Here is a 133,146-nt window from a genome sequence, read left to right as displayed (position 1 = left end):
CACATCCTCCCACACTAGATGCCTGCACCAGGGCCTGCCCTGCCCAGGGCCTACTGCTGAGCTGATGCAGTTCCCCCATTCCCTGCTGGGAACAGCCAGTGAGCCACGGGTGCCAAGTGATGAGGGGGCCAGCAGGTGAGCTCAGCCCCTCCAAACGCAGCAGCCCCCACCTGTTCTGCAGTGTGCGTGGTCCCATGCCCGGAGCAGCTGTGGCATCAGGGGCCACCTGGAGACACACAGGAGGGCACAGGGTTCCTGATCAGTTAATGGTGCCATGCACACCCCACCTTGCACCCAGCACACCCCATAGCTCACACACCCCCAGCACAACCACACAGGCCCAGCATACACACCCCACTTCACACCCCATACTCTTGCAACAGCCCTCTCTGTTCAGGCAGCCCAGCTGGCTGCACTACTCCCTTCACCTTTTAGTTTATGCACACCTCATCCGTCGCCCCACCAAGGCCTGGGACCTCCTGGTCAACCTCCTCCTGGCTCCGGCCAAGCTTGTCATCTGGCGGTCCAGGAAGCAGGCTCTGGCCGGGAAGGCTCCCAGCGACCTCGGGGCGTTTTTCCTCAGTGTCCTTTGCGCACATCTCTGGGTGGAGTACCACTGGGCAGTAGCTGCTGGCGAGCTCTCCAAGTATGCGAGCCGGTGGGCACTGTCCGGGGTGCTCTGCTCGGTGTCCCCCCGGGGAGCACTTGTTTTGGCCCTATGACCCTGCATGTGCGCGCCCTGTTTTCTCTTTTGTTGTCCCCCGTAATTTATTGGTGTTTTTAAGGTACTGGTCACCCGGCCCAGTGGTGGCCCCAGCATGTGGTTTTTAGGCTTTTAACCTTTTAATGCTATAGTCTTTTAACCGTGAAGACTGGCGAGCGCCATGCACCAAGAAGATATCCTGTCCACTTTTCTCTGTTGATGTCATCACGGTGCCGGTTGCCCAATGCAGCAGCACCGGTGGCCAGCTTGGATTCGTCTCTGGACTCCCGCGCAGGGTCCAGAGGACTTTCTGCACCGCCAGCCGCCATCCAGCGGCAGCCCACAGCTCCTGACAGACCTACCGTGTTTTCGAGGACATCAAATAGTCCCCACTACACAGCCCTCTCCTCCCCCAATGCTCCCATGAGCTTCTGGGAAGTAGGCTCTGCCCTATCTCCCTGCAGCTGCCCTTGTGCCGTGAGCCTCTGCCCTGCCCTGCCCTGTGCTTGGCTCACTGCTTGCCCTGGGAGAGTGCCCCCCATTGACACCAATGCCCCGGGGGGTGTAGGTGGTGTCAGCAGGTGTAGGGTCCAGGGGAGGTGGTCCCTAAGGGACTCCTTGGTTGGGGGATGGCAGGGAAACACTGCAGTCCTCCAGCTGGGCCTTTCCACTGCACCACCCCCACCCCCATCCCCTGTCCTGGGCTCCCCTCCAGCTGGGGGGGGTGTCTTAGCAGCCTGATCTCTTCCAGCTGTACAAGCAGAATCAAAAAATGTGAAACAAAAAGCCAGCATTCACAAAACCATGGCCATCCCAGCCAGTACCTGGACCCGACCCAGAGCACTGGACCTGCACAGAGCACAGAGCCCAGTGCTGCAGCCTGCACGGAGCACGACACTGCAGCCTGCACAGTGGACAGAGCCCAACTTTCCAGCCAGTGCAGTGTACAGAGCCCAGCACTACGGCCTGAGCAGTGCACAGAGCCCAACTCTCCAGCCTGTGCACTGCACAGAGCCAAGGACTGCAGCCTGCACCCAGCACAGAGCCCAGCACTGCACCCTACTTGGTGCACAGACTCCTCGGTGCCAAGGCCTGCGAGATCACAGACCTCTGAGCACTGAGGCTGGAGGCAGCGCCCCGTACAACGCTCTGAGCCCAGTTCTGCTCACAGGCAGAGAGGCCAGTCAGCCCTTGGCATCCCTGCTAGAAACACCAAGTACAGAAAGGTGGCAATGAACATACCTGTCCCATTGGGAACAGACCCGGCCTCCCCCGGCTGTCAGTTCTCACAGCAGCGCTGCCATGGTTGGCAAACTTCTGCCCCTGGCCAGGACAGGGCCCTGTTGCGCTTTGTGCTGCACAGACCCCAGTTGAATCAGCCCCTCCATGTGCTGGCGCTGTACAGACACCCAGTAGGGCTGGCCCCCATCCTGAAGATCTCCAAGAGATCGGCATTAGGGTGGGAAGGAATGGAGTTGGTGGTGGGAAAAGTCTGGCCAGGCTCTGAGCCAGGCTGCTGTTACTCTAGCCTGCCCTTGCCGTCTGGGGCTGCACCTGGGGACCTGGGCTGCGCATTTGCCTCAGCGTGGAATGAGGTGAGGTCTCAGCTACAGCTGGTTGGGGAGCACCCAGCATGATCCACATGGACCATGCAGCCTGGGGCTAAGAGGCAGTAGATGGGTGTGCAACTATATGTGTGTGTGTACATGTATGTGTGTGTATGTACATTAATGTGTGGAGAGGGTGCAGAGGTTGCATATGTGGAGCGCAATGTACAGATGAGCTTGCAGAGGTAGGTGACTTGCTAGCATATGCATGTATATACACATGCATATGGGTGTATATACATGTGTATACATGTGTACCTGCACGTGTGTATATATGTGCATGTGTGCACACATGCACGTGTACCTTTGCATGTGTGTATGTGTGTGCATGTGTGTATATGTCTGTGCATGTATTTGTGAATACAAGTGCAAGCATGTGTCTATGCATGTGCATGTGGGTGTCTATATGTGTGCACGCGTGTGTGCATACATGCGTATGTGGATGAGTGTCATACTGCCTGGACTAGACCTGGTCTTGAACAGGCAGGGCCCTCCGTCCAGCCCTCTCCCGCCACTCTCAGCCAGCGAAGGGGCAAGGGAGGCCGTGCTGAGAGCCAGCTCCAGGGCGCGTGGGCATGGGCCAAGCTAATGGGTTTGCCAGAGGGGCTGCGAGCGCCAGCGCGGGTCGGCGGGGACGCGGGCGGGCTTGCTGCAAGCAGGGCTGTATTTCATCTTCAGGGCCGAGCGTGTTCCACAGGGGACGAGGGAGAGGAAGGCTGGAAAAGAAAGGAAAAGATGACAATCCAACCACAGCGCGCTGCGGAAAAGCAGATGTGGAGGCGCGCTGGGGCCGCTTGCAGCCCAGTATCGTGGCTGCAGAGGCAGATCAAAGAGAAATGGAAACCAGAGTCGGGGCGGGGAGGAAGGGAAGGAGGGAGAAGTATGTGCTGGGGGGAGGGGGCAAAAATACAGGATGGAAAAGGCTAAACATGAAGCGAGCAGCTGGGCCTGCCTCGCACCCCGGGGCCCGCCCGGCCGGGAAGGCAGCGCGGCCGCCCGGGCTATGGCTGTGGGGACAGCAGGGCGCCAGAGGCGAGGGGAGGGCAGGAGAGAAAGCCAGCAAGCCTGAGCCCCCACGAGCGCGGTGCCACTGTTGGGCTGTAATTGCAGGCCCGGCTGCCAAGGCCTGAGTAGGAGGCTGGAGCAGGAGTCTCCTTTCACAGAGGCAGGGGCGCCTCCCAGCCTGGAGCCTCCGAGTGGGCTGCGTTCAGCGCATCCTGCCCCGCGGCTGAGCTCGGCCTGGCCCGGCTCCTGGGAGCCACGTCCCCCCCAAAAGCCCAGGCTCTGAGCGTGGGGCTTGCGCTGCCCCCAGGGCCCGCGACATTGCAGGGAAAGTGCAGGGCACGGGGCTCCCGGAGCCAGGGGCTCGGATTTGGACTTGGATCCAGGCATGGGGGTGGGCTGCAGCTCCCGGTTCAGGGGGGACCGGCTGCCTCACTGCGAAGCTGGGCTGCTCACCGCCTGCCCGCACTGTCCATCACTGCTTCGCCTGGCAAGGGAGGTCCCAGCCTGGGCAAGGGAGGTCCGTCACTGCGCTGAGGAGCAGACGAGTCTGCGGACACCCGGCTATGCTGAAGGGCTGGGATCCAGCCCCATGATGGGCTTTACACTGGGCATGGGGCACTGCTCTCTGCCTCACTACTGGGGTGCAGCAGCCTCTGGATGCGCCTGCCTGTCTATACGCGGGGCTGTCATCTGCCCCTGGAGCCTCAGCCCCTGCCTGGGTCTTCCCTTCAAATGCCCCCTGGATGTTTAGGTCTCCCAGGGGTTCAGGGGCTCACGGGGACATGCAACCACCATGGGTCAAAGTCGGGCATTGTTGTTCCCATTTTACACAAGGACTTCGAAAGGGACCAAGTCATGCGGAGAGTCAGAGCTGAACCTGGCTCAACTGGAGCCCCTTGCACACCCTCCAGGGCAGTGTTACCAGAAACACCCTCCCCGGTGTATACCAGAAACTCCCAATCTGTGGGGTTTTCCTGCAGCCTCAGCTTCCAAAGTCCCAGAGGCAGGGAGCTCCCTGCTTCCACAAAGCACTCGAGTCCATGTCCACCCCGTCTGCTGATGGCAGAGAAGAGCCAAAAGTGCAACCCATGTGCAGACAAAGGTGTCAGTGCCTGAAGCTGAGAGCCAGGGGCTTGGTCAATCCCGTGCGTTTTTGTAGCTGGCTGGATGCTGGACTCTGTCCCCTAGCTCTGCCAGCCCTGTGCCGCCGTGCCCAGGAAGGTGCCCATCATAGCACTGTCAAGCCTGCCTTGTCCTGGGGAAGGGGGGAAAGCCACAGAGAGGACGGGATCTCTGTTCTTGCACAGAGAAAGAGCCGTCAGACCTGAGACACTTGAGACGGTGCCAGAAGGGCAGCATGCCAGGGCAGCTTCCCGCGCGGGCCGGGGAGTTCTCACACAGCCCTCGCCCTCACCCCCGCCCCATTTCCTATTAAAAAAAAATTGCCCTCTGATCCAAGACCCTGAGCTGTCAGCCTGCCCAACTGCGTCCACAATGCATCATGAGGGACATTGCAAGAACGAACAAGTTAATAAAGCCCTGCCCAGCCAGCCAATCGGAGCTAGCGCAGACAACTATTAAAACCGGTCCTCTCCAAGGAGCCGCTACAGAAACTCAGGGAAGGAGCCAGAGGCAGAGATTTCAGCAGAGCCCTGCTCCCAGCTCCCGGGACTGACTGCAGAGAAGGGCAGGCAGGCAGCCTGGAGCACCCTCACCCCGGCTGCTTCTCTCGCATCCCAGCACAGAGAAGGAAACAACGGTGCTGAAGCCAAGCCTCAGAAACTTGAAGCCAGCCGTGCCGAGTCCTGCAGGATCCTCAGCCCAGCTGCCTCTGCCCCTGGGATCTCCTGTGCAGGGCTGGGACTTGGAACAAAAGAGTCGGGAAGAGGAGGCACCAGCGGCAAGCAGCCGGCTCCGTCACCCGGCTACAGGCGCGCTCAGCCGTGCCCAGCTGGCAGGGGCTGCTTCTCCTGGCAGGGGAGGCGCTGTGGGCACCCAGGAGCAGTGCCCCAGGGCCCAAAGGATTGTGGCTGGAGCAGGTCTCCTGTAGCCGAGTCCCGAGGGGAGTTGATCCCTTTCAGCTGCCATCCGACCTTGCCACGTCCAGTGCTCCAGGGCTTGTTCCCTTGGGGATAAAACCACTGCATCCATTTTATTATCCACTAACACCACCTGTGCCCTTTGCCCAGCCATGATGAGCCCGGCCCTCGCTTTGTGGCTCCTAACTATGGCCACCTGCCGCCTCCTTGTCCTGGCATCCTTGGAGTACGCCCGGGCCGGTGTCTACAAGGAGGAGATCGTGTTTCTGGAGAGGCTAAACAGCAGCGCCAGCCCCGCTGGCACAGATGAGATGGACATGGCTGGGAACGGGCTGGGCAGCAGCAGCCCCAACCAGCAGCTCCTCTACCGCCTGCGGGTCTTCGGAGAGGAGCTGGTGCTGGCCCTGGAGCGGGACCCCAGCTTCCTGTCCAAGGACCTGACCGTGCAGTACCTGGGCCGAGGCGGGCAGGCGGCTGACAGCGCTGTGGAGCCTGGGAACTACTTCACCGGGACGGTGAACTCTGATCCCGAGTCTATCGCAGCCGTGCACTTTGACGGGACGTCACTGCTGGGCGTGCTGAAGTACCGTGGCGCCGAGTACCACGTGCAGCCCCTGGACGGCGGCGTGCCCAATGCGGCGGGAGGGGCCGGCGCCCATGTGGTGAAGAAGAAGATGCCAGAAAAAGCCAGCGGCCCCATGTGCAGCGTGGGAGTCCAGGCCCCGGGCACCCCTCCGGCCCACGAGCGCCAACCCCTGGAGCGTCCGGCGTCCGCGAGGAGGGCAAAGGTAGAGGCATGCCCATGCAGGCGTTGAGCAGGGGGAGGGCATCACTGCGTGGCCCAGTGGCCCCGCCTCTCCTGGCAGCAGGTCCCCGACGTGGCGGCCAGGCCCCACTGCTTAGCCTACTGACCCAGTTCCCCATCCCTGCGGCTTCAGGAGTTCTGCAAGGGGCGATCCCAGCCGGACCCCAGCCTGCCCCTGCCCCATTGGGGAGGAGCTCTGAAGCGGGCTAGGCAGTGGGGACAACCCCTGCCCTGCCACCCCTGCCCAGGTCTCCTGAGTTCACCAGCTGGTTTGTTTTGTGGCCACTTCCCACCCAGCCCAGCCCAGCCTGGCTGGGAGGACGGCTTCAGCCCTAGACACAGCTGCTTCTGCTGGAGCTGCCCTGCAGGGAGGGTGGTGGTGCAGATTTGCCCTGGCTCCAGGCTGCTCCCTGGCACTTACTGTTGGAGGTGATGCATGGGCTTTTTCTGCCCCATCAGTGCCCCCACGCAGGTCTCCAACCCCGTGGAAATGCTAGGCATCTGGGACTAGTGGTTAGAGCAGAGTCTGGCATCAGGACACCGGGGTGATCCTGCTGCCTTTGGTGGGAGTGTGGGAGGGAGCAGAGGGGGTGCAGGCAATCAGGACACCTGAGCTCTTGTCCCAGGTCCACCCCCAATTTGATGGCCCTGGGCCATTCTGCTGCTGGAACCACCCTGGGCAGAGCAGGGCACTGGCCTGTGCCGCCAGGGTCCACCCGGTGCCCTTGCACCATGCCCAGCACAGCCCAGTGCCCAGCATGAGAGCTCCAGCTCACCCCCAGCCCCTGCCCACAGTCAGGACTCACTACCCCCAGCACGGGGCGCTCGGGCTCTGCTGGAAGGGCTCTTCCAGGATGCCTCAGCATTACCAGGGTCAGGCCACGTAGCTGATGAGCAGGAGGGTGAGGTCTGTACTCCTGGTTCTCTGCCTCACGGGCATGGGTGGCCTGCCCAGAGCACTGCAAGGTTGGGGTGGCTTCCCCTGAGTCACCCAGCCGGGGGTCCCTGATGGGCTGCAGCTGGGCATGAGGGGCACTAGAGACACGGGGGAGTGCAGGGCATGAGGGCAATGGAGCACCTGGCAGTGCCTCACCCATGCCTGACGCCGTCTCTCCCACCCACAGCGCTTCGCCTCGGTCATGCGCTACGTGGAAACGCTGGTGGTGGCGGACGAGAAGATGGCGCAGTTTCATGGCACGGGGCTGGAGCGGTACCTCCTCACTGTCATGGCAGCTGCCGCCAAGTTCTTCCGGCACCCGAGTCTGAGCAACCCAGTCAATCTGGTGGTGACACGGCTAGTGGTGCTGGGCCAGGCCAAGGACGGGCCCTCCATCACCAGCAACGCTGCCCAAACCCTGCGCAACTTCTGCAAGTGGCAGCAGGGACTCAACAAGGCGGACGATGCCGACCCTGAGCACTTCGACACGGCCGTGCTCTTCACCCGCCAGGTACTGCGCCTGCACCCTGGGCACTGCGAGGATGTGGGGAATACTGGATGCATAATTTGTCTGGTCAGGGCCATGCCCCCAGCTCCCCACTGGGTCTGTGTGCGGGGGTGGGGGTGGCGTGAGTCCAGGCTGGGTCCCCCCCCCGCCATATGCACCCAGCAGCCATAGCATGTGATCCTCTCCCATAGGACCTGTGTGGCATCTCCACCTGCGACACGCTGGGCATGGCAGATGTGGGCACCGTGTGCGACCCGGCTCGCAGCTGCTCCATCGTGGAGGATGACGGCTTGCAGTCGGCCTTCACTGCGGCCCACGAACTCGGTAAGTGCTGCCAGGACTGGGAGAAGTGAGGGCAACCGGCCCACTCTACGGGTGCCCGGCACCCTGCTCGGCATGGGGACCTTGGGCTGCTGGGATGGCAACCCCACTGCACAGCATCATCATCATCAGGGGCCCATGCGCTGACCCCTGTCTCTCCCTCCCTTCCCTGGTGCAGGCCACGTGTTCAACATGCTTCATGACAACTCCAAGCCCTGTGAGGAGCTGAACGGCCGTAGCAGCAGCTCCCGTCACATGATGGCGCCTGTGATGTCCTACGTGGACCCAGAGGAGATGTGGTCGCCGTGCAGTGCCCGCTTCATCACCGACTTCCTCGACAATGGCCATGGTGAGGACACCTGCAGAGCCCCGGGCTGCACCGCAGGCCAGTGACTGGGGGCAGCCGCGGCTCCCGGGACAGGTCTGCAGCCAGGGTCATTCCAGACCAGCCCTGACCCAGGGTCTGCATCCAGCTGGAGCTGGACCAGGCCCCTCATGTGCCAACTTGTTCCCTTCTCCTAGGCCACTGCCTCCTGGACAGGCCACGTGAGCCCCTGCACCTGCCACCTGCCCTCCCAGGCAATGACTACAACGCTGACCGGCAATGCCAACTGACCTTCGGGTCGGACTCACGCCACTGCCCCAATCTGCACCCACCCTGCTCCTCCCTGTGGTGCACAGGCCGCATCAATGGGCACTTCATGTGCCAGACCAAGCACTTCCCCTGGGCCGATGGCACCCCCTGTGCCCAGGGCAAGACCTGCATGAATGGTCGCTGCATCAGCAAGATTGAGATGAGGGCCTTCAAGGTGAGTGCTGGCCAGAGCCTAGAGCAGGTGGGGTGCACAGAGCAAAGGCCATGGGGTCCCCTTCCTCCTGCTGCAGGGGTGGCTGGGGTGGGGAGGGGCAGGGGGAGCCAGGGACGGGGGCAGGGAGTGTGGCAGTGCTGGGGAGCTTGGAGAGCCACAGGGTGTGGGTGTGGAGGGTGTGAACTGGTGCTGGGAATGGAGGAGACATACTCCTTTCCCATCTCCTTTTCCCCACTGCATCTCCCTCTTTCTGCCAGCTGCACTAGGGTGCTCCCTGGCTGCAGCACGGCACGTGGCGGCTGGCCTGGGGTGCCCCTCAGCTGCACATGGAAGCTGGCCCACCTTCCTGCCCCGCTCTCACCTGCTCCATGATCTCTTCTGCAGACTCCTGTCAATGGCCGCTGGGGGCCCTGGGGCCCATGGGGCAAGTGCTCGCGGACCTGTGGCGGGGGTGTGCAGTACTCCATCCGTGAGTGCAACAAGCCTGTCCCCCGCAACGGTGGCAAGTACTGCGAGGGCGAGCGCACCAAGTACCGCTCCTGTAACGTGCAGGGCTGCCCAGGGGGCACCGGTGAGTGAGGCTGGGAGCGGGGCTCAGATAGCCAGAGAGGGGGAAGGAGCCAGGGGGAGGCTGGGGAGGCAGCAAAGCCCACTCCCCACTGACCCCAAAGGCCTCTCAGATCAGAGCCCCGAACTCCAGAGCCTGTTCCCCCACCCAGGGACCTTCCCCAGTTATGGGCTCTGGCCGGCAGGCGCTAGCCCCAGGAGCCCCCGGGACAGGCCCTTACACACTGGCTGAGTCCCTTGTTGAGCCATAGCTGCAGATGCTCCCACTGCTATGAGGGGGGTCCCTCCTGCCTGGAGCTGCCCTGAGCTGAGCTTCTCCAGCCGGGTGAGGGCTGGGGTGGGCTGAAGGAGTCCACATGGAGGGGCCAGGTGACACTGCCATGAGGGGAGCCTGCTGCCTGGGCCGAGGCTGACCCCATGTCTCTCCTGCAGCCCTCTCCTACCGAGAGCAGCAATGTGCCATCTATAACAACCGTCCGGATATGTTCAAGAGCATCCCTGCTCCCATGGACTGGGTGCCCCGCTACAGCGGTGTGGCTGAGAAGGACCAGTGCAAGCTAACCTGCCAGTCCCAGGCGCTGGGCTACTACTACGTGCTGGAGCCACGGGTAAGTCTGCTCCCCCATCCCATGTGCTGTGCTGCCAGCGTATGCCTACAGCATGTGGCATTGGTAGCCGGTGGGTGGGGCAGGGGTGCGGGCATGTTCCAGACTCACCGTGTATGTGTGTGTGTGCGTGTGCAGGTGGCTGACGGGACACCCTGCTCACCTGACAGCACCTCGGTGTGCGTGCAAGGCCGCTGCATCAATGCCGGCTGCGATCGCATCATCGGCTCCAAGAAGAAGTTTGACAAGTGCATGGTGTGTGGGGGCGACGACAGCAGTTGCACCAAGACTTATGGCAAATTCACCAAGCCCCGGTGAGTGTCCCCTCCCATACAACCCATGGGAGAAACCAGGGAGGAGGTGGGGACCAGCCAGGCCCTGGCTTCCCTGGGGTCGAAGGAGGGAAGGCTCAGCCTTGGGGACAGATGCAACAGGGCTAGGCATGGTCCAGCATGGGCAGGAGCTACCTGCTATCCCAGCCCTGCCCCCCAGCTCTGCTGACGCCCTTCAGCTGGGACTCAGGCTGGGACCCCAGTCCTCCTTGTGCAGAAGCAGCATCGTCCTAGTGCAGAAACTCCACCAGGCTGCTGGAGGCCTAACAAGACTGAGCTGTGCCCCCCTCAGTCTCCTGAGACAGTGCCCTTGCCCTCATCCTATGCCAGGCAGCCCCCCATCACCTCCCCTGACCCAGCTGGTTTCCTGATGCCTCTGCCTCTCTGCCTTCCAGCTATGGGTACAACAATGTTGTCACCATCCCGGCTGGAGCCACGCATATCAGGATCAACCAGACCAGTGGCTCAGGCACGGCCAGTGATGGCATCTACCTGGCGCTGCAGAGGCAGGACGGCAGCTACGTCCTGAATGGGAACTACGTGCTGGTGCCCTCTGAGATGGACGTACGTCTGCCAGGTGGCATGAGCCTGCGCTACAGCGGTGCCACCAAGAACATGGAGACCATCATGGGAAGTGGGCCACTCCAGGAGCCCCTCGTGCTGCAGGCCCTGGTGGTGAGCGACCAGCAGGCTCCGCGCCTCAGGTACACCTTTTTTGAGCCCAAGCAGCGGAGGTTGTCATCTAAGGAGTGGCTCAGACAGAAGGACCAGATCCTGGAGATCCTGAGGAGCAGGCGTCGCTACCAGTAGCTTCCAGTGCCCCCAGCCTTGAACCCCCCGCAGTGCAGGGAGCAGCCACTTGTGCTCCCTGGGCACCTGGGTTGGCGGGACTCAGAGGAAGCCGCCTGGCCTGGGAGCCCCACTCACTGTTACGGACACACTGGGGCCCTGGCGCCCCTGGACAGCTGTAAGACAGCTCTCCCGGCTGCCCGAGATCCCGTGACTGCACAGCAGAGACCATGGGGGGACGTGGTACCAGCACATTGCTGGGGACTGTCGGCTCTGTCCAGCCCTGCAGACCGGGACTGGCCATCCAAGGGCAGCTCAATGGGTGAGGCAGGAGCCTCTATCCACAGCCGGCCCGGAGCCCCTCTGCGCACGACCAAAAGGAACTGTGCACCAGTCTCTATTTATTTGGTTATTTATTGCTGGCCAGAAGCAGGGCTGGCTGCGGCCCTGGGTTCAACACTGCTGCTTCTCCCTGTGGCCTGGTGAGACTAGGACCTGCTCTGGGGCACTGCCAGGCCTCGGCCAGCACCGGCTGTGAAGCATGTGTGAAACAGTGTCTACCTCAGCCGTGGCACCTCCAGCCTGCCACCCCCTATGATCAGGGCCCTGGCTCCTGGCAGCTCCTAGTAGCCCCCAACTCCCCCACCGGAGCTGGGTCTCATGGGGTTCTCCAATGTTGGTCCCGACTGGCACGGGGCAAATGCCCCCCTTGGGGCAGTGAGGGCTGCATGGGCAGGACACACAGAGCTGCCTGCAGCCTCAGGGGGCTCCCTTCGCTCCCGCTGCACCCTGGCCTGCCCCTGGTGTCCCTGGCACCAGGAGCAGCAAAGTCCTGGTACTGCGGGTCCCGGACCCCGCCAAACCCTGCCACTCTCAGGCCAGGGCAGGACGGGGGCCGGGGCCACAGGGAGAGTTGCAGTCTGGAAAACTGGGATGAGGTCCAGCAAGGGTGGGAGAAGAGCTCTGGAGACCGTGCGATCTGGGGGGTGCAGCCAGGTGCTGCTCCAGCTCTGGGGGGAAGTGAGGCCCAATGGTGGGAGCTGCTGGTGGCCGCTAGGTGCTTATACTGCCCTCCAGGAGTGGGCAGGTGTGCAGTGCAGGGGGAAGTAACCACTATGTCAAATGCTTCTCAGTCTGGTGGATGGGGGGGAGTGGGGAAGGGAGGGGGACAACTGTGTGCCCTGGGCCGGTCTCAGGGCTGGACTCTGGCCACGGGAGCAGGCAAAGAGGGATGCAATGCACCACCCCTGCCCTGTGGGCTGTCACTGTTTCCGGGGGGGGGCATTGCTTCCTGCCCCCACTCCCTCTTGCCCCACTGCAGCGCAGCAAGTCTGGGGTGCATAATTTAAGGTTTATTTAACATGACCCTGCAGCAGCGCTGGCCGCACCCCTGCCACCACGTGGCGATGGTTCTCTTCCTTTTGTAATAAAGCCCTGCCGGGTTATTTAAGGCTATTTATACAACACACTCGAGTGCTGCCTCTTTGTGGGCTCCGGGCTGCTCCCCAATGAGAGCCGTGTGGGGAGGGTGCAGCTGGGAGCCCCAGCGCCAACCCTGCTGGGCTGTGACTCCTGCCCTGCTCCTGGCATACCTGGAAGCCGTGTGTGCGGGGAGGCTGCTTGCCGCCTGGATGCTGGGCCTGGGGGAAGCTGCGGGGAGTGGGCAAGTGGGGAGGGATGACTGGCCATGGCTAGCAGTTGGTCCCAGATAGGCCCTGGTCCCCCAAGCCCTGTGGGGTGGGTGCAGCTTGCTACCCCCTGTGACTGGCAGCACCACTGCCCACGGCCACCTGCCACAGGGGAGTAAGGTGTCCCACAGGAGCCCAGGGATGGCCAGGGAGGGGATGCTGCGTTCCCCATACGCTCAGCGAGGAGCTAGCACAGAGCTCATGCTACATGAGGGAGCTGAGCAAACTGGCTCAGCTCTTTGCTCTGTGGGCTGCTGCAAGCCAGGAAATGGGGACAGAGGCAGGATCACAGAGCAGTGGGGCTGGAAGGGACCTCCAGAGGTCACGTCACCTCCACTCCTCCACCTGGGGCAGGATCAGCCCTGCCTGAATCAGCCCAAGTAACGTCATCTAAACTCTACATACGACTACTGCCAACCCTGACAACGGAGACCTAGCACCGACCCTGCCACAGGTGCAGCAAGGAAACCAGGACAGCCAGCATCCTGTTTCTATGAAATGCTGTCAATAAATGCTCAAGAGACATCAGGCAGGGGCTGTGTCCCCGCTACAGGGGAAGGCAAAACCCCTCAGTCTACATCAATATGAACAGGGGGGAAATTCCTTCCTAACCCCAAATATGGCCCCAGTCTGAGCCTGAGCAGAGGGGCAAGTCCCTCTAGCCAACACCCTCCGGCTTTGGTTCCAGCAGGAGCCTTGGCACAGCCCAGTCCCCATCCCCAGGCTGGGCTGCAGTCAACACCCACTCCTCTTAAAAATTCCCCAACACGTTACAGAAAAGTGGGGGGCAGGACAGGGACAACCAGCAAAGCCTGGGATATCTCCATGCTAGCACACAGGCATCGCTACACCTAGATCATCCCTGACCAGTGGCCGTACGACCTCTTGAATCCCTGGCCTCTGGCCCCACGCTGCCTGGGCTGGGGGTGGGGAGGGGCAGCACACAGTCCCGCTGGCAGCCGAACAGCAGCCGGCCAGCATGGCTGCCCTGGGGCTCGGTAGGCGCCAGCACGAAGGCAGGAAACGCTCTCTGGGATCGAGGAGGGGAGGCAGCAGCACCTGCGAGACATCCTGGTTTAGTCACTGGGCCAGAGCTGGGGTCAAAGGGGCCCATGCCAGCGCTGCAGGGGGACAGGCAGTGCCTGCTGCCCACAGCCCTGCCCAGCAGTGAGCAGCACAGCCCTGGGCCAGGCTTCCTGGCAGCCGCACGTCCAGGACCCCTACTGCGCTTGAAAGCACCGGGAGCAGCACCAGCAGCCCCCGCCCAAGGGGCCCACACAGACCTGGGGCCCAGCCCCACAGCCAGGGGAGTCTGGAGCGCGGAGGTACGGCTCTGTCAGGCCCTGAAACAGCTTCTCCCAGCACCAGACCCTGGGGGTGCACACACCCTGCCCCCAGCACAGAGCCCCTGGCTCTCCCCAGCCCAGCTGGCAGCCCGGCTAGTGCAGCAGGAAGGATGGTCTTGCCTTTTGCCAGATTTACAGGGGATGGGACTGTGGCGGGCCAGTAGGGGACGCTCCTGCATTGGGCCACCCACCTCCCTGTGCCCGATCACCTTCCTGGCTCCGAATGCCTCCCTGGGGCGCCTCGCATCCACTGACCCCCTTCTGGAGCATACTCGCTAGCCTGGGGGTAACGTAGCTGCCACCACCTCGAGAAGGGACTCTCTCAGCCCTGTGTCCTCAGGGAAACACAGACCTAATAGTTCGAAGGGTACTCGACCCAGTACAGGCACTTCGGCACTTCCCCAAGTCGGGGGCCAAAAAGGAAAGTCTCCCTTAGTCCACAGACCTAAGGGGCCTCCTAAGCATAATTTAGACCCACCCCTCAAGAAGTCTCCTACACCGGTCACAGAAGAAAACTATTGATTACAGGGGTAGGGTGAAAATAGGGCACAAGATTGAGCAATATCCTAGAAATCCTAAAGAGCAAACAGTCTGGCTGAGGTAGCCTTTTGATCACGCATCTGGGTTACTGCCAGGTAGATATCTAACCAGATCTCGAGAACCTTCCTCACAAGCATCATCCCGAGGCTGTTGGAGATCCCCTCTGGAGCAGGCCGTTCCTCGCTCATGAGTTATGGGGGAGAGAGCCGGTTTCAGATGGTAACGCCCCTCTCTGAGTCCCCCGCATGGCTGCTGTCCCCTCCTCCTGGGCAGCCTTAACTTATATAGCCCCTGTGACCTCGTTCACCTGGTCCAATGGAGGCCAGCACCTGTTGGCTGTCGGCCAACCAATTTGAAATACATCACTAGTTGCCGGGCAGACTCTAGCCACCAGGTAGGAGCCCCTCACCCAGGTAGGTGATACCAGTCACGTAGGCAGAGGGAGCAGGTTTCCCTCCTCTCTCAGGAATGTATCCAGCTCCGGTTACCTAAAGAGAGAGGGTAAAGGTGCGTCTCCTCTGCTGGGCCCATCCCCATCACACTGTTACAGAGCAGAGATTTTGGGGAGAAACAAAGGTGGCTTCCTGCCACAGGGATGACCCAGAGACCGCTCCCCACCTGCTCATTCCCTGAAAGCCACTCATGTCCTGTTCCCCAGAGGCACCAAACACACTGCAGCAGGGACCTCGCATGGGAGGGACTGGGGGCTGGCTGCAGTGTTGGGGCCAGGCCCTCCCTAGCAAGAACTGGGATGCTGGGTGTCTGATCCCCCCACGGCAGTGTAACTGAGAGATGAAGCCAAGTGGCCCCAGAGCTATGTGGGCCTGGATTCACAGGGACCACCAACCTAAGACCCCTGACTGATAGCCTGCATGGGCCCCTGCCCCGGTCCCCTGCCTGGCACAGAGGGGAGCTCACACCAGGTCACCGCACACATCTCCCACCGAGGAAGTGACTTTATTAATGCAGCTCTCCTCCATGGTGACTTGTGGTCCCAGCAGCCTCAAGAAGTTGCAGTCTCCTTCCCTGGAGGTTTCTAAGGCCGGGTCCAGCTAGGACCAGAATGGTGGGTCCCAGGTCCAGCCACTCTCCCCAGGTCTCCCTGTGATGCTCGTGGGCCAGGGGCTACTTGAACAGGGCCCTGGGGGAGGCACCAGGCAGAGGAGAGGGATGCAGATGCTTGCAGGGAGGAGGGGCCAGGCTGTGCTACCAGTCACCCTGGAGAGTGGAGACAGCCAGCTGCCCTGCATGCTCCCACAGGGGAGGGAGCAGCTGGGCTGGGGCACCAGCCCTAGGTCACCTCAAATGAGGAAGCACAGAGATCAACCCAGAACCAGGTCAGCACAGACACGCAGAATCCAGCAGGCCCTACTACAGTGGCACAGCTCAGTCCTGCACCCGCAGGTGGGGGGAGGCCCTGCCATCAGGGTTGGGGGAAACCCCAGGCCACTGTACCTGGACAGCTGCTCCAGGCAGCCTTGACCACCCTGACACCTGACAGCATCCAGACCCCATGCCCCGCTTCCCAGCTGAGTGAGGAGCATGCCCGAGGGGCCAGCTGCATAGTGCAGGGCAGGGGAAGACTTCCTGCCTTTTGTCTGAGCTGTCCCAACACCCACTGCACTGAGCACCTGGGCCAGCAGCCTGCTCACCAGCCTCGCTGCCTGTGGGAGAGGTGGGCACTGCCTGGGCCTGGCAGAAGCAGGATCCCTGCAGGCAGCCTCAGCATAGCAGTGTGCCCACCCGTGCTCCAGTGGGAGGTTTTGACCTGTGGTGCCCAGGGCCGGTGTCCAACCAGACTGCCCAGGGCAGTCTGGGTGGGATGTTAGGGCATTGACAGCCTAGGACACAAGCAGTGCTGTGCAAGGGCTGCACCTGCTCTGGGGACCACACAGCAGATTAACAGGGACCAGGGATACCACCCTGCCCCATGCCATTGTGCTCCAAGGGCTGAGCCCCTGCCACCTGGGCAATCAGCATGACACTCTTCCCTGGCAAATGGGAGGGCTAGTTCCCAGGGAAAAGCTACATCATCCTCTCCAGCCCCCCTTACCTGGGGGAGCTTCTTTGCCTTCTACCTTCACATCACAATAAGCCATGGTGCCTGTCTATGGCTGGCTGGCATGCTCTGTGCTCCCACCAGTGTCTCCCATGGGCTTGTGGGGCTCCTTGTCATGTCTGTGCAGTACTTGGCACCAGCACCTCGAGTACATGATGGAGGCTCCCAGGCAACAATTAACACCGATTGGACTGCAGAGAGCACAGCAGGGGAGGGGATGAGCATGTCCTCACGGCACTGTGGGAAGGGCCACCACTGCAGGAGAGGCACTCCGGAGCCAACAGAGACTGTCGGCAGCCCTGATGCTATGGGGAGTCCAGCAGAGAGGCTGGAGAGTGCACCAGCTTCCAGCTGCTGCTTCCCAAGGAAGGGAGGTGCCCAGCTGCACCCCTGCTGACATGCCCGGGGTTTGCACCCCCGCTGATATGCCTAGCTTCGGTGCACCTGCCTAGTGCCAGGCCGCTCTCGGGCCAGCTCTGCAAAGCCAACATAAACAGATGAATATCATCCATCTCCCTGGGGCCACAGGTGATAGGTGGCAGCTGCCCAGGTGACGGCAGGGCAACAGGCCTGCTGCAGTCAGGAGGTCACACATCATAGTTGGGCAGGTAGCTGTAGGACGGGCCCCCACCTGAGGGCGGGCTGCAGTTACAGGGGAAAAACCAGCAGATCACAAAGCCTGAAAGAAAAGAGGGGAAGGGGTCAGGGGGCACAGAGCTGGGATACTGCCCTATGCACAGCAGGGACATGCACTGCTCCGTGCTCAGGCCTTGTCTGCCGGGGGGGGGGGCGGGCCAAGGCAGGGAGAGGAGCTGGTACCACCCCAGAGGCCCATCACCATGGGGGCAACAGGACAGACTTCCTGCCCTGGGCAGAGCCTGACTCACAGCCTGGCTCTCATGGGCAGTGCTTCCCCTGACATTGTGCCCATGCTTCCTCCTGTAGGAACTGCCCCCAGCTCTCACAACCCCTGTGTGCTCCCTGGCCCCAGCCCTGGCCCACCTCGCCCGAACACCTCCCGCAGCAGGGCAATCTTGGGCTTCCGTGTGTGTGCCACCTCCCGGTTCGCCTCCTTCAGTAGCCGGTTCCTCAGCTGCTCAATCGGGGTCTCATCTGTGATGATGGAGACCACCTGGGGAACAAAGAAATGAGAGCTGCAGTTGCTGCTGTCTGGCCCCACAACTACTGTCCCAGCCAAGGGCACAGCAGGGCAACACAGAAGTGCTGGCTGGGGAAGGGCTCTCATCAGGTCCAGGCCCTGGCCCTGGCAGCAGGAGATGCTGCACTACCCAGCAGCCTGGGCAGTCAGCTGCAGGGCCCCTTGCAGACTAACCTGGTCGTAGAATATGACTGTGACGAAGAGGCCAAAGAGGACGGACTCCACCAGTAGGATGATGCAGTGGGCCCTGGAAAGGAGGGGAGCAGGTCAGCTGTTGGCAGCATTTGGCTCAGCCAGAGGCTCTCAGGGGAGGACCCAGGGTGAGATGCCCAGGACTCCGGACCAGAACTGCCTAGCAGCATGGCCCAGCCCTGCACCATGGATGCTGGGTGGCCTCTGTCAAGGGTGGCCAAGCCAGGCCAAGCGCCTTGCTGCTACTGGCTGCTTTCCCACCCGTAGGAAAGCAGGCCAATGACTTGGGAGTCTTGCCCTGGCCTCAGCCCCCTCCCACCCTGGCTGGTGTTTGTCACCAAGCAGCAGCAGCTGGGGTTTGAGGCTGTGTCGCAGCCACCTGCACTCACATGTGGACGTGGCTGCTTGAGGCGCCTCCATCTGCTTCTGCCATGTTCTCTGACAATCCCTTGTCTGCTGGCCACAGCCAGGTGGTCAGCACCAGCCCCATGGCATAGAGACTGGCCAGCCCTGGGACAGAGTGAGGAGTTAGCACAAGCCAGACTGGACATGCAGCAGAGCCCCCCACTCCCAGCCATGCCAGATCCAGGGCAAAGCTCCTTCCTCACCCCACATCTGATGACTGCTTTACTCCAAGCAGAGGAGCAAGATCCTGCAGCCAGGGACCTCTGTATGACTTGTGCCAGCAACAGCATCAGTGCACCCCAGTCACTGCCCCCAGCTGGAGCTGTGGCTAATGGTCTGGGGCTTCAGAAGAAGAAAACCCACCCCTCCTACCCCCTTCCCAAGCTAGCAGCGGTCACAGGAGGGGGAAAACACCTCATTTCTGGTCCCAACACGCCAGTCTAAGCTTCCCTAGCTCCCTGTGTAATACTCTGGTCCTCCTCCACATTGGCAATGCCCCCAAAGCAACAACACTCGCAAAGGTCACAAGGACACTTCTACCACTAGCATCAAGGTCGCTTACAAAACTGTTAAACAGGAAAGCATCCCTAAGGACACCACTGGAAACGAGCCCCAGGTGCCCTTCAAGCCAACCTCAAGATCATGGCACTGATCCCCATCACCTCCAGCCTAGCCAAACATTTCCCCGTGATGCCTGGCATCCAAAACCTGATTGGACCTGGATAAAGGACCTATGCTCCTTATCCATGTGGGTGCAAATAACATGGTCTGGAGCAATCCCAGGCAGGTCATGAATGACTACAGGACTTTAGCTGTGGGGCTCAAAGGGTTGGGGGTGCAGGTGGTTTTCTCCTCAATCCTTCCCACTATGGATCACAGGCATAGGAGGGTGAGAAGAATTCAGGAAGTAAACAGAAGACTGCAGTCCTGGTGCCATCATGAAGGCTTCAGCTTCAACGACCGCAGCCCACACTTCAGAGAGAGAGTCAGCGAGTTATCGGGAAGGGACGGCCTCCACCTCACTCACACAGGGAAGAAGCTCTCCTCAGCCAGAACGACTGACCTGCTTGACTGGGCTTTAAACAAACTTTGCCAAGGGAAGGGCAGATAACCACTGGTGCAAGCCTACCAAGTATCAGCCACCAAACTATTAGGTCAAGCTGTACAAGGAAACAAACTCCTACCCCACTCCAGGGACGGGGCTCTTCCAGAAGTGCAGGGAAACACAGGGTTGCCGATGGTAAGCTCACTTGCCTTTACACAAATGCCAGGAGCCTGGGCAACAAACAGAAGCCGGCCCTACTCCTAAACAGTAATGATTATGATCTCATAGGGATAATGGAGACCTGGTGGGACTCCACCTATGACTGGACCACAGGTATAGATGGCTATACCTTGTATAGGAGAGATGGTGTTGCAAGAAAGGGGGTGAGGGTATAGCGCTCTACATGAAAGAGCAATACGCTTCCCTGCAGGCGCAGAATGGCAACCGAGCAGGTTGTGCAACTTGAGACCCTCCGGGTAAGAATAAGAGGGGAAACGTGGTGAAGGGGATATAATGGTAGGAGTCTACTACAGCCCTCCTAATCGAGAGCAAGTACTTGACCATGAGTTCACCAGGGAACTGGCTGAGGCTGCACGCTCTCAGTGCATGGTTGCCATGAGCGATTTTAACTACTTGGACGTCTCATGGAAAGAGCACTCAGCCAGATCCGATTGGTTGCAATGCTTCCTCACAAGAAAACCACGAGCTTTATTTGTCTCAAGAAGTCTACGGACTGACAAGGGGCAAGGCGCTACTGGACCTGGTACTGGCCAGAAAGAATAATCTAGTCAGTGACCTGAGAAATCGAAGGGAAGCTGGGAGACAGTGACCATGAGTTGAGCACTTTCTCTATTCACCACAAAGCTAGCAAGTTAGTTAGCAACACGGAAGATCTCGACTTTAGGAAGGCCAACTTCCACAAGCTTAGGAGGCAGTTGTTCAGGCCCTGAGAAACCACAATCTGGCCGGCAGGAATGCCCATGATGAATGATCGCTCCTCAAGGATGCAACCCTTGAAGCACAAGGGAAGTCCATTCCAACCCACAGAAAAAGTAGCAAAAAGGCTGGATGACACCCCCCCCCACACACTCTTGGCTCAATAGAAAACTCAAGGACCTCCTGCACCTAAAAAAAAGCTTATAAAGGGTGGAAGATGGGAAACGTCACTAAGGAAGAGTACTCAACACTAGCCCGCACCTGTAGGGAGCAAACTAGGAAAGCCAAGGCTGAAACAGAGCTCAAACTGGCCACTCAAATTAAGGACAATAAAAGTCCTTCTTCAAATATGTGGGTAGTCAGAAAATGAACACAGGTAACACTGGACCCTTACTAAACCAAGTGGGGCAGCTGATAACCGACACTCAGGAAAAAGCCAATTTCCACAACGACTACTTTGCGCTGGTCTTCCATCAGCCCAGTGGGACCACCCTGCCTGACAAGAGGCAGGATCACCACAGGAAGGGAGAACCTACACCCATCATTACCACTGATCTTGTGAGGCAACATCTTAAGAGGCTGGACATCCACAAATCAGCCGGCTCAGATGGACCGCACCCAAGAGAGCTAAAGGAACTAGTTGACATTATATAGCACAGCCTATGGCGAGGATATTTGAGAACTCATGGCACTCAGGCAAGGTGTCTGACGATTGGAAGAGGGCCAATGTGGTGCCTATTTTCAAAAAATAGAGAAGGGAAGATCCAGGGAACTATAGGCCAATTAGCTTGACCTCAATCCCTGGAAAGATCCTGGAAAAAAATCAAGGAAACCGTTACCAACATCCTAACAGAAAGTAATATTCTGAGAAAGCCAACACGGCTGCATGGTGGGTAGACCTTGTCTGACCAACCTGATTTCCTTCTATGACCAGGGGACCCATCACCTGGACAAAGGAGAAGAGGTGGATATCATATTCTTGGACCTGGAATCTAATGATGTCCTCGTGGAAAAATTGGGGAACTGCGGCCTAGACAATTTCACAGTGTGATGGCTGGGGAACTGGCTGTGTGGACAGACCCAGAGAGTGATAGTTGATGGAACCAAATCAACTAGGAGCACCGAAACTCGTGGCATCCCCCAGGGCTCTGTTCTTGGACCTGTACTCTCCAATGTGTTTATAAATGATCTGGACTCCAGTGTTATAAGCAGACTGGCTAAGTTTGCTGACAACACCAAACTATGGGGAAACGTGACCACGCTAGAGGATAGGCTGGCAATCCAGACCACCAGATGAACATGAGCACCAATGTGATGCTGCAGCCGGCAAAGCAAACAAAACTCTGGCTTGCATTTTCTGATGCATCTCTAACAAGACCTGGGAAGTCATCCTCCCACTTTACTCATCCTTGGTGAGACAACAGCTGGAGTAGTGTGTCCAGTTCTGGGCACTGCAATTCAGAAAGGATGTGGAAAAGCTGAAGAGAGTCCAGAGGAGAGCCATGTGAATGATTAGAGGACAAAAGAGCAGGCTTTAGGAGCAGAGGTTGAGAGACATGGGACTCTTCAGCCTGGAAAAGCATAGGCTCAGGGGTGACTTGGTGGCAGCCTATAAATAAATAAGGGGTGTGCATCATGAACCGGGAGAACATCTGTACACAAGGGCACCCCATGGGAAGACTAGGTCCAATGGTCACAAACTCCCAGAAGACCATTTTAAGCTTGACATAAGAAAAAGCTTCTTTACTGTCCAAGTCCCCAGGGCCTGGAACAGACTCCCCCCAGAAGTGATGCAGGCACCTACTCCTTTAACACTTGGATGTCTATGTTGCTGGGATCATTTGACCCCTGCTGACTGCCTGCCCTTTGGGCAGGGGACTGGACCCGATGATCTCATAAGGTCCCTTCCAGCCCCTAATGTCTATGAAATCAGGTCCACAGCACTGGCCTTGCCCAAGAAGCCCATTACGGCATCACAAAACAGTGGTTATGTGGCCAAGCCCTTTCTGTACTCCAGGCCCCATCAGGACATGCCAGCTCATAACTTTCATTCATTTCTTGACTCTGGAAAAATTCTAGAGCAATTCTTCTGTTGCAAAGCCCTCAGCAAGCCCATGCCAGGGCAGGGTGGTTTTGACACTGGATTCCTACTGGAAATATCTGGGTTCACCTTGTGAATCAAGTGTAGGTGTTTGCACCTCTAACAGAGCTCATATTGTGCAACAGCAGCAGCCTTAAAAGAATCTCAAAGCACCCCAGGTTTAGAGCCACTATCACAGAGCAATATTCGCTCATCCTGATATGATCAGCCTTTTCAGAAATCCAGCTTGCACCTTGTCCCATTTCCCTTTTCTTTCCATGGTTTAAAATGTCTTTCCCTTCAGTGCCTGCTCTAAGATCTTACCCACAGCTGAAGCCAAGCCAACTAACCTGTAAGTGCCTGGATTGCACTCTCCCTTTACTGGTAGCAGGCACTCTCTTTGCTATTCTCCTCTCACAACGTGCTAGCCCCCAGTTCCAGAGAAGATTTGTGCTAAAGGAGTTGCTGTTTCACCTGCTGATGCCTTCAGGGGCCCTGGACAGAGGGGACACCGCCCTCATATTTGGTTACAGTGCAGGCTACGTTTTACTTCTCTCTCATGCAGTATTTTCTGCATTCTGGTATCCTCAGCTGCCTCTTCACCCTGACTAAGGACTGAGGCAAAGCACTTGCTCGGTACCAAACCACACCAAGGCTGCCTGTAATCTCTGCCCCACTTCTTTCCTGGTTCTCTCTGTATTCAAAAGCTTATCCGACTAGATCCCAACTATACAGTTGGTCCAATAAAAGATACCCTAAGAAATCCTTGCCTCTCACGTAATTTCTGGATGCTCACAGCTACATCACTCATAAACTGCTGTTTATATGACCAAAGACACCTTTGTTGCCAATTTTAATCTTCCTCAGAAGCTCAAGCCCAACCAGGCCTTTAGCCATTCAAGCTGTTCCTGCACTCCTTGACCAGACAGGCTGTCTCCCTCTTCCCTACCCAGCCCCACCTCCCATGTCTCAGCCCCAGCACAAGGCTGCCATTCACCCCAAGCAGACTGTGGCCCTTTCCTATCAATCTTTCCTTTTGCTTCAGATGTTTGCACTTTTGCCATGAAATGGCTCCATGCTGCTTCCACACCTGAGTCTCTCCGCTCTCAAATGCAGTCGACCACCTTAAATAATTGCCTGTTTCTCAGTTCACCCTCCTGAAGGCCAAGCCCTTGCTAAAGGCCTGTTTTGTCCTGCCTGCAAGTAAAATTAAATTGGATCACCTTGTGTCCACTTGATCCCTGAGCATCTTCCATAGCCCACAGTTCTTCTGCAGCAGGGGCATCAAACACCATGGGCCAAATGAGGGCACCGAGCCTGTCTGCAGGACCGACCCCATGGTGTATGCAGCACCCGGTGTCAAGTCCAGTCCATGCACCACAGGCAACATGGACTGGCTTCGCTCCGGGGGACTCTCTGTATGCACCATGAGGGCTGGACCTAGGATAGCACACAGCACAGCGGGGAGGTCCATGGCGTGGACTGCATGCAGCATCCTGTTCGACATGCCTGAACACTGGCTGTGGGGGTGATCCAGATAGGCGACAGGATGCCTGTGCATGCCGGAGCTAGCACACAAGGCTGGTCTGGCAGGGGCACCTCACGCAACCCACATTCTGGACTGACCCCTAAGGCTGCATGCAGCTCACAGGGCTGGGGCCAGCATGTGCACCATGAAGCATGTGGGGTTGGTCCGGAGACCCACAGGCTGAATCATACAGCTCCATGGGCCAATCCAGCCCACAGGCTGTATATCAGACAACCCTGTTCCATAACAATGGTCCTCAGCCTTTTCAGACTCAAGGCCCGTGTTGAGATAGGCCAGTTCTTAGTTTTCACTCATTTTTTGACAGTGGGGGGGGAAAAAAACGAACAGAAGAATTTTTCTGTTGCAAAAAATTGAGAGACGCCACAGCAGGACAGAATATTTTTAATACCCTGGTTTCCTGTTTGAAATCTCTGGGCTCATCTTGGGAATCATGCTTGCAAACCTACCCATGCCAGTGGTGTGTGGCATCCGTGGCACCTTGGCAAGGATCTCAGGGCACCTCAGGGTGCGACAGACCCCTAGTCAAGAATGGCTGTTCTACAGGGTCCTTGCTAACTTCACCTAAGGTAGCTTTGCCTCTCATTGGGACAGCAGCCACCCGATAGAGAAACCTGCCAGCTAAGTCATCTGGAGATCAGTGCGTCCCACGGCAGGCAGGAAGTGAACACCAGGACACTGAAGCCTCTCCCAGGATTACACATTTCTGCTGCTCCTAAAATCCCCCAAGACCTCATTGAGATCCCCACATGTGATCCTGCAGGTCCATCATACACCCTGACAGTCTCTCCAAGCACAGTTGCCTGTTTCTCCCTAATACGCTCCTCACCCACACAGACTCGATTTCACCTGTGCTGCCGCAGCTACTACCATCCACCCTTTGCCCGTTACGGGGGCCCCGGGGAAGGGCTTTACTGTTGACGATTCAGTCAAGACATCCCATTCCCTTGCTCAGCCTTAGGAGGGGACAGCCTGGTTCTCCACCCCCTCGCACAGACCCATCCAACCACCTCGCTCCACAGGCTGGATCTGGCCCACAGACCATACACTGCACACCCCTGTTGTACAGCAATGTCAGACTCAAGGCCTAGTCAGGAAATGCCAGCGCCCCTTGCAAACTCTTCACGTGTGTAAACATGGCAGAGTTGTGGGGGAGGCAGGTGAAGCAGAGAGCAGGGACAGGGCCGAACACAGAGATGGCCCCGGCAGGCCAGGAGCCAAAGCACTGAAGTCACTGTGGCCAGGTCCAGGCAGCGCTGCAAATCCTGCTACCTCAATCACCGCGTGACCCCCGCATGCCATCAGCGAGAGCAAGGGGCTGCGTGGCAGAGCCCAGGAGGCCGGGCTCGCAGCTTTGCCACAGAGGCGATCTCCCCGAGCCCACTTCACACACAGTCCAGGTCACAGCAGCTGTCCTTGTGTGGGGCTGGAGCTCCCTCTAGCATGGGAAGAGGGAGCTGCAGAGCTGGCAAAGGAAGGGGTCTCCCCGGCTGGGCCTGCCCAGAAACAGCCCAGGAGCTGCAGTCACCCACCCAGGCAGCAGTGGATCCAGCCGGTGCAGCAGTGCTTTGATTCCTTCTCCACCCAAAATGGAAAACCCACTTCCCCAGAGGAGCAGTGGAGTAATCAGGCAGGGCTATGGGAATCAATTGACTTTATGGCTCACTAGCATCTCCTCCATTCCTGCAAATCTCTCTTCCTTCCAAGGGTGTGTTAATGACCCTCTCTCCTTTTTAATGGTCTTGATGTTTTACTAATCAAGCTATCCCTTCTCTGGCAATTTTGCTGTGTTAGTCATTCCTGGTAGTCTCCTCTGGTTTACAGGTCTGCAGGCTGGTTTTAGTTATAGCTAGAAACCGTCATTCAAATGTAGATATGACTGACAGCGAAGTGTTGGATGCATGGTCAAGATGCTCAAGAAGGCAAGATTTTGTTTAATGAATTTGAATAAGAGGTGACATTTAAGTATAACAACTACAAGACTAACAATACAATATCTTTGGACTATTTTTGCCCTGTTTGTTGTTTTAAAAACTTAATATATAATCTAGCAATTAAGCACATGTTCCAAAAAAACGCATGGACTAAATATAGACATTGGATTTATGACACATTATAACCTCCCTGACATCTGACTCCCCAGGTACCTCTCCACTATTTACCTGCTACATTCATACCCCTTCTCTGTCCCCTCACCCAGCCTGTCTCTCACCCACTGATTCCTCAGTTTACATCTTCACTGACTGCCTGTCTTGTATGCAGCCCAGCCCAGACTCTGGCTGCTTTACTTTTCATTCCATCCAGGAAGAGCACACACCAACTGCAGCGGCTTCCTCAGTCTGACAAAGGATTTTTAAACCCAAAAGCTTGCTAAGAAAATGTTTTTCCAACTATTTAAGTTGGTCTAATCAAAGATATGAGAGTCACCCAAAGAACCCTGTCTGCCTATGTTCCAGTAAAGGTATATTTATTTTTACTTTAGTCTTAAACTGAATAATATAGCGCTTGGCCCCCTAGCATGTTACTTAGACTTCTAGTTACTCTTTAACCAGGGAAAAAATGTGTTGTTACATGTGATGATGCATCAAACCATTTGCACCCTCCTTTTCAAAATCCTAGATCCTTGTCTGCCTAGATCCACCCATGCACCCTGGCTTCCCCACATGCCCATCAAGCCACCCCTGCAGCCCCACCTACCCGTGTAGAAGAGGAACTGGATGAAGTATTTCTGGTTTAATTCGCCCACGCAGTTGTTTATCCTACAGAGAGAGAGCTCGCGTGACGGGGCTGCCTGACCCTCCCACCCCAGCGGTGCAGTGAGGCACGGCCTCTGCCTACCATTCAAACAGTGCTGATCTGGGGAGAGGTCAGCTCATTACGCCCCCTGTGAGGGAGCAATAGGGAAGGGCCCTGCAGTCCAGGGACCCTGCTGGTGACTGCCCAGGATGCATGGGCCAAGGGCTAATGAGCAGGCTGCTCTGGAGCGCACGCATACAGCTGGGCCGCAGGTTCCAGCCACTCTGGGAGAAGGCAGAGAGCAGCACTGGGAATAAGAGCATTGCTGCCTGGAAGACACCTACCCTCTCCAGGGCCCAACACTGCTGCCCTGCAACCACGAGGTACCCCCCACCAACCCAGTTGGCATGCTCTCAAGGGGCATGGCTCAGCAGGGGCAAGGCTCTGGGAGCTGGGATGAGGGGTCATAAGTGCCCTGCTGCCCTCCCGGTTTGCCCTTCCAAGAACTGCAAGTCACTGCTGCACTGTCAGAGCTTGGCATGGGTCTGCGTGTGCTCAAACCCAGCACATACCCCACCAGTTAGGGGCAATGGCAGCACAGAGCAGGGCAGGGAGATCAACTCCCAACCTCCAGCACAGGGGAACAGACAAGGCAGCTGCAGGCAAGGGTAGATTCCACCGTGCTGCCAGTGCAGGGCTCTGCTGTGAGGCCAGACACATACACACGTGCATGTACCAACACACAACTCAGCCCTGAGAGCTTGCTCTGCTGCCAGTGAGCCTGGTGATAGAGGCAGAGCCCATCCCAGGCAGTGCTCATATGAGCAAGTGACCTTGCCTCCCGCGTGTGAGCAGGTCAGGGTGGGGCCTCACCAGGGGCAGTGGTGATCCATGCGGCGCACGCAGCGGTGGCAGATGCGGCAGTGGTGCGCTCGGGGCGGCCGGTACGTCTCACAGCGATTGCACACTGTCCAGTCCTCATTCCCCTAGGGAGCGCGGGAAAGAAAGAAATCAGCTGGCTGCTCTCCACAGCCAGCCTAGACAGCAGGACCTGGACTCTGGAGACCAGCAGCACAGGGCTGGGAAGCAGAAAAGACAGAGCAGGAGCCCCATTGCTGAGGAGGCCAAGAACTGAACAAGCTGAATCTTGGTAAGCAGAATGCAGGGCCCAATCCCAGCTTGGCTGCCACATGCCAGCCCACTAGCTGGTCTCCCCCAAGTCACAGGGCTGCGAGCCCTGTCCTGAGGAAACCAAGCCAGCACTGCAGAGCTGCAAGCACAGCCTGCCCTGCCCTGGCCCTCCTCTGCTGTGAGTTCCCTGCTGTTTTGCTGGGGACTCTCAAGCCTCTTTCACTCCATGTCACACTGGTCTGCAGGCGCTTCAGCCTCCCCCCTCTTCGCTATACAACATGCCAGAGACCAGGCCCCAGGAGCAATTCTGATGGAGCCTCACCATCAGCAGCACCAGGGGCACATGCTCATTTCAAACCCATCTCCATTTACTGTAAGAGCAAAAGAGCCTCACAGCCCTGGTGGGGGCTGGAGAGGGGAAGACCAGCCACAGCTTGCATCACCACAAGGGAGAGCCACACTCCACTGGAGTTTGAGGTAGTTACTTCCCTTGGCTAATCCAGGAGGCAGCAGCCCCTACGGCACTGCTGCGAGGCCGGATTCTGGTTCTTCATAGCTTGTACCACGACCCTGGAGGCAGCTGCAAACTCAGCAGCTCTCATCCCATGGCAGGCTAGCTATGGTGCATGGTCTCCACTTCCACCTCCACCTCCCAATGGCACAGGGTGCTCTGGTGCAGGTGGAATGTGCAGGGCAGCAGTCCCTGCACCCCTGGGCCACACTGCTCCCAGCACCAGAAGGACCTGTCATTACATGGAGCAGAAGCCGCCACTGCAGCTGGACCAGTGCCAACCTAATCCAGTAGTACTAGCCCTGCAGTCCCCCCAGGGGAGTCTCTCCCTGACTCCCCTCCACCTCCCAGCTGATGTAAAGGTGCAGGGGCCTGAACCCCAGCTGCACAACTAGAGGGTCTGCTCTAACACCCATGGCCACAGACCCCAGAGGCTTACTGAGATCCTGATCCATATCCCTCAGAGCAGTTGAACGCAGCTGTTGCCCCAGGTCTCCCACAGCCGTGTGCAGCGCAGAGCGCTGAAGGGAGCTCACCCGGTCATTCTTGTGGGGCGTGCCACTACGCAGATCGGAGAAGTCGATGGCGGTGTCAGGGAGAGGGACCATGCCTGGAAACCACAATACGAGGCAGTGAGAGCAGCCAGCTGAGTGTCAGCTGAGTGCAGCTGAGCAGCATCTGCCCTGACCCAGCAGGCACAGTACTAGTCAGGGTAGATCCACCTCAGCTGCAGCCTGTGCCCATCTCCTTGCACTCACAGCCCAACCCCAGCCCTCTCCACCACCAATTCCACCTCAACACATTGTCTCCCAGTCTTCCAGAGGACAAGGAGCACAGTGGGGGAGCAATTGGGGTCAGGATTCAGAGAAGCTACATCACAGCTGGAAGAAGAACCCAGGAATCCTAGCCCCTGATCTGTAAAACCCTGCAGCCATCTTCTGACATCCCCATAGTGACCCTGGGAGGTTCACACAAGGTGGTAGAGACACCCGCTGCCGTACTATCCCCTCCCTGCTGCTGACCCAGGCATCTGGGAGGCAAAAGAAGCTGAAAAATCAATCCCCTCTCTCCAGAGACCTCCAACGGGGAGAGAACAGCTTTCACACTGGCTGCTGAGTAGCGGGCTGATCAAGCCAGAAGGCCCTGGAAATCCCCTGCTCTGCTGTCTGGCCAACCTCTGCCTCCAGAACAGACAAGCGCTTGGTTCACCACAGAGAAAGCCTCCTCACTAGCTACCTTCTGCTTGCCACATCCTCAAGTCAAGCCTCCTGCCATCCCAGAGTCAGAGCAGCCTAGCTGGGCAGGGCCATGCCCCAGAGACAACAGGAAGATCTGGGATCAAAAACACACAGGCTAGTTTGGTGGAAGAAAGTAGGATAGATTTGCACCTTATAGACCAACTTAATCAAAGATGCATAAGCTTTCATAAGCAGTGGCTCACTTCATCAGCTGCTACAGAGGGGCTGCCATCCCTGCCAGCATAGCCCCTGATGAAGTGAGCTGCACCTTATGAAAGTTTACACATCTTTGATTTAGTTGGTCTAGAAAGTGCAAATCTACCAGACCTTCCTCCTGACTAATGCAGCTCATTCCCTCTCTCTGTTAGTGAGAAAAGTCAGTGACGTCCCTCCAGAAAGGAGCAGGATCTTTTCACAAGTGCACGGCCTCTCCTCTAACGTTTCAGCCAGAGATCCTGGCGTCCTTCCCAGAGCAGGGTGGGGAAGGAACTCAGACAATGTCACGCAACACAGAGAGCTCAAATCTTCCTGCAACCCTGTGCTAACACTACAGCTGTCACTGCTCCCACCCAGCTTGAGCAGAGGAACAAAGCAGAGGCAGGAACATACCTGGATCAGCAAACACAGCTCGTGTGTGACAGGCCAGCAGCATGAAGATGATGAGGTTAAAGGCCACCGCATGGAATGGGCACCAGAGGCTGGGAGACCAAAACCAAAAGAGCAAAGCCTGTCAGATGTGCAGCCCAGCACCAGATCGCCTGCCCCTGGGCTCCCCTGGGGCTGGAGAGAGTGAGCAGCTGGGGTCATGGAGGCAGGGAGCCACACCAGGTTCTCGGCATCCTGGGCTGCATTGGTGGGAATGCTGCCAGCAGATTGAGGGCAGTGATCCTTCCCCTTTATTCAGCACTGGGGAGGCCGTATCTCCAGTCTGGCGTCCAGTTTTACCCCCAACTCCCCCACAGAAAGGATGTGGACAAATTGGAGAGAGTCCAGCAGAAGGCAACAAAAATGGTTAGGGGCCAGGACAAATGACTTGTGAGGAGATGCTGAGGGAACCAGGTTTATGTAGTCTGCAGAAGAGAAGACTGAGGGGGATTTAATAGCAGCCTTCAACTCCCTGCAGGGGGGCTGCAAACAGGATGGAGCTGGCGTGGTCTCAGTGGGGGCAGATGACAGGACAAGGAACAATGGGCTCCACTTGGAGCAAGAGACATTTAGATTAGATATTAGGAAAAAACTCTTCCGTGAGAAGGGTAGCAAATCGCTGGAACACATTCCCCAGAGAGGTGGTGCAGTCTCCATCCCGAAAGGTTAAGACTCGGCTGGACAAAGCCTTGGCAGGGATGATGGAGTCAGGGCTGGTCCTGCTTGCAGCAGCAGGCTGAACTAGATGCGACTGCCTGAGGTCCCGTCCAACCCTCTCTAGGACTACAGCCAGCAGGGCCGTGCGCAGCACATTTAACCTGCTGCAGAGTCGTTTAAATGGGCCAATAAAGCACGGACATTAATATCAAGCGGAACTGCAAAATCCTCCCCTGCGTGCACCCAGGGGCAACCGGAAGAATTGAACGCGGAGTCTGGCTGGGATCCGGCTTGGTGCGGGCACCGTGCTGGCGGTGCCACCGCCCATGACATGGGCCAGCGGTGCCCGGAGGCCCCTTGCCACACTGGGCCACACAGGCCTGCAGGAGCAGCACCTTGACTGCCACCACGTGCCCCAAGCCCGGCCCCGCCCACACACGCCCCGCCCCCTCCAATAGGCCCCGCCCCTACCTGCCCCGAAAGCCGGGCTGCAGCAATACGTGCGTGAGGATGACGTAGTCGGCGTAGCCCACGCTGACGTAGGTGACCAGCAGGCAGAACGTCCCGCACGGATCCCGCCTGCAGCAGCCCGAGCCCGCCGCCGCCATGGCCGCCGCCGCCACTTCCGGCCCGGAGCAGCCAGGCCCCGCCCCCGCCCGCCGCTCCGACCAATCGCGGCCCGCGTTGGCGGGGAAGGGGCGGAGCCACCGAACGGAACGCGGAAGTACCGCGGCTTTCCAACGCTGTTGCTGTGGCAACGGGAACCCCCGCCCCTCCTTCCCCCTGGGGCCTTCAAGCTGCCTCCCACACGGCCCTTCCCCCCCGGACTGACCTGCGAGGGGGCAAGTAATGTGTAGTCCCTGCACCTACGCCTGGGGGCTCCCCTGGGAGGGCGGTGTGGGGCGGGGAGAATGTCTGTACTTGAAATGATGGTGAAATAATGAGGGCGCAAGGACGAACCATCCCCATGGGCAGGAAGATGAGCCAAGGTGGCAGGTGACAAGCTTGGCTTAGCAGAGGACTCCTCCATGAGCTAAAACACGTGGAGGAAGCTTAAAGGTGGGACCTGGGTCAGTCACCTCGGGAGGAGCGTTGCTGGGGCACGCAGGGACGCCGCCCGGGCAGCGCCGCGCCGTCGGCTTGCAGCGGGAGCGGGGCGACGCGAAGGGTTCCCATGGGGGTGTCGGCATCTGCGTGAGTTCCTCTTTGACATGCAGATCAGGTAGCAGTCCTTCCCCGGCGCTGTGGGATGGCAGGAGGGCCAGGGGGTGTCAGAATCTTTACTGTGGTTCAGCAATGAAGTTTAAATCCCAAACCGGCTAAAATCTGCCGTCATCCGTGTTTCAGAGATGTATTTGGTAGCCGTGTTGGTCTGAGATGGAAAGAAATGCTAAACTCAAGAGCGGTTGGTTTAAAGATGATTAGACCCACTAAGAAACCACAAAGAAATAGATGGTTTTTTATTTGCAATTTCTTAGTGGGTCTAATACAAGCTTGTCGTCTCTGAACCAAGAGCTGTAGAGTTTTTGCATTTCTCCTTTGTCGTGTAAAGCTTCTTCTGATGCAGCTCAAAGCCTGAGCTGGACCACGCCCGTCCTGTGGACCTGGCTGCCTCCCCTGCCTCTGCCGTGCTCGGTAGGGTTGAGTCAAAGGCTCTGCACCTCCGTGCTGGGAGCCACGTGGAGGAGTCGCGTGGCCCTGGCGCAGGAGCTGTCGTGAAATATTCTAGTCCCCAGGGACTGCTCCGAGCTTGTCACCTAAGGGTAATCTTTTCCTCATTCAGAATTCAAAGGGATCCAAGGATGCACCTGTGAGGACAAAGGGGGAGAGTGAACTGTTTGCTGTCCTTGAGTCACTGCCTAGCTGAACCTTGCGTTGCTTGGGGAGAACAGATTGACTGCCACTATGAGGGAGGTTGGGACTTTCCAGGCAGAAGGTTAGCGATTGCAGTTCACTGACAATAGCAGAGAAACAGTTCTGGTGTCTTGGTTATAGTGGAACTTATGAGCGATGCTGGGCCATAGCAAGCTGCTTTTGAGGCTGCTAAAAAAGTGGCTTTCAACTAGGGTGCTATGAGATCTTTCCAAGGGTACCTGGGGTACTGTACAATATTAATATTGATCGATGCAACACTTCTGTTGCAAAGAACTCAGGAAGGTGAGAACAGGGCAGAGCAGTTTGACAGTGTGGATTCCTACTGGAAATCTCTGGGTTTAGCTTTTGAATCATTTCAAGTGTTCATCCGACAGTGCTAACACATGCAGCATGCCACAGCATGCTTAAAAAGGATCCTGTGGTACCCTGGCACCAATGCTTTGCCCAGTTCTGGTTCCCAGACCTCAGCTAGGATATAGAAGAACTAGAAAAGGTCCAGACAAGGAGAACACAGGTGATTTGTGGCATGGAGGGGCTTCCATATGCGGAGAGACTAGAGAGGCCAGACGAATTCAGTTTAGAAAAGAGACAGTTGAGAGTGGACATGATAAGGGTTTACAAAATACTAAACAGTGAAGAGAAAGTCAATAGGGATTTATCATTTACTCTCTTGCACAATACAAGATCTAAGGGTTACAGCATGAAACTGGTAGGTAGTGAGTTTAAAACTAACACAAGGAAGTTCTTTTTCACACAAGTGGAAAAGTGTGGGACTCGTTGTCACCCAATGTGGTGGAAGGTGACAATCTAGCCAGATTCTAAAATGGATTGGACACACTCTTGAGGGGAAGGGGCAACATTAGCTACTGAGCAAGGCACTGAGGAGCATGGCCTCTGAATCAGTCTTCCTGGATCTTAAATGCTGGAGGTTGCAAATGGGAAAGAAACAGTGGGGAGATAATCCTGGTGAAACCCAGTTCACGCTCCCTGTCAGCATCCACTCTTTGCCTCTGTGGGGGACACGAGACTAGGCAAAATGGACCCAGGGACTGACCCAGTAAATGGCAGTTTTTATAGTTGAGAATTGCTGCCATAGATCCCCACATACCATCTGTTCCACTGCAGGGAAGGCTTCTGGGCAGGAGAATTGACAATGTCAAGTCTCTATTTCCAAAGGGAGGACAGTTACCAGGCGGCACCCCTCTGAAACTGCCCAGGGAGGTGATACACAAAACACCAGTGCAGCCCCAACCGACAGCTCATACAAATAGCTGGCCCTTGGTCTTTCCCCATGAGACAGGTGAATGTTTGCCGAGGGGCAAGGGAGCACTGGTTACAGCTAGGGAACTACCCAGCTTCATTGCCTTTTGTTCATTTTACAGACTCAGTTCTCCCAGGCTGGGTGGTTGAAGGACTATGCCCTGCCCAGTGCCAGCTGGAGCCAGAACATGCTGAACCTGTATAACAAGTTTGTGGAGAAGAGCAAGGACGAGACTTGGAAAAGGATCGGCACATCATAGCCCTAACAAGCATGTCTCTCTTCCTCCTCCCTCCTGTAACTCTGAATCCAGTCTCTCCCTCACCTCCCCTAAGTTGCCTTCTCTGCTATTGAAACCATCATGTACAATGATTCATGGGTGTTGCATCAGGACTGGTTAGCCTGGTGTCAGTGGTCTTGTCCATATCCCAAGATGCTGTGCTTCGCAGCAGTGATTGCTCAGACCAATAAACCATTCTGCCTCTACAACCCAGCTCAGCCCAATCCCTTCTTTGATGCAGGTACCTGAAACAATGGTCATTTCATCCCAACCCAAAGCTGGGGATGTCTGGTTTGATGCTCTCAGGCTTTTGCCAAGATCCCTTCTAGTGGCTGTACCCCTGGGGAAAAAAGCATTTTCCTATTGATGCCCAGTCTCTCCTTGAGTCTTCCTCCTTGTCTCCAGAACACCTCAGGGCAATGGTTTCTAGACAGCAGATCTGTGCATGTCAGGTTCATGGGACTCTCCTTAAATCAGTATCAGAAGAGAGGGGCATTTCTGGTTAGGATGCAAACAGACTCCCGTCTTCATGTCAACCTAGGGTACAGAACCTCTGCTCAGTTTCTACTGCAACCACCTTTCCCTTCCCCTTCCCACCCCACTTCCCTCTCCTCTTACCCCCACCACTCTGTCCTTCCCCTGACAAATCACTATCCCTCTTCAAGTCCAGCTCCCTTTACAGTGCCAATAAGAAGTGAGTTTGTAGCTATACACTGAAAACAACCCCCCTCTCCTCACCACCCTGACCCCAGAGGCTCTTTTCCTGGTCTCCCCTTGCCTGGGTCTTTTACAGCATCCTATGGGCCCTTGGTTCAGGCTGTGGCTGAATGAATGTTACAGCTGCTTACTAAACAGTGACTCCTCCTTGCCTCACCTCTGTGCTGGGGGTTGGAAGCCAGAAAGCCAAACAAGCTGCCTCATCCCAGCCCAGTGCAACACAGAAAGTATCTATGGTGGCAAAATCACCTTGGATCTGTCACATTCTGGGCAGGGGCTATTAGCAGCCTGAGACAGTGACTTGCTCCTCAGATTGATGCTGTCCTGTTATCCCTGGCCTCTTATTTCCTTCCCTCCACCCAGACTCGATAAAGCTGGAAGCTGAGAAGCCTCGGCAGGACATCCGCATCTTCCTCCAGAACCTGGGTGGGGAAGGGCTGGGCTTCGAGTATGTGATGTTCTTCAATTCTGCTGAGAAGAGGGTGGTGACCGTGTACCAGCCAGGCCCCTACCTGGAGGGGCATGAGGGGTAAGGAGCACTCGCTGCCTGCATCTCAGCTGAGAGGTCATGTATGAACCCCAGGGAGGGGGGAGCAGCCCCCTTTCTGCCTGTAGGGCTGGTTGTCCACCCTCCTCTCACATTGCCAGCCCCCTTTCAGGTTCACCCGTGGAGGCTCCATAGCCACCATGATCGACACTACCTGTGGGATCTGTTCCATCTTTTTTGCTGGGAAGTTGATGACAGCCAGCCTCAGCATCAACTTCAAGAAGTGAGTGATTGGTGGCTCCCTCTGGGCATCTTGAGGCAGAGGAGGGCGGTAGGAAAGCTGGGGGCCATTTGGGGCTGGTCTTTCGCTTTCCAGCTTGAGCAGCAGTTAGTGCCGTGGGGTCCTGACCCAGGTCTATGGCAATCCCAGTATGAAAGAGCCTGCATTTCACCCTGCTCTGTTGGGAGCTTGGCCCTGTGATGCAGTTTCTTTCAGATCGTCCCTTTCAGCCAGCCTGAGATATCCAGGGGTCATAAAAAACTCCTGCACTGCTCCCTAACAGCGCAGAGAACAACTAAACAGGCAGTATGTGGCACTGCGGATGTGGCCTGCTTGTGCTTGTATATGAAACTTGCTTCAGAATGGGGCTTAAAGGGTTTATCCCGGGGTGCTCAGCCCACAGACCAGATCCAATCCATGAAGCCTTGTCATCTGTCCTGCTGTTACTAAACTTAATATTAGACTTCAGATAGTGGCACGGAAGTCATAAAATGCTTAGACAAGAACAGTCCATTCTCTGAAGAGAGGATTTATGGAGCACAGCAATTCAAAATGTGAAGCACATGACAAAGGATAGAAGGAAAACTTTGCCTAAGCTCAGACCCAGTCCAGTGAGAGACAGCTGAGCCTAACTGAAAATGTACCATAATAAGACAAAAAGACAACAGAAATCTTTGCATAGGTTTTGCATGATCCTGCAGGCAGAGTGTCTCTTAATGTGGCTCTGCTTGCAGCAAGGTATTCAGGAAGTCCTTCTGGGGAATCCACAGGTCTTCTGGGCAGGTGAGGAGGAGATCCCACAGGCCTCATCTGTGCCTGGGTTTTTATAGGCCATCTGCATCCTAACCCTGTGGAGGGAAGTAGTGGGGCAGCTGCTGCAAGGACAGCCACAAGTGGGGTGGTGCATGTGCAAGCTGGGCCCTGGGCAGTGCCCGGAGTGGCGCACATGTGGTGCCCAATGCAGCAGCCCCACCTTGCAACTAAATGAGGCTGGTGCCTCCTCACCCTGCAGCCTGGCCCCACTTCAAGAGAAGTGCCTGCCAGCAGCTCCTGCCAGCATCCACTCAGAAACCAGCATGAACCCCTGATGCCCAGGAGATGGAGAAGAGTCAAGGAGAGCTGGTTTTACTTTAAAGAAACCTTACTGAGGACGTGGGAACAAACCACCCCCATGAGCAGGAAGACTAGCAAGTATGGCAGAAGTCCAGTTTGGCTTCACAGAGAATTCATCAGTAAGCTAAATCACAAATTTGGATCTTATAAAAAATAGAAACTTGAACAAATAACTTGGGAGGAGTATAAGAGTATTGCCTGGGATGCAGGGATGAAATCAAGAAAGCCAAAGTACAGTTGGAGTCACAGCTAGTAAGGGATGTGAAGGAAACAAGAAGGGTTTTTACAAGTATGTCAGCAATAAGAAGGTCAGGGAAAGTGTGGGTCTTTACTGAATGGAAGAAGCAACCTAGAGACAGATGATGTGCAAGAGGCTGAAGTGCTTAATGCCTTTTTTACCTCAGTCTTCACAGGCAAGGTCAGCTCCCAGACTACGGCACCAGGAAACACAGCTTGGGGAGGAGGGGAGCAGCCCTCAGTGATGAAAGAACAGGTTAGGGACTATTTAGAAAAGCTGGATGTGTAGAAGTCCATGGGGCCAGATGGGATACACCCAAAGGTGCTGAGGGGGTTGGCTGATGTAATTACAGAGCCACTGGCCATTATCTTTGAAAACTCATGGTGATTGGGAGAGGTCCCAGATGATTGGAAAAAGGCAAATATAGTGGCCGTCTTTAAGAAGGAGAAGAGGATTTAGCAACCTACTACAGCCTCACCTTGGTCCTTCGAAAAATCATGGAGCAGATCCTCAAGGAATCCATTTCTAAGCACTTGGAGGAGAAGAAGGTGATCAGGAACAGTCAGCATGGATTCACCGTGGGCAAGTCATGCCTGACCAACCTGACTACTGCTCTGCCATGCAGATGAGGGCAGTAATGAGCCTGACTCCCCAGATACTCAACTGAGCTGGGGAGAGCATGTTGCAGAACAGCTCTGGGGTGGGAGCATTGGCTTAGACGTTTCCTGCTCTTGGAGTCTTAGAATTTAAACCGAGACTGTTTTCAAGTTGAAGCCCAGCTTAATCAAATCTCTTCTGGGAAGCCTTGATTCGGGCCAGCAGCCTGTGATGTGCAGCCACTTCTGGGGTGGAACACAGCAGGTGCTGGGCAGTCTCCATGAGGCAGGGAGCGGGGTCCTGCTGAGGTCAGACTGTTCTCTCCTTGCAGCCCCATTCTGCTGGGCTCAGTGGTCTTGGTGGACAGCAGGTTGGACAGAATGGAGGGAAGGAAAGCATTCACGTCCTGCCAGGTCTGAGGCTGCGATGGCCAGACCCTCCACGCCGAGGCCACGGGTAAGGACAACGCGTGGGCAGGGGGAACAGATGAAAGTGGAGCCGGAGGATGTTTGGTGCCTCGTAGTGCCCTGCAGATGCCCCAAGCAGATGCCTGGAGGTGGCTGCAGGCTCTGGCCAGTTACTCAGAGCCCTGGTTCTTTCCCCATCGCTCCCTGTCAAGAGCTGGCTTCCCCCAAGATCTTGCTGTTGGCTCTGACTGTTTGAAGTCAGAAGCTCAGACATGCTGAGCTTCCTGATTCCCACTGATTTGCACCTGATTTGCATGAACAGCTCTTTGATATCAGGTCCACTTTGAGCTGGCTGCCATAGGAGATTCGAAGGTCTAGGGCCAGTCAGCAGAGAGGACCAAAGCCCTGCTCTGGCCATGAGGCCTGCTGGCCTTGTGTTCCTCCTGCCCACTGCCGCAGGTCCTGCTGGGGTTAGGGTTGGGCATGAGCAGTCCTCCTTTTTCCATTGCTTCCCTGAGTGAGGCACAAGCTGGCAACAGCCATGGGCAAGTGCCAGAACTTGTCCTTGCTACTCCCTGGGCAATGTCACCCCCACACCCCTCTCCCGGGATGATGGCTTTGTTCCAAGCAGAGGCATCCGCTCTTTTTCTCCTCCCTCTTCCAGCCCTCTTTATCCAGGTGGCTTCTCCCAGCCAGAAGTGAGGTCCCAGCAAGCCTGTCAGATGAAGCTGCTTGTGGCTGCACCATTCTCCAGCCCCACCAGTTTCCTGCCCTCTGTACCCAGCTCCTCAGTTCTCCCTGGATGTGTGTGACAGGGCATTGGGCCCCCTGCTTTGTGGAGCTGCTCTGGGAAGAAGCCTGCTCTCCCCCCATGGTCTTGTGGCTGCTGCATCACAGCATCTCCTCCCAGCTGGCTTGCCAGGACCCTGTTCCCATCCAGACAGGAAGGTCCCACAGCCTGTGGTCCTGTGCACCATGTTACACCCAAGATGCCTCAGTGTCTTGGAAGACAAGTCAAAGCAAGTTCCTGCGAACCATCCATCAGTGTAGCAGTATAGCATTCAAGTGCCCGGTCTGGCACAGGGTATGAGAGTCAGCAGACACCCCACCCCTGGCTCCCTGATCCCTTGCCCAGGAGGTGGGGCCCAGTCTCCAGGGCTTGTCCACCCATAGCTTTGAGACAGGGAGCCAGGTGATAATGGTGGTGTCATGTCTGGATTCTAGTGAGAAAGGGGCGATTGGCTGATTTTTCTGCCTTGCATGCCAAGCCAGGCCCTTCTAAAAAACAAAGACCAGCCTCAAGGTGACTTTTCGTAAAGAAAATAATTGTTCTTCTCACTGAAACTGAAAACACCTGGCCAAATTCCATGTTGGGGTCAAAAAACTGCTTGATATGGTTCAGTGTGGGTGGTGGGTTAACCCTTTGTAGACCCTGTTGAATGCAGTGCCTTCCATTTCAAAATGCAAAGGCTTTTTCCAGACAAAAGCCTGTGGGGATTTTCTTTTGAAAGCACTGAAACATTTTGATTTTGTCCCAGAAGTCCCAAATGTTTCATCGGCATGAACGCCTTGCTGAAGGGGCCAGAATTCAACCCCCAGCAGAGGTGGCTTGAGGGCTGGAGAGCACATGCTTAGAAGTGGTTCACACGTAGTAGCCCTGCAAGTGGCAGCCATGCTCCCAAGACCTGCTGCCTGCCCCAGTGGGTACAGGGATGGGAGCAGGAGTGGGGTGTGGATTTGGCACACGTCTCACGTCCATTCCCTCTGACTAGGAGTCGTCTTCACTTTCTGTCTCAAACCAGTGCAAATCACAGAAGCCTGATCCCAGAGGGCTGTTCTCTGTTTTGCTGCCATGTGTTGCCATGATCTAATAAACAGCTGCCACGTTCCACCCTAGAGATGGTTGCATTTTAGCACATAGGCAACATGTGTATGCTGGCTGGAATCCCTCCTACAAAGGGCTGCCTTGGCCCACGGTTTTAGTCACTGGTGTGGATTGCTGACTTCCTTGCTGTACAAAGTCTTAGGTAGGACTTTGCTTGTGCTTCTGTATGAAACTTATCTCTGAGTGAAGCTCAAAGAGGTTTATACCAGGGTGCTCAACCCACAGGCTAGATCCAGCCCATGAAGCCATGTCATCTCTCCTGCTGTTACCAGACATAATATTAGACTTCAGATAGTGGCACTGAAGTCATAAAATGCTTAAAGAACAGTCCATTCTCTGAAGAACACATTTACGAAGCACAACAATTCACAAGTTCAAGCACACGACAAAGGACGAGACATTTTTTCCCTAAGCTCAGACACAGTGACAGCGTGCATCACTAAGCCTAACTGATTTTCATAGATTTCATAGACATCAGGGCTGGAAGGGAGATCATCGAATCCAGCCCTCTGCCCAAAGGGCAGGAAGTCAGCTGGGGTCATAGGATCCTGGCAAGATAAGCATCCAATTTGCTCTTGAAGGTGTTCAATGCAGGTGCTTGAACCACCTCCGCTGGCAGACTGTTCCAGACCTTGGGGGCTCGGACAGTAAAGAAATTCTTTCTTATGTCCAGCCTGAAACGGTCTTGCAGGAGTTTGTGACCGTTCGACCTCGTCATCCCTTGGGGCGCTCTGGTGAACAGACGTTCCCCCAGATCCTGGTGGTCACCCCTGATAAACTTATAGGTGGCCATCAGATCACCCCTGAGCCTACGCTTTTCCAGGCTAAAGAGTCCCATGGTTCTCAGCCTGTCATCGTAAGATCTGTTTTCCTGACCTCTGATCATGCGCGTGGCTCTCCTCTGGACTCTCTCAAGCTTCTCCACATCCTTTTTGAATTGTGGAGCCCAAAACTGGACGCAGTACTCCAGCTGCGGCCTCACCAAGGCCGAGTACAAGGGGAGAATGACGTCCTGGGATTTGCTCGAGAAGCATCTATGGATGCAAGCCAGCCTTTTGGTCGCTTTATTAGCCACAGCATCGCATTGCAGGCTCATGTTCATCTTGTGGTCAGTGATGACCCCCAAGTCTCTTTCTTCGGTAGTGCTATCCAACGTAGCACTGCCGAGCCTATAAGGGTGCTGCAGGTTTTTACTCCCAAGGTGGAGAACCTTGCATTTTTCGGTGTTAAACACCGTGAGGTTCTCGTCTGCCCATTTGCTGAGCTTGTCCAGGTCAGCCAGGATCACCCGCCTATCTTCTAGCGTGGATGCTTTGCCCCAAAGTTTGGTGTCATCGGCAAACTTGGCCAGTCCACTCCTGACTCCAATGTCCACATCATTAATGAAGATGTTGAACAGTATGGGTCCCAGGACAGAGCCTTGAGGGACCCCACTGGTCACAGGGCACCATGATGAGTGACTGCCATCAATTACAACCCTCTGGGTCCGACCACGGAGCCTAAAGGCAACAGAAAGCCTTGCATAGGTCTTACATGATCCTGAGGGCAGAGTGTCTCCTTGCAGCCAGGTATTTAGAAAGTCCGTCTGGGGGATCCACTGGTCTTCTGGGCAGGTGAGGAGGAGATCCCGCAGGCCTCATCTGTGCCTGGTTTTTTGTAAGTCGTCTGCATCCCTTTCTCCCTCTTGGGTGCCTTGACCACAGCATGATTTCACACCCCTTATGTACCACGTACCCCCTCACATTCACATGCGTTCAATGTCTCTTCGTCGGTATTCCAGTCTCTCACCCTGTACAGGTATTGCTTTGAAATGTAAGTGTAGGTCCCTGCACGTGGCTTCAGAATCTATAAAAAGGTCCACACATGCTGTGGCTGTGCCAGGTCTTTGCCAATGCTGCAAGGCTCCTCACAGGTCTGAAAATTTGGTAGCAGGGGAGTGGTGGTAGCATTAATTGCCACTCCTGTGCTGACAAATTTCCAGATTTGTGGGGAGCCCTGTAGGCCGGACAGCAAGGCCTGTGCTCTACTGGGTACAGGCGTCCGAAGCAAGGCAGGTCCCAATCTGGGTGTGTGGGGAGGTGCAGCATGAAGCAAGATCTGGGCACAAGGGGCCCAGTCCAGGTGGCACAAGGTAGGATCCAGGTGCACGGGCCAAGAAAAGCCAACAGCCTCCTGGACTGTATTAACAGAACCGTCACTTGCAAATCAAGGGAAGCGATTCTTCTGCTCTATTCAGCACTGCTCCGGGAGGCCTCACCTGGAGTCATGTGTCCAGTTTTGGGCCCCATGCTTCAAGAAGGATGTGGACAGCCTGGAAAGAGTCCAGCGTAGAGCAACAAAAATACTTACGGGCCTGGAAAACATGATTTGTGAAGAAAGGCTGAAAGAATGAAGGTTATTTGGTCGAGAAGAGAAGACTGAGGGAGATTAGATGATAGTCTTCAAATACTTGGAGGGGGTAGAGAGGATGGAGATGTGCTTTTCTCTGTGGCTTTAGGGAGCAGGACTAGCAGCAATGGCCTGGAGCTTTAGCAGAGGAAATTTAGGTTGCAGATTTGGAGGAACTTTCTGACTCCGAGGATGATCAAGCACTGGCCCAGGCTGCCTAGAGAAACTGCGGACTCTCCATCCTTGGAAGTGTTCAAGAACAGGATGGACGGACCCTGGGCTGGGATGGTTCAATCAGGGATGGTCTTGTCCTGAGCAGGGGCTGGATTAGATGGGACCTTGATGTCCCTTGCAGCCCAACTTTCCTATGCTCCCATGATGCCTATGAATCCTGGCAGTGCTAGCTGAAATCTGGGCAGATGAGGCCCACTCCAAGTGGTACAAAGAGGGATCCTGTACACAGGGCTGGATCCAAGCACCAGCCCCACACCACACATCCAGCCTGTTGGGCCAAAAGGTTGAACATTGGTTCAATACCATGTGTTCATTTTGAGCAAGGAACTCTCTCTAACCAGAAGCACCCAGGCTTGGCCTGGGAGTGATGGGGTGACATTCTTCATCTGTGTTAGTTCTGGGCCCTGCTGATTGCAAGAACAACCCACCAGTCTCCATCATTACAATTCATCAGGCTCAGACAGAGTTTTCCTCACTCCCATCCAAATGCTGCTGCATCAGGAATCCTGGGTAGAAATGACAAGAAGGCTCGTTATTTGTCCTGGCATTTGGACTTGAAAGAAGAGAGCAGAGCTGTTCTCCGTTTTGCTAGCTTAGAACAGCCCCCTTTGTGTTTAGGGTTTTGAGAAGAAGGAAGGCTAATGAGACCCCAATAACGAGATTTTGGAGAGAGGACAGTGGCCCCAGTGCTCTCCTTGTCTCCTGGGGTTTGGACAAGGCATCAGTATCTTCTGTAGCAAGGAGGATGCAAAGATTCCTGACTAAGGCAGGGGTGGCCAACCTGTGGCACAGGCAACTTCTTCCTGTGGCACACGCAAGATCAGGGAGGGAACCTGTAAGACAACAGCAGACAGGACAGGAAACAAGAGACAGAGCAGGAGATCAGGAAGAGAGCAGAGGGCAGGAAGTAGAAAGCAGATGGGGCAGGGGAAGGGGATCAGAGTGGCATTCAGGGGTTGAGCCCAAATGAGCATGCACGTGTGGTTTGCGGTGCCACCGATCTGTCTGCAGCACTCAAACTATATGTGCCACATGCAGGCGTTCACTGCACTGTTAATCTGCAGTGCAGGAGTGGTTTTTTAACACCAGGAGATCTTGGTGTCAAAAAAACCCAGGCCAAAAAAAGCAGGGCACCGCACATGGCAACAGTGTGCGCTGCCTGCAAGGTGACCCTGGTCAGCTGGAGCCACACTCCAGCTGCTGGCCAGGCTCTGTGCACCTGGATTGTCGCCCCCAGGACTCAAAGTAAGGTTACTGGGGCCAGCCCATGTGCTGGCCACAGCCTCCCCTGCCTAAACCACCTGGAGCAACTTGCCACGTGCCAGAGCCCACGTGCAGGGAAGTTCCCTGGGGACAACTAGCACATACGCTAGCCTGGGGATAACGTCGCCGCCACCACCCTAAGAATGGACTCACTCTCGGCCCTGTGTCCTTGGCAAAACACAGGCCTAATGTCCTACAGGTACTCGACCCCGTACTGGGGCTTGGGGCACTTCCCCAAGGCCAGGGGCAAAAGTACAGTCTCCCTTAGTCCGCAGACCTAAGGGATCTCTCAGGCATAATTTAGACCCACCCCTCAATAAGTCTTCCACACCAGTCACAAAAGAGGACTTTATCGGTTACAGGGGTAGGGTGAAAATAGGGTACAGGACTGAGCAATATCCTAGAAATCCTAAAGAGCAAACAGTCTGGCTGAGGTAGCCTTTTGATCACGCATCTGAGTTACTGCCAGCTAGATATCTAACCAGATCTCAAGGAGCTTACTCACAAGCATCTTCCAAAGGCAGGTGAAGTTTCCCTTTGGAGGCAGGCGGTTCCTTGCTCATGAGTTTTGGGGTGAGAGAGCCAGTTTCAGGTGGTCATGCTCCTCTGAGTCCCCTGCATGGCTGCTGTTTCACCTCTTGGCCGAAGAGACTGCCTCCTCGCCCGTCCTAACTCATATAGCCCCTGTGACCTCATTCACCTGGTCCAGTGGAGGCCAGCCCCAGTTGGCTGCCAGCCAACCAATTTGAAATACATCACCTGTTACCAGGCAGACTCCAGCCCACCAGGTAGATGCCCCTCACCCAGGTACCAGTCCCGTGGGCAGAAGGAGCAGGTTCCCCCTCCCTCAGGATGCAGCCAGCTCAGGTTCCCTAAAGAGACGGGGTGAGGGTGCGGTCTCCTCTGCTGGGCCCACCTTCCTCAAATGGTCACAGCACCGAGATTTTATCACATTGTCACAGGGCAGAGATTTTGGGGAGAAACCAAGGTGGCTTTCTGCCACAGGGTGGTCATTCCTAAAGGGAGCAATCCTTTGGTTGCAGAAGGAGACAATCCCATTATGCAGGAAAGGAGGGCAAAGGCGCCAAGAAACCCACTTGGCTGAACAGGGAAATATATATGTACTTGGCCCACACTGGCAGGGAGGCAGTCACAAAGGCCAAAGCAGACATGGATCTTAGGCTGCCAACAAAAATTGAAGACAACAAAAAGGCCTTCTTCATGTATATAGGGAGTCAAAAGGTGCGGGGTAGCATAGGACCTCCCCTACAGGAGAAACTAGGGCAATTAGTAACAGATGGCCTGCCAGGAGATGCTCTGTTTACCAGGGCACCCCTTGGAGTAACTAGGAACAATGGCCACAAACTGAGGGAGAGCAGATTTAGGTTAGACATCAGGAAGAACTTCTTTACAGTGAAGATTGCCAGAATCTGGAATGGGCTTCCAAGGGAGGTGGTGCTCTCCCCTACCTTGGGGGTTTTTAAGAGGAGGGCGGACAGACACCTGGCTGGGGTCATCTGACCCCTGTGCTCTTTCCTGGCCAGAGCAGGGGGTCGGACTCAATGATCTACTAAGGTCCCTTCCGACCCAAACATCTATGAAGCTATGAACTATTGGCATCAACAACTGTTTTAGCATAGTATTCTGTAATTTACCCCATGGGAGTCACAGCGGATGCGTCTTCATTCAAACAGAGCCAGAAAGATGCCAGAGGCATTTATATTAAGATGTTTTACAGATCCAAAGCCTTGGATGACCTTCCACCCAGAATTCAGAGATTTTAACTATGTCTAATGTGATTTTCTTTCATTATCAAACATTAACGAGGGAATCTGCTTGTAGCAACAGACACTTTAGCTAGAGTACCACTTAGGCAGCCATCAGCAGAAACAGAAATAACTTTGGAAAAAATTGTTAATCTATATACTGACCATGATCTGACAGTTTTGCCAGTATCTGCTCCTACACTGGAGCAAATCAGAAATGAGAATCAACAAGATGACACTTGCTAGAAACTAGTTTACTTCTATCAGAATGGATGAGACCACAGGATGCAACTTCAGACAGACCTGCAACCATGCTGGCAGGACTGCAATGACCTCTACATAGCCAGTGCTCTTCCTCTGAAAAGTAGATGCATTGTGATCTTCCAGGTGCTTGAGGAAGCAACATTATTGAAGATCAACGAAGGACCCAGGGTATAAACAAAGGCAGGGCAAGAGCATAATGATCTATTTGGCGGCCCAGGCTGAGTAAGCAAATTCAAATTTTAGTAGAAAGTTGTGAGGAATGCATCAAAGACAAACAACTGTCACCAGAGACATTCCTTTCTACAAAGATACCAGCTAGATCTTGGCAGCAGGTAGTAAATGATTAATTTTTCTGGAAGGGACACACACACATTATTCTAGTTATTTTTCCAGATATACTGACTTTGCTTTACTTACACAGACCTCTGGCACAAGTCATCCAAACACTGAAGTCTGTATTTGCAAGGCATGGCATTCCTGAGCTCCTTATATCAGACAATGGATCTCAGTTTGCCTCGGAGTTATTCCCACAGTTTGCAGAAAACTTTGATGTTCAGCATCTCACTAGCCATCCTCACTATCCTCAGAGCAACGGAGAAGCTGAAAGAGCAGTACAGACTCTGAAACAGCTCCTGTGTAAATCCAGAGATCTATGTGTGGCATTCCTGATATATCAAGCTACACCTCTGGCACTAGGACCCTCTCCATCTGAAATGCTCATGGGGCAATGACTTAGGATGGCATTAGCTCTGTGGCACTGATGCAGCTTAACCCTAAATGGCCCAGCTTACAGGAGTTTAAGAAATGAGATGCTGAATTAAAGCTTCAGCAGCAAAGAAATTTCAGTATTTGACACAGAGCAAGACCACTACCAGAGCTGCTGTCAGGGGACAGAGTTTGGTTCAAAAGCTTGCATTTTTTTTCTGGACCTTTTCAATAATACAGCAAACACCCCTAGACTTAGTGGGGACTCCAAAAGACCTTCTCCAGAGAAACAGGGTTCATCTTCAATATCTTCCACCTCAACATAAAGAGGATCAACCATGAACAGGACGGGGAAGAGCATGAACATGAACTTCCTTTAAAGGAAAGCTCTAAAGAGGGTAAAACAAGGTCAGGAAGACCTCTACGCCATGTAGGACTGACCTTTAAACATCCATTTATAGTTTTAAGTGTATATAGTGGTTGATTGGTTCAGCACAGTAAATAGTTTGGAGAGCTATAGTTCATTATTAACATGTACAATGTGTTGTAATCTTATCTTGTTCTTTGTGAAGAAAGGGAGCTGTGACTGCAGTGCTGGGCTTCCACGCCCACTAGACAGGCTGCACTGTGATAAAGGTTGGACAAGCTCTGGGAGGAAGCCAAATTACAACCCACACTGCGGCTACATGTCTCTCTGTCTCCCTCATACCACTGGTGTTGCTAGAATACAAACCAAAGGTTGTGGATGCTTCAGCAGAGAGGAGGTTTCCAGCAGTCCTCACCCCACTCCTGGCAGGACTCATACAGTATGGCACCATTAAAAGGATCTCACGGCACACCAGGGTTCAGGGTGCCCTGGTTGAGAATCAGTGCATTAAACCAATAGTTGTCAACCACACTAGGCTTGAGGCACTGCTCACTAGACTTCAGACACCCCTCCATAGCTTTGTGAATTGAGCAGCACACCATTGAAAAAATGAACGTGTTTTTTACAGTGCTATGAACGTGTTTTTTACAGTGCTTATTTCCACGCACAGGGCCAGGCTGTGCAGGTGGGGGAACAGCCAGGCAGGGACAAGCCTGAGCCTGTGCTTATCCATTTCTCTCCTCAAACCCCAGCAGCACCCTTCAAAGTACGCCTCAGCATCCCTGCACCCTGGTTGAGAATCAGGGCCTTAGATCTGCTCAACCTCCAGCCCAGTGTCACCTGGCCCAGGGGGCTCCCCAAGGGTGCAGAAACTTGGTGGCAATGGAGCAGTGGCACTATTCATTGTCATAGTTCTGGAAGCCACTGCTCCTCCACCGCCACATTTCTGGACCCCTAGGAAACCTCCCAGGGCTGGATGACACGGCCCCGTGTGCTAGAGCTGCTCTAAAGCCAGGTGCAGCATGCAGGGCTGGGCCAACACACCAGATTGCACCCACAGACCGATCCCACGCTGGTTCAGGCCAGCAGACTGGCCACAATGTGCAATGTGGCCCCACACCATTCATCAGACCTACAAAGTCATATATTTGAGCACCGGTAGCTGATTCATGAATCTTCAATTGGTCTAGTTCCCAGAGGGGAATAAAGGAACACCCTTCAGTTGCAGGGTGCCCTGGAGCATTAGCAAGCAGCACACTGGATATTTCTGTGGTGTTGAGTGTACCTCTGCCATCAGGCCCTCCGCGTACCCATCGCTCAGGCTGACACAGAATAGGGACACTTAACACCTAGTCATGACTCATCCTTAAATGTGGTACAGTTTTGAAACAAGCACCTTCCCCTGCCATCCACGGACAGCCAGGAACAATCCATTCCACACCTCGGTCGGGTTTAGCGCTGTTAAAAACAGGTGGGTGGACCAGGAGGGAAAGAAACTGTTAGAGACTGGAATACGTTAGACAAGGACTATTTTTTTTTTTAAGCAAATGTTTCTTCGCTTTTTTAGACTTAAGCCTCCCCCCTCCCAAAAATGCCAGGTCTTCGTTTTCTCTCGTTTTCTGACTATAGAAAAATACTGGAGCAATTCTGGGGCTCAGAAAGGCCCCAGCAGGGATGAGCGTTGGGAGCACTATGGATTCCTCTTGGAAATCTCCAGGGGTATCTTGTGCACCGTGTTTGCACGCCTGATGGTGCTCGGCGCCCACTAGCACCCTCAGAAGGATCTCGCGGCAACCCAGCGCACTGTGCCTCGGCACCCTGGCCGGGAATCAGTTTTGAACTGTGGCAGCCGACGTCGCCTCGGTCGCCCCCCTTCAAGGGGTTTTTAGCAACTTGCAAGCTGCAAGATGCATCTGCCCGTGACTCTTGCATCCGCTGGACTTAGCCTTTTCTCACTTATTGAGACGAAAATGTGGGCACGACTTCAACGATCGTGCGTGTCTCGCTCTGCCACAATCACGATGCTCTTGGCTCCCTGCTACAGTCAGTCCTCAACATAAGATGTCTCGAGTTGCAACACACGGCGCTGATGACGTTTAGAAATCAGCACAGTTTTGACTTTCCGATGGCGGACACATGCGCTGTGTCGCCCATCTCCCCGGAGGACATCGGTGAAAACCTCCTCCTTTTTCTTCGAGAAAGCAGATGGGTGCCCCAAGGCTCCTGGGCGACTTGGGCCAAGTGCCCCTCGCAGCGCCCAGCCGAGTCCTTCCAGATCCACGCGATGGCTGTTCACGTCCGTGGCGTTACAGGACTTCTTGGGAATGGATCGAGGACATCATTCTGGGTGGATTTCGGTGAAAACAGCGAGTCGGGTTTGGGTGGAGGAACCAACCCCGTGTATCCCGTCCTCCCTGCGGGGATGTCGGTCCCGAGTGAGGACGTTTCGGTTTTGCGTTGTGAGCCGCCGCCTTTCACCCCACGGGCAAGGCCCAGGCCCAGGCGGGGGCGTGTTTCCACCCAAGGCGCGGGGCGCCCCGCCGGACAGGGCCTGGACCTGGGCCTGGGCCGGTCCCCCCGTCCAGCCCGTTGCCGGACAACCCCTCCCCCATCCCGCCCCTCCCGTTGCCGGGCACCCCCCTCCAATCCCCGCCCCGCTCCGCCTGTTGCCGGGAAACTGCTCCCGCCCGTGACGGGAGGCGCCTGTGGGTCAACCCGCCCTCCCCAAGATGGCGGCGGTAGCGGCGGCGCGGGGCGCGGGTGCGGGCGCCGCAGGTACCGGGCAGCGGGGCCGGGCGCCGGGCGGGAAGCGGGGCCGGGCCCGGGCCCGCACGGGAGCTCCCTGCGGCCCCATGGAGGCTGGTGGCGGCCCCGCAGCCTCCCCCTGCGCTGAGGCGGCTGCCCCGGTGCTGGGGGCAGGGCACGGCAGGGCAGAGGCCCCTCGGGGGCGGGGGGGGCGCCTGCGTGCGCGGGGCCGGACGAGCGGGCCGGGAACCAGGGGGCAGTTCCCGGCCCGGGGAGACCCTGCACTGGGCTGGTTTCTGAGCACCACGAAGAGCCGGTGCAGGTTTGCCACCTTCCTGCTCGACGGGCCCAGCGTCCCTCACGGGGCGGGTGCGGGTGGGGGGGACAGACTCGCCTCGACTCGACTGGAGCCAGGCTGGCGTGACAGTCGTGTCAGCGAGCGAAGGAGACGCGGTGTAGAGGAGCTGGCACGGATGCGGGTGCGTTACTGGACCGACGTCAAGCGTCCAGTTGGGAGGACCTAATCCATACAGGCCCCTATGAGTCTGTGCTCGGTCCAGTCCGGCTTGAGATCGTCGTGAATAACTTAGGAGATGGAGTTAATCGCACGAGCGGGTTGATATTAAGCCAGAGAGGCCGGGGGTGGATGCTGGAGTTGTCATGACCTCAATATGTTTGCAAAGTGGTCCGGCAAACAGAGAGAAAGTCAACAAGGAAGAGCGCAGACCTGCCCTTGTGTTGGAGCAATTAAACGTGCCAATGCAATAGAGCAAGTGACTGGATGGGCAGGCTGTGGGCAAGTACCGGAGCAATGCTATGTTGTGAGCCAAAAGTGATCCAACAACATCTGATTGCCGCATAGAAAAGCGCCCGTGCCCCAGGGGCGTGATTGGGAATGTCGCGTGCAAGTCCAAGGCAGCGATTCTGCTCGGCGCTGTTGTCCGCAGACAAATGGGAAAGCGTTCAGAGGAGATTGCGGGTCTAGACGACATGATGTCCGAGGAAAGGTTGCAAGCACTTGGCTTAGTCTAGACTACAGAAGATTTAAGGGCTGGGGATTGGATAGAAGCAAGATACATTTAGGTACATCTTTTACTGGACTAACTACAGCTGGGAGAGAAGTTAGCCAAGTTTCAGGCACAAAATGCCTTCCTGGTGTGCTCAAACAAGTGGACGTGGCCAAATTTAAATGCCAGGTAAAACAATATGACGTGTTTTATCCTGTGGGGAGTCTGATAAGTCTTCAAACACAGACCAGGTTTGTTTGACCAGGGCAACGGTTCCCTGCTCTGTGTCGACGAGGGCTGGAGGAGAAGTGACCGAAGCCAGGCAGGCCGAAGTTGGATACGAGGAAGGACTTTCTCCCCCTGAAGATGGTTCTGTGCCGGGGCAGGTGCCCGGACTGGTGACAAAAGCTTGGTCACTAAGTGCAGATTGGACAAACCTTTGTCTGGTTCAGATGGGGCTAGCCCTGCCTGGAGCAGGGGGTTGGACTAGGTGCCTCCCTCAGCCGGGTTTCCTTGGACTCTGGAACCTCCAAGGGCACTTCTGTTTTTAGTATTTCATGAAGTTGCTGGCCTTTGTCCGGGTCTCAGAGAGCACTGCAGAGCCCAGGGAGTTAGGCAGAAGAACTGCTTAGCAGTTCAGCTGAAACTGCCTTTGCTGCTGCTGACGCACGTCCCTGAGCACTTCCAAATTCCACACGCCACAACTATGATACACAGCAGGGGGGTTTTGGCCGGCCTGGTGAAACGTTTGCCCCGCTTTCCAAGAGTGGAAGCACATACCCCTGCTGTCTGTCCCCTGTCCCTCTTGGCCCTGGGCTGTCCTGCAGCGTGCATGCATGGGCTGGCTGCTGCACCTTCCACCTCAGGGGATTCTGCTGTTCACAGGGGTAGGGAGCTCCTCACAGAGGGGCGGCATGTGCCAGGGCTTCAGAGGAGCCCCTCATCCTGAAAAACACTCTCGGCTGAACGGAGGCTGCGTCTGCCTGTGTGCGCCTGGCTCACTCAGTGGGTCACAGCCCTTCCCCAGTGACTGGGCAGGACAGGTACTTCTTGCTGATTAGGCCTCAGAAGCAGCAGGCAAGGAAGAGCAGATGGCAGCTCCCTGTGGGCTGGTGCCAGGAGGTACATGGCCTTGGGAGATCTACTTCTTTGGAGGGGTGCTAGAAACAATCCACTGGGAGGAGAGTGACAGGTTCATGAGGATGCCCAGGCGCTGCCCTGGTGCCAGTGCTCTGTGCAGCCTGGGTGCAGTTGAGCAGGGGGAAGAGGTAGCAATGCTCCTGCTGTAGCCAGAACTGGCCTTGTGCTGCCTCCCACCTTTGCTCTGGTTATCCAGTGGGCTTGACCTCCTCTGTCTCCCCCTCAGCATCCCCTGCCTGAAGGCGCTGGGCAGGCCACGTGTCCACATCACTGCAGCGATGCATCCAGCCCCACACAAGGACCAAAGAGCTCTTTGCCACCAATCAAGACCAAGCATCGTGTCAGAGCACGGGAAGAGGCAAGTCTGAGTCCTTAGATGGGAGCAACTCCTTGTCTTGCACGTGATCCCTCTCCTCCCTCTCTCCCAGTTCCAGTGAATGGGGATTGTCCTCACCCAGTTACACCCCCATATTTACTGTGTGTCAGTGGGGGAAAGCGGAGTCTGTAGAGCCTTGGGTCTCTGGCTGTAGGGTTCCTTATGCTGCCAGCTGTGGCTACATTGCTTCATTGGGCCACATGCAGTTCTTCCCTGATCTGCTGTGCCAGCCCTGTGTCTGCAGCAGGGGAGGAAGGAGGATGTGCCACATGCCCACTGTACTTGGTCTGGGCGGGGGAGAGAGGGAAGGGGGAGTTTAGGTCACAGCCAGGATGCTCAGGTTAGTCCAGCAGGACCAGGGCCCCCCTTAAGGGGCCAGGCCTGCATCAGCCTCTTCCTCTATGCAGCCAGATCTCCTGAGTGCAGGGGGAGGCTTACTGCTGACAAGTTTGCACACCTGCTGCATGCAGTCCTGGGAGGCCAGGGCTGGAGGCCAACATTAGCAAGCAGTCAGAAGGTCATTGTGCCCAGTTTGCATCTCAGTCCTACCTGGCTGTCTCCACAGCATCAGCTAGACCCTGTCGCCCCTCCCTGAGAAGCGGTGCTGTCTCCCGGCACCATGATCCGCCGACTGCTGGACCGACCCTGCACCCTGGCCCTACTCATAGGATTCCAGTTTGCCTTCATGGCCTACTTCTCGCTGGGCGGCTTCCGGAACTTGACCTCCATCTTTGGGCGCGAGTCCATCCCCGTCTTCGACTACTCCCGCACTCGCGATGTGTACACCAACCTGAGCCGCCTACTGCCCCCACTTGGCACCCCACCAGGACCCCTGCCCTACTGCCCAGAGCGCTCGCCCTACCTCAGTAAGTGGGGCTGTGGGAAGGACTATGCAGCTTTGCTCTCTAGGTGGCTCATCATGCGTGGACCCAGCTGGCTCTTGATCGGGTTAGTGACTGTTCCAGCAGATGTGAGCAGAGCTCACAGAATTGGCTGCTCAGCCAAGGCTGGGCTGGTACAGCAAGGTCCAGGGGCATCCTGAGGGTGCAGCCTGGGAACAGGACTTGCCGGGAGACTGGTCAGTGCTACCTGGGAGCCACTTTGCCCTCTTTCCTCTCCTGTGCCATTGGTGGGATGCTGTCCTGCACTTGGGACACACTCAGAAGAACATTCACCCCAGCCGAAACAGCATCTAGAGCAGGGGTGGGCAAAATATGGCCCACAGGCTGGATCTAGCCTGCCAGTTGATTTTTTTTCCAGCCTGCAGGTGGGTAGCAGCACCACGTGGCAGGCCCTGGGCAAGCCATGGTTAGGCTCTGGCCTCTCCTGGCAGGTGATGCGGGCGACAGATCTGGCTCTGGTCTCTGCTTGTGTCACAGGGGATACTTGGCAGAAGCAGCCCCTCCTGCCCACCTCTGCTCCTGGGGGATGAAGCTTAGCCACAGACCTCAGTGCTGTCCCATCCTCCCTTGCCATCAGGGCTCCTGGGAGCCATGGCAGGGGGGAAGGGAGAGGGGAGCATACCTACACCAGGAGCCGTGATGGCGGAGTGGGAAAGCACAGAGGCCTGCGGCCAGGTTCCATTCCCTGCCCCCACAGCTGCAGACGTGGCTAGCTATGGGAGGGCAGGCCACGTGTGGTAATGCCCCAGGCAGGCTTATGCTCCTGTTGCTGCTCTGGCACCAGCCTTGGCTCAGCTGTGTGGAGCGTGCACGCGCATGTATGTGCATATGTTTGTGTGTGCGGCCCTCAAAAGCCCACCAAAACTCCTCAAGTGCAGCCCTCCAGCCCAAATAATTGCCCACCCCTGATCTAGAGTGTGCTCCTGGTTGTGTTTGGCAGCCATGTGGCTGCTTTTGAGCTTGTAGTGTCAGGCGTCACTGTCCTTCTGATGAGACCCCCTTCAAGCAGGTCCTGTGCCAGCACTCCATCCCCTCCTGCAGTAAGCAGGGCACAGCAGCATTAGCCCACAAGTCCAGAGCTGCCAAGGCTAGTGCATGCAGCTGTGAGGTTGGCTCTAGCACAGGTTGCATGCGCCCCCAAGGTGTGAACAAGGCTGGGAGCATATGGGACTTGCTTGGACATGTGTGCAGGGAGGCAGCCCAGGGTCAATCCTCTTGAGGATAGGTGGGTGTACATCAGGCTGTCTGTGGTGGGCACCTGTGAGACCTATGTCACTTCCATATCATTGGCTTGGCCAGGATAGGGAGAGCAGCAGGGCAGGCTAGCAGGGGCCAGTTGGGTGTGCCTGGCACGTGGATATTCCAGCCTTGCCCTAGCTCCCTGCAGGGGCCTGGCCCAGGGTGGGATTACTCATGCTGGTTACATCCCCTGTGCTGAGGCAGGCATGGAGGCACACAGTGCAGGTAGGGATGCCTTAGGGTTCATGTCCCTGCATGGGCAGGCGAGGCATTCGTCCTTGCAAGGGCGAAAGGCAGGGCTCTGGCTCCTACTGCTGTAAATGATCCCCTGGTGCCGCTGACTTAATCCCTAGTCGCGCCAGGACTGAAACCGCTGACTGTCCCTGTGCAGCCGTTGCTGCTGGGTGAGCCAAGGGCAGACTCCCCCGCCCCTGGGAGCAGCCGCCTAGCCAGCCCTCATGCAGCTGAGGCTCTGTTGGCTGCCTGCTAGGCCTGCTCTTCCTGCAGCCCCCGCTGCATGATGAGCCCCCTGGCACAGTGGTGTCCTGCTCTTTCATGTGCCCTGGGAACCCAGTGGGGGCAGAGCTGGTGCGGCTGTGACAGGTTTCCAGGCAAAGATGAGTCTGGCTAAGCCCAGGGCCATGTTGAATTTGGGGCCACCTGGTCATGGTCTTGGAGCCCCTGCTGTGGGTAAGGGCTGCTTGCAATGTAGAGCATGGTCAGGACAGCCAGTGCTGCTTGGCAGTGCAGCGTGTGAGCATGCTGGTGCTGTATATGTGGGGAGAGGAAGGGGTGGTTCTGGGCAGGGTGGATGAAGGTGCTGAGGCCCCATGGGGGTGTGGTGTGGGGGCAGGCTGAGCTCTGCCCAGGATGCCAAGACCTGCTTTTGTCCCCATGCAGTTGGCCCCCTGACCGTGAGCTTCAGCCAGGTGCCAACCCTAGAGCAGATCCAGGCAAAGAACCCGGCAGTGAGTGCAGGGGGGCGGTACCAGCCCTTGACCTGCGAGCCACGGTCCCGCACGGCCATCATTGTTCCACACCGCAACCGGGAGATGCATCTGGGCCACCTGCTCTACTACCTACACCCCTTCCTGCAGCGCCAGCAGCTGCACTATGGCATCTACGTCATACACCAGGTAGGCCGCCCCTGCTCATGGCTGGGGGGCTGCCCCTGCTTGTTGCCGTGGTGGGGGCGACCTCTGCACCCTGGCAGCACTCTCCTGTGCCCCTGTACTCCCCTGGCCTCTCTGCCTGTTTTTCTGCAGGCTGGGAATTCTACTTTCAACCGGGCCAAGCTGCTGAATGTAGGGGTGAAGGAGGCCCTGAAAGACGAAGAGTGGGACTGCCTCTTCCTGCATGACGTGGACCTCATCCCTGAGAACGACCACAACCTCTACACCTGTGACCTCTGGAGCCCCAAGCATGTCTCTGTCGCCATGAACAAGTTTGGCTATAGGTGCGTGGGGGCAGGGGCTGGGGGGACCAGGGGGAATGGTAATGCCATGTGGGGATGGTGGCCTGCCATGATGGCTTTGCTGGGCTCTTGGCCGTGCCAGTACTAGTCTCCTGGGTGCGACTGCCTGGGGAACAGGTTCTGCCAACTGGCCCTGGGAGAGGGGCTCTGAACTGGCTCACCAGGGGCCCTAGGGCCATTGGCTGCAGAGTCTGAGCGGCGCCTTCCTCTCCTTGCAGCCTCCCATACTCCCAGTACTTTGGTGGGGTGTCAGCCCTGACCCCGGACCAGTACATGAAGATCAACGGCTTCCCCAACGAGTACTGGGGCTGGGGCGGGGAAGATGACGACATTGCCACTCGGTGAGTGCCTGCATGTCCCTGCCTGCCAGGCCTTTCCTGCATGTCCGCCACCCGGCTTGCTGGGGTCAGTGCCATAGAGTCATGGAGAGGTGGGACTGGAGGGGAGTTGCAGAGGTCACATCTAGTCCAACCCCCAACCTGAGGGAGAATCAGCCCTACCCAAGCTATCTCAGATAACCGTAATCTAAACTGCCTCCATGCAAAGGGCATCCCCACAGCCACCACAAGCTCTTGGCCTCGAGTGTGGGTGCAGCACAGCTCAGGCAGCACTTGACCTGCAGAAGGGGAGGGAAGAAGAAGCCTCTGCAGGCAATCCCAGCAGCTTTGCCCAGCCACCAGGACTGCTGGGGCTTGGCGTGTTCTCCCTGCTGATGTCTTCCTGTTCTTGTGATACTGTCCATGCCTCTGGGCTGGGCTGACTGGCTGTACCTGCATGAGCAGCATTCAGTCCTGCCTGCCACAGCTTCCAGGGATAGGCAGAGGGAGCCAGCAGGGCTGCAGGCTCTGCCCTAGTACAGGGGAGAAAGGGCTGCATGGCACACCTGGCTCCTAGGGGAGCAGGCCCCATCAAGGTGTGGTTTCCTGGTTGCTGGGCGCAGTGACAGTACTCGGGATGAATTTTTAAGGGCTGTGGTCACCCAACCAGTGGCTGGGCCCCACAGCCTTTTTAATTCAAATAGATTGGGGTGCCCCAAAGGCCTGGATTCCTGCAGCAGTGCATAAGTCTAGAGTTCTTCCATTCCCCCTGCCCCCTCCCTGCCAGGGTCTGACTGCATCTCCTCTCTGCGCCCTCACCGTGTCTTTCTTCTCTCCACTCCTCGCTCTCGGGACTTTTTGCATGCATCTTTCTCACACAGGGCCCTTCCCAGCTGCATGAAGGTAGGTCACAGTTGGGTTGTAGGTGTACAGTACCAGCAGGCAGGGAGGGAGCACGCTGTCACGGGAGGGGCAGTGTTCTGGCTGTATCTGGGTGCTGTCCTGGGCAGCTGCCTCTGGTTCCAAGCTAAGCAGCTGCTGCCTGATTCCATGGTGCTGAGCCATGGCTTCTGTGGTTGGAGGCAGTTCACTTGCTCCTCCCTGTGGTCACAGGCCCTGGCCCAGCTGGCTGCCAGAGCAGGTGCTGCTGGCTCCAGGATGTAATGGCTAGAACCTGCTCCAGACACCAAGCATGGGGAATCTTGCAGCAGGCACCCATGTGGGCCCAGCTTGGCCCTGCCTCTTCCCATCCCACTGGGCTGGAGAGGGCTGCCTTGGACCAGCACGTGGCAACAGGGGTGCTGCCTCTGGCCTTGGTGGAACACCCATGTTGGGCTGTAGCTTCAGCAGGGGCTGCCTGGGGGAAGTTGAGGCCTCTGGATGTCCTGGCAGCCTGGGAAGATGCGGTGAGTGGCTAGGGCTGTGGGGTGCTGGAGTTCAGTGGGTGCTGCCGCCCACTCCCTGGTGCCACGCTGAGGTGCATGCTCCCCGCAGGGTGCGTCTGGCCGGCATGAAGATCTCGCGTCCACCCGTCTCCATTGGCCACTACAAGATGGTGAAACACAAGGGAGACAAGGGCAATGAGGAGAATCCCCACAGGTGAGTGGGGCACAGGACCTGTGGGCCTTAAGCCCAGGCTCCAACGTGTGGTACCACTGCTCCACCTACAGGCACAGGGCCCCCTCAGCACTCCTGCCTCTGGTGCTGGGCTGCTCAGAGATGGAGGTGGAATGCCTAGGGGCTGGCAGCAGGGAGGCACCTGGAGGGATCAAAGGGGGCAGATCCCCTGCCTCAACTCCAGCCTCCCTACAGATTCGACCTGCTGATCCGGACACAACGCATGTGGACACAGGATGGCATGAACTCACTCAGCTACGTGCTGCTGGCCAAGGAGCTGCGGCCTCTCTACACCAACATCACTGTGGACATCGGGGTCAACCCGCGGCCCCTCAAGGACCGCAGCGGGCCTGGTCTACGGTCTGGCTTCAACAGACAGAAGCACAAGAGCAGCTCGAACCATGAGTTTAGGCAGGAGATGCTGCGTACACTGCCCCGGGCCACGGCAGGCTGGGGGGAGCGGCTGCCCCCTGTGCGTAAGGGGGTGGGGACAGGTGCCAGCCAGAGGGTACCCCCAGCTGCTGCAGCTCAACTTGGGGGCAAGGAGGGGGCTGCACAGAATGGCAGCCAGGCACAGGCAAGAGGGGGAGTTGCAGATAGCCCTAGGCCTCAGCAGGGAGCAGGAGCTCCTGCCCTTGGCAAGGCTGCTCAGCCCAGCCCCATCCTGCTCCCACATGGCCCAGAGGCCTCTGGGAAAGGGAAAGGGAAGATGGATATAGGGGACAGTCACCCAGAGACAGACAGGATCTTCCAGGCTCCCCAGAGCCAGGGGGACAATCAGACAGTGCTGCCCAGTGCACACTAGGCAGTAGCTGACCATGTGTGCTGGCAGGTGGGGGCTGTGAATTTTCAGGCACTTGCTCTCAGCTGGCTTCTCTGGGGAGTCTTGGTAGCCACAGCTGGGTGCTGTCCCTGGACCTAAGTCAGCCCTCAAGGCTGGCTGGTTGGGGCTCTTCCCTGGGCCAGCAGGGAGCCAGCATTGCAGGTGCTGGCAGGCCACAGGATAGGACCAAGGCCTCCAGCTGTGACCCTGCTGTTCTGGCCCCTGGGCCTAGGCCTTCCTGTGCCAGGGCTGCCTAGGCTCATGTGCTGGCTGTGATCATCCTGGTGAGAACCTTCCCCTGCCAACCTGACTGTGCGACGCTGGGCCCTGCCAGGGAAGCCTGATCTCATAGCTGAGGGTTGTGCTATCCCAGAGTGCCCTGTCTAGGTACACAGGGGTGGGGTGCAGGGGAACATAGGTCAGTGGTGGGTGTCCCTGTGGGAATCTACTCTTCCAGCATCCCAACGCAGGTCTGGGGAGAGCTGTAACAGCAAGCTTTGCCTAGCAGCAGGGTCATGAGCCCTGCTGTACCCAAGCTGCTGCAGGCAACAGTGGAGGCTAGGACTGCCTTAGGGTTGACCTCCATGCCCCGACTCCCACTTTCCCTTCAGCTCAGCACCTGCTGCCTTGCAGTGCTGTAGCTGAGGCTGGAATGACCTAACATTGGAGCCAGAACCCCAAGCCTTGTGCTGCTCCGCATAGCCTGCTGTCCACTCTGCCTGCCTCTCCCCCCCATGGTGCCTGCTGGGCAAGTGCCATATGGCTCATAGCTGCCTGGCAAGAGACCCTACCCCGGCTGCCTGGAGTCCTGCCTGCACCCCTACTGTGGGGCCAGCTGTGAAACAGCCTGCTCTTGGGGGAGGGGAGCACCCCTCATTGGGGCAGGTACATAGCATCTGTTCCACGCAGTTCTGCAGCACAGGACAGTGTCAGTCCTCTGTCCTGGAGCCACAGGCCCAGTACATACATAGAGCTGGCTATGGCCAGAACCACCTGAGTGCTTGCAGGGGTGATGAGGCTCCTCTTGCCACAGGTCTCCACCTCCTGGAGGCGGGGAGCAGAACCAAGTGTGTGCCTGTGCTGGTCCCCCTAGGCCTGCATGAGGTCAACCAGTCCTTGACATGGGAGCTGGGCTGGGACAGTAGTAGCCTTCCTCCAGAAGCCGCAAAGCTGGTGCTTCCCAGTGAGCAGAGCCAGCGCCTTGCACTGCTCCCAGCCCATGCCTGCCCCCAGGCCCCACACTTGTGGGTGTTGCTACATTGGGCCCAGTTCCCCCCCATAGCCGTTCGCATCCAAGCCCTGACACCGCGTGCGACTATTTATTCTATTTATGAACAATCGGCTGCAGCAGCACTGGGGGTTTGTTAGGGTTTTTCAATAAAAACTTTTGTCTTACAGCAGCTGCCTGCCCCCACTCTGCAACCCTGGGCCACCTGTGGGGAGGGGCACAACCAGTGGGTCACCAGAGGGAAAGGGGCAGTGGGGCTGTTCACCCCAGGGAATGGGGGCTCATGCTGCAGGAGTGAGGTGCAGACCTGGAGCCTCAGCTGCTCATGGCCCCTGGGCTCCCTCGCCAGGGGCATTTGGTCACTACATGGCAGCAGGAACCAGGCTCAAACCAGCACAGGACTTAGGCAGCAGGGTGGCCCAGGAGTGGTGGGACAGCCCAAACTGAGTTTGCTGCAACAGCAATGAGGGGCTGTTTGTCCTGGGAAGCGGAGAGCCAAGGCTCTGGGGCCCACACTAGTGGGGAGGGAGAGAACGGGCTGTAGGCCTTTGTGCTCCTGGCACTCTGCCCTCACTGCCTGAAGGACTGCATGTATGGGGGAGGCAGAGGTGCTGCTGCTACCAGCCCTGAGGCTGCAGAGCCACAAATCCCTCACTGACTGTCTGCTGCTTGGGATTCATGTTGGCCCAACATGGGTGTGTGCCCCACCCCCTGCAGAGACTGGCCACCATGGCATGCAGCAGTTTGCCTCCAGTGCCTGAGGCAGCACGCGCCAAATCAGCAGGCCTGGCCTAGAAGCCTGGCCACAGCCATCTTGGCATTGTAGAGGCAGTCGATCACGGAGACACCCTCGTAGGAGGCCCCGACCAGGCTCAGCGGCAGCCCCTCCTGCTGCAGGTACCGGGTGATTGTTTCTGCCAGGAGAGAGGAGGGCCTGAGCACCTGGCAGGAGACGGTATCTGCTCCCTGCCTGGCCTCAGTGGGTGCACAGGGCTGGGGTGCAGGTGTGCATGTGCCCACCCCCTTCCCACCTCCCAGCCTGGCTTCAGCACCCCACCCCTACCCAGGGGAGAACGTGGAGCAGGAGAAACAGGGCAGCCACCCGCAGAGGCAGGACAGCACAGCCTTACCTATCCTCTGGCAGTGGCCGAGCGTGTACTGGGGGAGGCAGGCCTGTGGATAGAGCAGAGACCAGAACTGAATGCAGACCCGGCCCGTGGGGCCCTGCACCGCCCCTGCCCACTCACTCCTACCTTGAGCACCGTGACGATGGAGTGGGAAGGCGTGGCTGACACACCCAGCTGCATCCTTACTGCCTCCTGGGCCTGGTGCAGCAGCGTAGCTGGCAGCACAGTCTCTGGGTCCCCAAAGCTCTGGGTGAACCATGCGCCTCCCAGCATCACCTGCCAGCACAGCACAACCCTCCTAGGAGGAGCCAGGCCCCACACCGCCCACCCAGCCCTAGGGAAGGACACAGAGCCACAACACCTGGCATGATGCAGCCCAGGTCCTGTCCCATGTCCCAGGCAGACAGCGCAGGACCCAATGTGCCATTGCCAGGGCCTGAGCCACCTGCAGGTTCCAGGGTGCAGGCAGATCCCAGCAGCCCCTGGCATGCTCCTCAGGTGGAGCTGGCACGCACCGTAAGCCGGATGGAATTGCCCTTGGCGCCATTCTGCTCCGGAAAGGCCACCGAGTCATAGACGATGCCCAGCAGGGAGCTGTTCTCAAAGGAGGGCACCAGGTGCCCAAATCCCTAAAGCAGAGACAAAGGGATGGCTATCACCCCACAGCCAACAAAAGTGCCCCTGCCCGTGGTCCTGTTCCACCCCCAGGACTCAGCCTTCTCCAGTGTTCATGCTCACACATGGGCCTGCTGCCAGCCCCTCCTGGACACCCCCCCCCCTCCAGAAGCACCTGGGAGCCCCACTGCAGGGTGGGCCAGGATGCAGACCATGCCTGACATAAGGCCCACGTGACAAGCACAGTGCATGCCTGCAGGGGAAGCTAAGAGCTGGGGCCTTCCCGCTCAGCCCACGGGATACAACGCTGGGACAGCTCCGCGCTGTGCCAGGGTTGGGCAAGGCCACATCTCACCGTGACGGGCAGTGTGGCATCATCATACTGCAGGTTCACGACCCCCACCGACACTGCCTGGATGCCGCGCAGCGCCCGAGCCAGCGGCTCGGCCCCATCTGGGAGCAGGTCAGCCAGAGCTGCGAGCAGAAACGTTGGCCAGGACCAGCCTAAGCTCTGAGCCCCTCCGCTTGCATCAGCCCCAGTCCCTGAACCTGCCAGGGGAACCTCGCTCTTCCCCAGCTGCTGAGAACCCCTCCCCAGCCCCAGGTGAGGTGTCGCTCCTGCCGCAGCCTGGGAGAAACCTCAGGGGTCCTGGCTCCCTGCTCCCACCATGAACGCAGGCTCGGTTCCAGACAGGCTGAGGGCCAGGTGGGGTTTCACAACAGGAACCTGGGCACCCAGCTCCCTCTGCTCCACACCCCATGGGATTGGGGCGACCCCAGCATAACCCCCCCACCTCCGGCCGGGATGGCACTGATCACGTGGTCCGCAACGATGCTGCCGTCCTCCAGGATGATCTAGGCAGGAAAGGGGCAGTCAGAGCCAAGGAACCTGGGGATCCCAGCACCCCTTCCCAGAGACATCTGCCCTGGTGAGGAAGGGCCTGAGCAAAACCAAGGCACTGTGGGGACCAGCAGGGGCTCAAATACAACCTAGTCCTCATCCCCCTGTAGCCCATTCGCCTCCCAGAGTGGGGATAACAACCCAAGAGCCCTGGCTTCAAGCCACCTGCCTCCACTGTCCGGCTCTAGCCCGTGACAGCCAGGCCTGGTGCTTGGCTGGGCAGTGCTGCGGGGCGAGCAGGCTCTGCAGGTCCAGGTTCAAGGGCCCAGGCCTGCCCCGCTCTGTGATATCCCGTCCAGGGTGCAGGTGGGATGTCCTAGGCACCACTGCTCCCTCCTACCTGCCAGCGCTGGTCGGCCATCCGCTGCAGGCGCTTCGGCACTGCGTGGCAGTGCAGCTCCACGCCACGGCTGCGCGTCAAGTCCAGCATGGCCTCGGGCAGCGTCTCCATGCCGCCGCGCAGCGACCACTGGCTCCAGCGCTCAGTGCGGGCCCTGCGGATCAAAGCTGAATCCAGGGCTGGGCCCTTCCCTGAGGGAGGTGAAAGTCCATGTGCCAGCGCCCGGCTGCCAGGCACCCAGGAGCCCCATCAGGTCTGCTCTGCCCAGTGGCTCCCGCAGCCCTCCTGTCTCCCAGGGCCAGGACAGAGCCCCCGGCCAGAGCGGCCCCCCATGCCCACACCGGGTGGGGTCTAACCTGCCCCCAAGGCCATGCCCAGGAGAACGGAGCGGTGCCTCTGCTCAGCCTCGAACAGCACCGGAAAGCAGGAGCGCAGGCTCAGCGCCCGGCAGTCCCCGGCAAACACCCCGCGGCACAGGCTGTCCACGGCCACGTCCGCCAGCTGCGGTACAAGGGCAGTTGTCGCCCGGGCCCCGCCCGCACCACCCCGCGGCCGGGCAGGGCGGCTCCAGCTCTGCAGGGGGGAGATTAGCGGGGGCCGCCCTGCCCCACACCTACCTCGGCGCCGAAGCGGCGGCTGGCAAAGGCGTGCACGCTCTCATCCGGCCCGCGGCCCCGCGGCGCCGCCAGGTCCCGCAGCAGGCTCCAGAGCAGCGGGCGGCTGAAGGGTGGCACAGTGCGGACGAGCCCCCTGCGCCGGGCGGCGGCCGTGAGCCACGGGCCGGGCAGCGCGGGGGCAGGTACCCGAGCGCAGGGTGCGGGGCCGGGGACACGTACCCGAGGCTGGCGGGCAGGCGGTGCAGGGCCCCGCGCACGAAGAGGAAGCGGTGGCGCGAGGCCGCGTGGTCCCCGGGCACCGGCAGCACGTGGGCGTCGAGCCCCAGCTCCGAGACCTGCGGGCGGGGGCGGGGGCGGTGAGGGCGGGAGAGGGGAGGGGAGGACCGGGCGCGGGGGGTCGGGCCGTACCAGGAGCAGCGCGCTGGCGCCCCGGTGTCCGGCGGGGCGGAGGCCGCGGGGCCCGTGCTCGAAGACGGCGCCGTCCCGGGCGCGCGTGGACCGGATCCAGCCCCCGACGCGGCCGCCGCGCTCCAGCAGCACCACCTGCGGGGGGCACGGTCAGGGCGGGCGGCCGGGCGGGGCGACGCGGATCAGCCCCCGGCCCGGCCCGCACTGACCCGGGGGGCGCGGGGCGCGCGCGCCAGGTGGTAGCATGCGCTGAGGCCGCTGATGCCGCCGCCGAGAACAGCTACGGTCCGCGCCATTGCCAACGCCGCCGCCGCCGGGGCTGGCTCCGGACCGACCAATGCGAGCAGAGCGGGGGGGCGGGGCTGGCTCCGGACCGACCAATGCGAGCAGAGCGGGCGGGCGGGGCTAGGGGCGTGGGCGGGCTTTCAGCGAGGCCGTGCGCCGCGGGGCGGGGCTGATAGGGCGGGGCTGCGCGCCGCGGGGGCGGGGCTATGCGCCGCGAGGGGCGGGGCTCCCCCGCAGGCCAGGCACGAGGCCCTCCCGCGGCGCCGCCTGTGGCCAGAGCAGAGCAGAGCAGGCGGGGCTCGGCCGCGACCGCCCAGCCGCAGTGCAGAGCAGCATCCCGGGGCTCCCCGGCCGGGGCTGCACGGGGGGGAGAGACGGCGGCAGCCCGTGTGGCGGCCCGGCAGGGGACGCCGCCGCCCGGCCCCGAGCCCGGCGCAGGGGGCGCCCCGCGGCTCGAGGGGGAGCGGCTGGAGCCGCGGAGCACGGACCCGCCTGACAGACCAGCGCTGCGGGGGGGGCCTGGCCTTCCAGGCACGGCCACGTCGCTGCTCCTACCGCGTACAAGCATGAATCCCGCCGGGCGGCCTCCCGCCAGGCCCCGGCAGACCAGCCGCCCGGCCCAGGGCCGCGGGCCCGGCCCAGGGCAGGGGCTCCCAGCCCGGCACAGCCGCCTCTCGGGCGGACACACAGCCCTGCGTCTGAGCCTACACTCGGGTTGTCGACTCTGACTGAAGCTATTCCAGACGATTTTCCCCTCCAACATGACCTAATATCATTCATTTCATTGTTTTTAAATATCCCATTAAAATCTCCCAGACTGCTTTCAATAGTCACCCGGAAATAGATGCCGATGGTGGCACACTCCCAGGCAATCCGGGGGGGTCCGCCTGCTCTTCACCAGCCCCAGGAAGTGGAGCCCTGCTCGTAGACAGGTGGCTTCAAGAGAAGGGGCACTGTACAAACAACAATTCAACCAGGGCAAAACCATCTCAGCTTGATGACGGAGGATACTGGGGCAGTTGTGCCAGCAGGAGCCACCACCACAAGCCTGACAGCGAGGGCTTGATGCCCCCAGTGGCCCCCTGCCCTGCTGGGTGACTTCTCACACTCCTTCCTCCAGGGCAGGAGGCCTGCTCTAAGATCACACCCCAGGGCTCAGTACTGAAGGGGGGGGGGGAGTCTCAGGCCACCCTCCCCCCTTTTGCCCTCCCACGATCAGCCCAGTGCTTATTTTCTTAGTAAATTTATTCACAAAAGGCAGCAGCCTGGCAGCCCAGGGGCTATTTACACACACACACCGTATGTACAAAGCCACTCATTAAAACAGCAGCAGGGTCCCACTCTGCTGGGAGCACCACCAGCTCACCCCTCCAGCCAGGGTGCAGGGCCCTCTCCCCGTGTCCAGCACATGGGCATGCCCCCACCTCCACGGCCCACTGGGTGCAGGTAGGCACCGCCACAGCCACTTGAGGACCCCCTCCCCTCCCGCACAGCCTCTGGGACGGTGGCCCTAGGTGGCGGTGGATGAAGCTGAGGAGAGGGAAGGATAGGGACCCCATGCTAAGCCCGCTCCAGGATCTGAGGTAAGAGGATTCGGGTCCAACACTTCATTGTTTCTTCCAGTGTGGGTCATCCAGCTCATAGAAGAGCACGTAGCCCTCGCTGGACTGTACCTGGTTCTCACTGATTGGGGTCACCCTGCAAGGACAGGTCACGTTAGCACCGCGCCAGCTTAGCTGCGAGGACAGCCTGGTCTGACCCTGCACGGGCCTGGCCAAGGGCACAGGCCAGGAATAGCATGCTAAGCTAAGCCACTTAGGAGGGAACAACTCTATTCTCAGCTGCCTCCCTCCAGGCAACAGGTCACTGTGGCACGGAGCAGCCCAGGGCTGCAGGGGCAGGAGGAACCCATGGGGAGGCAGGCGCTCGCTAGCTGTGTGCCTGCCCAGAAGGATATGCTTGGCCCCAGAGACAACAGCTAGTGAGCACTGCTGCATCTCCATGGTGCGCTTGCTCTGCAGAGACCTGGCGAGGGACCCCATCCCCTGGGCCCAACAAGCCTGGCAGGGGGCAGGGCTGCAACAGGCAGCATCCCGGAGCCTGTGTTGGGCTCTGCATGGTGTCACCAGGCACTGCCAGGTAAGAGGTCCCCAAGGCACCACCCCAGGGGAGGGCAGGGCAGGACAGGGGCTGGTCTCACCGCAATGCCTAGACAGAGGCAGCCTGACATGGCACCATCAGCTGGGCCTCAGCAACCTCCCCTTGCTGCTAAAATCAACAGTCATCAGGGCACTTGCCCACACTGCCCCCAGGGGACACTGCCTCCAGCTGTGTGGAGCTTGGGCCACCAGGGTTTGCCACTCGCTGTCAGGCAGGCGAGGCCCCCCAGCAGGCTAGCAGCACCCACTGGCTGGACCACAACCTGGGATCCCTCACACTGTAAACACATGCGACACTATCACCCAGCCCCAAACATGTCTCTCCTTCCTGCCCCATCCTCATGCCCAGCCCCACACGTACCGGGAATCATTGTACACCCACCAGCCAGACTGGTCCCTGCAGAAGGCGGTGTAGTGCCCATAGTGTACGCTGCCCGAGTGATTGCACAGCGCATACAGGCTGTATACAGGGCTCCCTGCAACAGAGATGAGAGTCCACTGCAGCAGTCAGCACACTTGGCCATGTTGCTATGGTGCTTTGCACACTCAGCCATGCTGGCCCACCCAGGCAACGGCTCGCAACGGGCCACTTCAGCTCGATACACCAGGCAGTGACCTGTCCGAGCATGCCCTGGCAGCTGCTGCAGAATGGCTGACGCCAGTGCAGTGGCAGAACATACCACAGCCCCTCCTGTCATTCCTCCTGCCAAGCTGTCCTCAGCCCCAAGCCTTTCCCCTGCCCTCCCCAACTACCCCCATGCCAGTACACCCCGACCTCCCAACTCCCTTGCTCCAGTGGTGTTTGATACCTGCCCTCCCTGGCACAGTGAAGATCACAGATGCCAGCCCCCAGGGAACAAGCACTTGGCTGTCACCCCGGGCCCTGGTGAAGCAGCTGCTGAGGCCCTGGCTCCTATGAGCAGGAGGCCAATGCAACAGCCCCATCAGGCCTCTCCACTCCCTGTTGCCCAAATCCCAAGAAGTGCCCAAGATCCAAGAGTCCAAGGTGGTAAGGGCAAGCCTGCTGCTCTGAGAACATTTGCCCCTGCACTGGGGGGAGCAGGCTGGAAACAACAGACAGCACTGTCTGACAAAAAGCATCTGGGCCTGGACACTGTTCCCATTCTCATGTGGAACAGACCTAAACTCTGTCACCCCAGGGCAGAGAGCCACGCCGCTGGGGCATCCAGTGCTGGTGCTGGCATTCACGGGCCCAAGGGCTAGATTAGAATTAGGCAGAGCTTAGAGTGGAACCCTGGCCTCCACAGCCTCAGCGAGCGCCCTCGCGCTGTCAGCTGCCTGGACTCCCAGCCTGGACACAGGAAGCTTCAATGGAGCCGGGACCTTCCCACAGGAACCTTGGGTTACAACAAAGCACCGTGCTCAGATAAAGGGGAGCCTATGTTATTGGACCCAGGCTCTGCTCCCAGGCAGCCACCATGCTGCACAGACAGCAGGCACAGCAGCCAGGGTGGCCCAGATGCTCACCTGCCTTCTCACTAGCAAACTCCTTCAGGTTGAGCTGCTGCAGAGGGAACTCCACAAAAACCGAGCACTTCTTGATGGAGTAGCGGGTAGTAGAGAACCTGTTCAGGTCTGGGCAGGGCACAGGTCAAGGGAGCTAACAGCTGAGGGCACCAAGCAGCAGCACAGGACAGATATCAGGCTAAAGAGCTCGGGGTAAGCAGGAAACTCTCCACACTGGCAGCACCAGTGCCAGGGACACCCATGCTTAGGAGCTCCCAGTCCCAAGCTGAGCGAGGTGAGGCTCAGGGCAGAGAGCAGATAAGCAGGTTGCATTCTGACTGATAAGGTGTCGCAACATCCTGCAAGCTGGAAGAGGAGCACGGGCCTGTGGGGCCAGCCCCCTCCCCCCGACCTAGCCCCAGGCCTCCTATGGGAAGCCCAGCATGGCAGGACGGCATTGGCCAGGCATGTCTCTCCAGTTTGCAGAGCCAGCAGTGACCATGGAAAGGATCAGGCCAATCCCGAAACCCACAGCCCAGAGCAGCACTACTGAGACAGGGGCTGCAGCTGGACCGTCTTTGGCAGGGGGTGGGGCAGCCCTCCCCACAGTCCGCTCTTGTGGCAGACACACTGTGGCTGAGCAAAGGATACGCAACACCAGGATGCGGGGGAAGCGCTGGATGGTGAGCTTCTTTGTGCTTCTTGTCCTTTGCCGGCACTTGTCGCAGACCTGCCCCGAGACACAAGATGGCCCTGGTCAGTGGGTGCCAGGTGGGAAGTGACCCCAGGTAGCAGGACCCAGAGTACTTCTGCCCCAGATGCCTGCGCCAGCCACAGCCAGTCCTGGCTGACCCGACATGCCTGTGTCAGCCTTGGCTTTGCTGGCCCCTCTACCCCAGGCCCCACAGTTCCCCTAGTTGGTGTTCCCAGGCCCCTCTACCCCAGACCCCATAGTTCCCCTAGTTGCAGTCCCCGGTCAGCAATCCCACGTATCCTTCAGGAGGTGCTTTCTGGGTCCCAGCACCCCAAGAGCAGCAGTGATGGGGGCCAGGCCCCAGTGCCCCACCCACTTAGGACGGGCCTAGCACCCTGTGGAATCAGGAGGCTGTCCCGCCCACGGCCTCTGATAGCACCTGTGAAGCTCCAGCCCTCCCTTACCGGCGCATTCTCTGAATCCAGCTCCTCCTCCTTGGTGAAGAGGCTGAAGCAGTCATATAGAGAGACCTTCCCACCAGCAAAGCCTTTCTACAAAGAGAGAAAGGAGAGGCTCAGCCCAGCCTGAGAAGCCTAGGAATGTCAGCAGGTTCCTGGCACAACTATGCTCCCTGCCCAGCCAAAGGGGCATGCAGGGGGTGGGGAGGGGGAGCAGCATGGGGCTTGCTCTGGAGGGCAGAGCCCCAGGAGCAACCTGGAGACAGCTGCAGGCATGTGCTAGGGGTGAGACCAGCACAAGGAACAAGGAGGCAATCCCACAGCTGCAAAGCCAGAAGCAGGGAACACTGTCTGTCCACCACAGAGGGGACCCTGGCAGGATGTGCATGCCACCCTGCCCCACAACCCTACCTTTGGGATGGGCAGGGAGAGGTCACAGAAGACTTCAAAGGTGGTGGAGCGGTAGCCACAGGCCTGGCACTTGAGGCAGCTTTTCAACTGGCCGACAAAGAGGTCTGCAAGGAACAGGGACAGGATGAGCACGCCTGCCCCAGCTTTGCTTGACACCAAGCAGTGCCCCAATGGCCAATGGAGCCACAAACTGTCCCCTCACGACCCCCTGCTGCAGGGTCAAAGGAAGGGATGGAGGGGGCAGAGACCGTGCCCGTGCAGCCAGGGCAACAGGTCAGGGGAGGGCAGGTGTACTCAGCTCACCCACAATCTTGCTGTCTTCTTTCTCCAGGTAGCGCTTCCACATCTGGTTGGCTCGTTCATCATCACTAGGAGGGGAGGGAGAGGATTGCTGCAGCTAGCAGAAGGCAGGCATGCCAGGGAGAGGCTGGTAGGAGCCCCTAGCATGGGCAGCCCTTCCTACACTGCAAGGCCCCCCCAGCTGTGGCCACCAGCACCCAGGGGGATGAACGTGCTCCAGGAACCCCCACCCTTCTGGGAGACGGTCCAGACTGCCTGGTTGCCCAGTGCTGGTGCCCAGGATGAGAGCAGCCCCAGCGCCCTCAGGAAAGGCTCCACGTGACCCTTCAACTGCACTAAGTCCTGCAGTGGCATCTGCCTGTGCAAGAATTCATGTCCTCAAGACCTGTCTAAACCACCCTGATGCCAGGCACGGTAAGAGCTGCTCACCCTTCCAGAAGAATGGAGGCCCAGCCCCACCCACATAAGTACCCACCAAGTAACTTCCCACCCGCATAAGTACCCACCAAGTAACTTCCCACCTGAGAGCCCAGGCTGCAGTGCCAGGTTCATGCTGCAGTACCAGGTCCAGCTGGAGTCAGAGCACAAGTGCTCCCAGCGTGCCCTCACCCCACTACCCTGGCTGCAGCCCTCCCACCCATGCTGCCCCAGTGCCCCCAGGAACAGTCTGGCCTATCCCATGCAGAGAGGGCAGTGAAAAGTCTTGGGAGGGGCAGGCCTGCTGCCTCTGGGCACTAGCACCAGCATCTCCCTATACCTCTCCAGGGTCAAAGCCTGAGCCCAGCTCACCTCAGGGCATCCAAGTCCTCCAGCACCGAGGTCCGTTTGGCATCTGCAAGGATGCTGGGGGTCCTACGCCCCTTCCTATTGATCTCCACATGCAACCGGTCCATGAAAAATTTCAGGAACTCCTGAGCATCCTGCTGGCTGCAGGCAGGGACAGCATGTGAGGCCCCTCCTTACAACTAGAACCCTCCACAACTGGGGGCTGCAGCACCTACTGTCTACACCCAGGGTCTCCTTCCCCTTGGCACCCCCCCCATGCCCTCTTCTCTGACTTTGGCTTCCCCACGCCATCCCTGCCACCTTCCACCAGGTTCCTCCACCAGGCTCCTGGCACTGGAGCATCAGGCTGTGGGGCTTGGCAGCCAGACTTCTGCAGAGTTGTCTCACAACTGCTGTCTCTGTGGGTCCAGCCTCCGCCTGTCAACTCACTTTCCCTGTTTTGGGCTGAGTCAGCTCCGGGCAAGTCCCTGTAGAGAAGCTCCCTTCTGCTATGCTCCCAAGGCCCTGGGTAAGAACCAGAGTGTGCCCAGTGTTGCCTGGCCAGATGGCTCTCTCTGTGGGACTGGTGTGCCAGCTGCACTCATGGGGCTATGGGGACTGCACTCATGTTCTCTGACACAGCACTTCCCTGGGGCAGGGGCAGAGTGTGGGCGCTCACCTATAGCCTGTGAAGGATGGGACGTATTTCTGGAAGATGGCTTTGAAGCGCCCGGGGTTCACAGCCTCAGTGGAGTCAGGATGCCACAGGGCAGTGATGACATCTGCAAATGCTGAAAGAGGGAATCCACAGCTCACAATAGCACATCAAACCCTCCACCACTTCCCCACAGCCCCTACCACATGCAGCAGCTGGGCAGGATGCAGTGGACAGAAATTTTGGCTTCCTTTTGTGAGACTTGGCAGAAGTCAATTTCCCCAGACCTGGTCTGGGAGTGGATGAAGCTGGGGAACACCCAGAAAGACCCTCTCTCCCAAAAGGGAACCAAAACTGCCCAGCCCCTGCAAATTACTCCAGCTGAGGGGACACAGTAGCTACAGGGGTACTACTCCCTCCTCACAAAATAGGACGGCAGGCAGAGCACAGGGAGAGGGCAGGGTGGGTGGGGATCAGGACACCTGGGTTCTCTTCTGACACTGTTCAAGTGCCCTTGGGTGCTGCCCCATACCTGCCCCCTTGCAGAGTACGTGCCCTGGGATCACAGACTCTCCCAGCTTCTAGCTCACTCCTCTCTGCAGATGGGGCTATGGATAGCCCAGCATGATGAGGTGGGCATGGTCCACGCCTGGGCAGTGAGTCCCATCCCCATTGCCCTTTCACAAAGGGCTGTGCAGTGCCACATCCAGGTCTGCGCCCCTCTGGCTAAGCCAGGAAAGGGAGGTGCTTATGCAAAGTTGGTCAGTAGGTGAGATTAGTTTTTTCATGGACCAGACTGCCCTCTGTTTGCTGTGGGATGCCAGGAGCAGTGTGCTGAGACCCACTGGGCAGGAACTGACTGGTACACACAGCTCCTCTCCCCACTTGCCTACCTTCAGTGAGCTCCTGCTGGGCCCGCGAGGCGCTGGGCTGTTCCTGGTGGAACTCCTTGCGCAGGCAGTAGTCACGCAGGGGCTTGGTGCTGCTCAGGCACTGGAGCACAGCGTTCATGAAGCACTGCAGAGAGCACCACAAGCATCAGGAGGCTGTGAGCTGGAACAACTCCCAGCCCTTGGGAGGCAGCATCTGGACACCCAGAAGGGCCCCAGTCCACAGGGGAGAGTCTGGGGGTCCATCAAATTCCAGAGCAGACCATGTTCTTGGCCAGGGGCCCCAGACAGATTGCCACCCAGCCTGCCTCGCACCCAGGAACAGGCATGGGGACACAGGCCAAAGCTTGTCACCTGGGTGACAACAGGCAGAGGGGCACCTGTGAAGCCTGGCTGACCCTAACCCTTCCAAAGGGCCCAGATCACTGCAGAGACCTGGCCAGCAGCTGCTTTGAGGGGGCCCCGATGGGCTTCCCAAGGGGGCTGCCATTCCACATGAAGGAACTATGCACTAGATCAGGGGCGGGCAATTATTTTCAGTAGAGGGCCGCTTACTGAGTTTTGGCAAGCCATCAAGGGCCACGTGACAGGCAGCTCAGGGCAGATTAATATTAATTTTCTAAATTTTTTTAGGGGCCCTGTGGGCCGGATAGCATGACCTGGCGGACCGCATCCGGCCCCTGGGCCACATTTTACTCACCCCTGCACTAGATGGACTCCCCATGGGGCTGTGACACCCATCCCTGCCAGGGTGCAAGAGCCACACAGGACCCAGGGCAGATGGCAACCTTGTACAGAAACCACACTTGCTCTGGGCAGGAGCAGGACAGCCCCATTGGCACCAAATGGCCTGGCCTCGCCTGCCCTCTGACACAGCTCCAAGCTAATTGGGCTTAGAGCTCATGCCAGCAGTCTGCACATGATGGACAGGCCCCAGATCAGCAGCCAGAGGGGTGGCCTCCAAGGGGGCCACAGCCCTAGTCCACAGGACATGGCCCAGTTCAGCAATTTTGCAAAGGGTGGGGCTTCAGGCCCCTCGAGCTTCCCTCTGCAGCACCTGCTCCTCCCCAGGCACTGAGTGCCATCCAGAAACAGGCTCTGGCCAGTGCTTGCTGGGCACTCACCGTGTTGCCCAGATTTCGGAGTCCAATGTGCCCAGAGCCCAAGAGGAGAGTGTGATGAGTCTAAGGAAAAACAAGAAATATGCCCTGAACACCCAGGAGCAGAGACACTGCAACTACAGATGCTGGCAGAGAAGGCCTGGGCCACGACACCAATGCATACAGCTCCTAGCAGCAGGAAACAGATGCACAAACCTCACCAGCTCAGCTCTACTTCAGCAACAATCCCCCAGAGACTGCCACCTACACACCCAGGCAGCCATCCCAGCCCCTTCCACCTGCCTACACCCTGCTACACTATCTGCAACCCCCACAGCAGTCCCAGCCCACCCTGCTTCACCAGGGCCATCCCACTCATTCCTTTCCAGCCCCTTCTTGCAGCCCTTCATCTCCGTTGCACTAGCACCTTCCTGCTGCCCCAGCAGGCTGTCAATTTGAGATGTGTAACTTCAGCCCCTTGACAACCAGGCAAAATAGGACTCCAAAGTGAGCCTGCAGAGTGAGAGCTTGATAGAAGTGCTGAGAGCCAGGCTGCTGCTGTGAGCCTTGGGGCTGGGTCCCCGCTGCAGCCCACCCCAGAAGCCAGGGGTCAAGAGAGGGGCACCCTGCTGCCCCCAGTTGCATTACCTCGCTAGTCACGAGCAGCAGTCCCATCACTGCTGTGTGCACCACAGACTCCGAGATGTCGGCCCCCTTGCCCTGCAGCTCCCGCTTGGTGGCAAGGGTCTGGTGCAGCTTCCGTGGCAACTCCACCAGGGTGGCACCCTGCAGTCCTGGCATGGTTTGTGCGGCACAGCAGAGCGGGCAGCTGGAGTAAGCTCGCTGACTCTACGGCACCTGATGCAGGACCAGGGTTCCCCCCACCCCGCCTTACTAAGCCATCAGCTCATTAGCTGAGCCGATTTCCCTTGGCTATTCCAGGCCCTGCTCTCAGCTCATCTCGCTGGGATTAATTAGTGAGGAGAGCTACTTTGGGGACAGGGGTGTTTGAAGAACCACAGAACAAGGGCAGCAAATACATCCACACGCATTACAGCAGTCGCTGGCAGGGCACCCCACGGGGTAGGGGCAGCAACTGCCCACCACCTGCCCTGTAGCCGCACTAGAGTGAGCCCAACTGACCGGGGGGGCCTGGCTTCCTCATACCCAGCTCTCCCACCTGCCACCACAGGCCAGGACACAGTCAACAGAGATCTGCCAGAGAGGAGTGGCAACACCTCCAGTAGGCACCAGGAGAAACACTGGGGAGGCTGCATTGGTAAGAGAACAGAGTGGTGGCGGGACAGAGGGAAGGCATGGTGGGGGCAGGCCAGAGCCAGCAGATCATTGCTGAGGCATGAGGGCATACTGTCAAAGGGTCAGGGCCTCACTGTTAGGGCCCCTTTGAGCCAGACATACCCTGGGCACAATCCTGACCAGGGCATCCCAATCCCACCCACGCTCTCAGGCTTGCTCTCTACAGCTGACCTCCCCATCAGGTATCCACGGCCCTTCCAGGGTGGTGCAGTTCCTGGGGCAGCCAACAGGGATACTGCAGTGCCCTGCCATCTCCAGGAGCCAGGCCACCTCCTGCCTGAGGGGACCTCATCACCACACAGCAGCACAGGCCTGGTGGCAAAAGTGGCAGTGCTGGGTACATTACAAAGGAGGGGCTGCTGCTGAGACAGGTGGGGGCTGCAGGTGGACAAGGGACTCTCCCAGGACAGCTTTGGCTGCCCTGTCCCCTCCCCCAGCTCCAAGGCCCAAGTGGGCAAGGACTGCTCTGCATACTGTGCTGGCAGCTCTGCCGAGCACAGAAACTCTGCCACCCACCACACCGTGGAGGCTGAGTGCCCAGAGGGACAGCAGGCCTGGCAAAGCCCACAGTGCTGGCTTCAATCTCAGCTGCTTGGCAGGCATGAGGCAGAATCACAGGACCCAGGAGGCCCAAGCTTGGAGCTCTGACACTCATGGGAATGAGACGACATGCAGAGAGCCCAGCTCAGTGGGCAGCATCCAGTCGAGACTCCCCTAGCAGGGTTGAGGGCTGGGTGAGATGAAAGCTATCCTTCTCCTTCTCAAGTGCCCGAGCTGGCTCCAGACTGCTGCCGCTACCCTGAGGCCACGGCTTCTCCCACAGTGGCAGGCATAGCTAGCGCTCGAGCAGCAGTGGTCACCAGGCCCCCTGCTTGCCCCAACAAGTTGGGGGCAGAGCGGTAGGCTGGCGACGCAGAGAACCACCCACTGGGCCCAGCACAGATCAAGAGCTCTTACAGCAAACACCTTTTCCTCAGGCCTGCCTGCAGCTGGGGCTTTGCCCTGGAGTGGGCTCCCAGACATGGAGAGGTCCTGGGGACGAGCATATTCCGAGGTCTGGGGGTCAGCGGTGTGAGTCCTCAGGCAGCCTTCTGGACGGACTGAGAGCAGTGTGGCCATGGGCCTCCCATCCAGTCCTGGGGACACATTGACCCTCCTGAGCGAGGAGCTCCTCTTCAGGGCCGCAACCCCAAGCCCCAGCTTGTGGCTGCAGGATGGGCTGTGGTCTCTCAGCTCCAGCCGGCTCAGCACAGTGCTCACCTCCTCCCCACGCCCCCCTGCCTGGCTCAGGTCCCCAATGCTAATGGATTTGGAGCGCAGGAGGTTGCTTCTCCTGCGCTCAGAGTCCCGCCCTGCCAGTGATGCCCCTGATGGCAAGGAGAAGGAGGCACTGCCCGACATGGTGCCAGGCTGTGGGGAGCTGGGCACCTTGACTGCATGATCTGCCTTCAGTGGCCCTCGCCTAGAAGCGGAGCCACGCAGCGCATCACCACGCTTTGAGGCCCGACCCCTGTCAAGCTCCAGCTTCTTTCCCCGATCGTCTAGTGGGTTGGGCCGGGAGGGCAAGAGGCGAAGCTTGGGAACAGGAGAGAGCCCATTGGTGACAGATGGGGCTGCCAAGACAGAACTGTGGCGCTCCTGGCTCAGGGCCCGGTGTCCATTGGGAAGCTTGGTGGTGGCCTTAGGCTGGGATGTAACGACGGGTTGCTCCCTGCCACGGCCAATCCGGTGTTCGGAGGCTTGGGGCATCGTGGAGACAACGGAGAGGAGAACCCTGGAGGGAAGGGGAGAAGAAAGCTCAGCACAGAAGACTTAAAGCAGCATCACTTGAGCAAAACTGATCTCCTGGGAAACAGAATGCCAGGGTCCCCATGAGCAATAGAAGCCACTGAGCGCCAGGAGCCAAGATTCCTGGGCTGCAGCACAGACAGCCTGTGTGACCAACAGCAAGTCCTTTCCCTGTTCTGGGCCCCTGCATCCCAGCAGGACAGCAATGTGCTGATGTTGCCTTCCCCCAACCCCGGCCAGTTGCAGCTCACTTGCAGGCCAGTTCTGAAAATCAAGTGCCAAGGCTCATCGTGCCAAGGACCAGCCCACTGCTGCTGCTTGGGACCCAGACTCAGGCTAAGCTTGTGTCTTTCTTCCCACTGAAGAGCCCCAGGGCCGTTCCGTGCAAATACATCTACACTGCAACAGGGCAGCCAACACCACCTCCCAGCAGCAGGTTCAGGAAGGCCAGAAGCTGGTCATTTCAACTGAAAGCACAGGGTGTGTGGTTAGAGAGAACAGGAACCTCCACGCTGGACAACTTTGCATGCAGCCAGGCAGCCACAATGGAGGCCAGTGTACCTCCCATTGCAGGACGCAGACCAGGAAGCCTGTTGCCAGATTCAAGGTCACCCAACTGCCTGTCCACGCAGGGAACCAGCCCCCTTCTCTGCAGTCTCTGGTGCTGCCTGCAACCCAGAGGTGGTACAGGAAGGTGGGACATCGCTTGGAGGCAGTATGGTCAATGTACCTCTCACGAGCTGTGAGCGTCTCTTCCCCGCTGGCACCCGGCTCATGCCCCGTGAAGGTGGCTGCCCAGCTGGAGACTCCCGCTGGCAGGGGCCCTGGAATGCAAACCAAAGGATCCAGTTACAGGGTGCATGGCAGGATCCTACCGCACTCGAGTTGCCAGCATCCTCAGGGCTGCCCACAGCTCACCAGAAGGGCAGCCCAGCTCAAAGAGCATCTAGAGACATGAGCCACAGCTCAGCATACCCCGCATCACCAGCAGAAGGGAAGAGGGATCTTGTCTCGCTTCACTCCCAAACAGACCCTGCCTGACTGGTTGGCACGGCCGCCCACAATGCCTGGCCCAGGGGTCTAGGAGCCCTCTGTACAGAGCCAGGCGCAGACACTGCCACCCCGCCTGGCACCACCACAGCACGTGCTGCTCCTGGAGCCAGGAAGGCCTGGGCCTGGCTAGGGCAGAGTCGGCCATCCACCCACCTCTGTGCTCTGCTCCCAAGAGTCACTTGTTCAGGCCTTTCGCACCCTCTACCGGGGCTTTCCGGCCTGTCCGCAAGCTCCAGGACCGGGCAAGAGATCTCGCTCTTCAGGAGAGACCCAGGGAGCCTGCCTCGAGCCAGCAGGGCCTCGGCCCTCAGGGCAAAGCAGCCAAGGGCGAACAGCCGGGTCTCCGCCAGCCCCTCTCACCGCATGCATGGGCAGGCCGGCCTGCCCGCCCGCCGTCTTCCCAAGGCTCCTCGCTCGGGCACCTTTCTGCATGCCGTGAATCGCAGCCGCTTGCTACGCCAAGGCTACAGCAGCTCTCACGGCGGGCTGCATGTTACCAAGGCGATGCAGGGAGCCGTTACGGGCGACAGCAGGTTTTGCCCCTCAGGCAGCGCCAAGCTCCACAGCCAAGGGCAGCCGGCCGACCCAGCAGAGGACAGGCCCCCACCTTGCCCCCCGCACCCGGGAGCGCCAGGCCCGGCCTGTGATGGACGGCACGAGCCCTGCTCGGCGCAGAGACCCAGCGAGAAACCGCCTGGCGCCGGGCTCAAGAAAGTCATGTCGCTCAGCGCTGCCCTTCCCCGCCACAGACGGAGGTGCCATCGCCGCCCCCCACTCCCGAACCGCCACCGCCACCAACCTCGAGCGCGGGGACCAGGACGGGGACAGGCCTGGGGTGGGAGACAGCATTCCCACCCCCCACCCCTGCACGCCCGTACAGCGCAGGGGGGCAGGATTACGGGGGGTGGGGCAGGATTGCAAAGGTGGGGGGCAATATTACAAGGGGGGCACGGGGGGGTGCAGTATGATAGGGGCAGGGGGTGCAGTATTGCAGGGTAACACGGGGGGGCAGTATGGAGGGATGAAACCGGGGGGAGGAGTATGGCGGAGGCATGGGGCGCTGTGGGGGGGCGCAACAGGGGTCTCCCCCCTCCGCGCCGGGGGGCAGCAGGGCACGGCCCCCCGCCCCGCGGCCCTACCTCCTCCAGGACGCCATGGCAACAACAACTCCTGCCGCAGGAGCCGCCATCTTTGTGTCTCCCCGCCGCTGCCCGGCGGCCGAGGGCTTCACCCGGTGCGGGGCGCATGCGCTGCCCACCCACGAGCTCGCCTGGCCGAGCGCCCCCCTCCCGCGCCGCCCCGCTCCTGTGACGCACCGCCGTCGCCATGGAGGCAGAGAGGCGTCCTCCTCCGCCTCTTAAAGGGGCCACGTCGGCCCACCATCACGAGTGACAACGCGGGCGCTCCCGTGGGTTGTAATGGGAATCGTGCCCGGTGTAGCCGGGCTCCCAGGGGCGAGCAGCGCGTGCGCCGGCGATGCGGGAAGCGGCTTTCCGGGCTCTGACATCCCTTCATATCCCACAGCAGTTCCCACACCTTCACCCGTGGGCATGTCTGCTCTGCAAGGACCCTGCCAGCACTGTTGGAGTGGGGGAGTTGTCCCGGCAGGAGCCCTGTGGACACTTGGCTGACCCCAGTAGAGGTGAGAAGCCACCCCCAGGGATGCACGAGGAATCTAGCCTGGGCCCTAGGGACTTGCTGCAGGCATGATGCTCTCCAGCCTCCCCCTTAGCCAGGCCCAGGCCCTGAAGTAAAGACGTCAATGGACAGCAGATGAGTTGAGTGTAGCCTGTCCTCAGGCCCTTGGCAGATCTGGAGGTCACTGTGCAGAGGTAGCTGCTGCCTCACAAAGTCCCCTTGGGAACTGAGGGGTTGGTGGCCTTGCGCTGGGGCTCGGACTACTGGCCACTTTGCAAACATGAAGCTACATGAGGCCCTGCTGGGTCTAGTTCTGCCCTTTGCCTGGGGTGAGAGCGATCTGAGTCCAGAAGCAGCCACGTGCTAGATGCTGCAGGAACCATCGATCAGCCCCACAGTGCATGAGCGAGAGCTGGGCAGGGCTGGGGCAGACTAACCAACATACAACCCAGGCCAGCACCGCACCAAGGAGCTCTAGGTCCAGCAGGTGAGAGTCTGTTAGAACAAAGCACTGAGGATCACCCCCATGCTCAAGGCTGCTGAGTCCTTGAAAGCAGGGGAGCAGGCCTCCCAATCAGCAGCAAGTGGCAGCATCCCCTCAATAAAACCTCCAGGACTTAATAGGCCAGACAACAGCAGGGGCAGTGGGAGAAAGGCCTGGGCAGATGGGCAGTGGGTGCTGCTCCACTCAGTGGGAACTGCAGGGAAGGCTCACTCCCTGCAGCAGGACAGGACTACAGGAGATGGGGCAAGGAGACACAGGCTGGGGCTGCAGGACACAGCACTTAGGCAGCAAAAGCAACAAGACTGTGGAAGGGAGAAAGCATCTGCTCCCCACAGGTCACAAGGGTGCGCAGGGGAAAAGCAATGGAAAGTTAAGGTGACAGCACCCACCCAGCCAGCACCTGGGCTGAACCAGAGAGGACTGGGCCTAGAAAGCAGGTACCTCACACCAGCAAGCAGTATGAGGAACAGAGATGGGGCCTGGCCACTAGGGAGGCTAAGCCATGGGATGTCAGCTCAGGGTCTGAGCTGAAACATGGCTCAGAAACCTCCTCCCCAGGCCCACCTGGGGCCTCCTTGTTGCCTGTGGCTGTGCATGGCCCTGCATGTGGGGACACCAGGGAGAGCAGTAGCCATGCATGGCCCTGCACAAACCAAAGGGATGAGGGCGCTGCCAGCACTGCTAAGGGGCACAGCACAGAGGCAGTAGTGCCAGAGCTGTCAATGCCTGTCCATGGTTGGGGCCTCAGCAGGAAGACTGACCCACCCCAGAAGAAAAGGGTCAACAGGACCCGCCCAGAGGAGCATCCCAGCTCCAGATCCTGCCAGCTGTCTCTCACTACAGGACAGCTGCTCTTTCTGGGGAGTCTAGGTCAGGAAGCAGAGCTGAGGGATACCCCAAGGTCAGGCCTCCATAAGCCCTACAATGAGAAAGACCAAGACAGCGGACTCAAGATGTGCTCAGGCAAGCAGAACAGAGAGCCCCTGATAGGATCCCCACAGCACAGCTAAGCAGCCCTCATCCTGACAAGACAGACCTGGGTAAGTGTGTCAAGAGGCAGCATCACAGCACAACCTCTGCCCCCACCTGGGCTCCTGGACAAGGCAGGCACCCTGGCAGGGCAGGAGCCAGGCAAGTCGGTGCAGCAGTTACTGTTTTATTGGGGCTGTGGGTGAGCTGGGGGCAGCTCCCACCCCTGCACGGGGCATGGATCACATGGAGGATGGTGCAAGAGCCAGGTGTCCCAGTGCAACAGATGTCTCAACTCCGTGGGGTGTGGAGCTGCCTGTGCCCAGGCTGAGCTGGTGCCTGTGAGGGCTGAGGTTTGGTCACTTCTCCTTATGCTCAATCAGTCCCTTGGCAATCAGATCTGGGATTTCCACTGCCAGCCATGGGCCCAGCTGCAAAGCAGAGAGCACAAAAGGTGTGAACACAGCTCACATGGAGTCCCCTCTCCCTCCCACCCCTGCCCAGGCAACTGCAACTCACCCCCAGGGCCATGAGATGAGCCAGCCCAAACTTGGGCACATTCCTGGCCCACAAGGGCTTGAAGTGGTCAGTTAGGCAGATCTTACCTCCCCTGCAGGAGACAAGACAGAAGCGTCAGGGAGCAGCCAGCCCTTGGCACACAGCATGGGGCAGACCCCTCCCAGCATGATGGAGAACTGCAGTGGTGCTGCACAGCTCAGAGTCTGACACAGGGGCTGTGGGACATGCTGAGGAGCTGCCATTAGGGCCCTGCCCCACCCCATTATCTCAGCCTCTGCCTAGTGTGAGAAAATCACCTTCTGCCTCCCTAGGACCCTGCGTCGCCTCCCTCAGCCGGGGCATCGCTTTGGCTTCCCAGCCTGAACTGTGCGTCAGCTTTGCTGCGTTTGGATCCACAGCTACCGTGCTTCACCTCAGGCCTGGCTGCATTTTGCTAGCAGATGAAGTGACCCTCCCAGACCCTCTCTCCTGTCAGCCTGTACAGATTTATGGGTGGAAGGAGGATGTAAAGACAGGCCCGACCCCAGGAGTTCAGGCCAAGGTGGGTTGAAGGGGGAAAAAAAATGAAAAAGGGGGATGGGGGGGTGCCTGACCTGTACATCTTGGCCGTCTTCCCATCCAACTCTGGAATGGCGATTTCAGGGGCAGTAGATGGATATGTGACAGGAATCTGCAGACAGAGACAGACGCCATCAGTGACCCCCGCACCCAGGTCCCTCCCGAAGCCTGTACACAAGCACAGAGAGATGCCAAGAGCACCCAGCAGCTACTCTGTCCCCCTCCGCTGCACCCTTGCCCTGCTCTCCTGCCAGCTAACATCCTCGGGGCAGAGTTGCAGGCCCAGAGAGGGGAGCTTTGGTGGGGGTAATGAGAAGGGCAGATCTGTCGCCATTGAGCTAGAGCCTTTGGTGGCCCGTGATGCTTGCTGGCCTCACCTGCACCCTGGCCCCCTCTCCAGGCGACTCCTAGCTGGCACTTCCTTCCCAGACTCCCTGCTGGCTCCTGGCTGCCGCTCCCAGGACAGGAAGTTCCCTCCTGCCAGCTGCTGGCAGCACGTCCCTTTCTTCAGCCTTTCACCCCCGGTCCCAGGGGGTCGCCCATGCCGGGACCGGAGCCAGGACCGCTCAGGGTAACGGGGACCCAAGCAGAGACCCATGCTCTGCGAGCAGCAGAGTTGGTCCCATGCTCCTGGTGCCGCGCAGGGGGGACGGGCAGGGGGCGGGGGACCCACTCCCCTGACAGGGCCGGCACGGGGACACTCACGTCAAATTCAATAGCGAACTCGTACTTGAGCAGGTCGTGGACGTACCAGCACTTCCCAAACCACCTGCAAAAGAGCAGAGAAGAGGGCAGGATGCTCCTTCCCACCCACCCGGCACCGGGGGCCTGGGCACGGCCTGCAACACCCGCCCCACAGCCCTGGCAGCCCAAAGAGGACCGGGGCACAGAGTCAGGGTCCTGCGGCCAGCGGGTCCCATACCTGGTGCCCTCCTTGTTAGACTCCAGTCGGAACCAGTCGTTGTCCGCGCTCTTGTTGTTCTCCACGTACTGGGGGGGGGGGGAGGGTGTCACTGCTCTGCACCGTAAGAGCCCAACCCACGCGCACCGAAAATGGTTTCCGCCCGGCCCCCTTCATGAAGACACACACCCCGCCACTGCCCCGCGCCCCCCGGAAGCGGACGGGGCCCCACCTTGATGAGCGCCTGGTACTCCTCCTTCAGCCGCGGCACCCACAGCTCCTTATCCCGCGGCCCCGCGTTCGTCTTGAGCAGCGGCAGCTCCGCCACCACCCGCCGGGTCGCCTCGTCTGCCATCTTGGCCGAGGGGTGGCGGAGGCCGGAAGTGGCGTCAAGCCCAGCAACCAAACGGGCTCGGGTGGAAGCCAAGCCGCCAGGTTTATTGAGGGGTCAGACTTGATCATCTGCTCAGGTCCCTTCCGACCCTAGTAACTATGAAACTATAAGAACGCAGGCGGGGAGCGGAAGTAGTGGTGGCGCCGTGAAGCCAAAGCTGCCATCTTTGTTCAGGGCGACGACGGGGCGGGCCTCTGACAGCAAAGTGTGTGTGTGTGTGTGTGTGTGTGTGTGTGTGTGTGTGTGTGTGTGTCCGTCCGTCCGTCCGTCCGTCCGTCCGTCCTTGGGGCCTGGGCTCAGCAGGGCGAGGACGAGCGCCCCTGGCTCCCCGCCACATGCTGGATTCTGGCCCACCGCACGCTCGTCAGGGCCAGGGCTCACCTGCCCCAACGACACGGGCCCACTGTGTGCAAGTGCGACCAGGCCAGGTTTCTACACCCAGCTCCTGGCCGCAGCCCTGTGCCCATCAGCATGGCCAGTGTGGATGCTGCCATGGGTGCAAGCAGGGCAGGGCCCTCGCCTCACTCTGCCAGCCTCGGCAATGGGCTCAGCCCAAGGGCACTCACAGGAGATGCAAAGCTGCCCCAGTTCAGCGGTCCTGGGAGGGCCGGGCTGGGCTGTGCTGCGGCCCCTCAGCACAGGCTACAAGCAAGGGGGCAGCGCTCCTCCCCCGTATGGGCTTGTGGGGGTCACCAGGGCTGCCCCAGGGGCAGGGTTTCTATCCTGCTCTCTGTGGGAGGGGCATGGGGAGACACCCAGGGCTCATGTGGGTGGGGGGTGTCTGGGTGCCCAGCGCAGGGGTCCTTTGTCATGCTCCATGGCACGTGGGTGGGGGGATTCACACTGTCCTCCCTAGGGATGGGCCCAGCTGGGCTCCTGGGAGGCAGAGAAGTGGTGGGATTCGCTGCTCTCACTGGTGCTGAGCTGTGGGAGATTGGCCTTGCCTCCACCACAGCCCTGGCACTCCCATGGAGCAGGGCTGGCGTTCCCAGCAGGGGCCACCAGCAGCCCAAGGATCCAGCCCCGAGCCCAGGGCCTGCCGGGCTGCGGAGCTCCATCTCCTTTTGCATACACATCCCCAGGGCACAGCCCCCACCCCCACCCACCGCCAGCTGCAATGAGTCACTGTGAGAGGCCTCTCCAGATTTATTGTTCCTGGGACAGCAGCCCCAGTACAGTGCTAGCCCAGCCCCTCCCCTCCACAGGAGCCCAGGAGATGCTACTTGAGGGGCTGGCTCACTGCTCCGTGGCCTTCTTGCCGGTTTCCACTAGCTGGGTGAAGAGCTCTACCAGGTTGTTGTGCAGCTGCTTGGCAATGGGGACAAACTGCTCATTCGCCTGCTCCAGGTAAACCCTGGGGGAAAGACATTGAGCTCCTGAGGGCCTGGGACACAGGACCGGGTTGGGCTCCCTCCCTGTCCACGGGGTTTTGGGCCACCTGAGGCGCATTGTGAGGGGACACGTCTGCTTTGGAGCTCACTGCCCAGGCCCCCAGCTGCAGTCTGGAGAGCTCTGCTCCAGGGGCTTGGTCCTTTCCACTATCTCTGCCCTGCCTGGCTTCTGGCATGAGGGCAGTCCAAGGCCCTGGGGCAGCTGGTGTTAGTGCATTCTTGCACTGGTGCCCAGTCTTGTGCCATCACATGCCCGGCTTTCAGCCTCATGGCTCCTCCACGGTGAGCAGCACCCCCCTGCCCCCCCAGCCCTGCATGCTCTGCCCAGCCTCTCCGCCCTTCCACAGGCCCCCACAAACATCCTTGCCCACTCCCATTCTGCCTTGCAACTCGTACTTGGCTTGGGTCTTGATCTCTTCGGCTTTCATCTTCTCCGGCAGCTCCTTGGTCAGGACATCTGAGAGCCTCTGGATGTAGTGGGTGTAGAGCTCCAGCAAGTTGGGAGCTGGAGCTTCCGCTTCCCGCCTCACCACAGCACCTGGACAGCACAAGATGTATGGGCCCTGCCTCACCCAAGTGCTGGGGCTGGGGGGCTCCAGCCAACTCTGCCGCCCCTGGGATGCAGTGCCAGGACTGCTCACCAGTGCCAGTGTCTATCCCACTTTGCTATGCCAATGCCCCTCCTGGAGCTTGGTAGGGACCCAGGAGTCCTGATCTGCTCTTTGTTCTTCCTACTAAACTCCTCCCTCCACAGATGCAGGATTGCTTGGCAAAGTGTGTCAGCTCCTGGCAGGCTCCAAGAGGCATGAGGGAGCTGGGGGCTGGGGCTGGGGTGCAGGGATCTGTCTTGGTGAGGTCAGGCCTTGGGGTCAGGGGCAGCCCCTGCTGAGGGGGAGGGAGAGGGGGCGCTTCTTCCAGGCAGGTTCTTACCTTCCAGGTAGCTTAAGCAAAGCAGCAGCATGGCCACAGCAAGCACCTTCATTCTGGCAAGCTCTGCACTCTGTAACCTGCAGGGAAGAGGCCTGTGACTGAGAGCTGAGGGGGACCCTTGGGTGGCCACTCCTGGCTCCAATCAGGCAAGGGCTTGCTGAGGAAACCTGGGCTCCGTGGCACTGTGCAGGAGGAAGCAGGGTCATTCCCTGCCGGGGCAGAGGGGCCACGTGCCTCCTCCTGCCCTGCTGGGGACAGTGGGGCTCAACCCTGCCAGGGAAGCAAAGGCACAGGGTGCCCCTGAAAGGCGGATGTGCTCTAAGTGCCCCACAGCCAACAGCCAGGTCCTTGCAACCCTGGGCTGGTTCCACACTGTCCCTGGTCAGGTTGGGTTGGGTTGGGGGGCACGGCAGAGTGCAAGGAGCAGGGGCTCTGCTGAGCCTCCCAGCACAAGGAGGCAGCGGGTTCTGCACCCACTGGGGGGGAAACCCCAAGCCCTGCCTCTAGGAGGCAAGCCACCCCCATCCCCCCACTCTGCAAGTGCAGGCCTGCCCCAAACTCACCTGAGGGCTCAGCTGAACAGGGTTAAGGCAGCAGCATACCCCAGCCCAGGGGATGCAGGGTTTATATCCCTGCTCCGCCCTGGATCTACTCATTGGTCCCTGCCCTCTGGCCTTGCTGCCTCCCTGGGGAAGGGAATGTGCTGATGCCGAGCTGCACAAATCCCAGGTAAACAGGCCAGGGCAAGGGTCGTACTGGGGCAGCAGATGCCATGGTGAGGGGGCAGGAGGCACAGGTCAGGTGAGCTATGGCTACTGTGGGGCATGCTCAGTTTCCAGAGCAGGCCGAGACCGGCCCCTCCGGCCCAGGCAAGTCCAGGCTACCCCAGGCACCTGTCCAGGCAGGGCATGGGGCTGGGGCAGGACCCAGGAAGGAAGGGGCTTACATCTGCTTTAGCCTGTCATTAGCTAAAGGGGCGCTGAAAGAATGACAGGAGAGGCACGAGACGTCCCCAGGGTGCTGACACCACCCGAGAAACCCAGAGCTCCTGCGGCTTGGCAGAGATGGCGAGTAGCTGCGGTGCACGTGCCAGGGCTCTCAGGGTGGCGGCGCCTGCTTCGCCGGGCTCCAACCTGGGGAAGGACAAGACAGGGCAGCACAGGACCAGGCACTTTCCAAAGGGAAATTGCCATATTCACCACTTGGGAAAACACTCGGAGTGGGTGGGAAGAGAAGGGGTGCTCGCAGCAGGGCCGGCACCTCTCTGGGGACACCGGCTGGACACCTCGTGCCACTGGGCTCTGTACAGGGGGAGCGAGGGGCGGCTGCGTGCAGGAGACGGGGGCTTGGCTGGGCCCATCTCTGGCCGCGCATCCACCACGCTGCCCCTCCCTGGAGCCGGGGTGCCGGACGCCTGAGGGGACAGCCCGACCTCATCCCCAAATCACTTTGTGGCTCTTCCCGCTCCTTCCTGAGGTTTGGGGAGCAGAGCCGGGCACGGCGCCCAGGGCACGGGCTGTACGCAGGGCACGCCGACCGTGCCCGGTGCTGGGGCACGAGGGCCGGGCAGGCGGAGCTGGGGCTGGCGGGAGTGACCCCTCGCAGCCGTGTTGGGGCCACACTGCTCGGCCTTGTCCTCACCCCAGAGGGGCTGTGGCAGGCCCGGGGCTGCTGGACTCTGTCCCAGGCCGGACATGTCCGGCTCCAGGGTGGGGGCGGAGGGCAAAGGCCAGCGCTCATCACCGACCCCCGCCCTGGAGCGGCTCGGACAGGTGGGGACAGCAAGGCCCCGCCCCGCTTTGCCCTTTCCCAACATGGCGCTGCGGCCGCCGTGACGCCACTTCCGGCGCGGGCGCCGCCCGGCGTCAAAATGGCTGCGCCCATGACTGCAACCGCCGCCGCCCCGGCCCGCGCGTTGCCATAGTGCGGTCGGGGTCGGCGGCGATGGGCAACGCGCTGCCGCCGCGGGGCCGGGCGCTGCGCCGCGGGGAGCCGCTCGCCAACCCGGGCAGCTTCGACGAGCTGCACCGGCGCTGCAAGGGTGCGGCGGACCGGGCCGGGCCGGGCCGGGGAAGCTGACCCCCCCCACCCCGCCCCGGCCGAGCTGACCTCCCCGCGCCCCGCTGTGCTTGCAGAGGTCTTCCCGCCGCAGACCGAGGGGGTGAAGCTGGTCGTCAACAAGGCCCTGAGCAGCCACTTCCAGGTGCGCGGGGCGGCCCGGGGGAGCGGGGCTGCACCCCTGCCCTCCCCCCCCGCCCCCCGGCGGCGTAGCCTGACTCGACGCGCCCCCCAGGTCAGCCACGCCGTGCACATGAGCACGCTCGGCTCCTCCAGCTACCGCTTCAACACCACCTACGTGGGGGACCAGCAGCTGAGCGCCACCGAGGTGAGAGACCCCGCGTGCGCGGCTGGGGGAGTCTGGCAGGGCCCAGTGCAGGGGGGCAGAACACGCTTGCCGGCGCTTGTGGGTGCAGGACGCGGGCATTGCCCGAGGCAGGTTGGGGGGCAGAGCAGAGCAGAGCTGTGCTGCAGGAGGGTGGACGGTTCAGGTGACGGACGGTACGGGGGGGTTTGGACAGGGCTGGTCCTGTCTCGGGCCGGGGCCGGACTCGACATGACGGCTGGAGCCCCTTCTTCCAGCCCCGCTGCTCTGGGTCGGTGCCCAGCGCTGCTGCTGGTTACAGGCCACCCCTTCCCTGCCCCCGGCATCGGCCCTGAGCGCCGCAGTGGTTCAGGTGAAACCCTGTCCGTGCTCTGGGCGCTCTGCCCCAGCAGCGAGAGGCGTCCTGCTGACAGACGCTTGTGACACCCATGTTGTGGGAGCGCCTGTGCTGTGACAGCCTTCCCACCGCCTGCTGGAGAGCCCTGTTCCCTTGGGGAAGCTGGCAGGCAGCCCGATGCCCTCTCTGGACTTGGAGTCCCAGCAGTAGGACGCCCCCAGCTAAACCTCAGGCTCCTGCAGTGGCACTAGTGGTCCGTGCCTGGTAGGCCTGTGCGAAGTGGCTAGTATTTGCTTTGGATTTGGTTTCGGCCCAGCAGTTTGATTTAGTAAGTCGAAGCACTGTCCCAAATCCATTTGGCTGAATCTGATTCAGAGATTCGGTCACTGCTGAATCTGCAGATTCTCTCAATTAAACGGCCTTGTCCTCTGCCTGCTCCCCCGGCCCGGTCCATGGCTGCCTTGCCTGGCCCCAGCCTCCCAGCTCTTTTGGAAAGAAGGAAGAAGCAGCCCAGCGTTCACCAGCTGCTGCCAGGTTGGGGAGGCAATCCCTGCTGCCCCGTGCTGCATGTGGGGGCTCTGCCACAAGGGTCCCCCATGGCTGCCCTGCCCTGGCCCAGCTCCTGGCTCTTTTTTAAAAGCCCTGTACTTACTGCCTCTGCCAAGCGGGGGCAGGGGGTGATCTCTGCTGCCCCCCCACTGCCCTGTGCTGTGTTGGGGCTCTGCCACAAGCCACCAGAAGCCCCAACCGCTGCTCCAGCAGCTGGTGAAGGCGGGGCTTTTTTTTAACAGCTGGGGCTAGGTGGCACAGCTGTTGACAAGGCTGGGGAGCAGGTAGCAGATGGAGCCTGGTGGGGGTCCCCCATAGTCCCTTCCCCCCTCCTCCAGCCTCCCCTGCCCCCCACTTACCAGCATAGAGTCTGGGTCCAGCTCCCTGCAGTGGCAAGCGGAGACTGCCTGAATCTCCAAATCTTTTCCAAAGATCAGTTCGGAGAGCTTCAAATTGATTCGGACCTCGTTATTGGTCTCCTGATTCGATTTGGAGATTCAGCTGCCAAATCAGGCCAAATTGTCTCCCAATTGAATCAGCGCCTGAAGCTTCACACAGCCCTAGTGCCTGGCACTGTTGGCCAGGGCCTTTGCCTGTGGGTGTGCTGAGGGTTCCTGGGGTGAGGGGAAGGGGTGGGAGGGGGATGCCCCTTCCTCTTTATATTCCCTTTGGCTGCCAGGGCTGGAGGGAGCTCTGTGCTGGGTTGGTGCAGCTGGGGTGGGTGCTGAGCTGTCAGTGTGTGCCAGGCCTGAGTTGTGCTTTCAGGTTCATTTGCCCTAAGTGTGTACAGAGACTCTCGGAACATAAGAACATAAGTGCCAGACTGAGTCAGGGCCATCTAGCCTAGTGCTTTGTCTCCAGCAGTGGCAGAAATCGATGCTATGGAGAGAGCGTAATGAACCAGATCTCTCTAGAGTGATCTATCTCCGATTGAATGTCCTTCCTGGCATCTATTATAATAGGTTCAGAGATGCCAAAGGAAACCTCTCCAATCACTCTGTTTAATAGCCATGACTGATACCTTCGTGGATGGTATCTATTCCTTTTCTGACCCTGGCCACGCTCCTTGCCTCCAGCACCTCCTGTGGCAATGAATTCCATGAGTTAATGACAATGTTGCTTAAACAAAAAAGAGTTTCTTCTGTTAGTTTGTAAACCTGTCACGTACAAATTTCAGCAGATGCCCCCCAGTTCTAGTATTCTGGGACTTGGTGAACAACAGTTCCCTGGTTGCTTGGTGCACACCCTTCATAATGTTACAAATCTCTGTTGTATCCCCCCTCAACCTTCTCCTTTCCAAATTAAAGAGTCTTACTCACGTTATTAAAGGGGTGCTAAAAGCCATTTTAGTCCCTTCTGGTATGGCAGCTGCTCCAGGTCCCTGGTCATTTTGGTTGCCTTTCTGTATAGTGGGGGGCCGGGACCATGTGATTACACAGCTTGGGATTAAAGTGTGGAACTCGTGGCCACCAGAGGTGTTGGAAGCTGAGTGTTTAGCCAGATTCCAAAAAAGGTCCCTTTCCTCCAAAAATTTGTCCCGACATCAGTAGCTATTGAGCACAGGAGTGAGGGGTATGGCCTCTGAATCAGAACTTCCCAGACATTAAAGGCTGGAGGCTGCAAGTGAGAAAGGAGCAGTGGGGAAAAAAAACCCTGGTCAGATCCTGGTCTCTCTCCCTTTCAGCATCAGCTCTCTGCTGCTGCAACACAGGATTGTGGGCAAGATGGACCCATGGTCTAACCCAATAAATGGCAGTTCAGATGTTCCTTATGTACAGGGCATGGAAGGTGGGAGTGGGGAAGAGAAGAGGCTGCAGCAGTTGGAGCTGGGCTGGGGCCCTGCAACCTCACTACCCCAGGGCAGCCTGGCTGGGGAGGCTCTGTGCCTGTCTTTGCTGGGCTCTCCCAGGTTTGATGCCCTGGCCAAGCTGTGGTAGCCCCTGCACTCCTCGTGGTGCCTGCAGAGAGCAAGTTAAGGCTGAAGAGGTGGGCAGCCATGCTGGCCCTGTTCTGGGTCTAGCTGGAGCTGCTCCCTAGGGGAGCTTGGCCCCCCACCCTCTTGGCTTCTCCCAGCACCATGCCCTGGCCCCCAGGTCTTCCCCACACTCATCGGCGACATCGACAACTGTGGAAGCCTCCATGCGCAGGTGCTGCACCTGCTGACGGAGCGTATCCGGACCAAGACCATCTTCCAGGTGAGACCTGGCCCCGGGGGAGGGGTGGGCTGCGCTAGTTCATGGGAAGTGCTGATACGCTGGATGAAGCCCCAGGCATTGCTGCAGCTTGCGTGCTGCTAAGGCCTTCCCTGCTTATCCCCACACCCACCCATGGTGGCTCTTCATCCTCTGTGTTGGACAGGGAGACAGGCACCAGGAGGGGAGAGCTGGAGCAGAAGTTAGTTCCCCTTGAGTGGGGCTGGCAGGTGGGGGTTGTGCCTTAACTTCCCTCTAGGCAGAGGAGAGTGCCCTGCCCCTCCCCCAGGGTTCAGGGGGGATATTTCCTCCCCACACCCTTTTCAACCCAGGGCAGAGCAAGTGTTTCCTCTCTCAGACCCTGCCCATGCCCTTCCTGGGCACTAGATGGCACCAGCAGGTCACAGAATTGTGGTCCAGGCTGAAGCCAGGGCCCAGGTGGCTGTGCTGGGTGGTGGGGCAGATCAGGAGGAGGGTGCTCTCTAGGTGGAGGCTGGGCCATTGCCATTGGGGTGGGGGGGTGGTAGGTGTGACACCGGGCCCTGCTGACCCTGTCTCTGGCTCCAGACACAGCAGTCCAAGTTTATGACGTGGCAGTTTGATGGGGAGTACCGCGGGGATGACTGCACGGCCACCCTGACGCTGGGGAACCCTGATGTGATCAGTGAGTCAGGTGAGGTCCGGCACCCCCACTGGCCAGCTGTGCCACCAGCCCCCAGCAGCTGCAGGAGGGCCCAACTCTGGCACCCTCCCCTGCAGGCCCCATCTCAGTTCTGTTTCAAACACTTGCTGCCTGCTGGTCTGGGCCTCTGCACTCCTGTGGGAACCTGTGGCAGAGGAGGGGTCACCCCAGGCAGCGGAAGGGACCTGCCTCCTTCCTGAGACCATTGCTCCTCCCAGATGCGCATCCCTTGGCGGGGGATGCCTTTGGGCTGATGCTAGGGCCTAAGCAGCTGTGAGATCTCTGCTGCTTGTCTTGTAAGACCCCACGCAAGATGGGGAGAGAAGCACAGGCCGGTGTCTGGAGCTGGGTAGGAGCCAGGATTCCTGGGTTCTGCACTGATTCATGGGCCCTTCCCTGCTTGTGCCTTGCTTTGCCCAGCTGCATGCTGGGGTAGTACCATGGGCAACATGCACTGGTGCCAGAGGGGCCGTGCCCGGCTGTCACAGCAGGGCAGCTGACAGCATTTCCTGCCTGCAGTCATCGTGGTGGCGCATTTCCTGCAGAGCGTGACCTCGCGGCTGGTTCTGGGAGGAGAGATGGTGTATCACCGGCGCCCAGGCGAGGAGGGTGCCATCGTCACCCTGGCAGGGAAGTACACGGGTATGCGGGCACTGCACCAGGCAGCTGGGATAGGCACTCCCAGCACCCCAAATGCCCTGCAAGAGCCCTTCTGGGACCCCCCCAAACACCCTAAGAACAGGAAGCTTTGCAGGGACGGGGGTTGTGGAGGGGCTGGGGCAGCAGGGCTGTGGGTTGGGCTTGGGACACCAATATGTGGAGCCTGCAGAGCCTCTCTGCGGTGTCCCTCATGCCACCTCCTTTGTGAGCTCCCTGTGGTGTGAAAGGCTGAGGGTCCCTGGCACTGCCCCTTCTTGCCTTACGCTTTCCCTCCCTATGCCAGCTTCCCTCCCTTTCCATCTGTCTCATTGCAGCTCTCAAGTGGGTGGCAACACTGAACATTGGCTGTGGCGGTGCTCATGCCAGCTACTACCACAAAGCCAATGAGCAGGTGAGTTACGCCTGCCCCTGTCCTGGGGCACTGGGGTCCCCAGCCCTCACATCTCACCCCTGCTTCCCCCTCCAGGTACAGGTTGGGGTGGAGTTTGAAGCCAACACTCGGCTGCAGGACACCACTTTTGCCTTCGGCTACCAGCTCAACTTACCCCAGGCCAATGTCATCTTCAGAGGTGAGAGCCCTGGAGCACCGGCCTTCCGGAGGGTACCAGCCTTGCTGCACCTCCCTTCCCTCCATCTTGGAGCTGTAGGAGTCTGCCTTTCCTTGAGCAGTGCATCCCATGCCATAGGGAGGGGCAGTGGCATTGCCCAAGGGCCAGACCCGACCCCTGGTGCTGGGGGTCTAGGCCCAGAGCCTGGGAACAGTGCTATGCCTTGTCTTCTGTTCATGACTCCACTTCGGTTTGGAGGGGAGGGGGTTCTCGGCTTGTACCCTGTCCCATCTGCTCAGGAAGACCGTTAGCCCCCTCTCTTCCCTGGCATGTTTACCATGTTGCACATGAGGAAGCTCCAAGCCTCCAGAAGCACCCTGCCCACTGTGGACACATTGGGAGTGCAGTCTGATGCTGGGCAGGGGCACACAGCTGGCAGGTGACAGTGTAGGAGCAAGCAGCCATCCTTGTGATGCGTGGCAGCTCCCGTGTGCAGTGTGTGCTATGCATCTGGCAGTAGCTGGAGTTGATGTGGGGGCACAGCCCTGCTGGCTCTCAGGCTTATGGTCCCTCATCCCTCTTGCAGGTCTCGTGGACAGCAGCTGGTGCGTGGGGGGTGTCCTGGAGAAGAAGCTGCCACCCCTGCCTGTCACCCTGGCCCTGGGCGCCTTCCTCAACCACTGGAAGAACCGCTTCCACTGTGGCTTCAGCATCATTGTGGGCTGATGGGGCTGTGCTGCTGGGCTCTGACTGCTGTGATGCTACAGCAGGAGCAGGTCCTGGCTGCGTCCACATGCCACAGACTGGGGACTGGCAGCCTCCCACTGCCTTCCTGTCTCAGGGAGCCTTTGTGCCATGAGATGTACTGCCCTGTGGAGTGACCTACTGCCTTCTCAGCAGCTGCTTCTGGGGTCCAAGAGACATCTGACACCTGGTGCTGCTTGGGAGAGTTGCTCTTCCCGCAGTTAGCCCAGATCTCTGTGACCACAGCGTTGGTGTGGACATAGGTTGTGCTGGGGCTGCCCAGCCCAGTGCAGTGAGTGCCACGGGACCACGCAGTGGGGGTGGGAGTAGGCAGTATAAGGGCTGCTGCTGGGTGTGATGTTTTTGCTGTACAATGGTTTGGAACCCCATTAAAGCATTTGGGCTGCTGGGGGCTAGTGTTGGTCGGAGCAGGCTCTCTGGCTGCCTTGGGTGCAGGGGAAGCTCTGGCTGCCTCCAGGCCTGGTGGTGGGGCAGCTGCTGGCAGGAGCCCAGCAAGGGAAGTGCAGTCATTCTTCCCGGATAATGGCAGAAGTTCTCTGTCGACTTTAAAAGAGGCTTCTCTCGGTGGTGAGTGATATGGAGACCTGGATGTGCTGTGCTAGCCCTGCCAGGGGCTCCCAGCTGCGGCCTGACCAGTGCTGCATAGCGGGGGAGGATCACCTCCTTGTACCTGCTTGAGATGCATCTGTGGATGCATGACAAAGTATGGTTGGCCTTCCTGATGGCATCCCCACACTGCCGGCCCATGTTCATCTTGGAGTCAGTGATGACTCCAAGATCCTTTTCCGCCTCTGTGCTGACAAGGAGGGAGTTCCCCAACTTGTAGGTATGGTGCCAGTTGTTACTCCCCAGGTGCATCACTTTGCACTTGTCGGTGTTGAATCCCATCCTGTTCTTGTCCGCCCACCCCTGTAACCTGTCTAGATCCAATTGTAGCCTGTTGCTTCCTTCTAGCGTGCCCACATCCCCCCACATCTTAATGTCATCAGCAGATTTGAACAGGGTGCTTTTTACCCCCTCGTCCAAGTCGCTGATGAAGATGTTGAACAGTGCAGGCCCAAGGACCGAGCCCTGCAGAACCCCACTGCCCACATCCTTCCAGGTTGGGAAGGACCCGTCCACCACCACCACTCTGGGTGCGGCCCTCAGCTAGTTGGCGACCCATTTGACTGTGTGGGTGTCAACACCACAGTCCCCCAGTTTCTTAATGAGAACAGGGTGAGAGACTGTCGAAAGCCTTCCAGAAGTCCTGGAAGACTATGTGCACTGCTGCCCCTGCATCTCTAATGATTTGGTGATCTGATCATAAAAGGCCACCAGGTTGGTGTGACAGGACCTGCCACTGATGAATCCGTGTTGGTTGCCCCTAAGCCTGCAGTCCCCTGCTGGCCCCTCGTGGATATGTGCCAGAATAATTTTCTCAAACAGCTTGCGTAGGATTGAGGTAAGACTACCTGGCCTATAGTTACCTGGATCCTCCTCCTTCCCCTTCTTGAAGATGGGAACCACGCTGGCCCTCTTCCAGTCCTCCAGCACCACACCAGAGCACCACGAGTGCTCGTAAAGCCATGCCAGGGGTTCTGCAATGACCTTGGCCAATTCCTTTAGAACTTTAGGGTGGGCCCAGCAGGGAGGTGGCTGTTCTTTGCCTCCGTCTTCCTAAGTAGGGACCAGAAATCATTAAACATGTTAGCTTTGTCCTCTGGTGTAACGACCAAATTTCCCAATGTGTCCTGCAGGGGCCCTACATTACCCGGGACCTTCTTTTTACCCCCTGTGTATTTAAAGAAGGACTTCTTATTGTCCTTAATCTGGGAAGCTAGTCCCAGTCCCATCTCCGCCTTGGCCTTCCTGACTGCCCCACTACATCCCTGAGCGACTGCAGTATAGTCATCCCTGGTGATGTCCGCTTCTTTTCGTTGGGTGTACTGTGTTGGCTCCTTGCAGGTCTGTGGGGGCAGATTCCAGGTATCAGCCTGGGGCAGGCATCAAAGTTAGTAATTTGGCCTCTCCCCTCACCTGCAGCACTGCTGTGCAGGGAGCACTGTCTGGGGAGCTGGAGCCCTCACCCAGGCAGGATCAAGTGGGGCATGCACCTGTCCAAGGAAGGGCCCTATGCACTCAGAAACCTGCATGTATGCCAGCATGCACGCCACCCCTCTTGTGAGCATGCACTGGGCTGCATCCACAGATGTGCATGCTAACATCCCCAACCGTGCATGCAAAAGCATGCCTGGTTACTCGCACTTGCCCACATACCTCTACATCCATGTATGCTTGCACAGTTGGCATGTTTAGCACCTGGTACATATGCTAGCACATGCACGTACCCTTTTGTACTCATGTACATGTTTGCGGACCTGCTCATTTGTACAGACATAGATATACATGTGTCCAAGCACTCCCACATGTCTGTCTTCATACCTGGGTACTGATACATGCATGTTCATGTATATTTGTATTCAGGTGCACATATTTTGCCCGTGTGCATATAAACTCCCATTTGCACCTGCACACAGGGATTTTGGTGCCCACAAAGTGCATCAAGGACATGTGCTCCATTGCTATCACATGCATGTTTACTCACTGCTGATGTGTGTGGGTGTGTATGCACAGTTTGCACACATGTATGTCGCATAGACTTCTGTACATGCAGGTGTATGTGCACCTGTCATGTATGTATGCACATCCATGCCTCCAACTTGTGCACAGATGCCTCTGTAGGTCTATGATGTCACCTGGTGCTGGGACTTTTCCCCTGTGGGCCACAGCAGGAACCATGGCAGGGTGGGGCCAGGTCATGTGCCCTGTCAGGGCACATGTCATCCCCGTTTTCAGCCCTGTGGAGGTGCAGGGAGTGTGGACCTGCTACTGCCTGAGGGCTGCTCCTCATGACTGGTTGAGAAGTGACTGATATGCAGGCAACTGTGCAGCTCCTGGCCGTGCTACACTTCACAGCTGCTCTGCATGCTCACACATGCTATAACTGATGCACTTGCTATGTTCTTGCCCACGCCTTGGCCTCAGGCTGTGCTGTCACCCCCTTCCATGGCTCAGCAATCATGTGTGCCATCTCCTGTGTCCCCCACAGGCCCCAGGGAGATGCCTGTTTCTGGGTAGGATGCCAGCTACCAGTGGAGGTCCTCTTTGGCCCACAGGGCTGCACTGGTGGATCCTGCACAGGAGCTGCCTAGACCTGGGAGCATAGCCCCCATGGGCTATGGCACAACCCCTCTGGGCCTGACATGTGCACGCAGCTGTAGGCCTGAGCAGCTGTGCCACCACACAACTGTCCCTGCCCATTATGCGCTTGCACCCCTGCAGCATGGGCTCCCTCTGCCTCCGCACTCCCTGTGGGGCAATGCGATGCCCAGGGACGCTCCAAGGAAGTTGTGCTTTGCCTCTTGCCTTCCCTGGGCTCTGGTTCCTGGACATGGCTTGGGGTATGGAGCAGCTGGGAAGGCAGATGGAGGTCCTGGGGGTGGGATGTGGGGTGGGGAGGGGGGCAGGCAGTAGGGCAGAGCCATGGATACCCTGAGGTGGCCTCTGGCTGTTCCCAGCTGTGCAGCTCTGGCAGGGGTTGGGGGGCATCCAGCCTCAGCATGGGGTGATGACCACCAGCCTTGAGTGAGGGGGTGAGGCAGGTTCCTGGGGGGGTATCCTGCCCCTACCCCCAGCTTTGCTGTCTGCCCACACCCTGCAGCAGGTGCAGTGCACCTGGGCTGGGATAGAAGGGGAAGGGTGGACAAGGTCAGGCCAGGGCAGCATAGGGATTGGCAGGGCTGGGATGAAGGTATAGGGAGTGGGAAAGAGGGGCTAGGGATAGGCAAGGCCTGATATGAAAGAGCCAGGGATGGGCAGGGCTAGGCTGGGGGGCTCTAGGGGCGAGCAGGTCCAGGCTGCAGGGGCCCTAGGGGCAGGCAGGGCCAGGCCGGGAGGATCTAGGGGTAGGTAGGGCCAGGCTGAGGCCAGCCAGATGCAGGCAGAAAATGCAAAAATAAATGGAACTTTATTTTGCTTCTAAAATGCAACAGTGACAGACAGGACAAGGAAGCCTGCTGCCCCTGCCACCACAGCCAGCAGCAGCTGACAGGTGAGCCCTGCACAGTGCCCGAGGCACTCCTGGCACAGGCTGTGCCTCAGGCCCCACCAGAGTGGACAGGGCAGAGGGGTCTTGCCCGGTCACAGGCTGGCTGTCCCACCCCTGAGGCCACATCCCTAGCTCGGCTCGGTCCCCAGGGTCTGAGCCGGGGTGGGATTTTTTTTTTTAAGGAAAATTTTTTGTGGTCCAAGTCAAATCAACCAAATCAATTCCAAATCTGTGAGTCATTCAAGAACCAAATGTGGCCCTACAACCGGCAAGCATCCGCCACCCCCACCTGGGGCTTCAGATGCTTCCAAATCCTTTTTGGGGTATCCTATGTGCAGGCCCAAGCCTGGAGGCTTTGGGTTCAGATGCCCCTGAGTTTTGCTTGCCCTCAGCCATATGGCCACAGGAGTAACCTAGGGAGCAGTCTTCCATAAAGTTAGTGTATAGCCAGGATCTTCCCACGGGGAGTGGGAAGTGGGAGACTGACTATGCCTTACCTCACTCAAGCTACTACCCCTGCCAAGAAAGTGGTTTTCCCCTCCCAGTAGGAAAACCACCTTAGTGGTCATAGTATTTCCCCTGCCAGCCAGGGGTGTGGGATTGGCAGAGCGGCCAGGAGGGCACTGCAGAGCTCGGGGAATGCAGCTGGCTGGGTGATGAGACTCAGCGCTGCAGGGTCCTGGCCATGCCCCAGCGAGCTCCGGGGGGAAGCGTGTGGTCCTGAAAGTCACAGTGGGGATCCTGCCCCCAGGGTCCTGGCTGGGTGGATGGAGGTCACCAGCTGGTCCCAGCCCTGGCTCTAGCTGATGATCTCGGAGAGCAGCGGCGTCATAGACGACAGGTCCTGGATGTGCAGGATCTGCCGCGTGAGCTCTGCTTTCAGGGACCGCAGCTCCGTCAGCAGCAGCAGCAGCTTGGCATAGAGGAACCTGGGGAGAGGCCTGGGGTGAGCCTGCCCTGCCACAGCCCCTGCTGCTCCCAGCGATGGACCCTGCCCAGCCTCCCCACCCATCTGTCTGGCCTGTGCAGCACAGCTCCCCTCCATGCAGGATGCAGCAACGTGTGCTCCTAGGGGGCAGGCAGGTGCCCAGCAGCCCTTGCCCCATTGGCCAGGGGGTGCCCACTGGGCAGGCAGAGCCAGAGCGGTGCCTGCCAGGTGCTGCCAGGGCCCCCGCGCTCTGCCGCGTGGGGGATACAGTGTGGATTCCAGCTCTCCTGTAGCCCTGGGAGCGCGGAGCAGCCCTGAGCACCCTCTGCGCCACCCATCCCGGGCCCGGGCGGGGGCAGAGGGGCAAGCTTCGGCACAGGAGGGGGTGAGGGCTGCCCAGGACAGTGGGACAAGAGCAATCAGGGCAGACCCTGCTGTCACGACTCCCACCCCCGTGGCACCTGTCCCCAGCAGTGACACAGGGTGTCAATCCAACCACCCTGGGGGCACATGCCCTGCAGTCTCATCAGCCACATGCTGCTGAGGTCTGGACCCTGGGAGCAAGGGTGATCACGGGTGAGCCCCAGGGCAGCCCCCACTCACCGGCCCTCAGGCAGCGGGTGCTGGTGGTCAATGTAGCTCTTCAGCGTGAGGGCCACTTTCTCCTGGAGCTGGTCGATGAAGTCGCGCTGCGTGACACTGGTGTGGTCTGGAAGCAGAGGACAGCACCTCTGTAAGGGCCAGGAAAGGGCTAGGGAGTAGGGACCAAGCTCTGGAGCTAGAGTGCTAATGCCAGCAGCAGGAGGGCACAGGGGGTGGGTGCAAGCACTGGGGTGTGGGTGGCTGTGAAAACACCCCCCATGGCGGCCCAAGCCCGAGCCCGTATCCACATGGGGTAGTGGGAGGCAGCAGGGCTGAGCGGGGTGCTCAGCTCCTTGTCCCACCCGGGTCAGGCTATGGAGGGAGAGAGGGGGAATGAGGTCTCTCACCAGGCGAGAACAGGACCATGGCCTGCAGCAGCACGTACTCTGCCTCGTGGAGTTTCAGTTTCTTCAGGCTGATGTGAAACTTGAGCAGTGGCTCCAGGTAGATCTGCTGGAACCCGGCTGGGGGCAGAGGTGGCGGGTGATAGGGCTGCAGCATCCAGGGGCTCTGGGTGTGCTCCATGCCCCCAGGGCCCAGCCCCTCATGCCCCCAGGGTGACAGAGGCTGCATGCTCTGAGCAGGGGTCCCGTGGAGCTGAGCAGCAAGGGGCGAGTGCGGCACCTGTTCTAGGAGAAGGGGCAAGGCCATCGACCAACGCAGGGCTCATTGCAAACCAAACCCCACTGACAGCACATATGCAGCGGTGCAGGGACCTGCTGGGCTGAGTCCCACGCCAGGTGAAGGCCTCATTGCTATGCACTGCCTCACCCCTGGGAGGTGGTTCCTGCCTAGGGTCTCCCTGCCCGTCCTGCGTCCGTGCCCCCGGGTGCTGGGTAGGGCAGTCTCGCTGTCGCCTGGACAGGCGCATCGCTATATCAGGGCCCAACTGATAGGAACTGGGGGCTTCTCCCAGAGCAGGAGATAGCAGGGCTCTCCATATTCACTAGCCTGACCCAGGTCTCAGGCACCGCCACGGGTGGGAGGGGAACCCCAGGGTGTCCATGCAGCCCAGCCCCATCTCTTCCCACCTTGGGGGTGCCCAGCTCACCCAGGGCCCCATCCTGGATGGTGTAGCAGTGGTATCCACACTCCCAGGCCTTGTCCTTCTCATTGAAGACAGTGTTGAACTGGATCTGGCAGATGTCTAAGGTGGCACCTTTGAGCAGTGAGATCTGGTCATAGATCGGCAAATTCCTGCCCAGAAGACAGAGACGAGGATGGAGCATGAGGGTCAGCACGTGGGGGGCCAAGGCAGGTGGCTGCTCCAAGTGGGGTTGGGGACACCAGGGCCCCCGGAGGTGGCAGAGTGGAGGCAAGGCCTGGGTGGAGTGGGGCATAGGGGCATGGGAGAGCTGAGCCGGGCACCACGCTCTGGCTGTGGCCAAGCCGTCAGGTGGTGCGGGGCCTGTGCTGACCTGAAGGCCGGGATCGCCTTGGCAAATTTGATCACTTGCTGGATCATGAAGGTGCTGAGGTCAGCACAGTGGGGCAGCATGGAGAAGACATCGGGCAGCACGTCATCCGACAGGCTTTCCAGGGGCGGCAGTGTGGCCCCATTCTCCACAGCGGGCAGCACATGGTGAGGAGCCCCCGGCTCTGGGGTGCTGCGAGGGCTCGGGCTGTGGACGTACAACCGCACGGCAGGCTGGCAAGGGAGAGACTCAAGTTCAAGTCCTGGTGCTACAGGCAGCTTTGGACAGCCGGCTCTGGGCTGGAGCGAGGCACCCTTGTGTGCGCCACCACAAGCACATTGCCTAGGAGTGCAGATGAGGCCACCATGCTCATGCATGGAAGAGCCCCCCCACCCGAACGAGACAGTGCTGCAGCCAAAAGCCACATGCCTCTGGTCTGGAGCATGGTGGGGAGTCCTCCTTGGCTGACCTTGCGGGGAGACCCCCCCTTAAGACATGTGGCAGACATGCAGACACACAGAGCATCCCAGCCCTGGCTCATGATATGGAGCTGCCATTTCTGGCTCTGTGGGGATCAGGCCCAGGGCTCAGGGGGCCCAGTCTCTATCCCCTTCCCGAGGGACTGGGCTGGGCAGGACTGAGCCCATGCAGCCACCTTCTGGCTCCCCTCAATGGGTAAACAGAGGCACCCGCAAGGGGCATGGGTGGGGTGAGCTGGCATGGACCATGTGGCGTGGCCCTGCCTATGAGGGGTGGCCAAGCAGCCTCAGAGAACAGCCTCCTCGTGCACAGAGCCTCGGTGAGAGGCAGCCTGGAGTGCGCCATGGCTTGTGAGCACACAGCATGGCCTGGCTTGGGGCAGCCTCAGTCTGGCTTGGGGCAGGGGGCCTGGTGTGGGCAGCAGAGCCTGCAGTGAAGCCCGGCTCTGGGACTCATGGGCTGTATGCCTGGCTCTGCCAGGAACTTGTCTGGCAACCCTGGGCAAGGCCCTTCCCGGCTGGCGCCTTGGTTTCCCTACCTGTAAAATGGGGGCAGTCAGCCCTGGGGCACAGCAGCAGAGCATGGGACAGGATCCAGTGGATGGGGGGCAACACTGTGTCTGTGGTGTCAAGGGCGGGGGGGGGGTCAGGGCAGGCAGGGTCAGGGAAAATCACGGGGCTGCGCAGGTGTCGACTTCACATTGTGCAGCACATGGCACACCAGGCAGCGCTTGTCCAATTAGGGAGCAGAGATCTGAGTGTGTGACACCAGCAGCCAATCACTGCCCAGCAGATGCTCTGGCCTGCTTGCCCCCTCATCACTGATTCCTTGCGGGGGGCGGCACCTGGTAGTGCTGAAACTGGGAGAAGCTGGAGTCAAAGTTGCGGGTGTGCGCCTCGATGAGGATGGCGATGAGCTGCTCCTGCTCCACCGTGAGCCCTGCCTGCTCCCGCTCCTGCCGTCGCTGCCGCCGCAGGGCCCGGCGCGCCTGCAGGGCCTCCTCCGACAGGATCACTGCCAGCCAGACCAGAGCCCAGGCTGAGGGGGCAGCCCCGGCACGGCCCCTTGGCCCCTGCAGCCCTGCCCTCATCAGCTGGAGCCCCCAGAGCCCAGGTGCCCAGCAGGACGCCCTGCCCATCCACGCTTGAGCAGCCGCTCTGCCCAGAGGCATGCAGGGGCCTCCTGCGGTCTGGTCCCAGCTCCATGACCAAGCTGGAACTTGTACCAGGTCTCCCGAAATCCAGGGATTGCCCGAATCTCGCACGTGGTCCCAGCTCCAGGAGGCATGTGGGGTCTCATGGGTAGGACAGGAAAGGCCAAGAACCAGGACATCTGGGTTCGTCAGGAGGAAAGCTCAGGTGTCCTGACTCCCTGCCAGCCCTGGCAATGCTCCCCGTACCCCACATCCTAATGCCCGGATCTGAACCCAGCCGTTCTGGTTCTCAGCCTCCTGCACGCTACCCCCTCGACCTACTGTGTCCCACAGCTGGCATGAGTCCTGGCTGGGAGCACTGGCTCAGCACTGGGCTGCTCCATATAAAAAGCCTGCGCTCCCCATCCTCACACTGCCCCCCGCTCCCTAACTGGGGGTGGGGGGAACCCAGGCCCAGGCCCTGGGCATGTGCCAGCCCCTGCTGGCTCCAGGCCACAGCTGGGCTGGGCTCCAGGCCTAGACACAGTCTATTGGGAGGCCATTATGGAGCTGCCAGGTTGTCTGTTTGCTGCCAGTCAGACCTTGGCTGCACCGTGGGGAGCCCCAGCCGGCTAGTGCCACCCCGACATGGGTGCATGGGCACCCGGGCCACTCCTCCTGCCACAAGACCCTCCTCCCACCCCCACCAGCAGGGGTGCTGAGGGCCGGGGGGTGATGGCCAGGCACAGCCACAACGTACACTGCAATGCTCGGGTGTCCTGGTCTGATACCGGGCCATCCCCCTCCCCCCATCAGCTGAGACCAGCACCGGGACCTGGTGCCTCCCACCGTGGGGTGTGGGTTGAACGAGGGGGTGAGGTCCAGCCCCAGGAGGGCAAGTGTGGGGCTCTGCCTTACTGTCTTTCCGCATGCCAGCAGCCAAGCACTTCTGGAGGCGGCAGGCCTGGCACTGCCGGCGCTTGGCTTTGGTGATGGTGCAGCTGCGGGCGAAGGGGCAGGTGAAGTGGACGCCCTTGCTCATTGATCGCCTACAAAAGAGAGGGCAGGGCTGGATTTGGAGCTGGGCACCATGCAGCTCCCGAAGGATCCCAGCAGCCCTGGGTGCAGGGCTCAGAGTTGGGTGGGTGGCCCTGCACTCAGCTCACATCTGGGGATCTTTTAAGTTCTCCTGCAGCTGGTTCCCGCCTTGCACACACACACATATGTGCACTGGGGAGTCCAACACCCCCGTTGCGCAGACACACATGTGCACTAGAGAAAGACAAGACGTGCACTTGCACAGCTTGCACATGTGCACACACACACGTGCACATGGGAGCTGGCACGCATACCTGTGCCTGTACACCAGGCAGGAGGCAACTCAGGGGCAGTGGTGGCAGCCCATGGGCACCTCCGGCACGGCTGATGCTGACCTAGGTGCAGGTCCCACCATGCAGGGGGCTGGAGCAGGGCTGCCTGACTGCTGCTTCCAGGGGGGCTGTTTGGGTCCCAGTCAGCCAGTCTCCCCAGATCCTTCCTATACTGCAGCGCGGGTGCCCGACAGCCTCCAGAAGGCCCTGTCTTGACTGACTCACTGCCCTGGCCAGGGGCTGGGGGCCTCCCAGGGCACACAGGGGGCCTGAGGCTCAAGGACCCTGCTCAGCAAGGGGCAGGAGAGGTTTCAAGCAGGAAGGGGGTGGCTGAGCAGGCACTCCCCTTGCAGTTGGCACCAGCTGCAAGTCCTGGCGGGTCGGGCTGTGTCTGGGATCTCCACCCTGTGTAGGAGGAGTTGCTCTGCAGAGGCCACTCCGCTCCCGGGTGTTGCCCTGTGAGCAGCCAGCAGCCCTGGCAGCTCCACGCATGGTGCGACATAACCCTGCCAGCCACTAGCCAGAGCAGCAGTGGGCTGAGCACCGCAGCATGCCAGTGCTAGCACCAGCCCAGCTGCAGGGGAGGGCTGCAGTCCACTGGGAGCTGGGTTCAGCTGAGCCTGCAGTGAAGGGTGAAGGTGGCCATGGTGCTGGTCTGGAAGGTCAGGCCCACTGGGCAGCGAGGCGTAGCCAGCAGGAGCTGGGCCCAGCACACACGCACCAACCCCAGCCTGACGCTGACCCATAGGGGAGCTGCACCACGGAGCATCCAAACATGCATGTGCAGACACCCTGCTTCCCATGTGTACTCATGTGCCTCCCTGTGTGCATGCCCACACATGCATGTGCATCATCACATGCCCCCATGTTCCATGCACACACCCAGCTCAGCTGGCTGTGCAGGACAGGTGCCTGAGGGGCTCCTGGGCAGTGCTTGTCCCTGCTTCAGCAGCGGTTGGTAGCACTGGGCCTGGTACAGCTGCAGGCTGGCCCCGAGGTCGGGGTGGGTGCCGTGGCCCCCCTGCTCTCACCTGAAGAAGCCCTTGCAGCCCTCGCAGGTCATGGCATGGAAGTGGAAGCCAGTGGCTCGGTCCCCGCACACGACGCAGACCTTCTGCTCAGCCTCCGGCTCCTCCGGCTCCCACTTACCTGCCCCGAGGCTCAGCACACAGGAGCTGCTGCTGCCGGGGCTGCTTTCCCCATCCGAAGGGCTGGGCATGGCCTCACCTGCTGGGCAGGGGGGGCAGAAACTCAGACCCCAGCTCAGGCCCTCTGCAGCCTCCTTGCCCCGCTCCCTGTGCCCCACAGCTCAGCTCCAGGCACACGTACCATGGGTTGGCTCCCCCTAGATCTGCAGGAGCTGGCAGGAGAGAGGCAGCAAGTGAGAGCAGGATGGGGCAGGGCCCGCAGATCTGGCTGCTGCCAAGGGCTGGCAGGGGCAGGGCTGTGTGGTGGGACCAGCAGATGCCCGGCTGGCCACAGACACCCACCTGGCATCCGGAGACAGGAGGAGCTTTGACCTTATGGGCTCGTGAGGACAAAGCAGCCTCTTGCCCCCAGCTTCAAGATACAGGGGAGGCTGAGCGGTGGCTACAGCCAGAAGCCGTGGTCCCCAGCTCTAGGTCTGGTGGCTCCTGGGACGTGGGGGTGTGGGGCAGGCTGACGCCAGCTCCAGCCCAGCTCGCTCCAGTGCCGGTAGCAGGAGTGCAGCAGCTCCACCCGCCCGAGACCCCAGCCAGCAGGTCTGCCTCCTGGGGCTGCTGTCCTGCCTCTGACTGCTGTAGCCAGGACCCTCCAGATATTCCTGAGGTCCCACAAGCCACATGTGGGATCTGCAGATGCCGCATGCACACGCGTGTCACTGTCGTGTGGCTGTGCCATTCCACATGTACATGCATGATGGCAATTGTGTCCCGTGTGTTGAGCTCCCTGCCACCCCAGAGAGCCCTGCTCTGTGTGCAGTGCCCAGCTTGTGCCAGGAGGCCTGACGCTTCCCAGGGCTGTGCCCCCCGCCCCAACTCCACAGGGTCTTTCGCCCACCTGTGAAGAGCTGAACCTGCTGCGGGCACTGGGAGCCCATCTCCTGGTGCCAAGGCTCTCCCCAGCCCGTGAGGCTTGAGCCAGGAGCTGGGCCCAGGGACGTAGCGGGGGCGAGCCAGTTTGGTGGGGGGCAAAGTCCACTCGACACAAGCAACAGGGCAGGGCCAGGCCTGGGGGCGCCTGGCGGGGCCCTGCTGGGAGAGCAAGTGGGGAATGAGACAGGCTGTGGGGTGCTGGGAGGAGAGAGGAGGGGGCTTGGGCTAGGCAGTGCTGCCGGTGCTGGTGCTCCGCTGTGCTGACACAGGGTCCTGACCCCACAGAGGGAGCTTGAGCCCTAGCCCCAGCCCTGGCTCTGGTGCCCACAGGGTCGGCTCCAGCCCCCTGGCCCCCTGCCCCCCACCCATGCCCGCTCCCTGCTCACCGGGAGTGTGGGGGGGACTGACCCCACGTGGTGGCTGGACCCCGCTCCCTCCCTGCTGCCTTCACGCAGATGCCTAGGCTTGGCTTATGGGAGCTGAACTTTGCACTGGAGAAGCTGGAGCCGTGGGGAGGGTGCAGAGGCATGGGGGCAGGGGGGAGGGGAGCCACCGCAGGGTGTGTCCTGGATGGGGCCAGAGGCCGGAGGAGCGTGGGGGGGGCACGTCAGGCAAGTCCCTGTGGAGCCAGGCTGCAGCCTCTGGGCCAGGCAAGCTATTCCTGGTCTGCTGCCCACAGAGAAGAGGGCAGAGGGTGACCTGCCCCCGGGGAGCAGGCAGTGGCTAGGGAGAGGGGGAGCCAGCCCCAGCACAGCCACTTACACCCTACCTGGCCAACCTCACCTTGCTGCTGCCTGGGTGCGTAGCAATCCCAGCACACACATACGTACACATGTGCATACCCCCCCCCCCCCCACACACACACGCCCTGCCACATTCACAGACTCACTATACCCTGGCACAGTCTACACACACTGCAGGGCCAGCACACGCATACAGCTGCATGTGCACACATACTATGCCTTGGCACAGCCTACACCAGGGGCGGGCAATTATTTTGGGTAGAGGGTTGCTTACTGAGTTTTGGCAAGCCATCGAGGGCTGCATGACAGGCAGCCCAGGACAGATAAATATTAATTTTCTAAATTTTTTAGGGGCCCCGCGGGCCAGATAGAATGGCTTGGTGGGCCGCATCCGGCCCCTGGGCCATGTTTTGCCCACCCCTGGCCTACACACACTGCAGGGCCAGCACACATATACACACGTGCAAACACACACACACACGCTGCATTCTGGCCTGGCTTACATACACAGTGCCAGCACACATATGTGTTAGACCAAATGTAGTTGGTCTAATAAAAGATATCACATCTACCCAAAGAACCTTGTCAGCACACGCATGTGTGCGCGCATACACACACACCCTTCCTGCCACAGACAGTTGTACACACACCTTGTGCACCAATGCTTTGTGCACATACATGTTAGAAATATTATTAAAAATGCATTATCAATAGCAGATTTAGAAAAAACACAGCTGCTAGCCCTCCTTGTCTCCTTAATGGGAGAGGGAAGGGGGGGTTGGAAATTGAAGGGAAAACTACCAAAGGCTCTTTGTACTAAGGTATCACTCCCTCTTTGTTTTGCAAAGTTACTATCTCTTTGTTACAGTAAAGCATATACTCCTCAGCTTTTCTCATGCAGATAAAAGTAGATTACAGTTCTAGCCTTGAAGCAAGAAAAATTTCAAACTCTTGTAACCTCAAATATTGTCTGCCCATGCGCAATAACCTAATACATATTAAGCCTATCCGCCCCGCATACTTAAGTAGTTAATTATAATACACATGCGACACATGATTTGACGTATTCACATACATGTTTGTATGAATCGAAAATGAGTTGTAAAAGTTCCTCCTTCTGCACAGGTGGTCAGGAGAGAGGGGATAAAGCCAGCTGGGCAGTTTCCCTCGGGGGCAGCAGAGTGTTTGATCTGTTGTCTCTCTCTCTGACCCTATTTGCAAATATATACCTTTTGTGTTGCTAATAGAGTGTGTCTGTGGCTGAAGGTTTTTTTTCGCCTCCCGAGAAACGAACCGCGATTTTTACATCATACATGCATACTCCATCCCCCAGTGCCTGCCTACCCAGCATGGTGTGCATGTGGATGTCCAAGCACATGCGCCGAATGCTCTGGTGCACAGCCACACACACGCACACATGCTCTACATCCTGGAGCTCACACGCATGCTGGCAAGGGCACACTTGTGCGCACAGTCACACAGAGACAGAGGGGAAACGTATCAATTCTCACATGTGCTGAGGGGAACAACCCCCATCACATCACTCCTGTCGTGCCCCCCCCAGACCTGCCCTCCTGACCTGTGCTGCAGCAACTCCCTGGCTGTGCCAAGCCTAGTCGACAATGAACAACCAAGCCCTGTGACTCTCTCACTGACTCCTTGGGGACCCTCTGCACCTCTGTTTCCCCTGTGCAGCGGGGACGATGCTCTGGGCCCAGCCTGGGGCAATCACATGGCCTGTGCCCACCCTGTGCCTCCCATGTATCTGCATTGGCCTGGGAGGCACCTGTCAGCCAAAGCTGCAGCATGGCACAGGCTGTTTCTGTGTGAAGCCAGCCTGTGGCTCCCTGCCCTGGCAGAGATCCAGCAATGTGGCCTTTCCTTGCGTCCAAGGGGTCTGGGGGCAGGGCTGAGCCAGGCTGTCATGAAAAATAGAGATGTGCTGCTCCAGCCGCTAGGCCGTGCCGCAGCCCGCCGCGCGGGGGAGGCCAGTGTGATGGCTCTGGCACTGCGCCGTGCCACACAGATTAATGAGCCTCTTCAAAGTGTCGTTAGCAGGAAATCGTCCGTGGTCGCCCGGGGATCGCAGCATGCATCAGGCTGCAGCCGGGGTGGTCTGGGGCAGGCTCTGCACGGCGCTTCTGGCACTGGCTGCACAGCGTGGGGGGATGCTGGACTGCTCCTCTCCCGGCTGGGGCGCATGGGAGGCAGCACAGACCGAGCTAGATCCCCCAGCCCTGACCCAGCAGACTCACTGCGACCCTCCATAATTGCGGGGGAGGGAGGGGGGCTGCGTCTAGCTGGCTACCTGATGTGGGGCAGGACCCCCAGGGAGAACAACTCCAGGAGACAGGGTAGCCAGGGCTTGGGACCTACAGAGGGGTGTCAAGAACTGGGTTCCCAGAGGCAGCTGGTGTGCACTGGGCTTCCTGGTAGGGTGCCCCCACGGGTGCTGATGGAGTGATTGCTCTCTCTCTCTCTCTGCATGCATATACACGCCTCCGTGTGCACGCACACGTGCAAGAGAGAATTGAGGAGATGCACACACACCAGCACTGCCCGTCCAACCTGGAGCGGAGCTGCCAGTTTCGGGCCAGACTCATCCTGATCATGGGGCAACGGCAGGGCAGGGCTGGGCTGCTGGGGGGCACATGCTGCATGTCAGGGACCCACCACGATGCCTGGCACAGCCCTCCAAGTGGCTCTGCTCTCTGTATGCCGCAGCCTGGTGCTCCCCAGCATCAGCCTGCTGGACCCAAGGCCCTGACATAGGTGTGTCTGAGCCAGGGGCTCCTCAGGGCTGGGCCCAGATGATTGCAACCTGCAACAGGTGAGACCAGGGCCAGGCGATCCTCCCTGACCAGCCTCAGCCTGGCATGTGCAGCACTGTTTCCTCACACCCACATCATGCTTACATGTGCTGAGCCGTGCACATGTTCTGCCTGGGGCTCATGAGCCCCGCTGTCACTGAGCCAGGCCTCCAAGGCAGAAGCTCCCCCCGGTCCCCAGAGCCCCTCGCTGTGGTCCCGTGGCTGGGCAGGCAGCTCTGCTTGCCATGGGCTTTCCTGGGGGCTGATCCTGTCGGGTGGTTGGGGTGGCGCGGACAGCCTGCTGACAGAAGGCTTTTTGCTCTAGTCTCCTGGGTTCTGTTCAGCAAGCCAGGCCCGGAGCCATATCAGCACGTGTCAGTGTGCGTGTGCTTGTTGGTGCGCACAGAGGAATTGCCTGTGTGCATTTGTACGTGTCCAGGGATGGGGACATTTGTCTGTGCCTATGGGATGGACAGTGTGTACCATGTGAGTGCATGTGTCTATGTTTGTGCACTCATGGGTGCGCCCAAGCCCATGGGTGTGTGAGAACATGGGACTCCCAGCATGCTTGTGTGTGCATCTGTGTGCACTGCCTTGGAGAGGACAGAGCTCAGCTGCAACATACCCAGCCCTCAACCAGGAGTCACCCTGGAGCCAGCCCATCTGGACCCATTGCCTTGGGCCCAGGCCTCTGCCCTGCTGCAATTGGCAGATGGTCAGCCAGGAGCAAGATGCCATCACTGGGCCTGAATTGTGTCTCTGCCCATCTGGGCGCATGCTGGAGAGTGGCTGAAGATATCTCTGCAGCCGTGTGTGTGTATGTGGATGCACGCGTGCAAATGCGCAGAGGGGAAACCTGTATGTGAATGGTTGTGTATTCCTGAGCGGGCCTTGAGCACAAGCTAAGGCATGACTCCTTGGTGTGTTCATGCATGTGCACATACATCTCTGCATGACCAAATGCATCTGCAGCACCACGTGCATATGCTTGTGCACGTGCCTGTGCATACATCTCTTTTCTTCTCTCCCTGCCTGCATAACCGCGTGCATCCATGTGCAGGAGCTGGGTGCTGGGCAGGCAACTCTGTGCTGGTGACACCCCTGGGCCTCAGCCAGAGGCAATGGATTCGCCTCCTTGTTGGCGCCAGCCTAAGTGGCTGCACTGCCAGGACCTGCGCTTCAAGCTGAGGCTCTGGGATGAAGCAGGGTGGATGAATGGGTCCATTTGTTGTGAGCAGTTGGGGTGGTAGGCAAGGGGCATGGACAGCTCAGGGCACCCTTCAGAGACGACAAGGGGACAGGTTCCTGGACCCCCCCTCCCCCCCTCCCCTTGGTTGGACCAGAGTCATGGGGGTAGCAGCAGCAGCAGAGGTACAGGGGCATGCAGCTGCAGCCTGCGGGGAGCTGGGTAGGGCACCTGGTGCCTGGGCAGTGGGGGACATGGGTGCTCTGGCAGCTCTTCCAGCACAGTGTGAGGGGTTGCCATCAGGTCCCTTCTCACTTCCCTAAGCCAAGGGCAGAGCGGGTGCAGGCAGGGCGAGGCGCAGGGCACGGGAGCTGCATCCATGCCCGCTTTGTCCTATCACGGCCTGTGCAGAAGAAGGGAGGAGTTGGTGGGGTGCCCTCTGTGGGGCTGAGAGCCCAAACCTGGAGCTCTTGGATAAGCCTGTGAACGTGGTAGGAGCAGAGGCAAGTCAGGCACCCCCCAGGCCCAGCGCCAGCACCATGAATCCCTGCACTGCAGCCAGGATGGGTGCCAGCCCGGAGGAGGGGTGGGATCGAGGCAGCGCTGGGGCCACAGGATCAGAGCACGGGGGGGGCGTTGCTGTGTGATCAGAGTGGCCCCTGCTGAGGACCCGACCCACCACCAGCTCAACCACCCCAGTGCTGCCCCTCCTACCAAGGCAGCTACTGCCCTCACCCCAGCCGGCTGCTCCCCCACTGCCGGGCGCCCTCCCTCTGCCTGGACCTGGGCAGCCCCAGCCCTGGTAGGAGCACAGCCCACATCATGCCCCAAGCAGACCTTGGTTGGGGAAGTCAGGCAGGACCCTGGTTTCCACAGCAAGGAGATGCCAGGCCCCACCCAGAACCAAGCTAGGCCATGGCATTAACTGCGCACCTTGCAACGGCTCTTCAGCCCAGGCAGCCCCAGGGCAGTCAGCTGGGCTGCCCCTGGTCACCCTGCCCAGGGTGCCTAGAGGCAGGGCCCCTGCACCTACAGGCATCGCTCTTCCCTTGGACAGAGCCTTCCTTGTCTTGGAGGATTTGCCCGCATCTCACTGCTGTGCCTGCCTCCCGGGTCCTCTGCACCGAGCTGGCGCACACCTGGCTCTCAGCACTGCCTGCCGCCCCATGGTGCTGGGATAGACAAGTCGCTGCTGGGGCTGGTACACCTGTCGTTCCAGACCTCTCCCATGTGGAGCAGTCCTCGTGCTGCCCGCGCCTCTCCTGTTCCACTAAACACCTGCCCAGCAAGGTCACGGAGCCCGTAGCTTGCTCTGCTTCCTGCCCATCCAAATCCCCTTGCCAGCCTACTCCCCACATCACCCCTCCTCTCTGCCTGTTTCCCTGGCAATGGGTGTTAATTGGGCCACGGCAGTAGTGAGACCTCATCCCTCAAACCCTCCAGAACTACAGGCACATGCTGGAGGTAATGACCCGTGATCCGTGTCCCCAAAAACCCCTCTGGGCTGCAGCCAGCCTAGGAGGCTCCTGACTCCCACAAGCCCCATGCGGTGCACAGAGGGTCATCACGATTTCCCGCAAACCCGAGGACAACTACAGGGATAAAGCCACCTGCATCTTCTGCATTTGTCAAGTCTAGGGGGGATCCCTGCCCCACGGGCGGGAGCAAATGTGGCAGATCTTCTAGGTGCCCCAGCTCCACCCTCTCCTCATTGCTGCGGGCAGCTCCCACACAAACCTGACCCTTGGCCTTGCCCTCGCCCGGGGCGTCAGTGGCCAAGGAGTTGCAGCAGGACCGGGCGTGGGGAGGGGTCACATGCACTAGGGCTCAACTGGAGGGGAGGTCAGGCAGCTTTTCCCACAGATTCAACTGCGAAGGGGTGAGGCTGCAAGGGAACCACTTCACCCGGGCCAGGCTAAGTGGCAGGGCTCTGCGAACATGGATCAGCTCTGCAACTAGCAGGTCAGGCTGGATGCAGGAGCAGCCATGTCTGGGGTGTCTAGCTGGGGGCTCCAGCTCCTTCCGGGAGCATTTGCCTCCTAGGAAGCAGCTGGAGGACTTGGCCCCCCCCAGCCTGGCTGGGACTATGTTGGCACAGAGCTTTCCTGTCAGAAGCCCCCATGCCTGGGACCCCGCGTGCTCGGGGCGGCGCGGGCCCTGAGGAGCTCCCCACTTGGAAACGCTCTGACATTGCCTGATGCCAAAGGCTCGGAGCGCCGCAGCCCGGAGCGGTGGTTTGGAAACAGCATCTGTTCGCAGCACAGACACCGGGAAGTGCTTGATCCGCCTGAAGCACAGGCGGCGTTGCTACAGCCCGGAGCCACGAGGCTGGTTTGGGGAAACTGGGAGGATCTCAACTTTGTGCCAGCTCGAAACAAGAGTCTCCCAGCTCTCAACAGTTCTCGTGGGACAGGCCGGGCGTGGGCCGCAGCTATCGGGCGGGGGCAGGGCAGCTGCAGCCTTGGCTCCTGTCACCACGGCGCCCGCAGGGGCCGGGGAGCCAGCCGGCCACGTGGCGAGTCCCCCGGAGGAGCGGGGCTGCGGGCGCGGGCAGGGCGCTGGTGCCGGGGCGGCGCCGCCACTGCCGGGCTGACGCGGGCGCCGGCTCCTGTCGCGGCCCCGGGGGGGCGGGGCAGCGCTGGGACGGGGCGGCTGCCCCGAGGCCGGCGCGGGAAGGCGGCGCCGCGCGCAGCCGTCGGGGGGGCGGTCCCGGCCCTGGGCTCCGCCCCCCCGCGGCCCGCCCCGTCCATGCGGCCCGGCACTGCAGCAGGCGCAGGGCGCGCGCAATTGGCTGCCCGCCGCTGTCAGTCACGGGGCCGCCGCGTCGGGGCCGGCAACGTGCTATAAATGAGGGCGCGGAGCGAGCGACCGGACCCGCCGGCAGCGCCCGGCACCGTCCCGCAGCGCCGCGCGCCGCCCGCCCGCCCGCGCCATGAGCGAGGTGAGGGCTGCACCCCGCGGGTGGCGGGTCCCCCGGGCTGGGCGGGGGTCTCCCCGGGCGCCGCGCGGCCCCGGGGCCGGGCAGGGAGCGGGGCTGCCGTGCGGGGCAGGGGGTGTCTCCCCGGGGGAGCCGGGCTCCTTCCCTGAGAGAGGAGGCATCGGGCAGGCTGCGCTGCTCCCCCGGTGGCCGGCATCACTCGAGGGGCCCAGGCGGGGGGCCGGGGTGCGGCGGGGAGCCCCGAGCGGGGCAGTGCTGCTGGCCCCGGCCCCCCCCGCTGGCGGGGCTCCAAGGCGGCCGGTCCTGCCCCAGCCGGAGCTGCGGGACGGCAGCCGGGTGGGCTCCACCCTGCTGGGGGTGCTGCTGGGCATCCGACGTGGCACCAGGTGGCTGGCCGTGGCACCAGGCTGCGTGGCGGGGCAAGGCGGACTAGTGGCCGTGCCAGCACCCAAGCTTGCCGGGGCTGCGGTTCATCCTGGTCCCAGCGCTCCCGGCTCGGTGACTCCAGCCCCTGCAGCAGCAGGGAGAGAGCACCGGGGAGAGGAGGGAGCGTTGCCCCTGCTCCCGGGAGGGCATGGGGCTCTCGGCCACTTGGCTTCTGTGCGCCCAGCCGGTGAGACCTTCCCTCTGTGCTGCCTGCAGGCGGGCTGTGCACCTGGGACCCTGTAGGGCTGGGCACCGCAGACAGCCACCCCGTGCTTTGCAGAGCAGGCTGGGGCCGGCGCTGCGCTGCCAAGCCCCGGTCTGTCAGTGGAGCTGAAGCATCCTGACCTGCAGGTAGATGCGTAGGGCCAAAAGCCCCCAGGCACCATGCTCCTTGGGGGAGGGGCTGTCGGCAGGGCAGGGAGGGATGCAGCTGTGGTCCCAGGCAGGGCTGGTGTGTCCAGGGAAGAAACTACCTCTGCAGGCCTCCCTCTTGCATCCCCCACCCAGCTGGCTGCACCAGCCCTGACCTGAAATGTCCCTGGGCCCTTCGCAGCTCCTCCGGTCTGGGCCCAGCTCCCACCAGGCGCAGGGAGAGGATATTTTCCCCCACCGCAGCCTGGGGTCCTAGGCAGGATGTCTGCTGCCAGCTCTGGTCCCTGGCCCGGCCTGGTCCTGGGTCACGTCTGCAGGGCTCCGGCCCCACCCTGCCTCCAGCAAACTCCCTCCAGGGGCACCCACTCCTCGCTGGCCACTTGCCCCCCTTCATAGCCTCTTTTCTTGTGCTGTGATTGGCTCACTTTCTTCCCCTGCAGTTCTGTCTCTTCATCCTGATTGGCTGGCTCGCCTGCTGTGCCATCTGTGGACCCCTCTGCCTTGGTCTGTCGTGCTCTCTGTGGCATGGACTCCACGCCCCAGTTGCGATGGGCTGTACCCTTCCCTGGGCTCCCTCTGCCTTTCCATGGGAACAGGCGGACTCTACCCTGGGGCATTGGACTGGCTGCGTTCAGGTGCTGCTGGGGCTGCAGTGGTCCAGCGCACGTGAGAGGCTGGAAGTGATTGGGATGCTTGTCCTGGGCCCTGTAGTCAAGGGAGAGGTTAGGCAGGCTCCTGTGCACAGGGGCAGCTGCCTCCCACCTTTTTCCTCCTCTGGGCACGGTCTCTCCGAGAGCACTGGGTAGGGTGAGACAGCTTCCCCACATAAGGCCGGTGCCTGCTGGCAGCACCCCTGAGCTGGAGAGGGGAGAAATCCCCCAGTTGCTTTGGTGCTCTGAGCCTGGGGTAGGGGCCTGCTCCCAGCTGGCCCATGTCACTTTAGCAGCAGGTGACGAGGGTGACTTGCTCCTGCCTCGGGTGATGCTAAGCAGCTTGCTGGGACCCTGTCACACTTGGGGCCAGAAGCTGCAACCGCTTGGGACAGGCTCTGCTATGCGACTTCCTGCTGGTGTGAGCTCCGTGTTCTGCCTGGAGCTTGGCCAGGACACCCGAGTGCACCAAGATAGCAGCTCTGTGGGTCCTAGGTAGTGAATCTTGAGGCTTGGGATGGTCATGCTGCCTGCTGTGTTTCCAGCAGCGCAGTGCGATTGTTCAGCCAATTGATTTGCTCACAAACTTTGCTGCGTGTGGCTCTACGCTTCTGCTGGAGGCAGGCATGCCCTGCCCCAAACCATGCTGGCAGCAGGTGAGCAGGGTGCAAAGGGAGGAGGGGTATGCCCTCCATCCCACCAGGCAGGCAGTGGCTGCAGACATGCCCCTGCCAGGGTACATGTACCTTGTGCAGAGATGTGGGTGCTGCCTTGCGGGGTGCAGTTCCACAGTGCATGGTAGCATTTCCTGAGCGTGCAGCTGTGCACGGGCTGCCTCAGCCTGTGGTGCAGTTTGTTGTGAATGTGCAGCCTAGAGGTCCCACCTGCCTGTTGGCCCCTCCCTGCACCCTGCTGTGCATGGTGTGGGCAGGTCAGCCCCTCAGTGATGCGGTACCATATATCTAGGAGTGCTGGTGTGGAGCCAAGAGCTTCAGCTGAAGCCAGGCATGGAGCCCGTTGTGCTGGTGCTGCACAGAGGCAGATGCAGCCAGGGGTGGAGAGGGCTACTGCAGGCAGGGTCTCTCTTCCAGCTCCACTGGAGATGGAGAGCCCCTGTGTCTCACTAGCTGCCCTTGGACTGGCTCTGAGCACTGCAGGGGGGTGCAGGGAATCTTCTGGGCCCTCAAGTCTCTGAGCAGGAGCTGGCCTCAGACTTTGGCTGCCCAGGCCTGGAGCCCCTGATGGCCAAGGTTGGGCTGGTAGGTATAGAGGCTGGCTCCCCATGTTGAAACCGTCCCTGTGCCCTGCAGTGCTGGCAGCAGCATCTGTTCTGGGGGCACGGTGCAGCCTTGTGGTGCCGAGCAGGCTGGAGATGGGCAGCTTGCGGCTCCTGGTTGGGACCTGGTCTGGCCGCGCCATTGACTTGGCAGCTTGGGTACTGTCTGTCCTTGGGGGCAGGAAATGTGCCAGGAGTGGAGGATGCTGCCTCTGCTAATGGGGCCCTTTCTGCTTGCATTGATTCACTCCTCAGGCTGCTGCCAGGGCCGTGCGCTATGATGGAGGAAGGGGTGGGTATGAGGCTGCGGACTTCTGCTACTGGGCCGTAGACCTTCATAGCTGCTGGGGAGTCTCAGCTTCCTGTGCTGCTGGTCCTGGAGGAGGTGACTGTCCTCACTGCTGTGTGATACTCCAAGCAGCTGCACATGTGGCCTACTGTGACCCTGGCATTGCTGGTTCTGCTTTAGCGCTATAGCAGGGAGTGCTGGTGCCCTGGCTGGGTGGCACATGTCCACAGCTCTGCCCATCCTGCAGCACCATGGAGATGCAGCTGCCTCTGGGGTGCAGCATCTGCCTGGCAGAGCCAGGAGAGGGCCCTGTGTGGAGCCCTGCCTGTGTTCTGACCCCAGGGGGCAGGTAGCCGGGGCAGAGCAGGCAGCACTCAGCCCATGGGGCACGAGGAATGGAGATGCAGCAGGGGGTGGCTCTTGTGCAGGTGCCTGCCCCTGCTGCTGGCTGGCTTTCCCAGCATCACTGGGGGTAGGGCAGGTGAGAGCTCATAGGGTTGATCTGGGCTGAGGGGGTACCTGGCCCTACGTGTGACCAGAGGTGGCTGTCTCTGGCCCCGGCTCTGCCTGCGAGTTGTCCCCACCCCACCAATGCTCCTGCCGTGATCCCCACAGCCCTCATGAACAGCAGTGCCAGCCCATGTGTGCCTTGGCCTAGGCTCTCACTGGAGCAGCCCAGCAGCTGTGGGGTGTGGGGGCATTGTTTCACTACGAGGGTAATTGCCTGGCTCCTGTGTTCTGCTCCTGCGTCTTCTTTGGGGCCAGACTGCACCTCTGCTCCCATAGATGCTGAGGGTGGTGGCAACTAGTGTGTTTGGGTCTATGTTCCTGTGCATGTTGGGTGGCCTGTGTATGCAACCTGGGGTTATCCCTGCTGTGAGCTGCTGTGGGGGGCACCAAGCATGGGTTGGAGGGGTCAACCTGGGTGGAGCAACTCCCCTTGGGGTAAGACTGTGCCCCCTGGATCAGCAAAGGGTGCTGTGGACTTGCCCGAGTGGGGCCATACGAGAGCAGGGAGAAGAGCTGTAGGTGTCCAGGAGCACTTGCTATGTGGGGCAGGGGTGGCAGCACAGGGCCTGGCCCTTTGGCAGGGAGGAGAGCATGTCAAGGGAGCCTGTGGTAGAGGGTGCTGGGCTGGGAGGTGAAGAGCCCTCCTCTCTTTATTTCCTCTCCCCCAGCTTGCATTTTCTGCAGACTTTGCTGTGCTGGTGCGTCCCTGTGGCCAAAGTGGGCTGCACCCCGGGGGTGATGGGCACCCTGCCGGGGGGTGATGGGCACCCTACCTGGAGGCTACTGTTGTGGGGAAGGGAGGTGGCGTCGCCTCAGTGGCAAGTCCCGCCAAGGTGTTAGGCTGCTGCTGTCCCAGGAGCTAAGGGAGAGCCCTGACAGGGTGGGTTGCAACCAGGTTGCCCCTGCACCAGTGCATGCCGTGAGGAGCGGGCAAGGGCAGCTCCCAGGAGGGCCTCTTGGTGAGGGAGCAAGGAGAGCTCTTTGGTGCCTGGAGCAATTTGGATGGCAGCTTCCATGCAGGGAAGCTGCAGAGGTAGCAGTGGCGAGATGCCCGCTGTACCACACAGCGAGGGGCACCAGGGCTGTGATGCAGGGAGGGGGATGCCTGCCATGCAGTGATGCTGCATCTCCAGCAGCAGCTGGCAGTGCTGGCGCAGCGCCGGCTTGGGATAATTAGGAGGGTCTCTCCAGGGAAGGCAGATCTGCTTGCTGCACAGAGCAGCTTAGCAGATTAAGGGGAGGCGGGGGTCTACCCAGCCTGCAAGGGAGCAGCAGGAGGGTCCTGTCCCTGTCTTGCCAAGGGGACCCTACTGCCCCTCTTCCCCCCCATGAGCTGCTTGGCTCAGGTGCAGGATTCCCATGCAGGCAGGGAATGTGGGTCAGGGGTGTGGGCGACCCTGAGGGCTGAGCTGTAGCTGTACCTGCTCCTTGGTGCCCCACTTCTCTCCTGTGTTCCCCCCCTCTGCAGCCCCAACGTGCCCAGAGGAGAGCCTTGCTCTGGGGCTCTGGCTCTGTGAGATTGTGCTGTCCCCATGTTATTTTGCCCCCCAGTCTGGCTGGCGTGGTGTTTCCAGCCGGTGCCTTCCTCTCCTTAGCCCCTTCTTGGGGTCTGTGATGCCTAGTGTGAGTGGGGCCTGGATATAGGTTTTTCCAGGAGAGCCAAGTCCAGTGCAGAGCATTTCCCCTGCTCTTCACTGCTAGGGGCAGCTCAGCAGGGCTGGCTGGGCTGCCCCAGGCCAGGCATGGGGCTCCCCTGAGAGAGGGAGATGCTGCTGGAGCACGAGGGGATTGAGGGGCTGTGCCCTAGGCCTGGCATATCTCACAGATAGTGCGTGCACTGGGGCAGAGGCCTTATTACTGGGGTCTCTATGCCTGGGGTGCCCATGAGACTTGGTACAATGGGGAGCCCCACTTCCATCGGAGATGTGTAGCACCAGTGCCAGGGGGCTCCTGGCTGGGGCAGGGTGTGGGGCTGTGGGACCTGGCATGATGGAGGCTCCTGGCCTGCAGGGAGATCATGGGGCTGGGTGCAATGGGGGAGCTGTGCAGGCCTGAGCTGGGCTATGTGACAAGCCCTCTGCTCTTGGAAGCAGCAGGGCTGGTGCAGTGGAGCCCTCAGCTCGGCCCCATCCTGGGCACTGTGGTTCCCCATGGATCCATGGGGATGCCCAGCTCTAGGTGCAACACCTCATGGGCCGTGGGTGCAAATCACTGTTGGTGGCTGCCAGCAACTTCACAAGCCTGTATTGCAGCTCTCGCAGCTGCAGCTTTGCCTGCGGGCCCTGGTGCCCATGCAGCTGAGTGACTGAAGCCCATGGATGGGGCAGGGGATGTCTAGGACTCCCCTTGCTGGCCAGGGCATGATGCATGCAAGGCTCAGGCAGGGGCTTTGTGTTTCCCAGCCAGAGGTGCTGTGACGATCCAGGAGCAGCAGGCCAGGGCCTTGGGCTCCCCTGGGGGTGAGGGGTTATGGGGCTGCTCTGTGAGTTAGGCTGATCTGCTCCAGGACCCCCTGCCGCAGTGCTATGTGCAAAGCTGCAGCTGCCACCTTGGGATGGGGCCATGGAGGTCACACCAGGTAGCAAAGGCACCTGGGGTCCAGGGCTGGCAGGCTGGGGTGGCTTCCCCTGGAGGAGGGGAGCAGCTGCGCCTGGGCTGGGAGGTGGCTCTGGGGGTTGGCAGCGAGGGAGCAGGCCCGGCTGGGGTCCAGAGGACTGTGCCTGGGAGCACTGGGCTGGAAAACGGCGCAGGGGTGATTCTCTGCCTTGCATTTACTTCCATTTTAGGCTGCCTGCCTGGCCCCGAGCCGGGGAATTCTCCATGCATCGCCAGCTTGGGAGGCGCCTGGCTCGGCCTCCGGGAGACTCTGGGCAGCCCCACCTGGCTGCTGCGGTCAGCGCGGGCAGGAGTTCCCGGCACAGCGCGTGGCATGGCGTGGCTGGCGCGTGTCGGGGATGGCGGGCCGTAGGTGGGGAGGGGTGCTGTGCTGGGGGTCAGGGTTGGTCTCTGCAGAACTGGGGGGGGCGCCCGCCTGGCACGGGGGAGCTGCCAGCTCGTGACCCGCGGAAAGCCACAATGGAATGAAAACAAAAATAATCGTCCTGCTATTTTTAGAGGGAGCGGGGATGGGAACGGACGTGACCTGAAAACAAAAGGGCTGTGCTGGGAGCCAGCCACCTCCCTGCAGCGCCGCGCAGCAGCAGCGCCGCACGCAGCAGGGGGTCTCGTGCGCGTGCTGGGGGAGGCAGCGACTGCCCAGGGTGGGCACCACGCAGCCCAGCCTCTCCCCATGGGGTGCCCCAGGGACAGGCTGTGGGGGCTCTTGCCTTGGGGGGCAGGTCCAGCCTTTCCTCATGGGGTACCTGGGGCAGGGCAGGCAGTGGTCGTGGGGGCTCCCATGGCGCTGTGTGTCATCTCCCTGTGCCCCCACAGCTTGGGGAGGGGCTGGAGCAGTCCTGTGGGGTGCCCCACAGGAAACAATTGGACGTCGCAGGCAGCCCAGGGTACCTCTGGACCTGGGTCCCACCAGCAGCCACAGGTACACCGGAGGGAGGTTGAGCAATGCCGGGGCCATCAGGGAGCCCTGGGCTCCAATAACAACACTGCCCCAGGAGCAGGGTAACAAAGCGGGCTAGTAATCGGCTCGCGGCATAATGCTGGCCCCATCCTGCAAGCAGCTTCCCAGCCGGTCCTGGTACTAGGCTATAACCAGGGGCAGGGCATGGGGCCAGCCCAGGCCTCCAACCTCACTTCACCTCCCAGGACTTCACTGACCCCGGTCTGCTGCAGGCAGCTCCTCCTGTACGGGTCTGTCCACCTTGTGCTGTCTGCTGCTTCCTGGCGGCAGGGATGCTGGGGGTCCCCTGCCTGCCTTGTGCAGCACCAGTGGGGCACTCGCTCCCTGGGGCGCAGGCCTGATGGCTAGGGTCTCTGCTTTGGGAGGGCCTGGGTCCACAGCCCTGTGCATGGCCTGTGCAATGCTGATGCTGCTGGTGCCTAACCCCGGCTCGGCAGTTTCTGCAGCTGTGGTGGCACACCCAACCAGCCCTGCGGGCACTGGAGCTGGTCCCCTGATGGCAGGGATCCTTGGCCCTCCCTGCTGCCATGTCTTGTCAGGGCCCCTGTGGGCTCTGGGCATGGTGCATGACTCCCAGCATGGTGGCCAGGGCAGAGGCCACACAGGACGGCTGGGTGGAGAGAGTAGTCCAGGCTCCTTCGGAGATGGGCAGAGTTGCAAGGATCAATCAGGTCCTGGGGCCATGGGTCTGCCCTGCTGGCACTGCGACTTGCATGTGTGGGCGACCAGGAGAGGAGTGAAGGCAGGACAAGCTGCCACGTAGCCAGCAGGAGCCCAAGCCTGGGGGAGCCACTGACGTGGTCCCTAGGAACCAGCCGCATAGAAAGCCTTTCTGTATCTTGCAGCCTCCGGGCAGGGGCGACAGGGTGGACCAGCCTTTGCTGCCTTGTCTGTACGTGTCTATGGGCATGTGGGGCTTGCTGGCAGGGCAGGTTGCAGCTGCTGGCTTCCACCAGGGCAACTCCAAGCCTGTGGGCACAAGGAGGTGGGAAATCCCTAACACCTGGGGGCAGTTCGAGCTCTTGCCAGACACAGCACGAGGGAAGACAGCCCCCACCGGAGCCAGCAGTCTTGATGTGGTGCCAGTCGGTGCCCCTACCCTGTACCTCCAAATTGCCGCCCACTGGGGCAAAGGGAAGGATACTGCATGCCTGAGTGTTGCACAGTTTCTTGCCCAGCCCTGTGCCCCTGCTACAGCTGGGGGCACACAGAGGGGTGGGCAAGGGGCTGCCAGCTCTCTCCCCCACACGGCCAGTACAGTTTGTGTGGAGTTGCTGGGGCACGTCCTCCTCTGAGCCTGCGGGATGGGGGCTGCAGGCATCCTGCTGCAGGGTGGGGCGGAGATGTCGGGGCAGTCGTGCGTGCATTGCATGTGGCGGCTGGGCCAAGGCAGCTGAGCTCTGCAGGTTGAAGCGAGCGTGTGCCGTGGCTGCCTTTGGAGTTGCTGGGCAGAATCTGGGGCCTGTGGGGTCTGGCAGGAGGAGGGCACTGTGGCAGCCCCTGTGCGCTGCAATCGGGCCACAAGCCCCAGCCGTGCCCAAGCTTCCAGGGCCTGCATGGCCATGCTCGGCAGGCCTCCTGCCTGCTCCAGGGATTCCCATGCAGTCCCCGTGGCTGCTGTGCACAGGATGCACGCCGTGTGGCTGAGCAGCACGTGTAACGAGCACCTCTCTCCTTGCAGCTCGGCTCCAATGCGTCGCCCTCCCCCACCGAGGCTCCCGGCAGCCAGCAGAAAGGTGAGTGCAGCGGGCGGTGCTCCAGCTCAGCTGCCCTGGCAGACGGAGGTGCTGTCTGTGGAGCTGAGAGATCTGTTCCTGCAGCAAAGGGAGCAGAAAAGGCCCCGATCCCCTGCTGCCCTGAGCAAGGGGGCAGCGCAGGACGCGCTACATGTTGCCCAGTGCAGCCCCTGCTTCCAGCAGTCCTGGAGCTGCAGGGCAGGGGGCAGGGGTGCCCAGGGTGGTGTTTGCTATGGCACAGCTCGCAACGTTGCATCAGCAGAGGCCTGGGGAACTGCAAAGAAGACAGAGTGACCCTTTGGCCCCGTGAGCCCCGTGACCGAGGCTGCCTGCTGGCTGCGGCCAGGGCCTCCCATGCTGCCACATCCCATTATGGTCATTGATGCTAATGAGGGGAACAGGGAGTGACAGCGCCATCCTGGCCCTGGCCTACAGCACGTGCAAGAAGTCACTGGGGCCTGGGCACTATGCGGCTGGCTGGGCACCCTCCTGGCTCTGGTCAGGGCCCCACACCAGAGGGGCTGCCCAGGGATGTGCCAGGAGGCTGCCCACAGGGCCTGTGCATGCTTCCCTCTGGCTCAGGAGTTGCCTGGGTGCTCCTTGGACCCTACACCCCCCAGGAGCCGAGGTGCTGCACCTCTGGGTGCAGCCTTCTCCTGGGAAGATGGGGTGGGGGCGCAGGCTGCACAGGGTCATGGTTGTGGTGGACAAAAGCCCCAGAGAGCTGGGGACACGGGGAGTGGCCCAGGTGACTTGTACTTTGGGGGACATGGGAGATCTGGTGGGTCTTGCCTGGTTCCCGGTGCCCGCATGGGGCACATGACAGTGCAGTGCCCTGCGCTTCGCAGCTGGGGGGAGGTGGGGGCCACGTGGCTACTGCTGCGGCTGCTTCTCCCTGCAGGCAAGGCCGGGGACTCCAAGAAGGTGGAGGAGGAGGAGATTGACATAGACCTGAACGCGCCTGAGACCGAGAAGGCCGCGCTGGCCATCCAGGGCAAGTTCCGCCGTTTCCAGAAACGGAAAAAGGACCCCAACCCCTGAGGGGCTGCTCCTGCCCCCCATGCCCCCGCACACCCCCTGCCCTGCCCCATGCCATCCCGCCCCCAGACTAGGCTCTTGCTGTGTTGCTGCTCTGTACGTCCGGCAGGGGCAGGTGCCCCAAGTCGGGCTGAGGGACTCCCCACGCCCAGTTGCACCCAGGTCAGAGCCACCGTGCCCTCTTCTCCCACAGCCATGACGTCACCCCCACAGCTGCCAAGGGCGGGCAGGGTCCTTGGGCCGAGCCCCTCCTGCCAGCTCCTGAGCCCGCCTGAGGGGTGAGACCTGCCCGGGGGCTCTCGCTGTGGGGCAACAGAGCTGGGCAGGGGCAGGCCGTGGGAAAGCCCCTGAACTGAGGGGCACTAGAGCCAGACAGGGTTAGGGGACTCAAGGCAGGCGGGAGCACGAGCCAGAAGGGCACAGGGCTAGAGCCAGCTGGAGGATACGGTACTGTGGTGCACCTAGCTCTGTCAGGCCAGCCAGGGGGGACCCACCATGTCTCCAGGACCCCCATTATCCTCAGGGCCAGGCAGGAGAGGGCTGGATTTATATGGTGCTGAGTGGGGGCAAGTCTGTTTTCTCTGGTGGTGCCTGCTATCCTGAAGCTGCAGCCAGCCCTGGCAACCTTGGGGGCAGCTGCATCCAGGGGCCGAGCAGGGTGCAGAACCCAGTGGAGTAGCAAGGCCCTGGGCCAGAGTCCTGGCCGGCTGGAGCTGGATGCAGCCCCTGCCCCCCAAGCCTCCCTGTGTTAGCAACGGTAGAAATCAAAGGACCAGAGCATCTTTCTCCCTCCCCCATCCACCGTGGGTGTGGTGGAGCCTGGCCCTCCTGACTTCCACCCTTGCAAAGGGTAGAGTGGAGAAAGTACCCCCCAGTCCCTTGCAACCTGCAGTGGGGAAAGTAAGCCAGGAGCAGAAGGGTGAGGAGATGGGCTAGGTGGAGAGAGCAGAGCAAAGCTGGACACAGCAGGGCTGTGGGGGCACAGGAGTCTGGGGTGCTGTCCTGTGCAGCCTGTGCTCATCCAGGTACCAGGTCCCTCCAGCGAAGGCAGCTGTTGAGCTCCAGGCCCAGGGGCTCCCAAAGCTGGCAGGTGCCCCCCATACCTCCTGCCCTGTCTGTGAGCTGTCACTGGGCAGAATCTGGGGCTACAGATTCAATGCTAGGCCCCCTGCCCCCCTCCCACCCCCGTTGCTGTGCCTCTGCTGCAGGCACAGAGCTGCCCCTCCTGCTCTGGCCGCCCGCACCCGGCACTTCAGGCCTTGGCCATCTCAACCTCGGAGCCAGACAGCCACCCTGCCCCCACGCTGGGGCCTGCAGCCTGAGCCCCCGGAGCCCACTGCGCCACTCCAAGCGTGGCCAATCCTGGGGAGGCATCCCTACCCTGCGGCACGGCCCCTGCTGCTTCGAGGACTGAGTCTTTTAGCATGTTTAAATAATAAAACTTCTGGGAACGGTGTCTGGTCTGGCCTGGCCTGTGCTTCGTGGTTCAGCCTGGGGGTGCCCAGCAGGGCCCAAAGCTGGCTCTATCTGGGTGGCGCAGAGCACTGCAGGCATGGGCAGCACTAGGGCTCTCGCCCCAACCTGCTGCCGAGCCAGGAGCTGCCAGCCTGGGACAAGTGAGCCAGAGCAGTGCTGGTAAGAGGGGGCTCTGAGGAAAGTGCCCTGTGGAGCGCTTCTGGCTCGGCGTGGTGCCACGTGCCAGCTCTCTCTCCCTGTTATAAGCCACTCGTGCCTCCTGCCAGGGGGCTGGCCTAGGGAGATGCTTGTCTCAGACTCTGAGACAGGCACGAGCCTGGCCCCTGCTCTCCACATGCCAGATGGGTCAGGCTTGGGCTTTCACTGGCCAGAGGTGAGTGTGGCCCTGAAGTACGTGGCTACAGGATGGGAAGGGAGCAGAGAAAGGAACTGAGTTGAGCTGCCGCCACTTGGTGGAGGGCCATGGGCCAGCACATCCCATGCTGGAGGGAGATGTGTACACATGTGGTGGCTGAAAATGCACCCGGTCCCTCCTGCCACTGCCAGCACAGTGCTCATGGGATGCTTGGGAGCGCGACTGAGCCCTGGTCTGGCCTCTGGGTAGGGGTTTTAAGACCCCTGTGGAGAGCTCTGCGTTACCCCACTGTAGCCAAGGGGGACAGAGGTGCAATGGATGGAGCTGGGAGGCTGCCCGCAGCCCAGTTGCTGTGTGGATTGGATTGGTGCCAGCCGGAGGAGATGGAGCTGTCTGGGGCCTGGGTCCTCTGCAGCCTGGGGATGGCTCGCTTCTGCCATTGAAATGGTTTGTCTCTGTCGGTCCCCAGGGAAAGATTGTGCCCAGCACCGGGCTCGGGATTTGGAGTCGGTGCCCGTTGCACTGTCGGAGAGGGCTGGGGTGGGGGGAGAATCCCCTGGAAAAGGTCCTCGAGCTGGGGGTGAAGGGTGAGATGCACCAAGAAACATCTCTGCCTGAGCTCCCCCGGGTGACCCAAGGCCAGTGGCTGTCTTCCAGCAGCACTTGCCCTGTTGGGCTGTGCTGAGCCACCCGAGAGAAAAGTCCCTGAAGAAGGGCGCTGCATGCTCCAGAGCACATCTGACGTCCTGCCCGGCTATGTGGCAGGTCTGGTAAAAGCTACTACAAAGCAAACTCAAGCCCTGCTTCTCCAATGGGCAGTCGGCCCAGAAGAGAAGACCCAGCCAGCCGCGAGACGGACGTGGGCATTGAAGCTGGCGGGTTACGCAGGCCATTAGCTTCTGCTTGGCTAGAGAGGAACAGGCTGGAGCTCAGCCCCTGGGGAACACCCATCAGATGGGGCCAACGCCCCAAGGAAGACTTGGTACCTTGCATCTCTGTGCGTGTTGCTGTCCATGTGTAGATGGGCTGTAGTCTCTGCCCCTCCTTTCGGGGTAATGTTCTGGTGCCCCTCGGGGTGCCAGAACCAGCTGGGCTGGTCAGGGTCAGAACAGGTCTGAACCAGGCGGACAACCTTGGGTCCCAGGAGGTTTGGATGCGAGGAAGGATGCTAAGTCCAGGAGCTCGGAGCCCGTGCTCAGATGGAGAAGCGTTGCCGGGAGCAAGCCACGGTCAGCTCGGCACCAGCTGGCTTTGAAGATGTAGTTCTGTGTGATCAGAAAGGGAGTAAGGAGGTGGGACGTGCTCAGCACAGCGTCTTGGTGCCCACACAACTGCATTCCCTGATCTGCGATTGTCAAGGTTGTGTCAAGGTCACAGCTGTGCCATCTGCCCTTTGACGAGGGAAAGGACTTGCTGTTGCAGCACGCTGTGCGTGAAACACACTGCAAGGGAATCTCCTCCTTACTGTACAAGGGATTCCCTGTGATCCCAGCCAGGTGGGGACGCCCACAGCGGGAGGGTCACAGAGGGGACTGTCTTACCAGACCCAGGAGCCTCTATGTGCAAGGCACCAGGCCTGTCTTGCGGGGGAAAGAAATCAGAGGGATTTTCAGGAACAACCAGCTCCGTTAAGCAGAGCAGCGTGTTCAAGGAAAGGGTTAAACCTAACAGACAGCAAATTAGGGATTCACAGCAGAAGCTGAATGGAGTCAGCTGTGGCAACACTGCTGTCATGTGCAAATGGAATAGGCAGCAAGGGGGACACAAGCTGTGTTTGTCAAGAAAGCAGTTAAGAAAGGAGCTAAAGCTACAGCTGGGGAAAAATAGGCTAAGAACTTGGGATGAGCATATTAAATGCACGGAAACCAATTAGGAAAAAACAGCACCCAGCCACCGGCTTGGTCTGTGTTCCCAAAAGCAGCGACAATAGATAAAAGGACTAAGCCTTTCCCCCTGCTGTGGCTGCTCTTCCAGAAATTAGCCTTTCCTTTTTAACATAGAGCTATGCTTAGACTCATTTGTAAGGATCTCTTCCCATCAGGTTTGGAGCTCTGCTGGCAATTTTGTCTTTGTTTTCCCCCAGGGTCATCTCAGTGTGAAAGGAGCAACCATGGGCCTTGGCACAAAAAGCTTCAACCGTTCATAAAGATTTGATGTCATTAGGCACAGGAGCTTTTGCTGTTTTAAACTGCTGTGTTTGCAAGCAACTCCCTCAGTGTTATGGACGTAGGTGGAACTTTGACATTCACCCAAATCTGACGGCCTTTGTAAACCCTGACATCTCCCTTGCAGCTCATCAGCGCAGTCGGTTTTCAACCCTACCTAGGTGACTTTTGAGAAACAAAAAGCAATTCTCTTGCATTCCTACAGGATGTTAAGCAAAGTTTTTCTGGATCCTAACTTCAGCAAGGTTTCTCCTGAGCCTTTTTGAGTTACTAGTCTTTGCCCAAAGGGCAAACTATTTTTTTGAATACACCATTAGTTTTCCCTGTGGTTTGTTTTTTGCATGCTGTGTGTTTTGGGACATGTATGTGCTGTGTTTTGCATGTCATAGCATCCATAGAAGCAAGGTTTGTTTGGGAATTTTTTTTATTGGATCAACTGCGGAGTCAGGACAGCTGTTGGCCAGGCTTTGGGAACTGTCCTGTGCCATGTAACTGTTTTGCCTTTTAATTTTTGCAATATATATGACCATTTTTCAAGGAAGTGGCTTTTTAAAGAGGAATGGCTATGGGGGGCAGGCAGCTGGATGATAACCTGCCAACTCTGGGTGTGTGCTTTGCCTGCAACAGGTTTGTAGCAAGTCACTCCAGTAGGTGTCTGGTGGCCAGGGTCATCCCAGGTCTTACAGATTATCCAAGCTGGGTGATTTAAAGAATGGCAAGTTTCAAGTTCCCATTGGAGAAGGCGACAACCGGAATAGAAATGGGAAACAGCAGCAACAGCATGGCATGAGATCCCTTCTGCCAGGGGCTGCTGGGCAGTGAAAAGTGCCAGGCTTAGTCCTAGAGCTTCTACCAACAACCTGAATAGCAGCTGCTCAGCCCCCAACCAGACACCTGAGACCCCACTGCACTTTCTGGGTACTTGGAATGAGCAAAGCGTCCCTGCTGGCGAGTGACAAATGAACCAAACGGGGAAAAGAGTCAGTGATGTGCAGCCATGGGGGACTTGGGTCACAGACCAACAGCAGATGTGGAAACTGGAGCAGCGCACTTCCGCCCAGCAGCTGCGATGGCTGATAATGACAGAGCAAGGAGCAATGGGCTCAAGTTGCAGCAAGGGAAGTTGAGGTTAGATAGCAGGAAAAACTTTCTCATGAGGAGGATATTAATGCACTGGAAGAGGCTACCCAGACAGGTTGTAGAGCCTCTGTCCTTGGAGGTGTTTAAAACTCAGCTAGACAAAGCCTTGGCTGGGATGATGTAGCAGGGGGTTGGATCAGACATGACCTCCTGAGGTCCCTTCCAACCCTCTGTGAGTGTATGATGCCCCAGGCAGGACTTGGAGTACTCTCCTTACAATAACGAAGCACTCCTAGGTAGGGATGGGTTCCCCTGCCATCTCTGTCCTCCTCACAGCAGAACCCATTGACTTGGAGCAACTTCTAAGCCCCAGGAGGTGGGGCACGGTTCCTGCATCCGTCCCAGATCAGTACTGGCGGACCGCTGTTGGTACTGGTATCTGCATGGGTGTCCTGTGCACTCTATGCTCTGTGCTCAAATGATGTCTTAGTAAAGCTGTCTCACTGTGACGGAGCCATGGGACTCACAGAAACACATGTGACATACAATGTTGAAATGACACGCACGCGAATTGTGCGTGTGCATTGCCCTAGCTGGATGACAGGCACAGAAGGCCTGGCTTATACATGTGTATCAATGCTGGCTGCACCTCAGCTAGGTGGGATGGCTGCTAATGTGGTACAAGGGTACTGTTGCCAGCCTTGGCTATTTTCACGGGCCCAAGCCAAGTTGTAGAGATACGGCTGAAGCAAGTGTTGGTACGCAGGGCTGAAGCCTGTTTCTGAGAGAGCACAAAGCGAACCCGGCAGACTGTACAATTAGCCAGCAGAGTCGAGACGGCAGTGGCTGCACTCGGCTCAGCCTGCCTTTGCCTCAGTAGACCAGAATTTCCAAGACTTTTGGTACCTGGGACATTGCTTTTTTCTGGATTAAAATGAGCAGTATACGTGACTCTTATACCCAAAAGGTATTTTTCAAAACATAACGTGTTCTGTTCCTCTGTCAGAGGAAATCATGCCAGTGCTGAGCTGTACTGTTAAAACATGACACCAAATACATCTTTTTTTCAGCAAAGGATTTGTCTTGACACCAGTGGTTTTTACTTCTTTGGCCTCAAGGCCCCTCCATGACTGTTCTGAATTTTGTGGCTCCCCAGTTGAGAGGCATAGAGGTAGAGGGGACTTGAGACTAAACAGGCTGAGAATCACTGATGTCGCTGGTGCCACGTCAGGGTGGTAGGAGCAGGGCTTCTCTCTGTGTGCCCTGCTCTTTTTACTGTCTGCCCCCTCCTGACCCCAGGTTGGGTGCCTTAATTGGTACCAACTGGCTGGTACTCCTGGTTGGTACCCCTCTGCTGAGGCTGCGTTTGCAGGCTCTCTCATGCCAGGGACCATCCCCACAGCTCCCCTTGCCAACCCAGGAGCATGGGAGAAGTGGAGGGGACAATCCAGGCTGCAAAGCGCAGATCTGTGCGTGTCTACCTGCTGGCAGCAGGGCAATGCTGGGGTGTGAGGGGCTGGTACAAGGGCTGCCTCGGGGTGGGAAGGCAGCAGCAGGGGCTGCAGCCCCCCAGGGGCTGCTTGGGAATTGCTGCAATAGGCTCACAGGGCAGTTGTCCAGCAGGCAGGAGACCCAATCTAGGCCCTCCTCACCCAGAGGGGCTTGAGCCCACCCCTCCTGCCTCGCTATTGAGGACCCTAACCGTAGGCCACACAGGGCTGGGCAGTGCTTGCCACCCACACTGAAGACACTGCTCCGGTCTAGAGTGTGAGCTGGCAGGAGGGGCCCGACTCCAATGCTGTGTCCCTGGCAGGGAGCCCTGGACTCCGCCTGCGCTGCTGATGCCTGTTGTTCATCTTATCCGGTGACCATGGGAAGTGCACACACATGTGAGACAGGTGCTGGACTCTGCAGCCTAGTGGCTGGGGCACCCAGCTGGGAAGGGAGCTCTGGGCTGTGCCCCCTGCTAGGAGGGGACATGGCCTGTGCCCATCGTGGGTGTGTTCCACCACACGCTGCAAACGGCTCCTAGTCGTGGGCACACGTGTCGCCTCCCTGCTTGCTAACTCCCAGCAACACTTTGCTGTTGTGACTGGCCTAGTACCTCCCGCTGGCTGTCTGCACATGCAGTGCCCCTCCTGCCAAGCCAGAATAACCTGACCAGCAAAGTTGGGCAACATCTCATAGCCTCATGGTCCAAAACGAGACCTGGGTTGTAAGTGCCTGCTCCCCTGAGCAGTCCGCTGTTAACTGGGCTGCCTCAAACAATGGTGAATAAAGCAGTTTGCAGCTGCGCTGGGTTGAATGCCATGGGCAGGGGTGTCATGCTAGGGCTTGTCTTAGGGCAGATCACAAGCTGATCAGCTGGCTGCTGCCCTGGTTCCTGCCAGGTGTGTAAACCCCAGCAGTCCTTTACCTTCCTGTGGAGCATGCTCCCTTCTCACTGCTTTGGGGTGCCGCATTTTGCTCTTGCCAGGTCATAAGAATCAATGAATGCAAAGCCAAGGGGTTGTCTTCCCTTTAGTCACCTAAGTGGCCCCTTTCTGGCCATGGGAGCAGCCTAGCACACAGCAGCACGTCCAGAGGATGAGCAGGATGAGTGGAATGGCTTCCCAGAGAGCCCTTGCCAAGTAGAAGTGGCCCTACACCCAACAGCGTACCGGCAAGGGGTGGCTTCTGCATCCACCAGAGTGATGCTGCTAGAGCAGTATCAGCTACCTTCAGATAGCAGATTACTCAGGCATATAGGTCTCCCCCCCACACCAGCTGCTCAGCAAAGGAGCTATACCCTTGCCCTAACACTCCTGGACATGAGTCTTGGAAGCACCAGAGAAGAGAGCACACCCCATGGTTTAGCCCCAGTAGCTCAGGGCACTTGCCTGGAAAGCTTCTGCACCTCTGCTTTTCCAGCCTAGTGCACAAACTACCAGGTCCCAGGGCAGGCATTCTTGTACCTGTTCTCCAGCCCTCCCCCTGGCCCTTGCATTTCCTAGGCATTGGAAAGTACAGAGGATTTCATGGTAGGGAAGGGATTAAGGCTAGACCATCATCCAGCTCACTGAGCAACACACATAACGCATAGCCAGGCACATGCGTAGCCTACTGAGCCTGCTCGGTCTGCATGCAGTGCACATGTCTACGCTGCTGGGAACCCCAATCCCTAACTACGCGTAAATGCCAGAAGGGCCACACAGCGCATTGGTGGTGGGAACTGGCACAGCACCCACAGCCTTATAATGCCTAGGAGCCATTAACCCTGAGCTGATGCCTGCAATGGGTTCAACCGCATGGCTGTATCTAACTGTAGGCCACAAAAGGGATTTGATTTTTCCTTTTGACAGTCTCCCAGGCCTTGACTTTTCCATTTGAGCACGTCCAAGCTCGTTTTTTGCAGCCTGTTTATTTCCACCAGCCCTGCTATCACCATAACACCGTATTCCCACAAGTCCTTTTGTTCTGCTGCCGTCCCACATCGCATGCAGGACTCTGAATGCCAGCAGCCAGTCTGCTTTGGATGGTGGTCATCATTAATTGCTGTCTGTAGTGTGCCCTGGAGATACAGATGCTGCACGCTGCGGGCTGGAGCTGCCTGCTCCCCAGAGCGGATGCTGTTATTTACCAAAGCCTCCAGTGGCTCTGAAATGCTGCCAGAGCAGGAGGGAGCATTTACACCCTGCTCCAGTACAAAATATGGTGTAAAGTGAGCAGGGACGGTGGACAGGCTCAGACTGCACGCCACAGGCCTAAGTGGCAGGTGCCTGGGCTATGGGCTGGAATGATCTTTCTTGGATCAAAGGTAGGTGGGTGCTTGGATCCAGCTGCCACCACTACTTCCCCCCACCACACAACAGAAGAAGCTCCGCCACCACTGAACACTGCCAAAGCCCCACATCTGCAGGCCACAGACACCTGGCTTAGGGCATGTGTCCAGTAAGCAGGATATTTAGGCACTCTGCACCAGAGGGATTTGCATTTGCATCTCAGCTTCCCAGCACAGTGCTCTGGCCACCAGCTTGCAGGCTGTAGTCCTCCTTGTGAAGCTGGCTCCCTGGGCAGGCAGGACAGGGAGATAGGTGGGTCCAGGAGGAAGAGAACAAGCCAGCTGGGCATGGCTCAGTGAGGTGGCTGCTGCCCTGGCTGAGCAGGGGCCCTGGATCCTAGTCTTGGTCTTTGCTTCCAACTGCACATGCCAGCTCAGGTTACCTAAAGAGATAGGGTAAAGGTGTGTCTCCTCTGCTGGGCCCATCCTAATCAAATTGTCACAGCACAGAGATTTTGGGGAGAAACAAAGGTGGCTTCCTGCCACAGGATGCACCGCTGTTTGCCATCCATTCTGTCTGATGAACATGAAAGTGCAGCAGCCATCCAATGCATAACGTGTGGCCTGGCAATCAGACCCCTGTGCTGGAAAAAAAGGCTGCAGGTTCAGATCTCCTGTGGGTGATGGGAGTCTAGAATCTGGGTCTCTCATTTCTGAGCTTAGTGCCCCTAACCACTAGGCCACTGGGTTGGCACTGTGGTGTGCTTTCCTCCTCTAGCATCTAATGCCTGGATTCTGGCGCAGCTACAATTCAGGGGTTATCCAGCCTGATGATGCATGTACTTGGGCAAGCATGCAGCACCACATACCTGCCTGGCCAGACTAAGTCATTTGGATGCTTGAGTGCCCAGAGCTGAATCATAAGCCTTGTGCAAGTTCCAAAGCTGGTGCAGAGGCAGCCAGGCAGTGGCTGTTTGGGGGCATTGGCCACTGTGTCTATGCCATCAATCCACAGAGCCAAGCTGCCCTCTCCAGGTTTGGTCCTTTTGAGTTGTTTCCATGCTGCAGCGGGGCCGAGCTCTGGCTGGTGACTTCTGCTGAGAACGGCTGCAGCTCCCTGCCCTGCCGCAGACTGTCCAGCTGACACTCTCCTTTTGAGGGTGAGCGGAGGGTTAAAGCAGGCGAGGGGTGCTCCCTCCGCCCTTGTCCTGCCAGTGGTAGCTTGTGTTTCTGGTCTGCAAACAAGAATGCTCAAACATGCCGCGTCCTCTCTGCCTTCGGGACCTTAGTTTCCATCAGCTTGGCACGGGTTTGCAGACTGGCAGGCTGGGCCACATGGAAGGAATTTCCCTTTGAAGCAGGTGTGGGCCCACTTCATGCATCGATTCCCACTGACTTGGCACAGTGCTCGGCGCCAGAATTG

General features: G+C 59.3%; 11 protein-coding genes and 1 long non-coding RNA gene across 18 annotated transcripts; 6 read left to right on the top strand and 6 right to left on the bottom strand.

Annotated features, from left to right (window-relative positions):
• The first annotated feature begins 4,123 nt into the window (after positions 1–4,123).
• Positions 4,124–15,417, top strand: ADAMTS4 (ADAM metallopeptidase with thrombospondin type 1 motif 4). The gene is made up of 9 exons (XM_090051037.1): positions 4,124–6,142; positions 7,284–7,607; positions 7,796–7,928; positions 8,104–8,274; positions 8,448–8,734; positions 9,119–9,305; positions 9,734–9,909; positions 10,045–10,220; positions 10,634–15,417. The coding sequence occupies exons 1-9, from the start codon at positions 5,507–5,509 to the stop codon at positions 11,046–11,048; spliced, it is 2,505 nt and encodes an 834-aa protein (XP_089907163.1). The 5' UTR covers positions 4,124–5,506; the 3' UTR covers positions 11,049–15,417.
• Positions 15,418–15,543: 126 nt separating this feature from the next.
• LOC149861336 (palmitoyltransferase ZDHHC3-like) lies at positions 15,544–31,693 on the bottom strand. Its single transcript, XM_090051038.1, has 9 exons — positions 31,413–31,693; positions 30,249–30,337; positions 28,938–29,011; positions 27,633–27,745; positions 26,721–26,782; positions 18,401–18,521; positions 17,994–18,066; positions 17,663–17,792; positions 15,544–17,339 (listed from the first exon to the last, which is right to left on the bottom strand). The coding sequence occupies exons 1-9, from the start codon at positions 31,547–31,549 to the stop codon at positions 17,248–17,250; spliced, it is 891 nt and encodes a 296-aa protein (XP_089907164.1). The 5' UTR covers positions 31,550–31,693; the 3' UTR covers positions 15,544–17,247.
• A 2-nt stretch (positions 31,694–31,695) lies between these two features.
• LOC149861335 (acyl-coenzyme A thioesterase THEM4-like) lies at positions 31,696–38,235 on the top strand. The gene is made up of 7 exons (XM_090053745.1): positions 31,696–31,783; positions 33,993–34,116; positions 34,199–34,325; positions 34,410–34,595; positions 35,435–35,600; positions 35,731–35,841; positions 38,118–38,235. Exons 2-7 carry the CDS (start codon positions 34,108–34,110, stop codon positions 38,203–38,205), a joined length of 687 nt encoding a protein of 228 aa, XP_089909871.1. The 5' UTR covers positions 31,696–31,783; positions 33,993–34,107; the 3' UTR covers positions 38,206–38,235.
• Positions 38,236–49,702: 11,467 nt separating this feature from the next.
• On the top strand, positions 49,703–60,102 carry B4GALT3 (beta-1,4-galactosyltransferase 3). Its single transcript, XM_090055396.1, has 8 exons — positions 49,703–49,840; positions 52,184–52,315; positions 52,899–53,199; positions 55,375–55,610; positions 55,740–55,930; positions 56,167–56,289; positions 57,760–57,864; positions 58,078–60,102. Exons 3-8 carry the CDS (start codon positions 52,953–52,955, stop codon positions 58,685–58,687), a joined length of 1,512 nt encoding a protein of 503 aa, XP_089911522.1. The 5' UTR covers positions 49,703–49,840; positions 52,184–52,315; positions 52,899–52,952; the 3' UTR covers positions 58,688–60,102.
• On the bottom strand, positions 60,011–64,291 carry PPOX (protoporphyrinogen oxidase). Its single transcript, XM_090055397.1, has 12 exons — positions 64,151–64,291; positions 63,942–64,076; positions 63,753–63,868; positions 63,534–63,666; positions 63,273–63,417; positions 62,917–63,107; positions 62,470–62,530; positions 62,031–62,149; positions 61,576–61,689; positions 61,187–61,336; positions 61,064–61,106; positions 60,011–60,847 (listed from the first exon to the last, which is right to left on the bottom strand). Exons 1-12 carry the CDS (start codon positions 64,235–64,237, stop codon positions 60,711–60,713), a joined length of 1,431 nt encoding a protein of 476 aa, XP_089911523.1. The 5' UTR covers positions 64,238–64,291; the 3' UTR covers positions 60,011–60,710.
• Positions 64,292–65,073: 782 nt separating this feature from the next.
• USP21 (ubiquitin specific peptidase 21) lies at positions 65,074–78,559 on the bottom strand. 4 transcript variants are annotated; one of them, XM_090055394.1, is made up of 14 exons: positions 78,423–78,559; positions 76,961–77,054; positions 75,400–76,216; positions 73,150–73,209; positions 72,029–72,152; positions 71,160–71,271; positions 70,505–70,642; positions 69,719–69,783; positions 69,416–69,519; positions 69,011–69,097; positions 68,504–68,582; positions 67,874–67,981; positions 66,768–66,861; positions 65,074–65,924 (listed from the first exon to the last, which is right to left on the bottom strand). In XM_090055394.1, the coding sequence occupies exons 3-14, from the start codon at positions 76,189–76,191 to the stop codon at positions 65,834–65,836; spliced, it is 1,854 nt and encodes a 617-aa protein (XP_089911520.1). In that variant the 5' UTR covers positions 76,192–76,216; positions 76,961–77,054; positions 78,423–78,559; the 3' UTR covers positions 65,074–65,833. The 4 variants fall into 4 exon arrangements, with proteins under 4 accessions (XP_089911520.1, XP_089911521.1, XP_089911519.1 ...); XM_090055393.1 differs by having other exon boundaries at positions 65,075–65,924; positions 66,747–66,861; positions 75,409–76,216; XM_090055392.1 differs by having other exon boundaries at positions 65,076–65,924; positions 66,747–66,861.
• Positions 78,560–80,569: 2,010 nt separating this feature from the next.
• UFC1 (ubiquitin-fold modifier conjugating enzyme 1) lies at positions 80,570–82,787 on the bottom strand. The gene is made up of 6 exons (XM_090055399.1): positions 82,606–82,787; positions 82,395–82,462; positions 82,178–82,241; positions 81,508–81,584; positions 80,915–81,005; positions 80,570–80,826 (listed from the first exon to the last, which is right to left on the bottom strand). The coding sequence occupies exons 1-6, from the start codon at positions 82,726–82,728 to the stop codon at positions 80,755–80,757; spliced, it is 495 nt and encodes a 164-aa protein (XP_089911525.1). The 5' UTR covers positions 82,729–82,787; the 3' UTR covers positions 80,570–80,754.
• LOC149861330 (uncharacterized) lies at positions 81,016–84,723 on the top strand. The gene is made up of 3 exons (XR_016443297.1): positions 81,016–81,455; positions 83,973–84,114; positions 84,599–84,723. It is a non-coding gene; the product is annotated as an uncharacterized LOC149861330 (long non-coding RNA).
• On the bottom strand, positions 83,985–87,321 carry APOA2 (apolipoprotein A2). 2 transcript variants are annotated; one of them, XM_090055400.1, is made up of 5 exons: positions 87,198–87,319; positions 86,035–86,221; positions 85,089–85,165; positions 84,555–84,696; positions 83,985–84,121 (listed from the first exon to the last, which is right to left on the bottom strand). In XM_090055400.1, coding segments are annotated over exons 2-5 (339 nt in total). In that variant the 5' UTR covers positions 86,037–86,221; positions 87,198–87,319; the 3' UTR covers positions 83,985–84,003. The 2 variants fall into 2 exon arrangements, with proteins under 2 accessions (XP_089911526.1, XP_089911528.1); XM_090055402.1 differs by lacking the exon at positions 86,035–86,221 and having other exon boundaries at positions 87,198–87,321.
• On the top strand, positions 86,926–93,595 carry TOMM40L (translocase of outer mitochondrial membrane 40 like). The gene is made up of 9 exons (XM_090055398.1): positions 86,926–87,129; positions 87,224–87,291; positions 87,382–87,474; positions 90,451–90,552; positions 91,117–91,222; positions 91,751–91,873; positions 92,206–92,282; positions 92,358–92,460; positions 93,026–93,595. The coding sequence occupies exons 1-9, from the start codon at positions 87,033–87,035 to the stop codon at positions 93,163–93,165; spliced, it is 909 nt and encodes a 302-aa protein (XP_089911524.1). The 5' UTR covers positions 86,926–87,032; the 3' UTR covers positions 93,166–93,595.
• A 3,502-nt stretch (positions 93,596–97,097) lies between these two features.
• Positions 97,098–105,794, bottom strand: NR1I3 (nuclear receptor subfamily 1 group I member 3). 3 transcript variants are annotated; one of them, XM_090054348.1, is made up of 10 exons: positions 105,723–105,793; positions 104,591–104,621; positions 104,293–104,488; positions 102,810–102,940; positions 101,604–101,773; positions 100,283–100,512; positions 99,916–100,061; positions 99,212–99,328; positions 98,826–98,931; positions 97,098–98,223 (listed from the first exon to the last, which is right to left on the bottom strand). In XM_090054348.1, exons 3-10 carry the CDS (start codon positions 104,478–104,480, stop codon positions 98,094–98,096), a joined length of 1,218 nt encoding a protein of 405 aa, XP_089910474.1. In that variant the 5' UTR covers positions 104,481–104,488; positions 104,591–104,621; positions 105,723–105,793; the 3' UTR covers positions 97,098–98,093. The 3 variants fall into 3 exon arrangements, with proteins under 3 accessions (XP_089910474.1, XP_089910475.1, XP_089910476.1); XM_090054349.1 differs by lacking the exon at positions 104,591–104,621 and having other exon boundaries at positions 105,723–105,794; XM_090054350.1 differs by lacking the exon at positions 104,591–104,621 and having other exon boundaries at positions 104,293–104,491; positions 105,723–105,764.
• Positions 105,795–112,796: 7,002 nt separating this feature from the next.
• On the top strand, positions 112,797–124,337 carry PCP4L1 (Purkinje cell protein 4 like 1). The gene is made up of 3 exons (XM_090051962.1): positions 112,797–113,016; positions 121,795–121,849; positions 122,751–124,337. Exons 1-3 carry the CDS (start codon positions 113,008–113,010, stop codon positions 122,888–122,890), a joined length of 204 nt encoding a protein of 67 aa, XP_089908088.1. The 5' UTR covers positions 112,797–113,007; the 3' UTR covers positions 122,891–124,337.
• The last annotated feature ends 8,809 nt before the right edge of the window (positions 124,338–133,146 follow it).

The sequence above is a fragment of the Crocodylus siamensis genome, chromosome 6 (genome assembly GCF_052110815.1).
Source record: "Crocodylus siamensis isolate JL-2025a chromosome 6, ASM5211081v1, whole genome shotgun sequence".
Lineage (NCBI taxonomy): Eukaryota > Metazoa > Chordata > Crocodylia > Crocodylidae > Crocodylus > Crocodylus siamensis.
The sequence above is the reverse complement of the archived record's forward strand: the minus strand, read 5'-3'. Positions and strand labels throughout refer to the sequence as shown.

Coding starts and splice junctions, on each gene's coding strand:
- ADAMTS4 (XM_090051037.1), top strand. CDS start 5,507: ATGATGAGCCCGGCCCTCGCTTTGTGGCTCCTAACTATGGCCACCTGC. Junction 8,275..8,447: donor CTTCCTCGACAATGGCCATG/GTGAGGACACCT, acceptor CCCTTCTCCTAG/GCCACTGCCTCCTGGACAGG. Junction 9,910..10,044: donor ACTACGTGCTGGAGCCACGG/GTAAGTCTGCTC, acceptor GTGCGTGTGCAG/GTGGCTGACGGGACACCCTG.
- LOC149861336 (XM_090051038.1), bottom strand. CDS start 31,549: ATGGCGGCGGCGGGCTCGGGCTGCTGCAGGCGGGATCCGTGCGGGACG. Junction 29,012..30,248: donor AGCTGTGTTTGCTGATCCAG/GTATGTTCCTGC, acceptor TGTGGTTTCCAG/GCATGGTCCCTCTCCCTGAC. Junction 26,783..27,632: donor ATGGATCACCACTGCCCCTG/GTGAGGCCCCAC, acceptor CTCTCTCTGTAG/GATAAACAACTGCGTGGGCG.
- LOC149861335 (XM_090053745.1), top strand. Junction 34,326..34,409: donor CGAGACTTGGAAAAGGATCG/GCACATCATAGC, acceptor ACCTCCCCTAAG/TTGCCTTCTCTGCTATTGAA. Junction 34,596..35,434: donor CAATCCCTTCTTTGATGCAG/GTACCTGAAACA, acceptor CCCTCCACCCAG/ACTCGATAAAGCTGGAAGCT.
- B4GALT3 (XM_090055396.1), top strand. CDS start 52,953: ATGATCCGCCGACTGCTGGACCGACCCTGCACCCTGGCCCTACTCATA. Junction 55,931..56,166: donor ATGAACAAGTTTGGCTATAG/GTGCGTGGGGGC, acceptor CTCTCCTTGCAG/CCTCCCATACTCCCAGTACT. Junction 57,865..58,077: donor AATGAGGAGAATCCCCACAG/GTGAGTGGGGCA, acceptor GCCTCCCTACAG/ATTCGACCTGCTGATCCGGA.
- PPOX (XM_090055397.1), bottom strand. CDS start 64,237: ATGGCGCGGACCGTAGCTGTTCTCGGCGGCGGCATCAGCGGCCTCAGC. Junction 62,150..62,469: donor CAGTGCCATCCCGGCCGGAG/GTGGGGGGGTTA, acceptor TTCTGCTCGCAG/CTCTGGCTGACCTGCTCCCA. Junction 61,690..62,030: donor ATGCCACACTGCCCGTCACG/GTGAGATGTGGC, acceptor TCTCTGCTTTAG/GGATTTGGGCACCTGGTGCC.
- USP21 (XM_090055392.1), bottom strand. CDS start 76,191: ATGCCCCAAGCCTCCGAACACCGGATTGGCCGTGGCAGGGAGCAACCC. Junction 69,784..70,504: donor GAGGACTTGGATGCCCTGAG/GTGAGCTGGGCT, acceptor CTCCCCTCCTAG/TGATGATGAACGAGCCAACC. Junction 67,982..68,503: donor CCCCCGCATCCTGGTGTTGC/GTATCCTTTGCT, acceptor TGCCCTGCCCAG/ACCTGAACAGGTTCTCTACT.
- UFC1 (XM_090055399.1), bottom strand. CDS start 82,728: ATGGCAGACGAGGCGACCCGGCGGGTGGTGGCGGAGCTGCCGCTGCTC. Junction 81,585..82,177: donor AGTTCGCTATTGAATTTGAC/GTGAGTGTCCCC, acceptor CTCTGTCTGCAG/ATTCCTGTCACATATCCATC. Junction 81,006..81,507: donor AAGACGGCCAAGATGTACAG/GTCAGGCACCCC, acceptor TGTCTCCTGCAG/GGGAGGTAAGATCTGCCTAA.
- APOA2 (XM_090055400.1), bottom strand. Junction 84,697..85,088: donor TTGCTTAAGCTACCTGGAAG/GTAAGAACCTGC, acceptor TGTGCTGTCCAG/GTGCTGTGGTGAGGCGGGAA. Junction 84,122..84,554: donor GAGATCAAGACCCAAGCCAA/GTACGAGTTGCA, acceptor TCTTTCCCCCAG/GGTTTACCTGGAGCAGGCGA.
- TOMM40L (XM_090055398.1), top strand. CDS start 87,033: ATGGGCAACGCGCTGCCGCCGCGGGGCCGGGCGCTGCGCCGCGGGGAG. Junction 91,874..92,205: donor CCTGGCAGGGAAGTACACGG/GTATGCGGGCAC, acceptor GTCTCATTGCAG/CTCTCAAGTGGGTGGCAACA. Junction 92,283..92,357: donor ACCACAAAGCCAATGAGCAG/GTGAGTTACGCC, acceptor TTCCCCCTCCAG/GTACAGGTTGGGGTGGAGTT.
- NR1I3 (XM_090054349.1), bottom strand. CDS start 104,480: ATGCCCAGCCCTTCGGATGGGGAAAGCAGCCCCGGCAGCAGCAGCTCC. Junction 102,941..104,292: donor GGCTGCAAGGGCTTCTTCAG/GTGAGAGCAGGG, acceptor TCTCTTTTGTAG/GCGATCAATGAGCAAGGGCG. Junction 99,329..99,915: donor CATCCAGGATGGGGCCCTGG/GTGAGCTGGGCA, acceptor CTCTGCCCCCAG/CCGGGTTCCAGCAGATCTAC.
- PCP4L1 (XM_090051962.1), top strand. Junction 121,850..122,750: donor TCCCGGCAGCCAGCAGAAAG/GTGAGTGCAGCG, acceptor TTCTCCCTGCAG/GCAAGGCCGGGGACTCCAAG.